The sequence below is a fragment of the Dreissena polymorpha genome, chromosome 12 (genome assembly GCF_020536995.1).
Source record: "Dreissena polymorpha isolate Duluth1 chromosome 12, UMN_Dpol_1.0, whole genome shotgun sequence".
Lineage (NCBI taxonomy): Eukaryota > Metazoa > Mollusca > Bivalvia > Myida > Dreissenidae > Dreissena > Dreissena polymorpha.
The window spans coordinates 42,042,383-42,186,561 of NC_068366.1; the positions used below are offsets into that span (position 1 = coordinate 42,042,383).

Below are 144,179 nucleotides of genomic sequence, written 5' to 3' on the forward strand. Positions count from 1 at the left end.
GAAGAGGGGGTATATTGCTTTGCTCATGTCGGTCGGTCGGTCGGTAGGTCGGTCGGTCGGTCGGTATGTCGGTCCGTCCACCAGGGTCCGGTTTAATAAAAAACTACAAAACACGACTGTAGTCGCGCGACTGTGCGGTCGACCGACGGTTGTCGGCCGCCAACTGACAAATTGTCCCGTTCACGGAGAAATTTGCCGCGACTGTGGTCGCATGACTGTGTGGTCAGTCGACTGCGGTCGTTGTAGTCGCTATTTTTAGAAAATTATCACTTCCGCCATCAACATTTTTTTTTAATTTATTGTGCGAAAACTCATATTACGGACAGTAAATCTTAAATTTGTTAAAATAATATGATATAATTTGTTTAAACAGAATTCGCTTGCGGATTCTTCGTCAAAGGTGTGTTTGTAATACTATTCATTAAGTGTTTAAAGTTCAAATACAAAAGCTGACGTAATGAAATAAAATCTACTACTATGGTTCACGCGTCTCTGGACAATGTCCTTTCGCGTGTCAAAATTGCAGAACCTCAAACATACTTGCCAACGCAGTTTCAAGATGTTGGTACTAAAGACCGTACATTTATATGAATATTCACCATATACCAATATGAATTGGTGCGCTCGACAAATCGGACGGAAGGAAGGATCGAATGAATAATGCTCGTAGATCGAGGAAAACGCGTGCAAAAACTGCATTGTGGAGTCTGAATGTCTACGAAAGTCTTTAAAACCAAATAACGGGTTTGCAATCAGCTCTTGAATTCACTAATGATTATGGACATACTGCTGAGACATTTTTGTTAAACTGTTCTTTTATATGTGGCTTCTAAATCTGACCAATAATTATTACATTTAAAGGTTTGATACATTGCATTATCGTCTGCAAAATTCATATTAATGAGAATCTATCTGAATAAGGTTGATATTTCACTTTTATAGGATTGAACTTATGACACTTTATCTGCAATTATCGTTTTGTTAATTATTCATATTCCATTGTAAATTTCACGTCAACTTGATACACATACTCGAATAATATGTATGGGACTCTTCTAAATAAATCAAGGAACATGGTGCTGAGAAAATTGTATTTCGGGGAGTTCGTTCCTGCATATTTTGTAATACTGTCAACATATCTGAGATTTGCTTTATTGATACCATGCTGTTTTGTCTAAAGTAAACGGTATTTTTATACAGGATATATTTCACATCTGATCTGAAAAAAACGTCATGAATTCGCAGTGTCGGTACTAGGAGATTAATCAAATAAATATTTGAAGCATCTGTCAGTATTACAAAAAAAGTTTACTTACACTTATCTTGTCTGTATTTAAGAAATTAGTCTGGTTATTGATGGCTCGAAACTGATCTAGTAATCCGAGTTTTTTTAGCATTATTTTTGTGATTTCATTTTATTATTGATGTCTTTATCAATATATCATTTTATTTCTTAACCTACAAAAATGACGTAATGGTTCATGAGGGAAAATACCTATCCTTTATTTGTTGATATTTGTTTCTGTTTTTTACCTTCATTCGTTGTAACCACAAATTCTTTCTTCTAAAAGCCATTATTCATTATTAATATTGATGTAGGTTATATGACTCATTCAATATTGTTATTACAAAATTTAATTGGTACTGTTTCTTATATATAAACACGAAGTGATGAAGCTATTGGTGGAGTTACATTAAAGTTGCGCACATGTAACTAAGTATCGACACCATTTTACTTTACACTTTACTGCATGTATAAATCATGTGTGCGTATGGTACAAGTATTGCCGTTTTTTATACCATTGTGTATTTTTACAATTGTAAAAGAATGCTATCAATATACATGTATGTTGTCATTCCATATAGTTCAGCATATATATGAGCCGCACTCTGTCAAAAGCGGGTTAAATGCATGTGCGTAAATTGTCGTCCCAGATTAGCCTATGCAGTCCGCACAGGCTAATTAGGGACGATATTTTCCGATTTTATGATATTGTTCGTTTAAAGAAAGTGCCTCCTTAACAAAAGTCTATTTTAGACACACAGTGTCGTCCCTGATTAGCCTGTGCGGACTACACAGGCTAATAGTGGACGCTACTTTACGGACATGGATTAAACCCCCTTTTTACAGAGCACGGACCATATGTAGAGTAATGCGTCAACGGGACACGTTGAATGTAAAATCAGTGCCTTCAACTGAATTCATCTCAACGTACGTGTACAATTTGCGAATTATAGGCCAAGATAAGTTCCAAAGAAAGTTGCCCTTAATGCGCAGTTTATTGAATGATATTGGTGCACATAAACCCGGGATTATTTACGCATTGCCTTCCTGTGGGACTAACCTTTAACTTTCAGTGAACAGTTTGCACTCCTCTCTTGTATTAATACTACTCTTTATAAGCCGGGAGAAAAATAAATAACGCGAGGTTTAGCATCTTAAAACATATTTATCCCATTGTTATTAAGGTAAATCAATTAAGTGCATTTCTTCTAAACTACTGTATATGTATTACTTTCCCTTGCTCGAGACATCCGTGTATTGGATGGGAAATACGCATATTGATGATACAATATTGTATACATTTCGGAAACGTATTCTAGATCTACAGCAAAGGTGTCTATGAGCTCCAATAGCTCTCTCCTTGGTAAGCGAAATCGACGGAAAAGTTCATCATCCTTGTACATGTCTACTGGATTCAACCTATCTCTAACAAGAAATATCTTTAAAAAAGATTTACGGCGTTGATTGTGGTTTGAGTTTGTGAAAGGTAAAGAGTTCAAAAAATGAGACCAAGGATAGCGAATGTCTTTTTCTGTGCAGTTCTTAGCTGGATCGCACGCAATACGGGATGTTACGCGGAGTTTTCGCGGCTTATTTGACATAATTACATATTGCTGGTCATAAACCTATAGACACAAAACAGAAAACCAAATGAAGAATGGCCGTGAAATTTAAACATATGAGTCAACCGGCCACACGCGAAGTATCCGTACATATTTTAAATATTAATACGCGCGTTCTGCGAACAAACCTGTTTTAGTGGTTTGTCGGGCATTGCTTTTTTATTCGATTATTAACAGTATCGAGAATCATCGCGCTCATGCTTAATACATTAGGCAATATGGTGGAAAAATTCTTGTTAAATTAATTAAAAATAATATTTATCATGGTATTGTTGAAAACACATACAGACTCTATTATTGACATACCATAATTATATCGCTGAATATGTTCATTTAACATCTTTTGTGGTCTAAAGAAAATCTCAGTTCACCTAGTTCACGGATAGGGTCTATATTATATAACAAACTGGCCACGAACTCAGGTCAGCACATAAGCGTCTTCGGACGCAGCGATGACCTGTAAATAAACCCTGATAACTCGCGGGTTTAAATGCAATGCATTAAAGTGAGGCCACGCTTCCACTGCTTTTTATACTTTTACATGTTAACATGTTGATAGGAATATGAAAGTCAGTACAAAAATGAGAACATAGCCTTTAAGTAAAAACGCTGTTGCCTCGGAAAATAAAAGGTGGACGCACAAACTGTATTGATGTCGAGATTGAGTGTAAAATCGTTCTATCTATTAAGCCTTTTCATTAGAGATAAAATTGTTTCATGCTGAACACGCAATAAAACAGTTTTACAAAGACGCGGACATGTTTCCAATGTTCTGATGGTATGCTCATATCAGCCTATGGGATAACTGAAGTGTATTCATTCTGAACTAGCCGCGGGAAATTTTATTTGAATTTTATTGGACAGTTACAAAGGTCAGGTAAGGTGAAAAGCTGGCGTATTCAGCTCACGCCGAAAAACTCGCTCTCTTCGAAAATGTCTTCGCATTCGATGAACAAGTCGCATGGAGGCCACCATGATTAAAGTCGAAACTATCCGCGTTTATTTTGCACGAGTTATGAATGCCGACAAAGCGTCAAGCGACGAGCAGTCGTGGTGTGAGGGGTAGACTGCGGTCGCTCGACAATATGTCGAACAACGCGCGGTCGATTGACGACCGTCGCTCTCCATTAAACACGGCTATCGTCGCACGACGATTATTCGCTGGTACAACCATAGCCGCCCGACCATGGTCGCTCTCATTAAACCGGACCCAGGTGGTTGTCGGATGATAACTCAAGAACGCATATGCGATCATGAAACTTCATAGGTAGATTGATCATGACTCGCAGATGACCCCTATTGATTTTGAGGTCATTAGGTCAAAGGTCAAGGTCACGGTGACCTGAAATAGTAAAATGGTTTTCGGATGATAACTCAAGAACGCATACGCTTAGGATCATGAAACTTCATGGGTAGATTGATCATGACTCGCAGAGGACCCCTATTGAATTTGAGGTCACTAGGTCAAAGGTCGAGGTCACGGTGATTCGAAATAGTAAAATGGTTTCCGGATGGTAACTCAAGAACGCATTCGCCTAGGATCATGAAACTTCATGTGTAGATTGATCATGACTCGCAGATGATCCCTATTGATTTTCAGGTCACTAGGTCAAAGGTCAAGGTCACGGTGACCCGATATAGTAAAATGGTTTCCGGATGATAACTCAAGAACGCATATGCTTAGGATCATGAAACTTTATGGGTAGATTGATCATGACTTGCAGATGACCCCTATTGATTTTCAGGTCACTAGGTCAAAGGTCAAGGTCACGGTGACCCAAATATAGTAAAATGGTTTCCGGATTATAACTCAAGAACGCATACGCTTAGGATCATGAAACTTCATTGGTAGATTGATCATGACTCGCAGATGACCCCTATTGATTTTCAGGTCACTAGGTTAAAGGTCAAGGTCACGATTGATCATGACTTGCAGATGACCCCTATTGATTTTCAGGTCACTTTGTCAAAGGTCAACGTCCGCCCCACCCCCCCCCCTCACCCCATCACATTTTTTTAAACATCTTATTAAATTAATTACTTCACCCCGAATTATACCCCCTCTCACCCTTATCCTCCCACGCCCCAACCCCCCCCCCCCCCAATTTTTTTTGTTTTTTGTTTTATCAAGAGGGCATATTTGGTATTGCTGTTTGGAATAAATTACAATAACATGTAGCAATATGCATCACACCACTTTGTTTTCTCAATCACATTGCAGTGTAAAAAGATGTAGCATTCCAAAAAAAAAAGAACATTTTTCCAAACCTAATTTTTTTTTCTTTTGTGTCTTTCTTATCCAAATTTTGTTTCTCCTAATTTTTTCGTATGTACAATTATTTTACTATCCAAAATGTCCAACAATCGTACCAAAGTCAAAATCTGTTTAAGACTACTTATAAAACAATGCAAATAAATATGTGGGACTTCGTTCATAAATTTTTTGTACATAAAGGAAGTGGAATGCATCTAATTAAATACAGCTATTGTGTTTATGCCAATATACATGTAATTTTCTAATGCACTGGAGAGCCTGTTGTTTGATCTTTAGATGAGCCAAGTGTACCAAAAGTGTTTTGTTGTATCAAATGAACAGTTCAATGAAACTGTTTCCATGGCAACTTTGATTTCAGTACAATGTACTGCTTTACCAGTCAATATTTTTAACTTTTGAGCTTAGTGTCTCATTTGTACATGCATTACTGTATTAACTCCAAATCAACTAGTACAAGTGGTAGGCCAGTATTACATGGACTGGTGTTCACTGTTTACACAGTTTCACAACCCCATCTGATACTGGTCAGTATCTTGGCAAGTGGCCAAAGTTGGGAGCGGAATTAATGGTCTATTACATAACTGACTTCTGTGTGTGGTAAACACATGATACTGGTCATGTGGTCAAGTTGCACTTGTATACATTTGCCCAATACACAACACTAGCCTTGGCTATTTTTAATCAGATTGCATTGCTATCTATGGTGGTCATTGACTAGGGGAGTTAACTGCTATAAATAACATGTTTCATTACCATTAATAAATAAAACATTACAAATTGTGTGCACGCTTCACATATTGTCAAATTAGTCAAAATGTGTGAAAGGAATCCAAAAAATCAAAGACTCAATCATATAATGGATATAATTGATTAATATAGGTCCTGATTGGTTTTTGCACTATTAATTGGATACATTTCACAGGTCATTGACATACAGTGACAAAAAACATATTCACACAATGGCTGCCACTACAACGAAGAGCCCATATGGGGGGCATGCATGTTTTACAAACAGCCCTTGTTGAAATTTTGTTTCGCAACTATCATGCCGGTTAACATTACATTGCATTCACATAAACTGGAGTGGTCATAAGCGCAACTTCCTTTCAAACTTGACTTTTAAGCAAGTAAATGAAAAAGTAAATGACACACACATTTAAATCTAGAGCATTGCCCCAAATTAAACATAAGACTGTATGGATATAAATATAATGTCCTGTGGTACCAAAAGCAATAGTACTGGTTTGTGTATATTGTTCCAACAAAAATGATGTGTTTGCATGGTTTCTTGAACGTACTCTTAACTCTATCAAGACGCGATTAACAACGCCGCAGACTTTTTTTATAACTACAATATGTTGTGCGTAGATCAAAACTTACTATTTCTTCAGAAGAATCTGACCATGAAACGTGCTTTTAACTAAACAAAAAGCTTACTTTCAGTTTGGTATAGGCGCGCCTGACAAACAATTATCTATTATAGCACAGAGATATTTAACTGTGCTTGATGCTGCAATCTTTAATTGCTAGTATTCTATGGCCCTTACTACAAAAAAATGAAGCTAGCAATATGATTGGTTCCGACGAAGGTCATCTTAAAGTTACTTCAAATGTGAAGTCATTGATTGTGTGTTGTATTACAGCGATTCCAATGAGATTGCTTACTCGTTATAAGTGCATCCTTTGTAATAATATAGAAGATTCACTTTTGTTTCCAAGTTTGGCACACGAACACCTTAGTGAAACCTTTTACATGCGAAACTCGAAACAGTAGACTTTGCAGAGTAGACTTATTTTAATTTCATCTCAATTTTCATAGCTTGTGTTTGGCCGAAAGTAACAAATAGTAAATCATTATACAAGCAATAAGCATGCTTAACCCGTTCAGTGCGGGAACCGAATTTTAAAGGCCTTTGCAAACAGTTTGGATCCAGATGAGACGCCACAAAACGTGGCGTCTCATCAGGATCTAAACTGTTTGCTATTCTAATAGTATTCTTTGAACATTTTTTGAAGAAAATGCTAAATTTAGAAATTCAGCAGACGACATTTTAGCAGACGACAAATTTCCCAGCATGCAAAGGGTTAAGGCCAAGGGCAAGATTTTTGGTCTTCGGTCGTACAGACAGCAAATTGTATTTTGAGTACAGAGACTGAAGTACCAAACAAATAAGGATATTAGTTTATGATTGTAGTTGATGGCATGGTCAACATGAGCATCGTTTGCTTTATCATTGAGCCTTGTTCAACCGCAAATGCATCGACATTGCATTTATCATTGTCCAAATAGATTAGACACGCATCTCTATCGCACCTGCCGATTAAGTGCTGCATAACCAATGGTGACATATGTCTCATGCGAGACTTTATATACGCGATAACATCACCGTGTCACAGCTGGTGGCTGTGATTCACCTTACGCAGATGAATGCTTCATGTCATCCCGACCCTCTTACTCTAATCAATTATTCTTTTCTAATAATAGTTGTGGAGTGTTCGTGTGTATTTGGAAAATTATAATATTTGGATGCAATCCTTTGCAATACAGCAGTTTTTAGTTTTGCGCCGATTCAATTCAAATCCTTGACGTACATGAATTTGACATTGTGTTGTTCTAACACGCACATTTGGTTTCGTCGACATAATGCGCGAAGTGGAGGTATTATTTGAAACAATTTATAGTTCAAATAACTTGCGATAACAGTCCTGTAGTAAAACTGCTTAAGTATTGCCAATAAATTGCTTGATGTATAGAAATAAGTTGGTCCTTGTGAGGTGCTTAAAGATGTAAAGTGTTTTAATCTGATGATTACGCAGTCCGCACAAGCTTATCAGGGACGACACTTTCCGCTTTTATGTTTTTTTAGTTTCAAGGAAGTCCCTCCTTACCGAAAATCAAGTTTAGGCGGAAAGTGTCGTCCCTGAGTAACCTGTGCGGACTGCACAGGCTAATCTGGGACGACACTTTACGCACATGCATTAAGCCCAGTTTTCTCAGAACACGACACATATGCATACACGTATCCTGGTAGACATATTGTTAAACGGCCTATATTATCTAACGAAATAAGATAATGTTTATGTGTGTCTCTCCATAAGAAGGACATTGTGATAAATAAACAAATGAATACAATCTTTACCTCGCCCAGATTAATAAAACTTAAGCGGACAAGACCTATTTGCTAAAACATAACCAAAGAAAAAACTTCAGCTGGGTCAGTAGGGGGGAATTCTCTTGCATATAGACCTTTATTTATGTCACGTGACCAATGCGTAAATAATCTGAAGCATTTTTTCATATATTAAAAAAATGTGACCAATACCAAACTGTCTTAAGCCGATGGTCCTTAATTTATGACAAGTGACTAATTCCAAGCAGACTGGAGAAGATGGTCCTATATCTATGGCAAGTGACTAATTCCAAGCAGGCTGGGACATATGGTCGTTTATTAATGGCAAGTGACTAATTCCAAGCAGGCTGGAGAAGATGGTCCTTTATTTATGGCAAGTGACTAATTCAAAGCAGGCTGGAGCAGATGGTCCTTTATTTATGGCAAGTGACTAATTCCAAGCAGGCTGGAACAGATGGTTGTTTATTAATGGCAAGTGATTAATTTCAAGCAGGCTGGAGAAGATGTTTTTTTTTTTTAGTTATGGCAAGTTGAAACACGCTCACTTGGGCCAGAATTTCACTTTGACCTACCACGGGGACCTCCAATTGCGTATTATTATAAATTATTTAGTCGTCAGTGAGCCAAAACTGTTGACATTTTAAATGTGGAAACTTGAACTTCCCAAATGTGATTGAATTAAAAGCGCATCGTGAATAGGTTTAAGATTTGTGCAAAATCGATCACGTGCTTGATATGATGTACACTCAATTCCGCAACATTTCACATCAAATTAACAAAAAAGTAGGATCATTTTAAGAAAAGATAACTGTTTTTGCAAGTAAAGATTGCATAATTGAATTGCATTGAGTTGAATTGCATTTCAACTAGAGATATACGACTGTGATAACTGCGTGTTTTAAAAATGAAAATAATACCAAATTACTTCAAAGTACGATCTCCGTACAAAAAGTAACTGTTCCTTTTAACAATAGAGTGCTCATAAAATAATTTAAAATCAGGCATTTATTCCATCAAGTTTCGTTTCTAAAATAGATGCCTGTATTGGAAACAGAAACTGAAACCAGTTTAATACTCTTTCGTTATTAAAAGCAACTTGTGTCCGTGTGCGTGTGCTATATTGATGCAACACTCCATCACTAGAATATACGAGCAGGTACGTTCGAGTTTATTATATATATGAATTCTTATAATCTTCATTCTCAGATGGAGAATAACTTAGAGCAATATATAGTATAGTAAAGGCCAGTCTTGAACTAGACAATTCAATTCTTTTATTTCGTGTTGTTTCTTTTTTTCCCTCAGTAATTGTCTCCATAGGAATACCTTACCTGTGCTTTCGAACCTATTGTTCCAGTCCAAATAATTTTTATGAAGCAATATAACTTTTTATTATTTGCAAAGGGTTTGGTTATAATTGCAGTAAAACATATGACCAATTAATGGTTTATTCGTTATTGTTTTTGCGGAAGCCAAACTGATTGCTTATAATAATTGTGCGTTTGTCGGACCAATTAACACAGTTATTAGGAGTTCAGGTGAGAGAATATATTATAAAAGAGATTTTATTTATTCCAGTCTCATCCATATACACATATTTACAGATACATGTATACAGCAATTCTATAAGAATTATAAGAGACTATAAAACATTAAAACATACTAAAACACACATCATAATAGTTGAAAGTAAGATTATGCTAAGAAACATAGCCAGTGTTCAACAGTCTAGCAGAGCATCTTGAAATCTTTTGATATATTGGTTTGATAAAACCGCAACAACTAATTTATAGTATAGGTAATAAAAAAAAAACAGTAACACTAAAAATTGTTATTTAAACAAGTATGTCACGTCAATTTATACCATCTATTTTAAATCTAGAAATCAAACAGTGGCCATGTTTTATATACATGTCAAATATATATTTACAGTAAAAATCTTATCATTATTAAAATATCTACCCACTAACATGTTTACTATATTACGTGTTATTTCTCAGTTTCAATACATCACATCAGATTTTTGCGAGGACCCTAACAATGTCTGGGTGAGTAAACATGAATACAAATTTAGCATTATCACTCATATCTTGAAAACCAGAGTCTAAAAACTGGGCTTTCTGGTAAATAACATTTCGTATTTGATTATATAAAGGACATACAAGTAAAACGTGCATTTCCGTCTCTACTAATTCCTTACAAAACGTACATGTTCTTTCAGACACTGGTAAGTTAATGTAACGACCTGTTTCAATTCTAAGTGGTGCTACACCACATCTTAATTTAGACAATGCAGACCTATGACAGAATGGCATTTGTAGTTAACAATAAAGCTCCGTATCATAACTATTCTTAAATAATCTATATGTTCTGAGTTTATTATGGTTTGAGCCATTTACACCCGAGTCTCTATTCAAATCAGTTTGCCGCTGAGCAATATGACTATTCATTAGTGCTGTACATACATCATTTAACATCTTATTTTTATCAAAAGGTAGCATTAAATACATATTCAAATCCATAGAACATAGCTTATCTTTTACAATGAAAGGCCAATTTTTACATCTAGCATTCCCTTTATCTACTGACCAGTTAAATATTTTCTTATTTGTCCTACTATCAATATACAATAAACATCTATGCCAATGGTTAAAAACAGACTTCCAATGATCTAGAATAATTGGTTTCCAACCCATATCACCTTGCACCGCAACATTGGGTGTATATTGACCAGTACCAAGGTAGAACCTCATAGCTCTTTGGTGAATAGCATTTATACATGAAAAGGTTCGAACACCCCACACGGACGAAGCATATGTAATTACTGTGATAAATTACTAAATCACTAAATTACTAAAATGTGATACCACGATAATTGTTTGCTGCATGCGCACCGCCCTTTAATATCCAGACTTTAATACATTCAATCCACTCTTCTGGATTTACAACCCCATTAAAATGTTATAAAATTGCTACAAAATGGCGATATGATCTCGTATGATTTTTTTTTTGCAATATTTCGGATATAAATACATCGTTGCCAGGATTTAAAAAAAAGTTTTTATAAAATACCACATTTAATTCAATATCATAAATTGGTGTCATATATATGCCTTCAGATTTAGTATTCAATGTTCGTGCGTTAGTCTCAGTTGTTTGACTCCCTACAGGACATGACACATGATTGTTTGTGTCATCAATGGCAATGTGTGTACTGGACTGTAGTATTTTGTTTGAAACGTGTTGATTTATTTTTATAAAAAAGTGTTCAAATACGTTTTAGGTGGCGTGCGTGCATTTTCTAATCGCCTTCCTCAGACAAGGCACGTTTGTTGTGTGTGCGTTTCAATCTATTATAACATCGCTTTTATTGATGAATTTCCTGCTTGCTTCGATCAGCGTTCGCATTACTTCATGTCCTGTTTTCATAAATTCTTTGCGCTCGGCCAATCATGCCTTGTTAAACATGCAAGTACTATAACTGCTGTTTTGTTTACCTGTGTGAATATTTCGATAATGTTATATAATAAAGACGCTATCCGTAAACTAGGTGACCTGGAATTTTCTTTAGACCAGAAATATGTTAAATGAAGATATTCAGCAATATAATTATGGTATGTCAATAACAGATTCTTAATGTGTTTTCAACAATACAATTATAATTATTATTTTTTATTAATTTAACAATACTTATTCCACCATATTGACTAATGTATTAAGCATGAGCGCGATGACTCTCGATACTGTTAATAATCGAATCAAATGGCAATGCCCGACAAACCACTAAAACAGGTTTGTTCGAAGAACGCGCCTATAAATACGGCTACTTCGCGTGTGGCCGGTTGACTCATATGTTTTTATTTCACTTCCATTGTTCTTTTGGTTTTCTGTTTAGTATCAATAGGTTTATGACCAGCAATATGTAATAATGTAAAACAAGCCGCGAAAACTCCGCGTAACATCCCGTACTGCGTGTGATGCAGCTAAGAACTGCACAGAAAAAGACATTCGCTATCCTTGATCTCATTCATTGAACTTTCAATGCCGTATATCTTTTTAAAAGATATTTCTTGTATCTTTTAAACAGAATCAGTTTGTGTAAAAAAACAATACTCTTGAAACAGCGTTAGGTTACATACAACTATGAAAAAAATATTCGGAACCGAAATTTCCAGGGGTGGATCCGTACCCGCGAATCTGAAGTTGGATCCGATATCATCGGATATTTCGGGTACCCGTTGCACCCCTACAGTCATTTCATGCCAACACGATTTATTCAATTGAAACAGCTCAAGCGAAACAGATTATCAGGCAAAGTTTTAAGTAGATCGTGGTAGTAAGGTCGACGTCACAATGATCAACAACCAATGGAAATTAACTTCCTCTTCCTTATCCGCTAATGGTTCTGCACGACCAAACATGTCATGATTTGAACCGTTCATTGTTGAATAGCTTTATTTTAAAAAACTGATTGACTAAACTGCTAATTTTAAATAAATACGTACGCTGAGATTTAGTTTTTGTTTACAGCCATGCATTTATTAACTCCTCGTTTTTCTTCTTTTTCGTTGTAAAGAAACAATGATTACTACGCATTATCTTTAAATTTTCGAAGAAATTAATGTTATATAGTGCTCCATATACAGTGTTATACTAAAGAGTACTGTTAACACTTGGAGCTTTTTCTCAAATAGTATTGTATTAGGGTTGGATAACATGCTCAGATCGAAAGCGTATTTACAAATAATATTCTCTGAACTTCATTTTAAAAGCGGGCATTATTTAAAGTGTATTTTTCACCCAATCATAATCATAGTGAAGTTTATGACTTAGAAAGCAATTATCACGAACAAAAGTATTGTTTAGTAATAGACTAAAAAAACATATATGTTTTCCAAAATACCTTTGAAAATATTCAATGCTGAACTGTACCGCCTCAATAATTTTCTGAAGGAAACTAGTAGTTGTTATTTCTATGCACTCATTGACATGACGCCTTATCTATGATCGCTCCGCCCACTTAATCTCGTGGCTCAGCGGGTAGCAAACCTAAACAAGCTTACACCAAAATGGGTTCATTGCCTATATACTGCATGTAGATTAACGCGATATTCCGGATTATATTTATTGGACTTTTTGACACCATATGACACTTGTATAAGGGGTTTGTGTCATTAAGTTATTCTGCGAATGCAAAAAATATACGTTTATAGAGATCATCAGCTAATTATAACGGGGTTTTCGGTACATGAATAACGCTCTCAAACGCTTGCGCGCTGACCGAAATCGAACCTGTTATTACGTGTGATGTTGGTATTAGCAATAGATTAACACTTCTTCAACGGCATTTACCAATGTTATTTACGAAACATTTCCACTCGTGTATTTGACACGAAATAGCGCTTTAAAATGGGATTTCGGTGAAGTGTTACACGCTTTCTGACACCGAGTATACCAAAATCCCACATGTTATTACGTATAAAAGTGATATTAATAATATTAAACATTGCTTATGGGAGAATTATCAATCACTATAATTGAAAGTGCAAGACAGCACAATAAGTTTGGTCATTGTCATATATAAAGTAGCGCTGTATGAAGGGGAATTCAGTAAAGCTACCTGTATCAGACGCTGGCGCAGGTACCGACTTCTCCCAAGTTCGGCATTTATTGGTTATAGCAGATATAATAAATCTTATTATGTGGCATTTATCGATTCTATTAAAATAGACACATATAATTGTTTTCACTTGTTTCTGACACACACAAAACTCGATTTATAACGGGGATTTCGTTAAGTTACGCAAAGTTGGTACCAATCTTCTTTATTATTCTACAAGCACACGTGATATAATTCATACTTAATAATGCGTAGTTATTTCTAACATAACATTTCCAGTTTTTTTTAATAAATAAATGCTCCATAAGGGTGATCTCGGTAATTCTACACATTGAAGCTTCCACTTGCTCTTGTCAAGACCGCATTTCCGCGTTTGAAATGGTATATATTTAATTAATCTAACTTATGGATACCGAATGTCAGAGTTACATAAAACCTATTCACACCGTTTTTGTCTTATTTCATTTCCGCTTGTTTTTCATACAAATCAAACGAAACTCGTTAAAAAAATGAGAACTAGGCATTCGATCTCAGAAGGATTAAAAGCGTTCATTGGTGACATCACATGTCTGCACATGTGTAGATACCGTTATTAATATAATATATTACGTGTTACCTTCTAATAACATGTATAATGGCAATAAAGTGCATTACGATCAGAGTAATAAAACACAGCATAAATTAGGCTTCATGCTGGGTTGTATTTCTCTTTAAGTAATGCAGATGAATCTCGCTTCTGTATATTAATGACCTAGTAACTGATAAAACTATTTTTTTTAAAAACGTGAAATATTATGTGATAATCAGATGATAACATAAAATATTTAAATCTGCTAGTATATGCGATAAAAATATATTATAATTGTCTTTGACAGTGTTGACGTTCAGTTGTTCGTGTTGACGACCGCATGCATGTTTACATCTCTTACATTTCTCAAGATCTCTTTTCGGCTTTGGAAACGATATAAATTAAATGTCACCAACTAATCTTTCAGGATATCGATTGTTCGAGTTACATAGTCCCCATCGACACCCTTTTACCATTTTTAATCTACTTTTTTACGAGGAAAGCAAAAGAAACTCGCTAAAGTTAAAGTGAACCTATACATAGCTTGTCTAGAAAATGGCGGACAGTTCGTTGCTAACTAACGCGCCCGAGTAATCGATCCTTGATTGACAGGCGGCGTCATGTCAATTGTACAATTTTAAAAGATACTCCAGGTGATTTGAGTACAGTACATCGATTTTAACTACTAAAGGAATATAATATCACTTTTTTAGGCTTTCATATCCACATTAAGTTCAACCTGTCGGAAGCTTTTGCAGATCTATTGGTGCATTTAAATTGAAAGATGTATTCGACAGACATATAGCGATGATCTAAAAGATTACGACACTTAAACCTGACTGAAGAATGAAAAGTAAAATAGTTTCGGTAACAAACTATTCATGTTGCAATATATCTAAATAAAGTACTCGAAGCGTTTGAGAACTTATTAAATTGACTGTCTTTAGTTAATTTACGCTTAAATAAACGTTTATTTCCCAGAAATTTAATGTCTTATGTTGAAAAGTTTTAAGATATTTCCATTCCAAAAGTGAGAATTTGGCAAACATTATTGATTTAAACCTATATTCTCGAAAGTCAATGTTACATTATTGTGATATAAGCCTTGCTTGAAACTCACCAAAGCACATGGCTTATGGTAAGCTTTTGGGATACATTAAGTTCTGCTATCACATGAAAAATAAAATTTGACAAATATTATCAGAAAATGTAAATGACTTAGCCATGCTCAAAAATGTTCAAGAATTTGGATTGGGCTGTTTTAACCCATTTATGCCTAGAGTCTAGAAAAAGGCATTAACAAGCAGCATAGACCCAGACATCAGGGTCTGCGCTGTTTGCTTAAAGGAATTTCTGTAAGAAATATTCTAAATATAGAAACAAATATACTAGACATCCCTAATTTTGGAAATAAATTGATCCAATTTAGAAGGATGGGAGAGTCCACTTGGCATAAATGGGTTTAGAGTGAAGCGTGAAACTTCTTCAATGCTTAGATTGATTTATCGCTATTTACCTGTGATAATAAATGCCAATTATATCATCACTGCTTTGGATTTTTACTGCGAATGTTTTTGATGGTGTCTTGACAGTTGTTGAATGTTCAAAGATCTCTTGATACAGTCCGTTGTGTTCATACTGAGAATATCGCTCGTAACGGAAACAATCGGTTTAAAAATGTGTCTTACTCTGAGAAAACATAATTCAGGTGCGTAATGTTTCGTTCTAGATTAGCCTGTGCTGTCCGCACAGGCTAATCAGGGACGACACTTTACGCCTAAACTTGATTTTCGGTAAGGAAGGACTTCCTTGAAACTAAAAATACCATTAAAGCGGAAAGTGTCGTCCCTGATTAGCATGTGCGGACTGAACAGGCTAATCTGGGACGACACTTTACGCACATGAATTAAGCCCAGTTTTCACAGATCAAGACACAAATAGTGGCCACACGCGCAACTTCTTTCAACATTGCCTTTTTTAAAGTAAATAATACAGAAAATTTATACCAACGGGTGCAAAAGTTAAACCCTTGTACGTAGAGACATCATTGTCAATGCAGTTTTGAAGTTTTGTGTCGCAACTATCATGCCGGTTAACATTACATTGCATTCACTTAAACTGGAGTGGTCATAAGCGCAACTTCCTTTCAACCTTGACTTTTTAACAAAAAAATTAAAAAGTAAATGGCACAAAAATTTAATTCTAGAGCATAGTCCAAAATTACACATAAGACTGCATGGTTATAAATATAATGTATTGTGGTACCTAAATGCAATAGTACTGGTTTGTGTATATTTTTCCAACAAAATGATTCTGTCTTTGCATGGTTTCTTGAACGTTCTATTAACTTTATCGAGACGCGATAAACAACACCGCATAATTGTTTTTTAAAACTACAATATTTTATGCGTTATTAAAATCTGACTATTTCTTCATAAGAACCTTACCCTGCAACATGGTTTTTACTCAGCTTATAACTTACTTTGGTATAGGCGCGCCTTACAAACAATTATCTAGTATAGCACCGAGATATTCAACTTTGCTTGATGCTTCAATCTTTAATTGCTAGTATTCTATGGCCCGTACTACAAAACATGAAGCCAGCAATATGATTGGTTCCGACTAAGGTTATCTTATTAAAGTGACCTCTAATGTAAAGTCATCGAAATCAGTCTGTGTGTCGTATTTAAGCGATTCAAATGAGATTACATACTCGTTATAAGTGCATCCTCTGTAATAATATAGAAGATTCACTTTCGTTTCCACGTTTGTCGCAGTAACACCTTAGTGAAACATTTTACATGCGAAACTCTAAACAGTAGACTTTGCAGAGCAGACTTATTTCATCTGAATTTTCATAACTTGTGTTGGGCCTTAACAAGTACTTTACGCATAGTAAATCATTAAGCAAGCAATTAGCATGATTAATGGGAAAATGTTATTGGTCTTCGGTCGTTCGAACAGCAAATTGTATTTTGAGTACAGAGACTGAAGTACCAAACATTGTATAAGGATATTGGTTTATGATTGTAGTTGATTGCATGGCAAACATGAGCGTCGTTTGCTCTACCATTGAGCCTTCTCAACCTCAAATGCATCAACATTGCATTTATCATTTTCCAAATAGATTAGGCATGCATCTTTATCGCACCTGCCGATATCGCACGCTGCATTACCAAGGTCATTAAATGTGACATATCCGTCTGATGCGCGACTTTTTATAATCGATAACATCACCGTATCAAAGCTGGTATCTGTTATTGACCTTACGCAGATGAACGGTTCATGCCTTCCCGACCCTTTTGTTTTTTATCAACCATTCCTGTGTAATAATATGTATGGAGTGTTCGTGAGTATTTGGAAAATTATAATATGTGGATGCAATCCTTTGCAATACAGCAATTTTTAGTTTTATGCCGATCCAATTAAAATCCTTGACGTGCATGTATTTGACATTGCGTTGTACTAACACGCACATTTGGTTTCGTACATCGACACAATGCGCGGAGTGGAGGTATTATTTGAAACAATTAATAGTTCAAATAACTTGCCATAACAGTCCTGTAGTAAAACTGCTTTAGTATTGACAATAAAATGCTTGATATATGCTTAAGATATGAGCCGCTTTCTTAGAAAGGTGGGTATAATGCATGTGCGTAAAGCGTCGTCCCAGATTAGCCTGTGCAGTCCGCACAGGCTAATCAGGGACGACACTTTCCGCCTAAATTGGATTTTTGCTAAGAAGAGTCTTCATTTAAACGAAAAATGTCATAAAAGCGGAAAGTGTCGTCCCTGATTAGCCTGCGGACTGCACAGGCTTATCTGGGACGACACTCTACGCAAATGCATTAAGCTCAGTTTTCTAAGAACACGACTCTCATATAAAGTATGTTTATGTTATGATTACGCCTTTATAGTACATGTGCATACACGTATTCTGGTAGACGTATATTTAAACGGCCTATATTATCTAACTAAATAAGATAATGTTTATGTGTGTCTCTATATAAGAAGGACATTGTGATAAATAAATACATGAATATAATGTTTACCTCGCCCAGATTAATAAAACTTAAGCGGACAAAATCTATTTGCTAAAACATGAACAAAGAAAAAACTTCAAATGGATCAGAAGGAGGTTAAATTCTTTTGCATATAGACAATTATATATGTTACGTGACCAATGCAAACAAATCTGAAGCAGATTTTCCTATATTCAAGAAAAGTGACCAATTCAAAACTGTCTTGAGCCGATGGTCCTTTCCTTATAACACGTGACTAATTCCAAGCAGGCTGCAGAAGATGGTCCTTTATGTATTACAAGTTACTAATTCCAAGCCGGCTGGAGAAGATGGTCCTTTATTTATTACAAGTGACTAATTCCACGCAGGCTGCAGAAGATGGTCCTTTATTTAATACAAGTGAATAATTCCAAGCAGGCTGGAGAAGATGGTCCTTTATTCATTACTAGTGACTAATTCCAAGAAAGCTGGAGAAGACGGTCCTTTATTTATTACAAGTGACCAATTCCAAGCAGGCTGGAGAAGATGGTCCTTTATTTTTGGCAAGTAACTAATTCCAAGCAGGCTGGAGAAGATGGTCCTTTATTTATTACAAGTGGCTAATTCCAAGCAGGCTGGAGAAGATGGTCCTTTATTTATTACAAGTGACTAATTCCAAGCAGGCTGGAGCTGATGGTCCTTTATTTATTACAAATGGCTAATGCCAAGCAGGCTGGAGCTGATGGTCCTTTATTCATTACAATTGGCTAATTCCAAGCAGGCTGGAGAAGACGGTACTTTATGTATTACAAGTCACTAATTCTAAGCAGGCTGGAGAAGATGGTCCTTTATTTATTACAAGTGACTAATTCCAAGCAGGCTGGAGATGATGGTCCTTTATTTATTACAAGTGACTAATTCCAAGCAGGCTGGAGAAGATGGTCGTTTATTTATTACAAGTGACTAATTCCAAGCAGGCTGGAGAAGATGGTCCTTTATTTATGGCAAGTGACTAATTCCAAGCAGGCTGGAGAAGATGGTCCTTTATTTATTACAAGTGACTAATTCCAAGCAGACTGGAGAATGGTCCTTTATTTATTACAAGTGACTAATGCCAAGTGCGCTGGAGAAGATGGTCCTTTAAGTATTACAATTACTAATTCCAAGCGGGCTGGAGAAGATGGTCCTTTATTTATTACAAGTGACTAATTCCAAGCGGTCTGGAGCTGATGGTCCTTTATTTATGACAAGTTGCTAATTCCAAGCAGGCTGGAGCTGATGGTCCTTTATTTATTACAATTGGCTAATTCCAAGCAGGCTGAAGAAGATGGTCCTTTATTTATGGCAAGTGCCTTATTCCAAGCAGGCTGGATCTGATGGGCCTTTATTAATTACAAGTGACTAATTCCAAGCAGGCTGGAGAAGATGGTCCTTTATTTATTACAAGTGACTAATTCCAAGCAGGCTGGAGCTGATGGTCCTTTATGTATTACAAGTGATAAATTCCAAGCAGGTTGGAGCTGATGGTCCTTTTTGTATTACAAGTGGCTAATTCCAAGCAGGCGGGAGCTGATGGTCCTTTATTTATATCAAGTGCCTTATTCCAAGCAGGCTGGACCTTATTGTCCTTTATTTATGGCAAGTGACTAATTCCAAGAAGGTTGGAGAAGATGGTCCTTTATTTATTACAAGTGACAAATTCCAAGCAGGCTGGAGAAGATGGTCCTTTATTTATTACAAGTATCTAATACCAAGCAGGCTGGAGAAGATGGTCCTTTATTTATTACAAGTGACAAATTCCATGCAGGCTGGAGAAGATGGTCCTTTATTTATTACAAGTGACTAATTCCAAGCAGGCTGGAGAAGATGGTCCTTTATTTATTACACGTTACTAATTCCAAGCAGGCTGGAGCTGATGGTCCTTTATTTATTACAAGTGACTTATTCCAAGCAGGCTGGAGCTGATGGTCCTTTATTTATTACAAGTGACTTATTCCAAGAAGGATGGAGCTGATGGTCCTTTATTTATTACAAGTGACTAATTCCAAGAAGGCTGGAGAAGATGGTCCTTTATTTATTACAAGTGACTAATTCCAAGCAGGCTGGAGAAGATGGTCCTTTATTTATTACAAGTGACTTATTCCAAGCAGGCTGGAGCTGATGGTCCTCTATTTATTACAAGTGACTAATTCCAAGAAGGCTGGAGAAGATGGTCCTTTATGTATTACAAGTGACTAATTCCAAGCAGGCTGGAGGAGATGGTCCTTTATTTATTACAAGTGGCTAATTCCAAGCAGGCTGGAGAAGATGGTCCTTTATTTATAACAAGTGGCTAATTCCAAGCAGGCTGGAGCTGATGGTCCTTTATTTATTACAAGTGACTAATGCCAAGCAGGCTGGAGCTGATGGCCCTTTATTTATTACAAGTGACTAATGCCAAGCAGGCTGGAGCTGATGTTCCTTTATTTATTACAAGTGACTTATTCCAAGCAGGCTGGAGAAGATGTTGCTTTATTTATGGCAAGTGACTTATTCCAAGCAGGCTGGAGAAGATGGTCCTTTATTTATGGCAAGTGACTCATTCTAAGCAGGCTGGAGAAGATTGTCCTTTATTTATTACATGTGGCTTATTCCAAGCAAACTGGAGCTAATGGCCCTTTATTTATTACAAGTGAATAATTCCAAGCAGGCTGGAGAAGATGGTCCTTTATTTATTACAAGTGGATAATTCCAAGCAGACTGGAGCTGAAAGTCACGTGTAAGGACTAATTCCAAGCAGGCTGGAGCTGATGGTCCTTTGTTTATTACAAGTGACTAATTCCAAGCAGACTGGAGCTGATGTTTCTTTATTTATTACAAGTGACTAATTCCAAGCAGGCTGAAGAAGATGGTCCTTTTTTATGGCAAGTGCCTTATTCCAAGCAGGCTGGAGCTGATGGTCCTTTATTTATTACAATTGGCTAATTCCAAGCAGGCTGGAGAAGACGGTACTTTATGTATTAATAGTCACTAATTCCAAGCAGGCTGGAGAAGATGGTCCTTTATTTTTTTACAAGTGGCTGATTCCAAGCAGGCTGGAGCTGATGGTCCTTTATTCATTACAAGTGGCTTATTCCAAGCAGGCTGGGGAAGATGGTCCTTTATGTATTACACGTGACTAATTCCAAGCAGGCTGGAGAAGATGGTCCTTTATTTATTACAAGTGACTAATTCCAAGCAGGCTGGAGAAAATGGTCCTTTATTTATTACAAGTGACTTATTCCAAGCAGGCTGGTGCTGATGATCCTTTATGTATTACAAGTGTCTAATTCCAAGCAGGTTGGAGCTGATGGTCCTTTCTGTATTACAAGTGACAAATTCCAAGCAGGCTGGAGAAGATGGTCCTTTATTTGTTTCATGTGGCTAATTCCAAGCAGGCTGGGGAAGATGGTCCTTTATGTATTACAAGTGGCTAATTCCAAGCAGGCTGGAGAAGAAATTCCTTTATTTATTACAAGTGACTTATTCCAAGCAGGCTGGGGAAGAAGATCCTTTATTTATAACAAGTGATTAATTCCAAGCAGGCTGGAGAAGATGGTCCTTTATTTATTACAAGTGGCTAATTCCAAGCAGGCTGGAGCTGATAGTAATTTGTAAGGACTAATTCCAAGCAGGCTGAAGCTGATGGTCATTTATTTATTACAAGTGACTAATTCCAAGCAGACTGGAGCTGATGTTCCTTTATTTATTACAAGTGACTAATTCCAAGCAGGCTGGACAAGATGGTCCTTTATTTATGGCAAGTGCCTAATTCCAAGCAGGCTGGAGCTGATGGTCCTTTATTTATTACAAGTGACTAATTCCAAGCAGGCTGGAGCTGATGGGCCTTTATTTATTACAAGTGACTAATTCCAACCAGGCTGGAGAATATGGTCCTTTATTAATGGCAAGAAACTAATTTCTAGCCGGCTGGAGAAGATGGTCCTTTATTTATTACACGTGACTAATTTCAAGCAGGCTGGAGGAGATGGTCCTTTAATTATTACAAGTGACTTATTTCAGGCAGGCTGGAGCTGATGGTACTTTATTTATTACAAGTGGCTAATTCAAAGCAGGCTGGAGAAGAAGGTCCTTTATTTATAACAAGTGACTTATTCCAAGCAGCCTGGAGAAGATGGTCCTTTATTTATTACAAGTGACTAATTCCAAGCAGGTTCGAGCTGAAAGTCCTTTGTTTATAACAAGTGACTAATTCCAAGCAGGCTGGAGAAGATGGTCCATTATTTATTACAAGTGACTAATTCCAAGCAGGCTGGAGAAGAAGGTCCTTTTTTAATTACAAGTGACTAATTCCACGCAGGCTGGAGAAGATGGTCCTTTATTTATTACAAGTGAATAATTCCAAGCAGATTGGAGAAGATGGTCCTTTATAAATTACAGGTGACTAATTCCAAGCAGGCTGGAGAAGATGGTCCTTTATTTATGGTAAGTGCCTAATACCAAGCAGGCTGGAGAAGATGGTCCTTTATTTATTACAAGTAACTCATTCCAGTCAGGATGGAAATGATGTTCCTTTATTTATTACAAGTGATTAATTCCAAGCAGGCTGGAGAAGATGGTCCTTTATGTATTACAAGTGACTTATCCCAAGCAGGCTGGAGAAGATGGTCCTTTATTTATTACAAGTGATTAATTCCAATCAGGCTTCAGCTGATGGTCCTTTATTTATTACAAGTGACTAATTCCAAGCAGGCTGGAGAAGAAGCTCCTTTATTTATTTCAAATTACTAATGTTAAGCAAGCTGGAGAAGATGGTTCTTTATTTATTACAAGTGACTAATTCCAATTAGGCTGGAGCTGATGGTCCTTTATGTATTACAAGTGACTAATTCCAAGCAGGCTGGAGCTGATGGTCCTTTATTTATTACAAGTGACTTATTCCAAGCAGGCTGAAGAAGATGGTCCTTTATTTATAACAAGTGGCTAATTCCAAGCAGGCTGGAGCTGATGGTCCTTTATTTATTACAAGTGACTAATGCCAAGCAGGCTGGAGCTGATGGCCCTTTATTTCTTACAAGTGACTAATGCCAAGCAGGCTGGAGCTGATGTTCCTTTATTTATTACAAGTGACTTATTCCAAGCAGGCTGGAGAAGATGTTGCTTTATATATGGCAAGTGACTTATTCCAAGCAGGCTGGAGAAGATGGTCCTTTATTTATGGCAAGTGACTCATTCCAAGCAGGCTGGAGAAGATTGTCCTTTATTTATTACATGTGACTTATTCCAAGCAAACTGGAGCTAATGGCCCTTTATTTATTACAAGTGAATAATTCCAAGCAGGCTGGAGAAGATGGTCCTTTATTTATTACAAGTGGATAATTCCAAGCAGACTGGAGCTGAAAGTCACGTGTAAGGACTAATTCCAAGCAGGCTGGAGCTGATGGTCCTTTATTTATTACAAGTGACTAATTCCAAGCAGACTGGAGCTGATGTTTCTTTATTTATTACAAGTGACTTATTCCAAGCAGGCTGAAGAAGATGGTCCTTTTTTATGGCAAGTGCCTAATTCCAAGCAGGCTGGAGCTGATGGTCCTTTATTTATTACAATTGGCTAATTCCAAACAGGCTGGAGAAGACGGTACTTTATGTATTACAAGTCACTAATTCCAAGCAGGCTGGAGAAGATGGTCCTTTATTTTTTTACAAGTGGCTAATTCCAAGCAGGCTGGAGCTGATGGTCCTTTATTTATTACAAGTGGCTAATTCCAAGCAGGCTGGGGAAGCTGGTCCTTTATGTATTTCACGTGACTAATTCCAAGCAGGCTGGAGAAGATGGTCCTTTATTTATTACAAGTGACTAATTCCAAGCAGGCTGGAGAAGATGGTCCTTTATTTATTACAAGTGACTAATTCCAAGCAGGCTGGTGCTGATGATCCTTTATGTATTACAAGTGACTAATTCCAAGCAGGTTGGAGCTGATGGTCCTTTCTGTATTACAAGTGACAAATTCCAAGCAGGCTGGAGAAGATGGTCCTTTATTTGTTACATGTGGCTAATTCCAAGCAGGCTGGGGAAGATGGTCCTTTATGTATTACAAGTGCCTAATTCCAAGCAGGCTGGAGAAGAAATTCCTTTATTTATTACAAGTGACTTATTCCAAGCAGGCTGGGGAAGAAGATCCCTTATTTATAACAAGTGATTAATTCCAAGCAGGCTGGAGAAGATGGTCTTTTATTTATTACAAGTGGCTAATTCCAAGCAGGCTGGAGAAGATGTTGCTTTATTTATGGCAAGTGAGTAATTCCAAGCAGGCTGGAAAAGATGGTCCTTTATATATGGCAAGTGAGTAATTCCAAGCAGGCTGGAGAAGATGGTCCTTTATTTACTACAAGTTACTTATTCCAAGTAGGCTGGAGCTGAAGGTCCTTTATTTATGGTAAGTGACTAATTACAAGCAGGCTGGAGAAGATGGTCCTTTATTTATTACAAGTAACTCATTCCAATCAGGATGGAACTGAAGGTCCTTTATTTATTACAAGTGATTAATTCCACGCATGCTGGAGAAGATGGTCCTTTATGTATTACAAGTGACTAATTCCAAGCAGGCTGGAGAAGATGGTCCTTTATTTATTACAAGTGATTAATTTCAAGCAGGCTTCAGCTGATGGTCCTTTATTTATTACAAGTGACTAATTACAAGCAGGCTGGAGAAGAAGCTCATTTATTTATTTCAAATTACTTATTTTAAGCAAGCTGGAGAAGATGGTTCTTTATTTATTACAAGTGACCAATTCTAATTAGGCTGGAGCTGATGGTATTTTATGTATTACAAGTGACTAATTCCAAGCAGGCTGGAGCTGATGGTCCTTTATTTATTACAAGTGACTAATTCCAAGAAGGCTGGAGGTGATGTTCCTTTATTTATTACAAGTGACTTATTCCAAACAGGCTGAAGAAGATGGTCCTTTATTAATGGCAAATGACTAATTCGAAGCAGGCTGGAGAAAATGGTCTTTTATATATGGTGAGTGCCTACTTCCAAGCAGGCTGGAGCTGATTGGCCTTTATTTATTACAAAAGACTGATTTCAAGCAGGCTGGAGATGATGGTCCTAAATTTATTACAAGTGACTAATTTCAAGCAGGCTGGCGAAGATGGTCCTTTATTTATGGTAAGTGACTAATTCCAAGCAGGCTGGAGAAGATGGTCCTATATTTATTACAAGTTACTAATTCAAAGCAGGCTGGAGAAGATGGTCCTTTATTTATTACAAGTGAATAATTGCAAGCAGACTGGAGCTGATGGTCCTTTATTTATTACAAGTGGCTAATTCCAAGCAGGCTGGAGAAGAAGGTCCTTTATTTATTACAAGTGGCTAATTCCAAGCAGGCTGGAGAAGATGGTCCTTTATTTATAACTAGTGACTAATTCCAAGCAGGCTGGAGAAGATGGTCCTTTATTTATTACAAGTGACTAATTCCAAGCAGACTGGAGAATGGTCCTTTATTTATTACAAGTGACTAATGCCAAGTGCGCTGGAGAAGATGGTCCTTTAAGTATTACAATGACTAATTCCAAGCGGGCTGGAGAAGATGGTCCTTTATTTATTACAAGTGACTAAATCCAAGCAGACTGGAGCTGATGGTCATTTATTTATTACAAGTGGCTAATTCCAAGCAGGCTGGAGAAGAAGGTCCTTTATTTATAACAAGTAACTAATTCCAAGCAGGCTGGAGAAGATGGTCCTTTATTCATTACAAGTGACTAATTCCAAGCAGGTTGGAGATGATGGTCCTTAATTTATTACAAGTGACTAATTCCAAGCAGGCTGGAGAAGATGGTCCTTAATTTATTACAAGTGACTTATTCCAAGCCAGCTGGAGAAGAAGGTCCTTTATTTATTACAAGTATTAATTCCAAGCAGGCTGGAGAAGATGGTCCTTTATTTTTTTCCAAGTGACTAATTCCAAGAAGATTGGAGAAGATGGTCCTTTATTAATTACAGGTGACTAATTCCAAGCTGGCTTGAGAAGATGGTCCTTTATTTATTGCAAGTGACTAAGTCCAAGCATGCTGGAGAAGATGGTCCTTCATGTATTACAAGTGACTAATTCCAAGCAGGCTGGAGCTGATGGTCCTTTATTTATTACAAGTGACTAATTCCAAGCAGGCTGCAGAAGATGGTCCTTTATGTATTACAAGTGACTAATTCCAAGCAGGCTGTAGAAGATGGTCGTTTATTTATTACAAGTGACTTATTCCAAGTAGATTGGAGAAGATTGTCCTTTATTTATTACAAGTGACTAATTTCAAGCAGGCTGGAGAAGAAGGTCCTTTATTTATTACAAGTGACTAATTCCAAGCAGGCTGGAGCTGATGGTCCTTTATTTATGGCAAGTGCCTAATTCCAAGCAGGCTGGAGAAGATGGTCGTTTATTAATACAAGTGACTGATTCCAAGTAGATTGGAAAAGATTGTCCTTTATTTATTACAAGTGCCTCATTCCAAGCAGGCATGAGAAGATGGTCCTTTATTTATTACAAGAAACTAATTCCAAGCAGACTGGAGAATGGTCCTTTATTTAACACAAGTGACTTATTCCAAGTGCGCTGGAGAAGATGGTCCTTTATGTATTACAAGTTACTAATTCCAAGCAGGCTGGAGAAGATGGTCCTTTATTTATTACAAGTGACTAATTCCAAGCAGACTGGAGCTGATGGTCCTTTATTTATTACAAGTGGCTAATTCCAAGCAGACTAGAGGAGAAGGTCCTTTATTTATTACAAGTGACTAATTCTAAGCAGGCTGGAGAAGATGGTCCTTTATTTATTACAAGTGACTAATTCCAAGCAGGTTTGAGAAGATGGTCCTTTATTTATTACAAGTGACTATTTCCAAGCAGACTGGAGAAGAAGGTCCTTTATTTATTACAAGTGACTAATTCCAAGCAGGTTTGAGATGATGGTCCTTAATTTATTACAACTAGTGACTAATTCCAAGCAGGCTGGAGAAGATGGTCCTTAATTTATTACAAGTGACTTATTCCAAGCCAGCTGGAGAAGAAGGACCTTTATTTATTACAAGTATTAATTCCAAGCAGGCTGGAGAAGATGGTTCTTTATTTTTTACACGTGACTAATTCTAAGAAGATTGGAGAAGATGGTCCTTTATTAATTACAGGTGACTAATTCCAAGCTGGCTTGAGAAGATGGTCCTTTATTTATTGCAAGTGACTAAGTCCAAGCATGCTGGAGAAGATTGTCCTTTATGTATTACAAGTGACTAATTCCAAGCAGGCTGGAGCTGATGGTCCTTTATTTATTACAAGTGACTAATTCAAAGCAGGCTGCAGAAGATGGTCCTTTATGTATTACAAGTGACTAATTCCAAGCAGGCTGGAGAAGAAGGTCCTTTATTTATTACAAGTGACTAATTCCAAGCAGGCTGGAGAAGATGGTCTTTTATTTATTACAAGTGACTTATTCCAAGCAGGCTGGAGAAGATGGTCCTTTATTTATTACAAGTGACTAATTCCAAGCAGGCTGGAGCTGATGGTCCTTTATTTATGGCAAGTGCCTTATTCCACACAGGCTGGAGAAGATGGTCGTTTATTAATACAAGTGACTAATTCCAAGTAGATTGGAAAAGATTGTCCTTTATTTATTACAAGTGCCTAATTCCAAGCAGGCTGTAGAAGATGGTCCTTTATTTATTACAAGTAACTTATTCCAAGCAGACTGGAAAATGGTCCTTTATTTAACACAAGTGACTTATTCCAAGTGCGCTGGAGAAGATGGTCCTTTATGTATTCCAAGTGACTAATTCCAAGCAGGCTGGAGAAGATGGTCCTTTATGTATTACAAGTGAGTAATTCCAAGCAGGCTGGAGAAGATGGTCCTTTATTTATTACAAGTGACTAATTCCAAGCAGACTGGAGCTGATGGTCCTTTATTTATTACAAGTGGCTGATTCCAAGCAGGCTAGAGGAGAAGGTCCTTTATTTATTACAAGTGACTAATTCCAAGCAGGCTGGAGAAGATGGTCCTTTATTTATTACAAGTGACTAATTTCAAGCAGGTTTGAGAAGATGGTCCTTTACTTATTACAAGTGACTATTTCCAAGCAGGCTGGAGAAGAAGGTCCTTTATTTATTACAAGTGACTAATTCCAAGCAGGCTGGAGAAGATGGTCCTTTATTTATTACAAGTGACTAATTCCAAGCAGATTGGAGAAGATGTCCTTTATTAATAACAGGTGATTTATTCCAAGCTGGCTTGAGAAGAAGGTCCTTTATTTGTTAAAAGTGACTAATTTAAAACAGGCTGGAGAAGATGGTCATTTATTTATTACAAGTGACCTATTCAAAGCAGGCTGGAGCTGATGGTCCATTACAAGTGACTAATTCCAAGAAGGCTGGAGCTGATGGTCCTTTATTTATGGCAAGTGCCTAATTCCAAGCAGGCTGGAGAAGATGGTCATTTATTTATTACAAGAGACTAATTCTAAGCAGGCTGGAGAAGATAGTCCTTTATTTATTACAAGTGACTAATTCCAAGCAGGCTGGAGAAAAAGGTCCTTTATTTATTACAAGTGGCTAATTCCACGCAGGCTGGAGCTGATGGTCATTTGTGAACTACAAGTGACTAATTCCAAGCAGGCTGGAGAAGATGGTCCTTTATTTATGGCAAGTGCCTAATTCCAAGCAGGCTGGAAAAGATGGTCCTTTATTTATGGCAAGTGCTTAATTCCAAGCAGGCTGGAGAAGATGGTCATTTATTTGTGGCAAGTGCCTAATTCTAAGCAGGCTGGAGAAGATGGTCCTTTATTTATTACAAGTGACTAATTCCAAGCAGGCTGGAGATGATGGTCCTTTATTTATTACAAGTGACTAATTCCAAGCAGGCTGGAGAAGATGGTCGTTTATTTATTACAAGTGACTAATTCCAAGCAGGCTGGAGAAGATGGTCCTTTATTTATGGCAAGTGACTAATTCCAAGCAGGCTGGAGAAGATGGTCCTTTATTTATTACAAGTGACTAATTCCAAGCAGACTGGAGAATGGTCCTTTATTTATTACAAGTGACTAATGCCAAGTGCGCTGGAGAAGATGGTCCTTTAAGTATTACAATTACTAATTCCAAGCGGGCTGGAGAAGATGGTCCTTTATTTATTACAAGTGACTAATTCCAAACAGGCTGGAGAAGATGGTCCTTTATTAATTACAAGAGACTAATTCCAAGCTGGCTGGTGAAGATGGTCCTTTATTTATTACAAGTGACTAATTCCAAGCAGACTGGAGAATGGTCCTTTATTTATTATAAGTGACTGATTCCAAGTGGGCCGGAGAAGATGGTTCTTTATGTATTACAAGTGACTAATTCCAATCGGGCTGGAGAAGATGGTCCTTTATTTATTACAAGTGACTAATTCCAAGCAGGCTGGAGAAGATGGTCCTTTATTTATTACAAGTGACTAATTCCAAGCAGGTTGGAGAAGATGGTCCTTTATTTATGGCAAGTGCCTAATTCCAAGCAGGCTGGAGAAGGTGGTCCTTTATTTATTACAAGTGACTAATTCCAAGCAGGCTGGAGAAGATGGCCCTTTATTTATTTCAAGTAACTAATTCCAAGCAGGCTGGAGAAGATGGTACGTTATTTATTACAAGTGACTGATTCCAAGCAGGCTGGAGAAGATGGCCCTTATTTATGGCAAGTGACTAATTCCAAGCGGGCTGGAGAAGATGGTCTTTTATATATTACAAGTGACTAATTTCCTGCAGGCTTGAGGAGATGGCCCTTTATTTATTACAAGTGACTAATTCCAAGCAGGCTGGAGAAGATGGTCCTTTATTTATGGCAAGTTATAAACCACACTATTTAAATTTAAATTTCCAAATTTGATTTAATTAAAAGCGCATCGTGAATTTTCTTAAGATTTGTACACAATGTGTTAAATCGGCTACGTGTTTGAAATGATCTGCACAAAATTCTGCAAATTTTCTCATCAACATAAGACACAAATATAATTATTTTAGGAAAAGATAACTATTTTTGCAATTAAAGATTTCAAAATTGAATTGCATTGAGTTGAATTGCATTTCAACTACAGATATAGGACTGTGAGAACTGCGTGTTTTAAAAATGAAAATAATACCAAATTACTTCAAAGTGCGATTTCCGTAAAAAAAATCACTGTTCCTTTTAACAATATAGTGCTTATAAAAAAATTCAAAATCAGGCATTATCAAGTTTCGTTTCTAAAATAGACGACTGTGTGTATGTATTGGAAACAGAAACTGAAACCATTTTAATACTCTTTCGTTATTAAAAGCAACGTGTTTCCGTTTGCGTGTGCTAGTTTGATGCAACACTCCATCATTTAATATACGAGCAGGTACGTCCGAGTTTATTATATATATGAATTCTTATAATTTTCATTCCTCGATGTTCACTCTTCTCAGGTTGAGATTAATATAGAGCAATATATAGTATAGTAAAAGCCAGTTTTGAACTAGACAATTCAATTCTTTTTATTTCGTATTGTCTCTAATTTTCCTTCAGTAATTGTCACCATAGGAATACCCTATCTGTTCTTTCGAACCTATTGTTCCAGTCCAAATATGCAGCGATATAACTTTTTATTATTTGTCAGGGCTTTGATTATAATTGCATGAATATATATGAACAAATAATGGTTGAAATTCGTTATTGTTTTTGCGGAAGCCAAACTGATTGCATATAAATGTTGCGTTTGTCGGACCATTGGACAAGATTATTTCCAAGTAATTAGGTGTTCATGTGAGAGAATATATTTAAAAAAAGGTAATAACACGATAATTGTTTGCTGCCTGCGCACCGCCCTTGAATATTAAGACTATAATACGTTCAACCCACTCTTCTGAATTTACACCCACATTAAAATGTTATAAAATTGCTACAAAAAGGCGATATGATCTCGTATAATTTTTTTTCAATATTTCGGATATAAATACGTCGTAACCAGGATTTTAAAACATATAACATATATATTTTATAAAATACCACATTTAATTCAATATTATTAATTGGTGTTATATATTTGCACAGAGGTTAAGTATGCAATGTTCGTGCGTTAGCATCAGTTGTTTGACTCCCTACAGGACATACAAATGATTGTTTATGTCATCAATCGCCATGTGTGACTGGGCTGAAGTATTTTGTTGAAATGTGTTGATTTATTTTTTTATAAAAAAGAGTTCGAATTCGTTTTAGCTGGCAGGCGTGCATTTCTGATCGCCTTCCTCAGACAAGGCACGTTTGTTATGTGTGCGTTTCAATTTATTATAACAGTGCTTTTATTGATGAATTCCCTGCTTGCTTCGATCAGCGTTCGCATTACTTCATGTACTGTTTGCATAAATTATTTGCGATCAGTCAAGCATGCCTTGTTAAACCTGCAAGTACTATAACTGCTGTTTTGTTTACCTGTGTGAATATTTCGATAAGATTGGATAACCGAATATTTTAACGTCAATTCTATTGTTATGCTTTTATGTCGGTTTCGCATAAAATATTTTATTTTTATAGTTATAATCATGTTTAAATGCGTGTATTGCTATTCTTAAATGCAAATGGGGGGAGTGTGGTGAATTTTGTAATATTAAGTCACTATATCTATAGGACTTTACACACTTTTAAACAAAAGGCATAAGGCCTAACCAGATCATTCATAAATCTATTTTATTATTTGAATCATAGTAAAGTTTTATTTTATATTACATGCGCCGCAAACGGAATGGGCATAACATAGGATAACACAAAGATACATTTACAGAAAACCATTAAAGGCATTGTGTGTGTGTATCAGAGTTTATTTACAGGTCCTACTGGCCTGTTCACGAGGTCTTTGTAGCCCGACCTGTAACATTAAAGGCATTGATCTCGATCGCTCGTTTAAGTAGATCTTGGAAGTAAGGTCGACGTCACAATGATCAACAACCAATGGAAATTAACTTCCTCTTCCTTGTCCGTTAATGTTTCTGCACGACCAAACATGCCATGGTTTGAACCGTTCATTGTTAAGTAGCTTTATATATAAAAACTGATTGACTAAGCTAATTTTAAATAAATACGTACGCTGAGATTTAGTTTTTGTTTACAGCCACGCATTTATTAACTCCTCGTGTTTCTTGTATTTCGTTGTAAAGAAACAAAGACTAGATGCAATATTTTTAAATTTTCGAAGAAATTAATCTTATATAGTGCTCCATATACAGTTTTATACCAAAGAGTACTGTTGTTAACACTTGGAGCTTTTTCTCAAATAGTATTGTATTAGGGTTGGATAACATGCTCAGATCGAAAGCGTATTTATAAATAATATTTTCTGATCTTCATTTTAAAAGCGGGCATAACTTAAAGTGTATTTTCAACCCAATCATAATCATAGTAAAGTTTATGACTTAGAAAGCAATTATCACGAAAAATAATATATTAAGTAATAGACTAAAAAACAAACCATATATGTTTTCCAAAATACCTTTGAAAATAGTCAATGCTGAGCTCTACCGCCTCAATAATTTTCTGAAGGAAACTAGTAATTCTTTGATGCAATTTCTATGCACTCATTGCACAATTTTTAAAGACACTTACCCCAGGACAAATCTCTCCGGGAGATTTGAATACCGTACATCGAGTTTAAAGACTAAATCACTGTTCCACATTAAGTTCATCCTGTCGAAAGCTTTTGCAGATCTATTGGTACATTTAAATTAAAAGAATTATTCGACAGACATCTAGCGATGATCTAAAAGATTAAGACACTTAAACCTGACTGAAGAATGAAAAGTAAAATAGTTTCGGTAACAAACTGTTCATGTTGCAATATATCTAAATACAGTACTCGAAGCGTTTGAAAACTTATTAAATTGGCTGTCTTTAGTTAATTTACGCTTAAATAAACGTCTATTTGCCGGAAATTTCATGTCTTATATTGAAAAGTTTTAAGATATTTCCATTCCAAAAGTGAGAATTTGGAAAAATTATTGATTTAAACCTATATTTTCGAAAGTCAAAGTTACCTTATTGTGATATAAGCTTTGCTTGAAACTCACCAAAGCACATGGCTCATGGTAAGCTTTTGGGATACATTAAGCCCATTCGCCTTACGGTTCGTCCGCGTGCCCTAGAAACCGGTCGTTAACTTTTTTTGCACACGATATCTCTTTTTAATGCTCGGCAATATTTTACGAAATTCAAGATGAATATTCATCGGGCGGTCCTCTATGAAAACTGTTTAAATCGATCGTTCCGTTTATAGTTAGGTCACGGGTGTGTGTGTGTGTGGGGGGGGGGGGGGGGGGGGGTTAGATTTTTTAAATGGAAACTTTAAAAAATATTCTCCTTCTAAACTGGAAGTACAATAGGGTTAATAAGTTAAGTATAGAACATCGCATGGTGGTCCTCTACAAATTTGTTAAAATTATGACACTTAAGGCAAAATTACCAATTCTACGGGGAGACCGATTTGACATACATCTAAATTTATATAGAGACTTTTTTTTTCAATCTCATTGTTTAAAACCGCATGACTTCTATATTTGCATAATTGGGTATCATCAAAACGTCTCCCATGTGTGAAGTTGGCACTGACATCGACAACCGACATTCGAATATTGAGCTGGGGCGAATGTTGTGCCACCTCTGACATCGGCATTCGGCAAAATTCCCGAATATCGAGCTGGGACGAGTGTCGAGCCAGCTCTAACATCGACATTCGGCAAAAGTCCTGAATATTCGTCCCAGCTCGATATTCGGGACTTTTGCCGAATTTTTATGTTAGAGCTGGTTCGACATTCGCCGCAGCTCGATATTCGGGACTAGTACCGAATGTCGATGTCAGAGCTGTCTCGACATTTGCTCCAGCTCGTTATTCGGTTATTACTAGTGCCGAATGTCGATGTCAGAGGTGGCACAACATTCGCCCCAGCTCGATATTCGGGACGTTTGCCAAATGTTAATATCAGAGCTGGCTTGACATTCGTCCCAGCTCGATATTCGGGACTTTTGCCGAATGTCGATGTCAGAGCTGAATTGACATTCGCCCCAGGTCGATATTCGGGACTTTTGCCGAATCCCGTTGTCAGAGCTGGCTCGACATTCGCCCAAGCTCGATATTCGGGACTTTTGCCGAATGTCGATATCAGAACTGGCTTGACATTTGTCCCAGCTCGATATTGGGGACTCTTGCCGATTGTCGATGTCAGAGCTGGATCGATATTCGCCTCAGGTCGATATTCGGGACTTTTGCCGAATCTCGATGTCAGAGCTGACTCGACATTCGCTCCAGCTCGATATTCGAATGTCGATGTCAGTGCCAACTTCACGCACTTGTAAAATACTACAAAATTAACCGCAACGAAAAGCATACAACCTTATGAGCACAATAAAATTAATTTCACAAAACTTGACTTTCGAGTTCAATGAAAACAATAATAATTTTCACATCTTAAGGTTGTCGGTGTAATCAAATACCATTTGAGTGATGAGAGACCTGTTTGTTAAGATCGGTTTACAGAATACCCAATGTCTTTCCATTTAATGTGTCATCGCATTTCCGGCAATCCATCCCTTCTATTGCCCTGTTCTATTCATAGAAGTCAGAACCGGATTACGTACCGTGGAGGACCATATGCAGTTAAACTTTAAAGGCCCACGGCCCAGGCCCCTATTTAACTTAGTATCTTATAGAACGCAAGTTCCCAGTCGATTTCACTCGTTCGTATTAGCCTTATAGTGAAAGGACATTGACTGTGACTATTTCCTATAATATGTATTAAATGTCATTATAATATAAATAATCAATTACGACATTATAATTATAGGCTAAGCAAGTAAGTAAAATAAATCTTCATCCACGGCCTTTTGTGGACCCTTACCGTCGCGGGACCCATATGCTATTGCTTATTCTGCCTTGTAGATTATCTGCCAGAAGTTAACAAACATGGGGCTCTTGTCAGCGCATTGCATAGGCGTTTGGTTGCTTTTCCAAAGCGAGTACATAAGATTACATTGTATGTTTGCACCCTTAAACTAACATAGATATGAACGAGGAATGTTATATAACATAAATGAGACGCGTTCTGAGAAAACTGGGCTTAATGCATGTGCGTAAAGTGTCATCCCTGATTAGCCTGTGCAGTCCGCACAGGCTAATCAGGGACGACACTTTTCGCCTAAATTGGATTTTTGCTAAGAAGATACTTCATTTAAACAAAAAATGTCATGAAAAGAAAAGTGTCGTCCCTGATTAGCCTGTGCGGACTGCACAGGCTAATCTGGGATGACACTTTAAGCACATGCATTAAGCCCAGTTTTAACAGAACAAGGCTCAACTCAATACTCGTTATAAATGCCATCAATCCTATTACTTATTTTATTGAAATATATAACGAACACATTTACGCAGATGGCGACAACTTAATTAGTTTATTTTTTGCAGCAACAACATGCAGGAAAAAAGTAAAACGATTGCCTTAATGCTATACTACTAACATCTTTGACCAAGTCTATTTTGCATGTGTTTGGACCTGTAATAAAACTGAACATTATATACGGTTGATTGCATATATCACTTTCACTTTCGATTTCAAATACCAAGTAATTGCATACTTGCAATGTAAAGTGACTTTAACAAAATTATGCTTGTACATAACGTATCATATTTTAAAACAATACTGGAAAGTTGATCTAATACAAGGTAAGACTTTGCGCTCAACGTACGTAACTTATTCATTTATTTTTGGATTCAAAATGTAATGTTTACATTATACAGTTGCGCAGCGGTTTAAAATATATTAAACATAACGATTCGTGACACCTTATTATTATTTAATCTTCTAATACACTTAGAGTTACACTGTAATCGTTTATTTGTTAAATTAGCAGGAAAGCAAACTTTGATATGATTAGAAATTCGTAATTCGAAATGAAAACTATGTTTAACCTATAGTAATCTCTGTCTTAACATTGTTTCTAAATATATTTAACCCGGCTTTACATGAAGTACACGAATGGTTGGGTATATACACGAACGGGAACCATTATTCTGGGTATTTGATAAAAGAAAAATATATAAAACTAAAATAAACAATCATTTATTATTTGGGAAATCAGCACTGAGGCATGCGGCCACAAGTTTAAATCATACCAGTTTAATGTGACCATATGGGACACTAAGATATTATGCAAATGTTTCATTTTACTGAAATATCTTTATTGATTTTAGTACATCATGCACACGCATGAAAACTTAATGAAAAAAACTCAAATTGAAAAGCAATATTATGATAATGTTCGTCCAGTGGAAAGATATATGACATCTATTCTGTCCCGTTACGTGGTTTTCAGTCGGACTGAGCAACAACGTACTGAGAAATTTTAAGTGCAAATGCTGTGCAGCCTGGAGATAATGGGATCATTCTCCGGACCAGGGCACGTCAAAAATGTTGCAGGATTATCTGTGGGACTATAATGGTGAGTTCATAAGTATCAATAGTCCAACTCCCAGCGAAATATCCGCAGGGGCGGATTCAGGATTTTTGGTGGGGTGGGGCGTAAACCTGGATATTTTATCGCAGTTTTAAAGTGATATTATGGGCATGTTTCACTGTTGAATTGAGCTGAAAAGAATTAACAGGTCAAAAGAGTTAGTTAAAATGTTGTTAATGACCAATTATCTGCATCTCACCTTGCTACCAGTTGTTTTTAAAAATATATTTTATATTCGATATCTTACGTGACCCACCCAGTCCCGTAAGGCGAAATGATCCTTAAAACAAAATTGTGCCATTGTGTCGTGTGAACGAATCTGCACTTAAACTAAATTTAGGTTCACATCGTATATGCATGACCAGTTGTCAAACGAAAGTACGGTTGTTATTCAAATGCATTATTTTTCTCTTTCCGGGATATTGTTTTAGTATGTTGATGCTGCATTAACAAATATACGTGTATATGAAGTGAAAACACCAAAAATAAACAACGGTTGCGATAGACACCTATAGACTGTAAGATGTCCATAATATCACTTCAACCTACTTAATTTACGACGCGAGTCATTAGTACATGGACAATAGATCAATACGCAACATTCGACACTGGTAATCCAAACCCAAGTGTATGTCACGTGAACAAACATTCGTAATGAACCTCACACATAAGTTGGTACGTTCAACTTGTGCGGACTTAATAGACGGTAACACAATAAGTATATGTGATCGCTGATTTGTGATGCATTTGTAAAATTCCTCATAATTGAATAAATTTAAACATGTCTCGTTTAAAGCGTTTTCGGTAACCCATAGGCAGCTATTGCTTGATCCGCTAGCAACATTTTGTAGATGCATTACAGTTAGCCCATTTATGCTTAGTGGACTGTCCCATCCTTCTAAATTGGATCAATTTATTTCCAAAATAAGGGATGTCTAGTAAATGTATTTCTATATTTAGAATAATTCTTACAGAAATTCATTTAAGCAAACAGCACAGACCATGATGAGACGCCACATTATGCGGCGTCTCATCTTTGTCTACGCTGTTTGCCAAGGCCTTTTTTCTAGACGCTAGGCATAAATGGGTTAATTCATGTTCCTTCTTTTCATAATGCTTAAGGCTGCGCTGTCATGGACACCGAGGGGGTTCACTAAGTAAATTACACACAATGCGGGCCCAAAATAAATAATCGTGCAACAAACATGTAAGCATAACATAATCGTATTCTACGTAAACTATGTTTGTTATTGGCCATTGATTTTGGATGGTCCGCTATTGGCCTTCCGAATTCGATTTCCCTTCCAAGTTCGATTTTATACGAAAGTGAAACTGCAATTATCCCGAGAACGAGCAGGCTTGCTAGGACGCATTTTTACAGCACAATGGTGTCGTCTGCTAGACTTGAAATGCAAATCTCACATTTCACAGTAATTTTCATTATAGCCAGCCAACTGTTAAAAGTAAAACATTAAATTGTAAACATCTTGTTCTACCCTGTGTTCCAAATGAATTGTAACTTAACCTATTTATGCCTAGCGTCTAGAAAAAAGGCCTTGGCAAACAGCGTAGACCCAGATGAGACGCCGCATGATGCGGCGTCTCATAAGGGTCTTTGCTGTTTGCTTAAATGAATTTATGTAAGAAATATTCTAAATATAGACATAAATATAGTAGACATCCCTAATTTTGGAAATAAATTGATCCAATTAACAAGAATGGGAGAGTCCACTAGGCAGAAATGGGTTAAAATGTTTCAATTCATTTTTGTTTTACCTGTTGGTAACGAAAGGCACGAATGTCAGAATAACAGCCTAACCAACCCCCTGTCACCGCTCTATTGAATTTAGATAATGTCAATATATAATTGAAAGGTAACATTTTTGACATCGTGTTTACAAAAGAAGCTCAAGGACTTTCTTTGTTTACTGCTCAAGAGCATGTTAAATTCAACATTACTCAATTTACACGATTGAGTTCTTTGTAGCGTTTATCTTTCCACAAACTAGGCCATACGCGATAAAGGCGTCTAGTGCTCGAAATTCGCGGGGTATGTGCTGGTGGTAGGATAAAAACTTGCAATATCTATTCATTTGTATTATTCGCGCTTCAAATTTCATGATATACTGTAATTAATAGTGTTCGAAGTTCATCAGTCATCACCGAAGTGCGATTCCCTAAGCACGCACATATAGCGTATAATGTTTGCGCACATAGAGCGTATAATGTTTGCCCACATAGAGCGTATAATGTTTGTGCACATATAGCGTGTAATGTTTGCGCACATATAGCGTATAATGTTTGCCCACATTGAGCGTATAATGTTTGCGATGGACAATACACTCATCGAAGTGCAATGCAGTTATAATTCTGCATACGCACCCCCTATCTATGATCATAATTATCATTAATAACGCGCATTATGCGGCGTCTCATCTGGGTTTACGCTGTTTGCGAAGGCCCTTTTTTCTAGACGCTATGCAAAAATGGGTTAAGATTGAAACTGAAGTAATATTCGAAGACAAATGACAATCATGAGTAAACAATCCCTAAAACTATCTCGCTATTTGAGCGTATAAACGGTTCAATTCGATAAGTTCGATAAGTTTATGTTTCGTGGTATGCTTATAAAGATAAGTTACTAGGTCAATGTGATTCACACAAACGTCTTTCATTGGATGTGATTGACCAATCGCGTAGCTAGAGTCAATAATAAAAAATATTATTTGTTTTCTGTAATCGGATTATCATATTAAAAATAAATGAAGCCTATATCTAATTTACTGTCTTACCCCATCTATAAATTGACCAAATATCCGGTTATGATAAAAGTGACAAATATATATATGTTCGGTGGTTGAATGAGATTGTGGCTGCTTTTGTAGAACCCTTTATTGTACAACATTTTGTCTGTTTTAATAAAAAGCGTGTATTGATAATGCATCCTACCACTAATGCTTTGTGTAAATAAACGTTTGTGCGGACAAATATGTATAAATGGGTGCGTTTAATTATGTCTTTTTAAGCATACATCTACTTATGTTTGCGTATAAATACAGTCCTGAGTGTACGTTCATAAATATAAATGTTTATTAAACTATGTGCGAGTACGAAAACTTGTGTTTTATGATGATATTATAAGGTTGAGGAATAAAGATAAGTCATCAATTTTCATCATTATAATTGTTTAAAGAAAAACAGAAGCATTTCATTTCCCGTTTAAGCGCGAGTCTCATAAAGACGGATGGACACGGCAGTCCCGGTTCGCCCCGAACTCCCCCCCCCCCCCCCCCGGATCAAGACCGGGACAAACCGCGACGATCCGTGTCATATTGGGGATTTTAGCATCGACGGTCTTCAAAAGACCATTAACCGGATGACAACACGGCATTCACACGAACCAAACCCGGTAGATGACAACACGGCATTCACACGAACCAAACCCGGTAGATGACAACACGGCATTCACACGAACCAAACCCGGTAGCATGACAACACGGCATTCACACGAACCAAACCCGGTAGCATGACAACACGGCATTCACACGAACCAAACCCGGTAGATGACAACACGGCATTCACACGAACCAAACCCGGTAGCATGACAACACGGCATTCACACGAACCAAACCCGGTAGCATGACAACACGGCATTCACACGAACCAACCCGGTAGATGACAACACGGCATTCACACGAACCAAACCCGGTAGATGACAACACGGCATTCACACGAACCAAACCCGGTAGCATGACAACACGGCATTCACACGAACCAAACCCGGTAGATGACAACACGGCATTCACACGAACCAAACCCGGTAGATGACAACACGGCATTCACACGAACCAAACCCGGTAGATGACAACACGGCATTCACACGAACCAAACCCGGTAGATGACAACACGGCATTCACACGAACCAAACCCGGTAGATGACAACACGGCATTCACACGAACCAAACCCGGTAGATGACAACACGGCATTCACACGAACCAAACCCGGTAGATGACAACACGGCATTCACACGAACCAAACCCGGTAGATGACAACACGGCATTCACACGAACCAAACCCGGTAGATGACAACACGGCATTCACACGAACCAAACCCGGTAGATGACAACACGGCATTCACACGAACCAAACCCGGTAGATGACAACACGGCATTCACACGAACCAAACCCGGTAGATGACAACACGGCATTCACACGAACCAAACCCGGTAGCAACACGGCATTCACACGAACCAAACCCGGTAGCAACACGGTGCTCACGCGCATTGTCACAGACTGACACTAACTTGTATAAAAGCAAGTTAATTGTCAGTAATTCCATAATTCCTCAATCAAATCTCGAAGGTGAAACCTTGTATAAAACGTCAACATGCCACCTAAAATGCTCAAAATGAAGCGTATTGTAAAAGTGGGCCTTCCAGTTCCCAAAATATCGTCACAAGCAGCATCCGCTACCGATGAAGAACAGCACCAACAAGGAGAAACAAGCTCTAGACACAGATCACGATTGCGATTACATTAACAATTAGATACACAACCATCAACACCACCCAGAGAAACTGACGCCTAAATAAAAAAAGACGTCCGTCATCCTTTCAGAGAAACAATGAGGTCATCATGGCCGATTGGCTCAATTGGAACCTTATGTTGAGGACAATGCACGGCGATGTGCTTCCCGTCTAATAAAACCACATAGTAATGCAACTGATTTAGGTCGCCGAACTTCTTGACGATTCTTTTACGGCATATGTTCCTTAACAAAGTCTACAAATACGCATCGCAGACCTCAAGGATGATCTTTGAGATGGTTCTGTGTGCGACCCAAAAGCCATACTGTTACTGTCCCCAATGTTCGGTACCGCAATGTTTTTTGCGAACTTTATGTCAGCTGTCAGATGCTTCCTGCAAATTAACTTCTTCGGTTTGCTTTTTGCTCAATACGTGTCAGGATCTTTTTGTATATCTGATAGCCCATGTGCAGGATATTAAAGCTTTTTGCGTTTTTTCTTGAGTTCACCCATCCGTCGTACATAATCAACCAGGACTGGTCGTCTGGCACGCCATAGTCTTAACCAGATGGTTCTCCGTTTCATTATATTCACTGGTTAAGATCAATATTTTGCTCGAATTTTCTATTTCTCGTCCGTAGCTTCATTTTAGCAATCAAGATACTGTTTTCAACCTGAGCTTTTTGCAGTAGAAGCTGACATCTAATTAGCATCAGCTTGTCCTCAGTCGTCATCTCATCGCCCATGTTGCATCTTCGGTAGCACAGGAGACAACCGTAAAACTGCCGTCACAGTCCTTTGAGGACATGGGTCTGAAATGTGTTCCCGGACTGTAAAGAACGCACACGGACAGGCAAGAACCAATTCATAAATACGATTGTCCCACACGGCAGCTACACGGACCATCCCGGATGGTGCTATCATCCCGGATCGTCAAGGATCAACACGGCAGTTTTGAACTTCCCAAAACTGCCGTGTTGGCCTCCCGGAGCGCCTCAGAACCTACCGGAACTACACGGGGCTACACGGCGGCTACGCGGCTCACGTTCCGGATCATCGCGAATATGAACCGTGGTGATCTGGCATCTGTATGAGACTGGGGCTTAAGCCCCGAATTTTTCATGTTCAACGCGTTGATTATAACGAATGTCAACTTGGCTGCCAGCTCCTTTTCCTCTTGGTATTCACCAGTCTGTCAGATTTCTGTTGCCACCTTTGTTGAGACAGGTTGCTCCAATTACATGAACACAGTTCGCATGATTCAGGGCTTTAAAAAGAAATGCTTACTATAAAACGTGGGGCTTGCATAATGTGTATATTTTTATGTCCGATTAAATTATACAGTATATATGCAATACATTAAAAAAATAATATGCCTATTATCCGTTTTTTTATGTTCAAGAGTTAAATAAGTTTCTGTTTCTAAAATGACCCCTATCACGCTGAAACTTTCAATATTACAAACATTTTTAAAACTTTGTCAAATACTTATGTTCACAATAATAACATTGTGATTCATTATATATTTATTGTGATACGAACATTAATAATACAGACAAACTTGTCGTAAACACGTAAATTCACTGATAAATCAAATATACACGCGCAAGAATGAAACACTTAAAATAATATTTAAAATGATACGCACGTTAACACGTTATTGAAATCGCCCAGCCATGTCCACAAACCTGAGCGACTTCAAACAAGCGAACTCACCTGTTTCCGGATATGAACGTAAAATAAAGACGCAATTTTGACAGTAATATGAAAAGAAAGCAAAATCTATCCTACAATTTAATCGATTGCATAGTCAGTCGTTCGATCTAAAGTTGTTTTTCGTCGGTATGGCTATGCTTTAAATGTTTATTTAATTGTGGTTGTAAGTTGCTTACCCTTAATGCGTATATATAGTGATTTGGAATTCCTCGTTCAATTCGATTAACGTGTTCGCGTCGAATCGTCCGTCATTAAATCTACAAATAAATATATGGTCACTTTACAACTACTGAATCTATGAGTCGTATATAAAGGGTGTTTATGTGTAAATAATAATTGTGATCTATCAAAACATAACATAAAAATGTCTGCATCTTTTTATTTAGTACCACTAGAGTTTGATTATTTACCACAATAACAAAGTAAAACATCTGAGACTTAAAAATGTTCTACTGTAAGTAATGTCCATAAATGTACCATAAGTTATGTCTTATTATGTATTATATTATTTGCTCGCTAGAATGCATACATTTATTCGTTTGTTAACAAATACTAAAACCAAAGTCCTAAATAAACTCGCGATTTATGGTAAAAATGCTTATACAATGAGAACTGATAAATTGAATGCAAACGTTGAGTAATATCATGGCCTACGTGCATTTTAACACCTTTTTATTTAGTATCATGGTCACTTTTGCATTACTATGCATGTGCTTATTGCTTATATATCGTCTGTTTTGTATACGTAACGATGAACTGGAAATGTTCAGGTTATATGAATAAACTTTCTGTTCGGTTCTGTTAATTCATGTACATGTTTCAGAGTGGTGTATAACGCATTTCTAAGTACGAGCATACACCACTTCCATCAACTTGTCAGTTAATTTTATGGATTAACTCCAGATTTGGCTAGAGTTTGAAAATACCAACTAATCTGTGGTTACAGACACAGTTGACACATTATATCTACAAATTATATTTTCATTTAAATAAGCCGTGTTCTGAGAAAACTGGGCATAATGCCTGTGCGTAAATTATCATCTCAGATGAACCTGTGCAGACCACACAGGCAAATCAGGGACGACACTTTCCGCTTTTATGGTATTTTTACTTTCAAGGACGTCCCTCCTTTCCGAAAATCAAGTTTAGACGGAGAGTGTAGACACTTTACGCACAAGCATTATGCCCAGTTTTCTCAGAACACGGTTCAAATAATAACGATTGATAGGAGTATATGTAAACTTGAGAACATTTCAAATGTGTCTGCTTTTTGTGTGTTTGTTCGTCAGGGAGACACGAAACACTTAAAACAGAGTATTACTCATAAATTAAAACATGAAAAAGACCAAAACAAAACAACCTCAACCCGTTTATTTACTGCAAAAGTGAAAAGAACTTTCAATGACAATAATACAAAAACTTGAAGCTTATTTCAAAATTCAAGTGCAAATTATCTACGACGCATTCTTTGAGTATTCGGTGTGTTGATAAAAAAATAAACGTATCATTATTGCATTTTTTTTCTCGACTGATTGAATGCTTGCTAAATGCAATTATTTTGTTTTGAAGGAAAAAGCACATAATGACCCCAGTTTGGGGCTCGGCGGGGGTAAACAAAAAAGGTTTAAACAAGCTAAACAGTCCTTAAACCGGGCCTTTTATTAATGCTCTGTTTGACACACACCCTTTTAGTTTGGTTTGGGAATAAAGTGATCTCCTATGATAAAGTTACTTAATGAGGCAACTCTCTGTAAGATAATATTGAACGCAACAATACGTTGCCCGCCTCCACACGAATTATTTCTTTTTAGAATCAGCATACTTTATTAAGCACATTTCCGTAAAAGCTTCAAGAACGGGTTTAATTCATGTTTTTAGATGGCGAAATAAATAAAACACATAAATACTGCAGCGCTTGATTTTAGGCAAGCGTTTTGTAACGAGATATGGTTTAGTTTACAATTACAGGGGGACAACCGTATTTAAAAGTAAACAGCAGAGAGTTGACGTTACTTCCCTTTGATTAAAAAATACGAAAAAACTCATTTAACATCATTTGAGAGCTTTAAAATCGCTTATGAGACCACACGTCCCGGAGTTTTAATATCAGTTCTTTAACATCACTGTGTGGTCCTTTTTAAAGAAATCAAATAATTCCTCTGAGGTTAAACTGGCTACTTCTCGAGGACCCCATTTCGAACATAGACTAATGCTAAATCACTTTTCGCAAATCTTATGTTAAACCACATGAGCGAGAGATTTTGTATTTTACATTTTACACCAGAAAGATGTTATATGCAACGTCTGTTCAAATCATGGGTTAAAACTTGTCATGTCCCGTGGATAAATGAGAATTTAGACTGGCATAGAAAAATCACATTATGCCGGAGCTTAAATGTTAAGTATGTGACATCGTATAGTAGAACTCTATAAAGAGTGTTGGAATCATGCCGCTGTGGTAAAAACGGCACAATACATGATCACATAAGTAATTATAAGCACATACACATTTACAGTCTCTGATTTTACAGACAACTGGGCTGTACTGTTTAGCGGGTAATATTATACACTGGTCCTCTTCAAATATGTTAAAATTAAGTCCGCATGTGTCGAAACCTTTCCAAACCCCGTGGGTCATATGGTAAATATGACCCCGGGATCATATATAATATGCCTGTATTATAATGATTTATTTGTATATGCAAATACTATTAATTAGTATCTTAGTTCAATCTACTTTTAAAACGTACTCAGGTGAGTAATATATGACCATCTTTTTTGTGCACGATTTTTGTTTAAATTTAATGCAATTCTTAACCTACTAAAATCTGTTAATACGTATCTTAATCACATGTGATGCATTCGGTAAAGCACGCGAGATAATTTAATTAATATTATTTATCTTTGCAACCACAATAAAACTGTGTACATATTGGACGTTATCTTGCAAAGTAAAGTTTGATCTTGTAAGCGTGAAATCGGCTTAAAGAGCAAAGTACAGTAAGGGAGAGAATTGCGACCTGTTTTGTCAGCGAAAAAAACAATTATTGTTTAGTTATGTCCCTTAGATTAATAAAAACACAACATTGTACTTCCTGGATGTCGCGATGTAATTATATTGTTCATCGTTTCACGAAATTAAGAAGTGTAAAACGATAAAAGTAATCAAAAAAAAAAGAAAAAATCTAAACTATAATGATATGTACTTCCTGTGTTTACAAAACGTTAAACCTCGTTCTTATTACGCTTGCGTTAGTATTTATAAATTCATCTTAGAATCAAATCATTTTAGATTTTCGCGATATTTATAAGCCAATAACAAACATTTAATGGTTCAACACCAAAATAACGATATGCATTGCAGCCAAAAACAGCACAACAAACAATTCGTTTTTATAGATGCAACACACTTTTAATTTTTCACTTTCAGGGTTTTTTACTACACCCACACAAAATTTTATGCATTTTATGCCCCTTGCATCCTTGTGGACTGCCAGTGCATCAATCTGTCCAGACTCCTCTATTAAAACGGGACCAATGGGCAAATGCACGGGTAATATTAAATTAAACCACTGACAAGAAGGTTGAGAGAACAGAGAGGCAATATCTTTAAATGACTGTAAATATAGTATATTTGAGCTTCACTTTTGGAAAACGAGGCCTACTGCATGTGCGCAAAGTGTCGTCCCTGATTTTCATGTGCAGTAATCAGTGACGGAACTTTCCGCCTCAAGCGTATTTTTGTTACTTCATTTGAACAAAAAATCCATATAAGGAAAGTGCCTAGCTTAATTACCCGGTAGTCTGTGCGAAATACAAAGTATAATCTGGTACGGCACTTTACGTGCAATACAAAGTCTAATCTGGTACGACACTTCACGCGCAATACAAAGTCTTATCTGATACGACACTTAACGTGCAATACAAAGTCTAATCTGATACGACACTTTACGTGCAATACAAAGTCTAATCTGGTACGACACTTTACGTGCAATACAAAGTCTAATCTGGTAGGACACTTAACGTGCAATACAAAGCCTAATCTGGTACGACACTTTACGCGCAATACAAAGTCTAATCTGGTACGACACTTAAAGTGCAATACAAAATCTAATCTGGTACGACACGCTACGTGCAATACAATGTCTAATCTGGTACGACACTTTACGTACAATACAAAGTCTAATCTGGGACGACACTTTACGCGCAATACAAAATCTTATCTGATACGGCACTTAACGTGCAATACAAAGTTTAATCTGATACGACACTTAACGTGCAATACAAAGTCTCACCTGGTACGACACTTAACATGCAAAACAAAGTATAATCTGGTACGACACTTTACGTGCAATACAAAGCCTAATCTGGTACGACACTTTACGCGCAATACAAAGTCTAATCTGGTTCGACACTTAACGTGCAATAAAAAATCTAATCTGGTACGAAACGTCCAATGTAATGTATAATCAGGTACGACACTTTACGTACAATACAAAGTCTAATCTGGGACGACACTTTATGCGCGAGCATTAAGCCCGTTTTTCCAAGAGCGACGTTCATTTTACAAATGAGTCGTGTTCTGAGAAAACTGGGCATTATGCATGTGCGTAAAGTGTCGTCCCAAATTGCAGAGTGCACAGGCTAATCAGAGACGACACTTTCCGCCTAAATGGGATTTTTTGCTAAGAAGAGACTTCATTTATACGAAAAATGTCATAAATGCGGAAAGTGTCGTCCCTGATTAGCCTGTGCGGATTGCACAAGTTGATCTGGGACGACACTTTACGCACATGCATTATGTCCAGTTTTCTCAGAACGCGACTCAAATGGTTGTTTTATGATGTTCTTTTCAAATATGAATAGATTGTGTTTTATTATTACATGCCTTACCTTTTTATAAATTTTGGGGGGAGCATATGGTCACCGCTTCGTCTGTCCGTGTGTCCGTCCGTCCGTGCACAATATTTGTCCGGGCTATTTCTCAGCAACTAATGACCGAAATTCAATGAAACTTTATGGGAAGCTTCACTACCAAGAGGAGATGTGCATATTATAAGCGGGTTCTGGTCTGATGATTTTTCACAGAGTTATGGCCCTTTGAAATTTTCTATAAAAAAAATATTGTCCCCCCCCCCCCCCAAACTACTGTGCCCTCAAGACGTTTCCTTTTATAGTGAAATATTGTGACAACAAACCTTTGGCGAGCATCACCCGTCTCCGACGGTTTCTTGTTACTCTTGTTTTGACATAGTACGTATTATTACAAGTATCCACATGCATTTACCAATAACAGGTTCATATGCATTCTTTTTCTAACAAATGTGTCTTCGTATTGTTAATGACATTGTTTAATTCATTGAAATACTTTACATTTACACTGCTATAAACATGTCGTTATGACCGCCAGTGTATGATTTTTAAGTACTATTATTTAACTAATACAAATGGTCAGTTTAACTATATTGTATTTTATTACTAGCTGTAAAATTATAACCGGTTGATTTAATCGGCTGATTCGTTTTTACATCTGAAGTAAATTATTTTACTAATTAATTTTACTAAATTTCCTTTGCTGATTTTTAATTATAAACGCAATTAATAAGTTGAAGATAGCGATCATTATCATGGACGTAAATATATAAAATAATTTTACATTTGTATTACGTTGAATATACACTGTACTTCATGCATTGTATTTCACGTGTACAGTTACTATTTCATGATGTAATTTGAACGTCTCTTTGGAAAGTTTAAACCACTGTTTCAATTAAAATAATACTTTGTTATAAATGTGTTTTCGTTATGTGCTACCTTCGGAAAAAGGATATTACTATTGGTATTTGATGCACTGAACATTTCTTAAACTGGTCGTCTAAGAGACATGTTTTCCTGTCAGAAGCGGTGTAACTGCCCCTCTAATGTCTTACGTTTTTAGCTCACCTGAGCACAACGTGCTCATGGTGAGCTTTTGTGGGCGCCTTTTGTCCGTCGTCCGTCGTGCGTCGTCAACATATATATATACATAAATATCTGGGTATTAAAAACATGGCCGCAAGGGTGGGTGGAGTAATTTTCTATATATATGCCTATTGTGAATACTTTGGAACACATTATTTTTAAAGTCAGTATTGTCATACCAATACTATGAAATATGTGCTGAAGAGTTTTTATCTTTGTTTCTTTCCATCTTAGTCTCTCACGTGAGCGACCCAGTGCCCTCTGGTTGTCATTTTTCAGATAATTTCGCAGACATACCGGATGAAATTCAATTAGCACATGTAGTGGAGGTGATTACTTCACCGGAAGACGCGGACGCGCAGATTGCCTTGAGAGGGGAACTGGAAACCCTCGTTCCCACGCCGATCATTGAAAGAGAAATGCCGAGCGAGGAGTCTATATCGCCAATCTCAAGTAAGTTTAACATGATCTGTGCGACATGAATGGAACTTAGTTTTCAACGCCCCAACCTCTTCCCCGCCGGTCGAAAATGGCGCTTTGTATATTTCCTCTTTTCAAACATTTGATGTCTCTCCTGCGGCCAGTCACTTTCGAGTCAACTGTCTTCATCAGTTTTTATCCGGCCAATAGATATTTTCCTTTGAAGGCCAAATTCGCGAAGCAATAGTAAAATATCATCATTAATTGATTGTAGCAAACAGTTATGACTTTTACGTTACATGGAATTAGCATTTTTACGTTTCCGTTCTCTTTGTTCAACAGTATTCATTCCATCTGAAGAACACATGTATGAACATATATTTTCAATATAAATAAAATTGGGACGTCCAATAAGGCGTTTCCGACTTTGTCTTTCGAGAATAAAAAAGTGAGTGAAGACCATTATATCTTACGGGTTTTATTACACCCCTTTTACTCTTAACCCATTTATGCCTAGAGGACTCTCCTATCATTCTAAAGTGGATCAGTTTATTTCCAAAATTAGGGATGTCTAGTATATTTATTTCTACATTTAGAATATTTCTTACAGAAATTCCTTTAAGGTGGGTTCCCACTGCCGATCCGATCAACTCGATCATCCCGATCACAGAAATTTCCCGACCAAACTCATCCAAGCTCGACTAAAAAGGGTATACACGACCTTTTCTCGACCTCTTGTCGATAACACACGACCCCCACACGACTCATTCACGACGTCAACTCAACCATCTTTCCGATTTCCGCTCGATCATCTCGACCTATACGCGAGCCCTATACGATCTCAGCTCGACCAAGTGGACCTCAACTCGATCGCCACCAGATCTTCACACGACCAGATCGTGATGGTTGTACTACAGTCGTACAAAACGATCTTAAATAACTCGGGTAGAGGTCGAGCGGATCGGATACACAGCTCGTGTATGGTCGAATAGCAATCGGGAAGTGATCGTGTACGGTCGAGAAGCCGTCGGGTAGCAGTCTAGTAAATATGTACATCAAATCGAATCGAGTTCGAGAGGATCGTGTTGCGATCTAAACAAACTCGGGTAGAGGTCGAGCAGATCGGGTACAGATCGTGTAAAAGATGTCAATCCGATCGCCACACGATTGCTTCACGATCATCTCGATCTTCTACTCGACTAATACACGAGCACTTCCCGAGCGCTTCTCGATCCATTTCCTACTCGACCGCTACTCGATATTTTTTGACATGTCAAAAAATATAGGGTAGGAAGCCCAACCAATGCCGACCTACCCGACCGCCCCCGATCACTCATGCCGAACGGACCAGACCAGTACCCGACCGCTTGGTCGGGCTTGATCGAGTTGATCTGATCGGCAGTGGGAACCCAGCTTTAAGCAAACAGCGCTTCAATCAAAGTTTCAAATAACCGACAATAATACTGCACTTGTATCTGCTGAGGGGCGTATTTTGAACACATGCCTTTTAAAGCATGTTTTGATTGTACACTCCTGTTTTGTATCGTGATACATGTTTTCCATAACAAGTTGGTAAATATTGGTTTACATAACAGACCGTGCAGAATGTTTGTACTTGAGTTTAAAGCAATGAAGTCCAAGGGAGCGGTGTGATTCAACTTCAACGTTATAAAACAAAACCTGATGGTAAATGTGAATTTACAAGATAATATACATGTGTAGTGGTAAATTGGTTGGTTGATTATTTCTAAACAGGTTAAACTTGTTTTATCGTATCAGTTTGTCTATTATATCGAATAAATGTTTTGTAAAGAGCGAAATTGGACATTAAAAGCTGCTATTTCACTGATCGATTTGTCATACGAATAATTATAATAGTATCGCATTTCGAGATTCGACGAAAACCGATTGGCTCACTTAGTTAGCCAAGTAGAAGTTATCTTCTGTCTGACTCATTTAGACGCACATAGGGTCTCAAAGCGCGTCGTTTACCTTCCATAATTGTTGACATTTCACTTCTTATAAGCGTTGTACGCTGTAACATACATTTCCGATGATTTGTTACACGCGACAATGTCTTTTAGTAATAATTTGTTAATATTTGCTGACTACAATTGTACTTATCGGTTAGCTACTATACTCGTTGACAATTAGACTGCTCCTCGTCGATTAACCATTATACTTGACCAATTTTAATCGCTTTGAAACAATCTCCATCTGAATTCGCTAAAAAGTAAAGTTACGTTCGCTTTACCATTATACACTTCACCTGGTCTTATCGCTTAGCAATTCTACCAATTGCAAACGCGGACAACGGCTTAAAGCCATCCTGCCCTCCGATATCTTAAACATAATACTGCCCCGATCATTTAGCCATTATTATATCACCTATAGTTTAACCCATTTATGCTTAGTGGACTCTCCCATCCTTCTAAATTGGATCAATTTATTTCCAAAATTTGGGATGTTTAGTTTGTTTATTTCTATATTTATAGTTTTTCTTACAGAAATTCATGTAAAGGGTCCTTTTCACAGATTTTGGCATGTTTTGAAGTTTGTCATTAACTGCTTTATATTGATAAATGTTAACAATGTATATAGAAAGCTCCAGTAAAAAATCAAGAATAAAATTTAAAACAAACGAAACAAAGGTAACCATCAGCAGGGCTCGAACCACTGACCCCTGGAGTCCTGGCGTAAAAAGTCTCCCACTTAGACCACTCAGCCATCCTTCCGAATACAATGATAGGTGTATTTTATACTTGATATAACCAATCCTCTTACTTTCACAAACTATAACGACAACAACAATACTCTCCAAATTATTAATTCGTTTCGCGTTGCAACGCTTTATAATTTTCGGGTTTTTAAATCGTCAAAAGATGCATATAATATATATTTCAGAGCATAGTAAATGTTAAGTATTACTGTTTTCTCACAAATATTATAACTAAAACGAAAATTTGCGAATCTAAGACAACCTTTTTAAATTTTGTCAATTTACTCAAACGTGTAAAGGCCCCTTTAAGCAAACAGCGCAGACCCAGATGAGAGGCCGCGGCGTCTCCTCGTCTCCAATGGGTCTACGCTGTTTGTCAAGGCCTTTTTTCTAGACGCTAGGCATACATGAGCAAAGCATTATATCCCTCAGCTCGTTTAAGGGCCCCAAACAACAAGCACGTTCTTAGACAGTTCGACCACGCTTTGAAGAAAATGCTGAACGGGATGTGAACTTGCTTGAACGTGTAGTTTTGGTCAGAAAAAAATCTGCAATATGACTAAATGACGTTCATACACAGTTCGCGCTACGTGCAGCTCGTTCCTATCCCGTCCTATTACGTTGCCAGTCCGTCTTTATCCAGTTCAAATCGGGTCAATTTCCCCATTGTCCCCGTTGGTATACCATTTCCAGTCAGACCGAACCCGTCCTCAGCCAGTTCGATTACGTTCGTACGCAGTTCTTCTCTATTCGTTGTGCAGTGATAACTCGTTCAAAGGCAGTTTTCACTCGTCCTACTACGTTCTTAGTACGTTTAGGACGTAGTTGCAGCCATTTTCTGCACGGCGATTATAAAACCGACTACGTGCCTGCCAGTTCTCATTTATGTTTCACGCTTTGAGCCGACCAGACGTAGATATGTTATGCCTCCAAGAAATAATTCCGCAAAATTTCTCACCTAACAAGTTCTGTGTCGTCTCCGCCTTCTTTCTCGGCCAAACAAAACAGTATATCGCTGCTCTGCTTCTAGCATAAATTGCACGAAGCCAACATTTACAAAATCAAAGTACTGACAGTACTGGTGTGACGATGCTTTTGAAGAGGATTGATAGAAAAGCATCTATTTAAGTTTATCTACATCACCACAATCGTGTATGTGGGTACGAAAACTTTGGGTAGGAAAAAAAATGGGTACGAAAATTTTGGGTACAAAAATTATGCCAAAAAAATTGGTTACGAAAAAAGATTTGGTTAGGAAAAATATGTGGGTAGGAAAAAAAATTGGTACGAAAAAAATCTGGGTACGAGCAAAAAATTGGGTACGAAAACAAATGGGTACGAAAAAAATGGGTACGAAAAATTTAGGGTACGAACACAAATCGTGGGTACGTGGAAGTAGTACCCGTGGGGAACTTGATCCATTCAGCGAAACTGAAAGGCGGGTTACATTCTCGATCAAATATATTAAGAAATATCTTTAAAAATATATCCGACGTGTATTTTCTGTACCACTTATCTTAAAAAACGTTCAGTTACAGTAAAACGTTTGTGGGTTATAACATTACGTTTCAGCATATAAATTCAAAACTTGCCATGCTCTTTAATTACACCATGCTCTTTAATTTCACATGTATATCATACCAAACTTTATATTTTTTTGTTTCCTTTCCTAAGTTAATGATGCTATGTGTACTGACGTGATTTCACATGCCAATGTGCATGAACATATAATTTTTCTCTTTTGAGTATTGTTGTTTTCTCTAATTCAATAAGCTTAGGCATGTTTGTTCGTTAAGTACGGCAACAATTGCATGATGATTCCCGAAAGTAGGTATGAGCACATTGTCGTAAGAGCACTTGAATACGTGAGTTCGCCCATGAACACATGGTAAGGTTAACTAAATCTCCGCGATATGACCTAATGTGTGTTTAAAACAGCAAACAATATCCAACAAACGAATGAATTATCAAACATAGTATGTGCACCCATGTGGCTCTGTAATTTCTGTTTGAAAAGTTTATTAAACATGCAAAATGAGAAAGCACGCATAAAAGCGAGTTTCACAGATGTCAAACGTGTTTGTGTGTTTCAGAGTTTATTTACAGGTCCTACTGGCCTCTTCACGAGGTTACGGTAGCCCGACCTGTACAGATGTCAAACGGCTTTTATGCTGTTTATATACCATAGTCGCTACAACGTTTACAAATGGCAGGTTCGAAATAATTCGTTTTCTTTACACTCATGATCGCGTTGAAAGTTAATTATACACGTTTTAATTCGCAATTTATTTACTGAATCACGACCAATGTCAAATACAATACAGAAAATGCATAGTTGTTTCATTGATCTATAAACATATAATGGATTGAATATAACTGATTTAAAATTAACGTTTTCAAACTAACATTAACTCTTTTCCCAGAATATGTTGTCCTATTTATAGCTGAGCTTCCGATACCTTTATGATCAATGATAATCAGCGAGGTATGCCGATTAGAAAAATCGAGCTATCTCAATCGGACTTGCTCGGTCTTTTACATAGGTCGCCATTGTGCCGATTTTTTTTATGGTATGATAACTTAGACGAGCTGCTTCGCAGCATCGTCAATTAAGAGCTCAAAGATTGTCCATGTTTTAACTTAAAGGGATCTTTTCACGGTTTGGTAAATTGACAAAATTGAAAAAAGTTGTTTCAGATTCGCAAATTTTCGTTTTAGTTATGCTATTTGTGAGGAAACAGTATTACTGAACATTTACCATAGTCCAATATAGCCATTATATGTATATTTTGACGATTTGAAAACCTAAAAATTATAAAGCGTTGCAACGCGAAACGATTGAATAATTTGGAGAGTTCTGTTGTCGTTTAAATTTACGAAACTACGAAGATTTCTTAGATAAGGTATCAAATATTTACACTGTAAATACCCAGCGGAATAGCCGTGAGGGCTAGTGCGTTTTTACTTCAGACTATCTCCAGGACTCCGGGGGTCACTGGTTCGAGCCCTGGTACCGGCTACTTTTTTCCCTTTTTTAAATTTTATTATTGATTTTTTACTGGAGCTTTTAAAATCCAATGTTTACATTTATCAATATAAAGCATTTAATGACAAACTTCAAAATATGCCAAAATCTGTGAAAAGGCCCCTTTAATATCACAAATGGTGAATTTTGAGACAACGACCTCGATTATATGCACATTATCTGAACGTATTGTATTTACGGTTTGAACGTTGTAACAACTGCATTAAACGAGTACAACGTACTTGGAACCTACTGCGAACTCCTTAAAACGAGTACAGCGTACTAAGAACGTACTGAGAACTCGTAGAACGTGTTGCGAACGTTGTAAGAACTTATCTTTTAGTTTCTATTTATTTTCACGAAACAAGATCGTACGAAACAAGTGCGAACGGGGTCGGTCTGTCTGAGAACGGATTGGACGGACGAGAAACGGACTCGATCTGTGTGGCATCGTACAGGTAATTTCGGTCCGATCGCACTACGTTCTGGCACGTTCCTAACTCAACCATAATTCGACCTATCCGTTCTTAGTACGTCCAGTCCGTTTCCGGTACGTTGTTACTACGTTTAATTGTAGAACGGGATGATCGGAAGAAAATTTTGAGTAGGCTAAAAGTTCTGAAACACCTCTCCCGTTCAACCCCGTTCCAGGCCGTCCACAAAGTTCGAAGACAGTTCGTAACACGTTGCTACTACGATCACTCCGTTCTCACAAAGTTCGAGCCCGTTTAGTCACATTTTTCAGAACGTACTTCGAACGGAGTCGGTGTATTGGGAGTATTAACGGCGAAATCACCTCCGTGGCCCGTTGGATTTGACTTGATGTTCCTTCCCTTTACACCATTAAGGACAATATCTGCAATAGATCTTCAATAGATCTTTATTTATTTCGACATATTATACAATTATAATTTTATATAAGTTTATCTGTGTCATCCATCGGTTGACCATCTCGGGAGCTCGACACTTGTGAAGCACTTCTAGATGTAAACGTTTAATCTTACTTACTCAGGGACGTATCGAAACGTTTTAGGATCACATTTTTACAAATCGTATTTGTTAAGCCTAAAAATTGAGGTCTTATTCTTTACTCAGCAGGATGGTTGTCTTATCATGTTCATGCTCTTGATCGAATCAAGTATATAAGCGCAATGAATTCATTTTATTCGATTTGTCAAGACTAACGCGTATTCCGTTGAATCAAACATTCTGAACACGTACAATAGGTTAAATGTCGCTTTAAGATTTAAAATCAGTTCAGGCAGGTATGGCAATTCGATGTGGACTCAGAAATTGACCCCTTTATCGGTCGCTAGGTTCGCCCAGCAAACAAAAAAACCAATATCACTCGACCTACAAATTACAGCGGATCCGACCTTTAACATTGGCGACCAGCTCGGTAGTTAAACCCTTACTAAACTTGGTTTAAAACGTACAGTATAGAGTTTGTACATGTCCGAACAGATAATTTTAAGCTACACACTCCGTCGATACACACGACACACACTAGCACAAGATTTAAGTTGAAAGGCTTACGTTATATCCGGAAGGTTAATATTAATACAATCGTGGATTCACAAAGCGTATCTATGTGGTGGAATTTGACAACTTGTGTTATTGACTTTATATGGTCGAGACATTACCTGAATGTTTTTTGTTGAATACACAATGATCTTGGGGATCCTAATCAAAGTTGTTAACAGTTGTACCTATTACCGGACTTATTAATGTGTTCATGAATTCGTCAACCATATTTGGAATACTTCTAATAGTGTTATTTTGATCTAGGATTCAAGCTTCAGTCGTAGTATGGATTAGAAAGTAGTCACAGAATAGCGTGTGTGTATGTTTGTTTACTATAAAAGGATGAGGAAGTTGTTTATTTTGTAGCGAGAAAGCCATTGTATCTCGGGGAATCCTAACACTATTGAATATCAATACAGGTTTCTGGAAACGATCTATATTTAGAACGACTAGAAGGCTCCCCATACATGTATCGAAGTTTTATTGACGTTTTCTTGAATAGTGTTAATCGAGAAAATGTACACTAGATATCTTAAGTTTATTTTACAAGTAACGCTCTATATTCGCACGTAACAACAATAAAGTCATCGGTTTGAAAGACATAAACGTTTAATATAGTTCCTTGTCCACTCACCCCACCCACCATTTTGTGACCGATGCTACACGGCGCCGAATTCAGTATTACAAAATAACAAAGCCTCTAAATGATTATTATTTACTCAAAACACATGAACAGTATATTCAGAATAGGAATAGCTCAAGTGGCTGTTTAAGATTAAAAGTAAAATGAAAAAGGCGCATTTGAAGAAATGGCGTAAGGAATCAGTTCTAAAGGACGGAAGTTCGATCCCTTGTTACCGGACGGCGAGGAGTGTTGACGAGGACTACACGCCCTCTAACGGATACCACTATGTGCTCAATCTCATCCCTATATCACCCGCCCACGGTGGAGGTAACACTTAATTATCAGACCTTTTTCTTAGCTGTTTGGAAATTTGTAGGGGTATCTGGTTTGACTTTGGGAAGTTCTCCGCGTTTATTCTGTCGTATTGAACCAATAAAGTCCAGATGACAGTTTCAAAAAGTATTTTAATCAATAGTTTAGTGTATACTTAAGTAATGTATAAGTGGATGTTTTCACGCCCATTTTAGTCTTACGAGCAAAATTGCGAAAAACATGATTTTCACATGATAACTTACGAAATGTTTTGTATGTTAACATGTGTTATATCATAATTATAGTAAATTACACAACACTTTATGTTGACGGAGTTATCCTCTCTTTTTAACTTAAATTAACTGGTAGCTTAATGAAGGAATACTATACAATTACAATAGGTAGGCATTCGCAACATTTAATATTGAATGAATGTCACGTTTGGCTTTAGCTAAAATCTTGTAAACCCTGACATGTTTTCCTGGTGTAACAACCCACCTAAAATGATAAAATTGAAATAAATGTACCATAATATCGCGTTTCGCCATTTCCACGTGCAAAAAGATGAAATCATACCCCGCCTGCTAAAGCGTTTGATCGTCACGGATGAATGACTTTATCATGAAATTGTCCAGGATATTGTCAAATGATTACTTGTATTTTTTTAATTCAAAATCTTCAATCATAACTGAGATATTAAATTTGAAAAATGTTGCGTTAGAAAAGTCTCCATGTGTACACGTACCATAAAACTAGGTCAATTCATAATTAAATGAAATAATGCAGCTGCGCCAAACCTGTGTTTATGAATGTCACCGGATAGTTTGATTCGCACTGGGTCGTTTTGGTCGTCAGTGTTGAAAACAAACGCACTTTGAGGAATATTCTTTGCATTCTCATTTGACAGAACGCACTTTGGAGATTAGAGTGAGTACATCTTCATTTGACAATTATAGACGATATGACTGCTACATATTTTTGAAAAAAAAACGCTATACATTTTTTGTTGATTAGTTGATCATCATTCGAGGTCACAGACCAAGGTCCATACCTCTGAATTGATCAGATTATGCCTATTTGGTACTTTTATTCATATGACGTTTGCATGCAACTATACCTATCTGTAGCTGGCATGTGGACTCTGCATGTAACTATTCCTATCTCTAGCTGAAATGTGGACTCTGCATGTAACTATTCATATCTCTAGCTGAAATGTGGACTCTGCATGTAACTATTCCTATCTCTAGCTGAAATGTGGACTCTGCATGCAACTATTCCTATCTCTAGCTGAAATGTGGACTCTGCATGTAACTATTCCTATCTCTAGCTGAAATGTGGACTCTGCATGTAACTATTCCTATCTCTAGCTGAAATGTGGACTCTGCATGTAACTATTCCTATCTCTAGCTGAAATGTGGACTCTGCATGCAACTATTCCTATCTCTAGCTGAAATGTGGACTCTGCATGTAACTATTCCTATCTCTAGCTGAAATGTGGACTCTGCATGTAACTATTCCTATCTCTAGCTGAAATGTGGACTCTGCATGTAACCATTCTTATTTCTAGCTGACATGTGGACTCGGCATGCAACTTTTTCTACCTCTAGCTGACATGTGGACTCGACATGCAACTATTTCTATCTCTAGCTGACATATGGACTCGGCATGCAACTATTCCTTTTTCTAGCTGACAAGTGGACTCGGCATGCAACTTTCCCTATCTCTAGCTGACATGTGGACTCGGCATGGGTTGCACAAGGGGCAAGTTAGTTCCAAGTCAATTTACTAGAAATATTATTATTTGCTTGTACATGTATTAATATTTCAATAACTTCAGTTACGGTGAAGATATTTTTGTGAAATATATTGTGAAATTGTGTGTTTATGTAGGTTAAATGCTTATCCAAGCAAGAGACCGCAACTTTGTCAGGGTTATTTAAAACAGTTTCCACTCAACAATTTTAGTTCGGATAGTGGTTTTGTACTGGAAATTTGATGCATCGATATGATAAGCAGATTTAGGGTATGATTGCATCAAGAGTCAGTAAGGTTAAAACAATGTTACTGATTAAAAAAAGAAAAAAAAAGTTTTTGTGTGGCTTTTCAGCGGACCATACAAAGTTTTGTCTTCAGTTGATGGAATATGTATCTGTTCCAACAATACTATTTTGGAACTAAAAGTTCGTTTAAAGTTGTGTTTTGTGTCAGTAATGTTCAGTTTAAACATTTTATATTTAGTTTAAACATTAGTATATGTCTTAAAGGGATCTTTTCACGGTTTGGTAAATTGAAAAAAGTTGTTTCAGATTCGCAAACTTTCGGTTTAGTTATGATATTTGTGAGGAAACAGTATTACTGAAAATTTGCCATGGTCTAATATAGCCATTATATGCATCTTTTGACAATTTAAAAACCTAAAAATTATAAAGCATTGCTACACGAAACGATTGAATAATTTGGAGAGTTCTGTTGTTGTCGTTAACATTTGTGAAACTACGAAGATTGCTTATATAACGTATTCAATACACATCCTATCTATGCTTGGCAGGATAGGTCAGTTGGCTAATGCGTTTTTACTTCAGGATTCCGAGGGTCACTGGGTCGAGCCCTGCTGCGGAGTACTTTTTTTCCTTTTTTAAATTTTATTTTTGATTTTTTACTGGAGCTTTTAAAATTTAATGTTTACATTTATCAATATAAAGTTTACATTTATCAATATAAAGCATTTAATGACAAACTTCAAAACATGCCAAAATCTGTGAAAAGGCCCCTTTAATAAATTCCGTATTGAGTTTAAATATGCATATATAACTTGGTATACGTATATGTACTGCAAACTTTATTGTATATATTGTTTTTTATGTTACACTTTATACTGTCAGCACGTAATAGTTATGCATTTCCATATATTCGTTTTGTGGCGAATCGCATAGGACGTTTGTTTTTCGTTTATTGTTCGAGCGATGGGTCAGCTGTCGAGCTAGTTATTTAGGTGGTTTAATGTTTTGCATAATTGTCCGTCGTCAACAGTGAAACAATGCACAGATAGTGAACCATTAGACGCAAAAGATCCGCTAGTGGCTGTTTTTTTTAAGAAACATCATGCATAGCCTGTATATAATTTCATGCAAATGATTTCAAGTCATTCAATTCAAATATCGGTCGCTTTGTAATATTTGATAAATTAGAAAGATAAAATGATTTTGCTAGTCGTTTCGATATCCCTGTTTTCGATGTTTGCTTTTCGCATATTGCTTTCATAGGTACATGTCAATGCAACTTTGGAGATAAGCCCCGTACACATGATACAGTTTTTTTCTATGGAATGATATTAAAGGGGCCTTTTTCACAGATTTTGGCACGTTTTAAAGTGTTTCATTAAATGCTTTATATTGATAAATGTTAACATTGGATATAAAAAGCTCCAGTAAAAAATAAGAATAAAATTTAAAAAGAAAAAAAGGTAACCCTCAACAGGGCTCGAACCATTGACTCCTGGAGTCCTGGAGCAAAAGGTCTCCCACTTAGACCACTCGGCCATCCTTCCGGATACAATTAAAAGTGTGTTTTGAACTTCATATAACCAATCCTCGTAGTTTCACAAAATATAACGACAACAGAACTCTCCAAATTATTAATTCGTTTCGCGTTGCAACGTTTTATAATTTTCGGGTTTTTAAATCGTTAATATAATGGCTATTTTAGAGCACTGTTAATGTTCGGTATTACTGTTTCCTCACAAATATCATAAATAAAACGAAAATTTGCGAATCTGAAACAACTTTTTTCAAGTTTGTCAACTTACCCAAACGTGAAAAGGCCCCTTTAATACGCAGATGATCGTCAGCTATTCCTAAATCGATCAGAAATTGTGATTCTGTTTTGAAGTCTAACAGAACAATTACAACTCATTTTGGAATCCTTCTGAAAAAAACAACAACACGAAAACCGGGTAAAGTAGCATTTTGGAACAGAAACATAATCGGATAACTCTTCTTGTCAAGGAAATGCTTTTTTGACTCATGTTTATAGTCAAGTGTCATTACCGAGGGAAGAATTGCATAAACTAAAAAAGAAGCGGTGCGGTATATATACATTAATGTCAATATTTGCTTGTACGCATTACCCAGACAGGAGAGCTTTTAATAGTTGGTCAACTTCTCATGAGGCGTTAACTTTTAAATGCCTGTGCCACTAGGACGGGTTCACTTTCATCTTTGCTCGGTCTTTGTTTACCTTGACATACAAAATAACGACGCCAAATATAGACCTGCTGATGTAGGATGGAATGCTCCTGGTACATTGGCGCATTGCGTTATCAGATATCACTTGAATGATCTCTTTAACTCTGCCGACCATTTCGGTAAAATGGTTACATACCAGTTCATATTCTGGTATGCCTATATGTTCGATTGTTATACGTGTACAAATTAATAAAGTCTTCGATTTTCTTTTGGTATAAAGAAATACCTCAGACATGAATTTTTTGTGGTTATTTTCCATTATGTATCTGTCACATATTAGAGCCACTTTTTGGCTCTTAAAAATCATTTAAGGCTGCGTTTACTGCTTAAATGGGCTTTCATCGATATTCTACTGACAAAACCAAGGAACGTATTTTTTCTACCCGGTAGGACATCAGTTTCGGAATGTGCTTTTTCACGCTGGAATTCAGAATGCGAGCGCTCTGAGTGCGTCAGTATTGTCTCCCGATCTCTAGATCTAACCTTACTCTTAACACCACGGTATATGCAAAACAATAACTTCCTGTTAGCTCACCCACGCGTGATAGGAGTAAAAATATTGTGTTTCGATCGCTAGCCTACATTCCTGCCATTTTTGTTTTCCAACAAAAAAGGAATTATGTTTTCTTTTGTCTATGACTGACTTAAAAAGACTGAAACTATCCGTTTTGTGTCAATTAAAACAGATTATTATAGCTTATTATTCCCACAGTTGTATTTAAACAGCGTCATTAAAAGTATTCGCTTAGTCTGGCCTGAAGCGCTCCTGTCTTCTATTGAGACCGGGAAACCTTGCATGACTTTAAAGCGGACATTGTAACCCCTGACCTGCCTGCTCGAATGCGCAGGCTGATCTGGGATGACACTTTACGTATATGCATTAAGCCCAGTTTTCTCAGAGCAAGGTTCATTATATAAAATCCCATGTGCTCACTATACTGAACGTTGTGAGTGCACTTTGTGAGCGCATCCATTTGTCATAAGCTCTGAAATCATACCTTGCCGGAAATACTCATCAATTGATCGTATAAAAAGGTAAAAATGAGGTCAACGGCAATTTTGGGATACTAGAGTTTGTCTTGGCTATAGCTTCGTCAATAATCATGCCAATTTAAAATGACTGGCCACAGATGATCATCCCGTTATTATGTTATGTTGAATTTGACATTCGTGTTTCTTTCTCAAAGATCACACTCGAAGGACAATTAAAATGTGGATATATAGTATTATATCCACAAAAAAATCATAATGCAGCGCGTTTCAATATTTCCTTTATGTCAATAACTTGTTACGGGACAGAAAACATTTTTAGCAGAGATTTTAAAATCGCCAATAGTCGAAGCATCAAGATAAGTAACGTTCTTTAAAATACTGTTTATATATGATTCATGCAAGTCCTCCTTTCCATTTTTAATGATGTTTTGGTTATACGTGAATCTCGGGTTTAACTTGTTTGTCACACTCTGTGATCGCATGACGAATGCAGATAAACCACCCGATAAAAAAACATCCGTCGCACCCTAAAATAATTTTCATATTCATGTACGCGACACCCACACACAAATGAATACATTTCAACATATAATTTGATTGCATTTCATAGCAGTTTAACGAAATATTGAAAGAAGTCATGCGGTACAATAATTAACAACCTTTAGTCGATGTCGTACAAAAAACATAGATAAGAATGGAAAAGTATTATTCATCTCGTATTTGTTTATAAATTATCATATTTTATTTATATATATATATATATATATATATAAATCCCATATATTTTATATATGTATTCTAAATGTCATGAAAAGAGTTCGTTGTGTTTAAACTTTAACGACTTTAAAAGATATAATATTCTGTAACATTTCATCATTCATAGTTCATTTAATGATCTTGTTAGTTTGAACATGTGTGATTAACTGCACTGCGAAGTATAGTGAAGTGTTCATAAATTGTGTCTTGTTCTGAGAAAACTGGGCATAATGCAAGTGCGTTAAGTGTCGTTCCAGATTAGCCTGTGCAGTCCGCTTAAACTGAATTTTCGGTAAAAAGGAACTTCCTTTAAACGAAAAATACCATTAAAGCGGAAAGTGTCGTCCCTGATTAGCCTGTGCGGACTGCACAGGCTAATCTGGGACGACACTTTCCGCACATGCATTATGCCCAGTTTTCACAGAACAAGACACAATTTATATAAAGGAAGCATGTGAACACAATATGAGTGAGATAGAAAAGCATATAAGTATAATTATTAAATGTTATCCGCTCATTTTGCATAATACTATTGTCTTAGTATTTCAACAAAATAACAGAACAGAACTTCGTTTTTCATGTTTTCTGTTTTAAGACCAGTGATTTTTATGTCCTTCACTATAGTAGTGGGGGACATATTGTTTTTGCCCTGTCTGTTGGTCTGTCTGTTTGTCTGTTGGTCTGTTTGCGCCAACTTTAACATTTTGCAATAACTTTTGCTATATTGAAGATAGCAACTTCATATTTGGCATGCATGTGTATCTCATGAAGCTGCACATTTTGAGTGGTGAAAGGTCAAGGTCATCCTTCAAGGTCAGAGGTCAAATATATGTGGCCAAAATCGCTCATTTTATGAATACTTTTGCAATATTGAAGATAGCAACTTGATATTTGGCATGCATGTGTATCTCATGGAGCTGCACATTTTGAGTGGTGAAAGGTCAAGGTCAAGATCATCCTTCAAGGTCAGAGGTCAAATATATGTGGCCAAAATCGCTCATTTTATGAATACTTTTGCAATATTGAAGATAGCAACTTGATATTTGGCATGCATGTGCATCTCATGGAGCTGCACATTTTGAGTGGTGAAAGGTCAAGGTCAAGGTCATCCTTCAAGGTCAGAGGTCAAATATATGTGGCCCAAATCGTCTATTTTATGAATACTTTTGCAATATTGAAGATAGCAACTTGATATTTTGCATGCATGTGTATCTCATGGAGCTGCACATTTTGAGAGGTGAAAGGTCAAGGTCAAGGTCATCCTTCACAAGGTCAAGGTCATCCTACAATGTCAAACATCATATAGGAGGACATTGTGTTTCACAAACACATCTTGTTTGGCTTTAAATTTAACAACCTATGCCTTTTGGATCTTGAAAAAAGCGTGATAAACCATTTATTGAGAAAAAAATACACATACTTAAAATGATTATAAATAACAGTATTCCAATGGTTTTTAAGTAAATGTTCAATAGCATTTTCAAATGTATAATACAAAGTGCTATGACATTTCATACTGTGTAATAAACAAAATTAACCATCCTTTAGTTATTGTTAAAGTTTGTCTTTTTATCCCCCGCCAGAGGCGGAGGGATATTGTTTTGGCGTTGTCCGTCCGTCCGGCTGTCCGTCCGTCCGTCCGGCACTTTTGTGTCCGGAGCCATATCTTGGAAGTGCTTTGGCGGATTTCATTGAAACTTCGTATGAGTATATATATGCATAAGAGGATGATGCACGCCAAATGGCATTGTACACCATCTGTTAAAAACAGAGTTATGGCCCTTTGTATCTTGAAAAAAATGCTTTTTACTATAGGCACTTTAGTGTCCGGAGCCGTATCTTGGAAGTGCTTTGGCGGATTTCTTTGAAACTTGGTATGAGTATATATATGCATAAGAGGATGATGCACGCCAAATGGCATTGTACACCATCTGTTAAAAACAGAGTTATGGCCCTTTGCATCTTTAAAAAATGTTTTTTACTATAGGCACTTTTGTGTCCGGAGCCATATCTTGGGAGTGCTTTGGCGGATTTCATTGAAACTTGGTATGAGTATATATATGCATAAGAGGATGATGCACGCCAAATGTCATTGTATATCACCTGTTAAAAACAGAGTTATGGCCCTTTGTATCTTGAAAAAATGCTTTTTACTATAGGCACTTTTGTTGCCGGAGCCATATCTTGGAAGTGCTTTGGCGGATTTCATTGAAACTTGGTATGAGTATATATATGGACAAGATGATGATGCACGCCAAATGACATTGTACACCATCTGTTAATTACAGAGTTATGGCCCTTTGTATCTTGAAAAAATGCTTTTTTCAGTGTCAAATATAACCCTTTTGTGTCAAGAAGCATATGGGCGGGGGATATCAATTCAACGAATTTGCTTGTTTTAAAGGAAATTGTTGGTTTAATTTTCGGGGAAATTATTTGTTTTCGCCATTTTAAACAGCCTGTATGTTTTGCAAATAAATAAGTAACTGAAGACCATATTTAAAGAGTACTCGCGTATTTGTGTTGTCTTCAAATGAGCAGATGTCCCTACATCGGGGTGTGTCAATTACCTCAAGATGTCCCTACATCGGGGTGTGTAAATGACCTCAACCCACGCAGATATTGCAATAGGAAGTTCTTTAAGTACACATCTCTGTGATGATGAACCGGTTTATGTAAACGTAAATCATTTCGGCATTTTACGTGATAACAGTGGAGGATTTCGGAATAACAGCTCCATTGGAGTCACATTTACCCTTTAGTATAGAGAGTTCGCTTGGAGTGCAACTATACGACTAAACTCGTATTGCAATATATTGCGATACACACAACACTTATTGCAATACGTATCAAAATGAAGAAATGTTAAATAATAGTTTTTCCATCGAAACGGAATGGAGAGCTTGAAAGTCATAATAATTCTTTCGATATAGTCGAGTCAATCAAACTATTTCTTGAACTGAACCTGTATCAGACTTTCGGGCTTACTGTGTATCCATGTGAACTGATTACTGACATGACTAATAGAAAAGTTTTGAAAAGCAATTTCAAATTTTAGATGGATGGCTTTCTCGTTAGAATTATTTCTCATTTGAGTAGAATATTGCATATAAAAACTTAAATCAATTTACATAGTTTCAATTGACTAATAAGGAATATTCGTCTGATAATGTCGCAATTATTTATTGACATTGTATGATCTTGTATACAATTTAATATACTTTTGGATTGAATTAAATTAGGTTTTATGCACTTTTTAAAAACAAAACCATTCTTAAAAAATAGTTGTAGTATTGAATACAATTACTAACTTGTAATATAATTTTATTGACGCAAGTATTGCACGTGGGTGTTTTATTTCAGTCTTATACATGCGACCCAAACTTAAAAATCCATAATATAAACTAATGAAACTAGAGATGCGTTCATTTTAATACGTTACTAGTGTAACATACGTTAAATGTTGTTCATATCAAGATTTTAATTACAGATATTGAATTATATCTTAAAAATATGAGTCGCGTTCTGAGAAAACTGGGCATAATGCATGTGCTTATAGTGTCGTCCCAGATTAGCCTGTGCAGTCCGCACAGTTAATCAGGGACGACACTTTCCGCCTAAATTGGATTTTTGCTAAGAAGATTTTAACGAAAAATGTCATAAAAGCGGAAAGTGTCGTCCCTGATTAGCCTGTGCGGACTGCACAGGCTAATCTGGGACAACACTTTACGCACAAGCATTATGCCCAGTTTTCTAAGAACACGACTCATATATGTATTCCCTTACTCGTTGACAAACATGAAACAGTAATGTCGTCCAAGGATACTGTTCGAACGTTTTGATCAATTTAAGCGACTTTTATTATTTGATGTGATCAATCTAGAAGCTTGATTTTTTTTGTATAAACATTTTGAGAATCAATGTTTAAAAATTTATAATAAATACGGATTTACATGTTACGTACATTTAGTGCGAAATTATAACATGTTACGTCCATGTATGACGATGCCGGCATTTTATCGGAATGTGTCCGCCCAGAAAACACCAAATATAATTATTATGTGTATTTTTTGATTGCCTACCGTGAAAATGTTCGAACTTGTAAAAATGCTTGACATCGGAAATGCTTTAAGTGGTAACCCCATGTATGTCTAGCGTCTAAAAAAAGGCATTGGCAAACAACGTAGACCCAGATGAGACGCCGCATGATGCAGCGTCTCATCAGGGTCTGCGCTGTTTGCTTAAAGGAATTTCTGTAAGAAATATTCTAAATAAATATATAGTAATAAATATACTAGACATCCATAATTTTGGAAATAAATTGATCCAATTTAGAAGGATGTGAGAGTCCACTAGGAATTCATGGGTTAAGAACATTATTTGGTTTTATTTACTGACATATTAGATGAAACACGTATGCCAGATAAAGCTTCTCTTTCTTAGTACAGCAGACTAATCTCACGTTGATATATAAACAGTTTTGAATGTTCAAGTTTGACGGGTACGTCTACATGACGTATTGTATTTTTAACGATAACGCTGGAATAAGTGAATAATTAGTTGATGTTGCTTCTGAAAACAAAGTTTTGTCATTTAATGCCTTGTTGATCTTAAAAATACATTAATTGATTGAATGATTGATTGATATTGATTGATTGATCGATTTATCGAGTTACTGAGTTACAGACTGATCGACCGAACCAACCGATTCGTGGCGTGACAAGCAATTTTTTGTTTATCAGTGTATCCACACGAATTGAGTAGGGATCGATATTATGACGTCATGGTCGGAGAAGTGTCCTACATTTGTTGAACATTTTCATTTATTTTTCAATCACGACCAACTAGCGATAAAGTCTGATATTGCGGTTATATAAAGTTTTTAATTGAGATTAACAGTCATCCTTTGTTAGGGATTTAAATTAAAACACACCTTCAACACATTGTAACAAGTTAGATAAGACTGCATTGTTTTTAAGATTTTCCGTGTATGATAACTATGAAACAAGCCACATTATGTTTCACGGTACGTTAACCAATTTATGCCTAGCGTCTAGAAAAAAGGACTTTGCAAACAGCGTAGACCCAGATGAGACGCCGCATAATGCGGCGTCTCATCTGGGTCTGCGCTGTTTGCTTAAATGACTTTCAGTAAGTAATATTCTAAATATAGAAATAAATATACAAGACATCCCTAATTTTGGAAATAAATTGATCCAATTTAGAAAGATGGGAGAGTCCACTAGGCATAAATGGGTTAATTGCTCTGACGAGGAAGTAGTCGTGGACATCGTGCTGATATCAAGTTAGGCGAACACGTGTCAGAGCCCATAAATCGCAAGACATTGTCAAGCACGTACGTGCGCGGTATTCGATCAACATGAACCCGGAAGCTGATATTGGGAGTTTTGTTAATAAATGTATGTGTATGAATAGACGAAAGTGCATAGCCATTATTATACGATAACAAATAGGACCCAGGAGTTGATTAAGCTTATTCAGCTTATATTCTGAGTCATAAGTACGTTATAACGCCTACTTTTAAATGTATTTATCATCCCCTGGGTGCAACAAGGTACCATGTGACATACAAATTAAAAGGTGAGAGGCACCTTTTTGCACCACTATGGCGATATAACGTAAAGAAAGGTTCAAAGTACAAATGCTTCTACATGGTCCTATGATGGTTTCTTCAAAAGTGAATTTAGGTTCGTCCTCAAAGAAATGCGTACATGTTTATAAAGTGGTCTGTATTTGTGTTCGAACAAGATTGGCCATTTACTAACACGCGGAAGTTATGTGAAAAAAAAATATCGTCATGACACTCGATGCTATTGTTTGGTTGAAACGATCTCGTAACTTCCTTGTTTAGACAGTTATTTCAACAATAATGCTTGCTGTACGGTAAAACAATCTCGTGGACCGGTTTCCGTTACATTAATGTGCATTTTGTGCGTTTGTTCCCTTTTAATGGTGAATAAATCATTCACTCACTAAATATAATATATCAATAATAAGTTTACCGTAGTTACAACGCCATTTGAGTGCAACTTTGCGGACTAAAATACAAATCAAACACGTGAGTGGAATTCCAGTGTATTATAATGTTCGACATGCTAGCATGCGATGTATACTTTTGTCAAACATCCTCAATCGCGTAGAACTGTTGCAGGCACACGGTTTAGTCTTCGTAGATTGTATTGGTACTGCTTATTGAAACGATACTTGAATAATATAATAATTATATTCATTTGAAAGACATTCGCTTTGTATGGGACGAAGGTTCTGTTCGTTAACATGTCTTATTTTTTGGAGTGAAAAAATTAATGAAGAGCTCTGAGTCTTGTTATTTGTTGAGGTCTTCTGAGCACAACGTTTATCTGCTGAGCTTTTTCGAACCAACGTTTTTGTCCGTCGCCCGTTGCGTCCGTAAATGATTTCTTCAAACGATATTTCTCGCTGAACCACTTTGCAGATTTTTTTTCAATTCTCGTAGACAATGTCCATGGGTCGTCCTCTATCAAATAGTTTAAATTGCTTATGTCCGACGGTAAATTAGAGGGGCCTTTTGCGGTTTGCTAAATTTACAAAATTAAAATAAATGTTTCAGATTCGTACATTTTCTTTGTAGTTATGATAATTATGAGGAAACAATAATACTGAACATTTGCAATGCTCTAAAATATTCATTATTTGCATCTTTTGACGATTTAAAAACCTGAAAATTATAAAGCGTTGCAACGCGAAACTATTGAATAATTTGTGGAGTTATATTGTTGGCGAGGATTGCTCATATAAAGTATAAAATACATCATTAATTGTATGAGCACGGATGTCCGAGAGGGCTAAGCGTTAGACTTTTACTTCAGGGGTCAGTGATTGAGTCCAGTTGAGGGTAACTTTTTTATTTCATTACATTTATTCTTGTTTTTTTACTCGAGCTTTTTAGATCCAACGTTTACATTTATCAATATAAATCATTTAATGACAAACTTCAATTTATGCCAAAATCTGTGAAAAGGTCCCTTTAAGTCACGTAACCTAAAACAGCCTTTTCTGTTTAAACTTCAAAAGTCTCCCATAAAATCGTATTTCCCATTGTTGTAATATTTTGTATGTAGAATCATAATATTGTCATCGACAAATTCTGTTCAAATTATGCCCGATTGGTCGAAACTCTCCACGTCCCGGGAGTAACCAGTTAACATAAACGTATTTTGGGACTTTCTTTAAACATCTTGTCTTAAATCCCATTTAATGTTTATATTTGGTTTCTAGCATATCGTAGAGTCCCCAGTAAAGTTCGAATCATGCCTTATATATATATTTTTCGATCGTATTGTCTTAAACCGCGAAGCCCATGGCTTTCATAATTGGCATGTGGTATCATTTAGAGGTCCTTTACGATGTCTGTTCAAATGGTGCTCCTGCGTTAAATCTTGCTCTCGCCCTGGGAGTCATCAGTTTTATATTGACTATTTGGATTTTTATGCCCCCGATGGAGGGCATATATTGATCGCACCGTCCGTCCGTCTGTCCGTCACACTTTGCGTTTAGGTTTCGAAAAATGCTCATAACTTCTTTGTCGCTTCAGATGTTACATTCATATTTGGTATGCATGTATGTATATGAACAAGGCCTTTCCATACGCACACAAAGTTTGACCCCTTTGAGCTTGATCCTGAACTTAGGGTTTTCGTTTAGGTTTCGAAAAATTCGTTTAGGTTTCGAAAAATGCTCATAATTTCTATCAAATCGTTTTTCGGGGGCATAGGTCATCCTATGGAGACAGCTCTTGTTAACAATCTTTTTGTGTCAAACTACAAAGCCCACGGCTTTCATATTTCGCATGTATCATTGCCATCGGCAAAGTTTTTTTTCAAATCCTGCAAAAGTTTAAAAAAAAATGACAACGCCCTTGAGTCACATATTATTATATGAATATATCGCGAAGTAAATTTTAAAATCATTGAAACTATGGGGCTCAGAGCTTCGATAATAACTAAAAAATGTATAAAAATACGATAAGTTGACTTCCGAATATTTATTACACTATCCATATACCAGTAAGCTGCCTCCAAAGCCAGGCCATGATCATGTGGATTGGTTATTGGGCACATTGTAGTTTTAATTAAGCTTAACAATGAACCAATGGAAATCAAAGTTTAAAAATTGCAGATTTTAATTAGTCATTATTTTTAGATCATGCATATTAGATTTACGGAGTCCACATACAATTTAGTTTTGACGTTCGGGGAACCCCTTGTAACCTGAAATCACCTTTGTTCACACCCTGCTGTTCTGTTCCAGATTCCGACGGAACTTACCCTATGGATAGTACGGACACGGTGGATCTGCGGAAGGAGAAAACGAACGCCATCGAACTGGCAAAACCCCCCAACGGCTTCATTTCGCCGTTGTCGTCGTCAGCGCGGAGCGGTTGTTATGGTATTGAAAAAACGTTGTATCCCGCGCCGCATATCACTATTGACACGTCCGAGCCAACGGACGGTAATGTCTGTCTCGATCTCAGTAAAACCGGCCCAAACGCACCGTCTGACAGGGACAGCAAGCGACTTCACTACAGCGGCGGATCGTCTTTCGACCTGACGAAGATCGGCGGATATGGCACGACTGGGTATATGGGGGCGTCAGGGCAAGCGCCGTATTTTCAGATGCCAAGGATTAAACTGCAACCAGGTCTTGGTATAGGTAAGTTGTATTATTATCATTTACATTAACGATCATATTGCCTTATTAAGCGACAATCAAACTGTTGATTAACAAAATAAGATGACATGTAGGCACTATCTCTCTGAAGATGGCTTACTAAATACATCATTTTATGAAGTCATTCACCCTGAATACCGCTGTATATCGGTATATCGTTGCAGACCCAACGGTTTCGTATAATCCGGATATGGAATGCCATTACAACCCGCCGATACCGAAACCCTTGGCCCCGGTTGTCATACCTACGCCAACATATAAAACAATTGAACTGTACGCGCCTTATGTCGCTCAAAATGGACTCGCATCACATGGCAGCAGTCCGGAACAAAGGTCGGACGCTTCCGGCGACTTTCGTAATGTGGAGGTAGAGGAGGTTCCCGACAGCCGTATACCGCTCACCGTGACGTCACAGGACGATGACGTAGACAGCGGCACTGAAAGCATCGACTCTAAGGACTCTGATTCGAGTCTTCGACTCAGTCCTGGGAATGACGACACTCCCGAAAGTAAGGACAAGTCTGACAGGAAAAGACCGGGAAGAAAAAAGGGACAAGGTATTGTTCATTGATACTTTTATTGGCTGTTTATGCTCTTTGTATAGGTGGGTCCAAAATGAATTGACATACCTTACTCAAGAAAATCGTATCTTGCTGACATAAAATTTTTGATTAAAGAAATGAAGATTTAATTGCTTAACTTGGTAGTATTCTACACCAAATAGTTTTATTTGTCTTAGAATTGCGCTTTTTAGCTCGACTATTATATATGAAATATATACAGTGGAGCTATCTTACTCACCCCGGCGTCGGCGTTTCCGTGCCGTTTCCGTTAGCGTGCAAATGTTAAAGTTTTCGTACTACCCCAATTATGTTCATTGTCCCTTGACATATTGCTTTCATATTTGTTATACTTGTTTACTAACATGACCCCAACCTATAAACAAGAGCAGACAACTCTATCAAGCATTTAGTCATAATTATGGCCCCTTTTCCACTAAAAATATGCAGCAAATAAAGTTTGCGTACTACCCCTAATACTTTCAATGTCCCTTGACATATTGCTTTCATATTTTGCATACTTGTTTACCATCATGACCCCGACCTATAAACAAGAGCATACAACTGTATCAAGCATTTTGACAGAATTATTGCCCCTTTTATACTTAGAATATGCATATTATTGATAAATCTATGTTAAACTTTGCGGACTACCCCAAATATTTCCTATATCCTTTGACATATTGCTTTTATATTTTGCATACTTGTTTACCAACATGACCCCAACCTATAAACAAGAGCACAACTCTATCAAGCATTTTGTCATAATTATGGCCACTTTTCAACTTCGAATATGCAGCAAATGTTAAAGTTTGCGTACTACCCCAAATACTTTCAATGTCCCTTGACATATTGCTTTCATATTTTGCATACTTGTTTACCATCATGACCCCAACCTATAAACAAGAGCATACAACTGTATCAAGCATTTTGACAGAATTATTGCCCCTTTTATACTTAGAATATTCATATTATTGATAAATATGTGTTAAACTTTGCGTACTACCCCAAATATTTCCTATATCCTTTGACATATTGCTTTTTTATTTTGCATACTTGTTTACCAACATGACCCCAACCTATAAACAAGAGCAGACCACTGTTTCAAGCATTTTGACATAATTATGGCCCCTTTTACACTTAGATAATTGAACATTTTGCTTAAATTGCCATAACTTCTTTATTTTAATATAATCACATTTTATTATTACTTTGACAAAACAACACTTACCTGAATACCACAATGGATTCCACCAAAACAATGCCCCACGCCCCTACCCAGAATCCCTTCCCCCCTCCAACCTCCCACCCCCCATTTTTTTTAAACATCATCTAATAAATTACCACACCCCACATTATACCCCCCTCTCATCCCCTACCACCCTACCACCCAACCTCCCCCCGATTTTTTTTAAACATCATCTTATAAATTACCACACCCCACATTATACCCGCTTCTCACCCCCCTACCCATCCCCCCAACCTCTCTCCTCCCCCCGAATTATTTTTTAACATCATCTAATAAATTACCCCACTCCACATTATACCCCCCTCTCACCCCTACTCCCCCCCTAACCCCCCCCCCCCAATTTTTTTCCCTTTTTTTGAAAGATCGTCTAATAAATGACCACATCCCACATTATAATCCCTCTCTAACCACCACCCCCCCACCCCCCCAAAAAAATGTGTTTTTTTTCCTTTTTTATTTTTTTATTTTTGAAAGATCGTCTAATAAATTATTGAATATGAACAATATTTACATTATACTGTCAAGCACTCGAATAGTCGAGTGCGCTGTCCTCTGACAGCTCTTGTTTACACACCATTTGATTTCTGGAATGTGCACAGATCGCACGCGTAACGCCACGCCACGTTAACGTCATCGTAAAATGCGCTTATAAGCACTCATTCACTTTTCTGCTCCAGTGTCCAAAGTTTACCACCTGTGGGAGTTTATTCGAGACGTACTGAACGACCCTCGCTATAGCGGCACCGTGATCAAGTGGGAGAATGAGGAGGACGGCATATTCCGCGTCTGCCAGTCGGAGGTGGCCGCTTCTATGTGGGGCGCAAAGAAGAACAACCGAACGAAGATGACGTACGAGAAAATGAGTCGCTCCATTAGGTGGGTATCCATGTGTATCTTTGAGTGAAGAATGGCGCCTCTGTGTTTCTCTTGGGTGGAATTGGGTGAAACCAGTTCGCTTCAGCCCGAGATTAATATAAGGCTTATTTAGACGCTCTCTCATTCCTTATTTGATAGATTAAAAAGTTGGTCTGTCGGTGCAAAATTGAGAACGCTCCCTGAGTAATGATCGAACCCAGAACTCCGAAATCCGCTTCTAAACCACGATATTTTCTGCGCGACCGTATACTCAATACAATAAGAGTTAAGTGCGTATGTTCTTTTTATTACATTTGCTACGTTAACATTGGTTGCATTTAAATTGTAGTCATAACTCATATAGGATGTTATGAAAGTGAGTCATTGCACAACTGTACTTGTAATCTTGTTATTTTCATACTGTTCAATTAGTCTGGGACATGCAGATGACACAGATTTCATCAATTTTGAAAAAAAAAGTGTGTTTCTTTTAGCTGTTCATCACTTAACCCATTTATGCCTAGCGTCTAGAAAAAAGCCTCGGCAAACAGCGTAGACCCAGATGAGACGCCGCATGTTGCGGCGTCTCATCAGGGTCTGCGCTGTTTGCTTAGAGGAATTTCGGTAAGAAATATTCTAAATATAGAAATAAAATATACAAAACAACCCTAATTTTGGAAATAAATTGGTCCAATTTAGAAGGATGGGAGAGTACACTTGGCATAAATGGGTTAACGTAAATAATGTAAAAGTTTGCAATCATGAACCCCTTTCTTTCTTTAGGTACTCGCGGAAAGAAGGCTATTTCGATGATCTCCCCAAAAACAAGGGTTATCCCAAGAAACTGTGTTTCAAATTCGGCAAAAAAGCACTTGGTTGGAAACTTAAGAAGCAAAGTGAACGGTTGTAGCGATATTTGAAACGATCTCTGGGCATCACACCAATGCGGTCAATATACATATCTTAGTTCATTCCAATAACCCAATGGACTTAGGTCTAATTATTTGGACAATAAGTGTGCTGGTTTATAAATGGTCGTCGTTGGTACGCGTCGATGTGGGTGGACGTCAGTGTAATACCCAGTGTGTCGCTGTGCTGCTTACAATATGTTTCATTTCTGACGGAAATTAAATACCGGTAGTTTGAGAATAATGCGTCATTGACGATGGAGACATCCGAGTGAAACTAGGTCATCGGGAAAACTTATGGAGTACTGAGAACTCTAGACACACTATATGTTTTTTGGTAGTGCACATGTTTGGTATGAAACGTTCGTATACTATTTTGCGGCATTGGTTAACAGTAAAAATGAATATTTTAATGGTTTAATAATGAACCTAGGTTGTATGTCTTAGTGTCGATGGGCTAGTAGTTCGTTCAGAAATGTGTTATGGATGTGCCTTTATTTGCCATTGACGTCATACCAGGAAGGACAGTCTACGAATGATGGTTTAATATCCACATGGGGCTAAAATGACGCAATTTTTTCAGGGTTGCTTACTTACGGGCATTATTGATTGAAATGTAAAATGATAATTACGAATATTGTTTCTATGCAATCGTTTGATATATGTTAGATCATTATTATGCTATTATTTTGTTGATGCGTGCATAGTTTTTTACCATATCACCCTTATAAAATGATTTCATGTATGTTGCACTTAAATATTCATGCTGGAGCTATTATTATTTTATAAGACTTACCGACCATTTGTACATACTTGGTTTTATATTGTTATCTAGAGTCTGTGATATTTATATTATTGTTATAAGCATGGACTGGTATGGTTATTTATGGTTGTACGACACCGCACAAAAGTCATAGGGGGTAGGCAAAATCCATTACTCAACATAAAATGTTGTAACAATGGGTGACATAACTCATTGCTCTAATCGTTTTTATTTTTATATTATTGTTTTCAACCGAGACCATATCTTGTCAGAAGATCAAACATTCGCCTTAGAAACGACTGAAAGAACTTTGTAGCTAACGAATATGATGATAGTGTTTCTGAAGTACGTGGCACATAAATGCAATATAGTAAATGAATATAACTTAAACTTAAGTAATCATGTAACTGTAATTGCTTAAAGTTTATATATCAATGAACAAGCTATACTTTAGTGACAGAAGCTGGATACTGAACAAGAAGCTGTTCTATTGTACCATTACACACAACATTGAAACCTTGTTTAAACTTCATGACACGTGGTTCAGTCCAATATCCGTTTTAGGCGCTTGCGCTGCTTTACACTGCGAACGTAGATTTTTTTAAAGGGCTAATTTGTTTGTTGAGCGCATTTTTTATGCGATCAAATCTGTGTAGCTACTTGACATGTGAAGATGAAATCTTTGAAATCTTTTGCTTTGTGGCATTTCTGTGCTTATTTAGTTCGGTTTCACATATTGTATTGACGCTTTAAGAAATGTTATGGTCTTGTAAATATGTAGTGTGGCTTTTTATGTTACATATAGAATAATAGGTTAGTGTTGATTAAAGATCAGGTTTATCATGCGAGGCTTAGAAAACAAAAAGCACGAGCCTTGTCCAGCGTTTTTTCGTTTTCGTGCCGAGCATGATAAACCTGATTTATAATCAACACTAATCTATTACTCTATTTATCCCACTTTTTATTCAGTAAACCTTATAATTTCACTGGATTTATGACGTCATTTTGTCGAAAAAATGAAGTCATTTCGTGCCGTGGTTTATAGCAGAAATTTAATCATGGGCTTTAATCGACCGAATTCGCTGTAAAAGTGGGATAAAAGTTCTTTGATCGTTGCGTTTGTTGCTTTAGCAAGTTTTGTTTTTGCCAAAGCGACAGGAATGAAAACTTTTATTTCCAGAAGTATGTACCGATTGAGTAATATAAAATTGGAGAACTTTGTAATTTGAATGCATTGACTGCTTTCAAATGCTGTTTAATGTATACATTAATTTATCTTTATCTATCACAAAGACCACACTCTATGGAAAACACGTTTAAGTGTTGTGTATTCACATGTATAATGAGAAAGATAGGTGAAATATTTTTCAGATTTGTATCACCGTGTTCATGTGCTATTTAACTGATTAGTTTTTTAATATAACTGAACATGTTTAGAAGTGTATTGCTTTATTTTTAATGTAACTACTTGTGCATTTGTTAATAATATGTTTGTCCTTTGTTTATATACATTTCAAATGAAATGTAAACGACACTTAACTCTGTACTTACTACTTTGAAAACTTGACTCTCCCATCCATCTAAATTGGATCAATTTATTTCCAAAATTAGGGATTTCTTGTATATTTATTTATATATTTAGAACATTCCTTAAATAAATTTTCTTTTAAGCAAACAGCGCCGCCTCATGCGGCGTCTCATCTGGGTCTACGCTGTTTGCCAAGGCCTTTTTCTAGACGCTAAGCATAAATGGGCAAATAGGGTCAACTTTTGCAAGTATATATATATATATATACAGTGTATTTCCAGCAATTATATTCAAGAAATTGCAATTTTCGACAGTTAAGTCCAAAGCTGTATGCTTACAAATCGTATGTATTATATGCGTAATACCACCTAGGGAGGCTTCCCCTGTGTCGTACAAACTTTGGAAAAGAAATATATGCTGATCACAGTTTTTTAGTTATTAATACGTACTTATGTTGTTTTGCCGTGAATATTTTCTTTACCCTCGGTACGTAAAGGGATGCGCGTTATATTACAATATATGGATATTATCTTAGCAGTGTCAACTCTCATCACTCTTGATTGTTTAACCCATTTATGCCTAGTGGACTCTCCCATCCTTCTAAATTGGATCATATTATTTCCAAAATTAGGGATGTCAAGTATATTTATTTACATATTTAGATTATTTCTTACAGAAATTCCTGTAAGCAAACAGCGCAGACCCTGATGAGACGCCGCATCATGCGGCGTCTCATCTGGGTCTACGCTGTTTGCCAAGGCCTTTTTCTAGACGCTAGGCATAAATGGGTAAACCAAGTAAGGGGTGTGTATTCCACGGCAATCGGCTTATATAAGTGTTATAAAATAAAACCAAGCTCATTTATATACTAGTACTATATTCTAGAACTATATAATGTAATTTACATCTTATAAATGCTCATTTATATTAAAGACATATAACGCGTGTCTTATGTCTGATCATACGATTAATAAAGATGAGAACGTACACTGTTTTGTCAGTTAATTTGAAACGATGTACACTATTGACCTTATACGAATTGTGGTTATTAGATAATAAGTGTTATGTACGTTTTCATGATTTCTAAATAATAAACCTTGTATTGTCATTGAAAGATGAATTAACAATAACAATGGACTACGATCTACAACGACATCTACCGAGCGTCCAAACGCTAAACAAGTCGAAAATAGTTTAAAATCTGGACCAGAGCGTTGACGGAATCTTTTCCGTTGCAAAAACCATAATTCCACAGTATTTATCTATAATCTGTTCGCCATGTCTAACCACTCTTTATGTTCCCGTGTTGACGCCGTACCGGACAACACTTACACCATAATACTAATAATAATTAACACCATACGACTTAAAATTATACTTATAATTAACATTAAACTCAATTATTACAATATTATTATTATTATTATTTGATGATTTTGATGATGATGACGACGATGGGGATGATGATGATGATATTAATTATAATACCAAATCGGATGCAACACAATTTTAGATGACGAAGACCAACGAATAGTTGGTTATTAGACAGCACATGTACAAACACAAAACTAGAACGTGTTGATTATAAATATGGTCATTTTATTCCACTCGAACATTAATGTGTGTACAAAAGGATTGCAATGACATTCGTTTGATAAACGCTTGAGGCGATTAAGTAATGTATTATTTATTTAGATTTGTTATCACTCAATTTTAATGGTATGAAAGCAAATGACATTCTTAAGAAACACTGTGTTAACATGTTGACCTAAATGTCCATTCGCTTGAAACTTTGAAAATTTGCTTACGTGTAAATATTAAAGGACGGATTCCAAAGTTTATAAAAAATGTGTCAAGCCTTAATCCCTACTTAATTTGTAGCAAATCATACCGGAAGAAGAAAGATGGGATTAGCATACAAGTTAAAATAATATTTGGGTCCCTATATCTTAATATTTGGGTCCCTACATATACCTATAGTGCTTGCATATCAACCGGATACCTTACTTAAGCAATATATTAACATTCAAATTGACTTACGAAAGAAAAATGCGAGTGCACTTTCTTATTTGCAATCATTGATTTAGTCCGTGTTTTCAAAATATCAAAGTTGATTTTCTTAAGTTGCATATGCTTTCCATTTATAACAGTACTTCTTACAGGAACATAAAATAGGAAGCCTATTTTGAGAGTCACTTGTAACATATATCAAACAAAATGTGAGTGGATATGGCTAGAACATTTTAATCAAATGCCAGTGGTTCAAGCCCAAGTAGTGTTAACTTTCTTTTTATTTCCTTCATACAATTCATTCCTTGTTTGTTTTTTTAATGGAGCTCATTAGCTCCCATGTTGATCAATTTAAGGCATTTAAATGGACCTTTTCACGTTTTGGGAATTTGACAAAATTGAAAAAAGTAGTTTCAGATTCGCAAATTTTCGTTTTAGTTATGATGTTTGTGAGGAAACAGTAATACTGCACATTTACCATGGTCTAATATAGCCATTATATGCATCTTTTGACGATTTAACAACCTGAAAATTATAAAGCGTTGCAACGCGAAACGATTGAATAATTTGGAGAGTTCTGTTGTTGTCATTTAATTTTGTGAAACTGCGAAGATTCCTTATATTAAGTATAAAATACATCTCTCATTCATACTTGGCAGGATGGCCGAGCGGTCTAGTTGGTTTTTACTCCAGGACTCCGGGGGTCACTGGTTCGAGTCCTGCTACGGGCTAGATCTACTTTTTTTAAATTTTATTCTTGATTTTTTACTGGAGCTTTTTAGATCCAATGTTTATATTTATCAATATAAATCATGCAATGACAAACTTTAAAACATACCAAAATCTGCGAAAAGGCCCCTTTAATAACAAACTTACAAAAATGAAACACTTTGTAGACAAGTTCAGCCAGAAGGCAACGCTAACAATAACAATATGTATAAACAATAATTCGTATGTCTTCACTGATTGTACAAGTGAATTTAAACATATGTTTAAATACGCTTCAACAACCTTTAATGGCGTTCGAACAACATTTTAATCTCGTGTTTACCCAAGCTGCTCAGTATATTGAATCTTATCTGGATTGAGCTTAAAAGGCTGAGGTTAAACGCGGAACACCGTCGCGTGATTTCCAACACAACTTCCGGTAGCTGATAAATTCAACGAATTTAAACCGCTTTTCATGGAAAGAGTACAAAGCGACAAAGTATGTCGGTAAAACGTGATCTATTTATATCCACCGAGTTTAGATTACGTATCCGGTGACACAAACTGTGTTAAACGAATGGGCGCTTATATTGAGATTAAGTCGTTTGTGCATACAATAAGGTAGTTGTGGTGTATGTTATAAAATAAGATGTTAGTAAATGTCGAAATTTAAGATAACGTTTCAGTTTAACGTCTAAAGAAACCTTTACAACTAAAGTAGTTAAACGATATTTAAGTAAGCTTGTAGGTGATAGGCGTGTTAGATCTGAGTTTTCATAAGTGTTATACATTTAAAGGTCTGATTTATATACTTGAATTATAAAGGGCAGTCGAAAACACCATTCCGCTAAGTTTTTTTGCACTAGACCTATTTCCAATAGACCCAGTTAAGGCTTCAACGTGGCAATTTAACACTTGAATATCTCAAATGGTCGTTATAAACGTGTGGCCTAAACTCTTCGTCACTCCTGGTCAGTGTTGTTATGGTTCTGACTCCTGGTCAGTGTTGTTATGGTTCTGACTCCTGGTCAGTGTTGTTATGGTCCTTACTCCTGGTCAGTGTAGTTAAAGTTCTGACTCCTGATCAGTGTAGTTATGGTTCTGACTCCAGTTCAGTTGTGTTATGGTTCTTACACCTGGTCAGTGTTGTTATGGTCCTGACTCCTGGTCAGTGTTGTTATAGTTCTGACTCCTGGTCAGTGTTGTTATGGTTCTGACTCCTGGTCAGTGTTGTTATGGTCCTTACTCCTGGTCAGTGTAGTTATGGCCCTGACTCCTGGTCAGTGTTGTTATGGTTCTTACTCCTGATCAGTGTTGTTATGGTTCTGACACCTGGTCAGTGTAGTTATGGTTCTGAGTCCTGGTCAGCGTTGTTATGGTTCTGACTCCTGGTCAGGTTTGCTATGGTTGTGACTCCTGGTCAGTGTTGTCATTGTTCTGACTCCTGATCAGTGTTGTCATTGTTCTGACTCCTAGTCAGTGTTGTTATGGTTCTGACACCTGGTCGGTGTTGTTATAGTTCTGACTCCTGGTCAGTGTTGTTATGGTTCTTACTCCTGGTCAGTGTTGTTATGGTTCTGACACCTGGTCGGTGTTATTATGGTTCTGACTCCTGGTCAGTGTTGTTATGGTTCTGACTACTGGTCAGTGTTGTTATGGTTCTGACTCCTGGTCAGTGTTGTTATGGTTCTGACTCCTGGTCAGTGTAGTTGTGGTTCTGACTCCTGGCCAGTGTTGTTATGGTTCTGACACCTGGTCAGTGTTGTTATGGTTCTGACTCCTGGTCAGTGTTGTTATGGTTCTGACTCCTGATCAGCGTTGTCATTGTTCTGACTCCTGGTCAGTGTTGTTATGGTTCTGACTCCTGGTCAGTGTTGTTATGGTCCTTACTCCTGGTCAGTGTTGTTATGTGTTTTACTCCTGGTCAGTGTAGTTATGGTCCTGACTCCTGGTCAGTGTTTTTATGGTTCTGACTCCTGATCAGTGTAGTTATGGTCCTGACTCCTGGTCAATAATGTTATGGTTCATACTCCTGGTCAGTGTTGTTATAGTTTTGACTCCTGGTCGATGTTGTTATGGTACTGACACCTGGTCAGTGTTGTTATAGTTCTTATTCCTGGTCAGTGTTGTTATGGTTCTGACACCTGGTCAGTGTTGTTATGGTTCTTACTCCTGATCAGTGTTGTTACGGTTCTGACTCCTGGTCAGTGTTGTTATGGTTCTGACTACTGGTCATTGTTGTTATGGTTCTGACTCCTGGTCAGTGTTGTTATGGTTCTGACTTCTGGTCAGTGTTGTTATGGTTCTGACTCCTGGTCAGTGTTGTTATGGTTCTGACTCCTGGTCAGTGTAGTTATGGTTCTGACTCCTGGCCAGTGTTGTTAATGTTCTGACTCCTGGTCAGCGTTGTTATGGTTCTGACTCCTGGTCAGGTTTGCTATGGTTGTGACTCATGGTCAGTGTTGTCATTGTTCTGACTCCTGATCAGTGTTGTCATTGTTCTGACTCCTAGTCAGTGTTGTTATGGTTCTTACACCTGGTCGGTGTTGTTATAGTTCTGACTCTTGGTCAGTGCTGTTATGGTTCTGACTCCTGGTCAGTGTTGTTATGGTTCTGACTCCTGGTCAGTGCTGTTATGGTTCTGACTCCTGGTCAGTGCTGTTATGGTTCTGACTCCTGGTCAGTGCTGTTATGGTTCTGACTCCTGGTCAGTGTTGTTATGGTTCTGACTCCTGGTCAGTGCTGTTATGGTTCTGACTCCTGGTCAGTGTTGTTATGGTTCTGACTCCTGGTCAGTTTTGTTATGGTTCTGACTCCTGGTCAGTGTTGTTATGGTTCTGACTCCAGTTCAGTGTTGTTATGGTTCTGACTCCTGGTCAGTGTTGTTATGGTTCTGACTCCTGATCAGCGTTGTCATTGTTCTGACTCCTGGTCAGTGTTGTTATGGTTCTAACTCCTGGTCAGTGTTGTTATGGTCCTTACTCCTGGTCAGTGTAGTTATGGTCCTGACTCCTGGTCAGTGTTTTTATGGTTCTGACTCCTGATCAGTGTAGTTATGGTCCTGACTCCTGGTCAATAATTTTATGGTTCATACTCCTGGTCAGTGTTGTTATAGTTTTGACTCCTGGTCTGTGTTGTTATGGTTCTGACACCTGGTAAGTGATGTTATGGTCCTTACTCCTGGTCGGTGTTGTTATGGTTCTGACTCCTGGTCAGTGTTGTTATGGTCCTTACTCCTGGTCAGTGTTGTTATGGTTCTGACTCCTGGTAAGTGTTTTTATGGTTCTGACTCCTGGTCAGTGTTGTTATGGTCCTTACTCCTGGTCAGTGTTGTTATGGTTCTGACACCTGGTCAGTGTTGTTATGGTTCTTACTCCTGATCAGTGTTGTTATGGTTTTTACTCCTGATTAATGTTGTTATGGTCCTGACTCCTGGTCAGTGTTGTTATGGTTCTGACTCCTGGTCAGTGTTGTTATGGTTCTTACTCCTGATCGGTGTTGTTATGGTTCTGACACCTGGTCAGTGATGTTATGGTTCTGACCCCTGGTCAGTGTTGTAATGGTCCTTACTCCTGGTCAGTGTTGTTATGGTTCTGACTCCTGGTCACTGTTGTTGTGGTCCTGACTCTTGGTCAGTGTTGTTATGGTTCTGACTCCTGGTCAGTGTTGTTATGGTTCTGACTCCTGGTCAGTGTTGTTATAGTTCTGACTCCTGGTCAGTGTTGTTATGGTTCTGACTCCTGATCAGTGTTGTTATGGTTCTGACTCCTGGTCAGTGTAGTTATGGTCCTTACTCCTGGTCAGTGTTGTTATAGTTCTGACTCCTGGTCAGTGTGGTTATGGTACTGACTCCTGGTCAGTGTTGTTATAGTCCTTACTCCTGGTCAGTGTAGTTATAGTTCATACTCCTGGTCAGTGTTGTTATGGTTCTGACTCCTGGTCAGTGTTGTTATGGTTCTGACTCCTGGTCGGTGTTGTTATGGTCCTTACTCCTGGTCAGTGTTGTTATGGTTCTGACTCCTGGTCAGTGTTGTTATGGTTCTGACACCTGGTCGGTGTTGTTATAGTTCTGACTCCTGGTCAGTGTTGTTATGGTCCTTACTCCTGGTCAGTGTTGTTATGGTTCTGACTCTTCGTCAGTGTTGTTATAGTTCTGACTCCTGGTCAGTGTTGTTATGGTTCTGACACCTGGTCAGTGTAGTTATGGTTCTGACACCTGGTCGGTGTTGTTATATTTCTGACTCCTAGTCAGTGTTGTTATGGTCCTTACTCCTGGTCAGTGTTGTTATGGTTCTGACTCCTGGTCAGTGTTGTTATGGTTCTGACTCCTGGTCAGTGTAGTTATAGTTCTGACACCTGGTCAGTGTTGTTATAGTTCTGACTCCTGGTCAGTGTTGTTATGGTTCTGACTCATGGTCAGTGTTTTCATTGTTCTGACTCCTTGTCAGTGTACTTATGGTCCTTACTCCTGGTCAGTGTAGTTATGGTCCTGACTCATGGTCAGTGTTGTTATGGTTCTGACACCTGGTCAGTGTTGTTATGGTCCTTACTCCTGATCAGTGTTGTTATGGTTCTTACTCCTGATCAGTGTTGTTATGTTTCTGACTCCTGGTCAGTGTTGTTATGGTCCTTACTCCTGGTCAGTGTTGGTATGGTTCTGACACCTGGTCAGTGTTGTTATGGTTCTTACTCCTGATCAGTGTTGTTATGGTTCTTACTCCTGGTCAGTATTGTTATGGTCCTGACTCCTGGTCAGTGTTGTTATGGTTCTTGCTCCTGATCAGTGTTGTTATGGTTCTGACACCTGGTCAGTGTTGTTATGGTTCTTACTCCTGATCAGTGTTGTTATGGTTTTTACTCCTGATTAATGTTGTTATGGTCCTGACTCCTGGTCAGTGTTGTTATGGTTCTGACTCCTGATCAGTGATGTTATGGTTCTGACTTATGGTCAGTGTTGTTATGGTCCTTACTCCTGGTCAGTGTTGTTATGGTTCTGACACATGGTCAGTGTTGTTATGGTTCTGAAACCTGGTCAGTGTTGTTATGGTTCTTACTCCTGGTCAGTGTTGTTATGGTTCTGACTCCTGGTCAGTGTTGTTATGGTTCTGACTCCTGATCAGTGATGTTATGGTTCTGACTCCTGATCAGTGATTTTATGGTTCTGTTGTGTTATGGTTCTTACACCTGGTCAGTGTTGTTATGGTCCTGACTCCTGGTCAGTGTTGTTATAGTTCTGACTCCTGGTCAGTGTTGTTATGGTTCTGACTCCTGGTCAGTGTTGTTATGGTTCTGACTCCTGGTCAGTGTTGTTATGGTCCTTACTCCTGGTCAGTGTAGTTATGGTTCTTACTCCTGGTCAGTGTTGTTATGGTTTTGACTCCTGGTCAGTGATGTTATGGTTCTGACTCCAGTTCAGTGTTGTTATGGTTCTGAATCCTGGTCAGTGATGTTATGGTTCTGACTCCTTGTCAATAATGTTATGGTTCTGACTTTTGGTCAGTGATGTTATGGTTCTGACTCCAGTTCAGTTGTGTTATGGTTTTGACTCCTGGTCAGTGTTGTTATGGTTCTGACTCCAGTTCAGTGTTGTTATGGTTCTGACTCCAGTTCAGTGTTGTTATGGTTCTGACTCCTGGTCAGTGTTGTTATGGTTCTGACTCCTGGTCAGTGTTGTTATGGTCCTTACTCCTGGTCAGTGTAGTTATGGTTCTTACTCCTGGTCAGTGTTGTTATGGTTCTGACTCCTGGTCAGTGATGTTATGGTTCTGACTCCAGTTCAGTGTTGTTATGGTTCTGACTCCTGGTCAGTGATGTTATGGTTCTGACTACTGGTCAGTGTTGTTATGGTTCTGACTCCAGTTCAGTGTTGTTATGGTTCTGACTCCTGGTCAGTGATGTTATGGTTCTGACTCCTTGTCAATAATGTTATGGTTCTGACTTCTGGTCAGTGTTGTTATGGTTCTGACTCCTGATCAGTGTTGTTATGGTTCTGACTCCAGTTCAGTTGTGTTATGGTTTCGACTCCTTGTCAGTGTTGTCAAAGTCTTCATTGCTGGTCAGTGTGAATCATCGTATGTATAAATTTACTTGCCGAAAGATTAATCTCATTTTTAACGTCTTGGCGGATTGAGTTGAACCTGAAAACTTCAACCTTGTTGCTATAGTAATGATATTTGCTAATACAATCTTTTTGGTTGGGGTAACGGCCTTTGCATTGTTTCATAATTTGATATCATATATATATATTTTCAAGTTTATGTGTACTCCTTTTCAACAGTTTAGCGGATTTCGTGGCTCGATATTTATTTATGTCCTGGGACGTCTTTGATTCTTAAAATACAGATTTATTTACGAATAAAACCAGTGTCTTTACACAACTGATGATATGGTTGAGACAGCCTTAAACTTTTTGATTAACGTATTGCTATTTCAGACGGCCATGATTATGATCATTTTTTTCTATTTGAAACCATAAAAACACCAGTTAACAATTCTCTTAGCTTTTATAGGTACAATATCTATTTTAAAGTACGGCTAAACGGTGAGAGCAAAGGTATGGTAATGAACCGTGAAACCCTTAAAATATATTTACATTTATAAGCCCACATAGTTGATCAATAGATAAAAATCTGTGACGCTGGTAAATACCAGACAATCATCCGAGCGTCTTTCCGGTGTAAAATATTAATTAATTCTTTTTAATGACGTCAAAGTTCTGAACGAATGAAATTGGCATCCGTTAACCGATACAATTTTGAACATTAAGTTTATTTATAAATCTTGAATCTACATATTACCATTTATGATAAACATACGGGGAGTGTTTTTTAAAGCGGCCTTTTCACGTTTTGTTAAATTGACAAAATTAAAATAAATGTTTCAAATTCGCAAATTTTTTATGTACTTATGTTATTTGTGAGGATACAGTAATACTGAACATTTACCATGCTCTTAAATATCCATTGTATTTATATTTTGACGATTTAAAAACCTGAAAATTATAATGCGTTGCAACGCAAAACAATTGAATAATTAGGACAGTTCTGTTGTTGTCGCTATATTTTATGATTCTTCGAGGATTGCTTATATGTAGTTTTAAATACGTCTCTCATTGCATGAAAACGGATAGCCGAGTGGTCTAAGCGACAGACATTTACTCCAGAGGTCACTCAGTGGTTCTAGCCCATTTGAGGGTTACTTTTTTCTTTCTTTTATTGTATTCTTGTTTTTTAACTAAAGATTGTTATATCTACCTTTATCATTATAAAGCATTTAATCACAAAGTTTAATACATGCACAAATCTGTGAAAAGGCCCCTTTAAAGGACCTGTTCACAGATTGGGATTTTAATCGTGTCAGCAAATGCTATATTTTAACAGCGGATTGATAAGGGTAGATTGCGTTTGATACTTAAAAGGATGAATGTACGTGCTGTAACAAATTTTAACAAATATGTCAGAAGCAATCACAATTACGCAAGCAATTTGCGTTCGCAAAGCTTTATTATTGTGTCTATTTAAGTGTTTTACCCACTTGTATTATTTTGATATGCAACAAAAAGTTTTCAAACTGTCATTTAGGCAATATGTAAATACGTCCCATTAATATGACTCATGATTCAGTCCCGATAAATTTTCTTTACTAATGACTTTCTTATGGCTATGTTGCCTATGCTCTTTTTGCTTTTAGATGCTTAGTTTATATAAAAATTAAGAGGCTTAAAAAATAGTGTACGTGATTGTTTTTGAAATCTCATCCCGTGCTTGTTTTTGAAATTTCAAAGTTAAAAATATAAAACTATTGTGTTTTAAAATAGGATAAAATTTGCTCACAATCAAACTATCATAAAATTAAAATGTTGCACCTACCAGGATTGAAACCCGGCACTGTAAAGAGCGAAGGAAACGAGCTTCAACTATTAACACATTTAAGCCTAGTGGACTCTCCCATCCTTCTAAATTGGATCAATTAATTTCCAAAATTAGGGATGTCTAGTATATTTATTTCTATATTTAGAATATTTCTTACAGAATTTCCTTTAAGCAAAAAGCTCAGACCACGATGAAACGCCCCATCATGGGGCGTCTCATCTGAGTCTACGCTGTTTGCCAAGGCGTTTTTTTCTAGACGCTAGGCATAAATGGTTTATAGCCATTCTTTTGAGATGTCTGTTAGATGTACACATGTAATGTTCACATAAAGATGAGCATTCAAACGTCTAACTTTACTGATTATTGATAAACGAACTTAATATTTTAATAACAAAAACATCCGTAAAACCAAACAATTTGCTATTTACTCTGGTAAATAATAGACTCTAGCTCTGGGAAAACCGGTGTTTCTGCATTTTTTTGTATAATATCGTCCCAGATTAGCGTGTTTAAAAGAAGTCGGTTCTTATCGAAACTCCAAGACTGGCGAAAAGTTTCGTCCTTGATTTACCTGTGCGGACAACACAGACTCATATGGAGCGACACTTCATGCATAATTTTATGCATTAAGTCCGGTGTTCCTTGAGCGAGAATCAATTTTAAAACACGAAGCAATTTATTGACAAAAAGAATTAGCCTTTTTCTAAGACGTAAGAATAGTGATTAAGACCTTATTGAGAAAAAGAATCAACCTTTTCCTAAGACGTAAGAATAGTGATTTAGACCGAACTGACTATACATGTTAAAACCAAAAGTCGCAAATGTCCCGACTTTTACATGCTCACTAAACTGTAGACATGAGACAATAAATATTTGAAGCTGTCCGACATTCTTTAACGTAGTTTAATTTAGTTCGTTTTCATTCCGCTTCATGCAACAAGCAAACATAAACTAAACTTCAAACTCCAGCTGCATCGAAAGGAACTCTAAGCAGCAACACATGGTACCTTTTTACGGAAGTGACCAAAACAACATCACAAAGACACATGCAAAGAAGAACAATCTGATAGCATTGACATACTTATGAGACTGCAACACTAATTATGTTCTAAAATGTTCTTCTTCTTGCAAAAGATAAGTCAAGTGTAACTACTGACTACACACACTATAATTAATCTGGTTCAAATTGTCTTTACACAAATGTGTAATTTTAATCAATTGTTAACACGGGTGGTTAGCGTATGGTTATGAAATTAATTAGTAAAAACATCAGTTTGAATGCTAAATAATCGAATTATAACGAAAAAAATTCTTCTCTGAAAAAAAAGTCACTATCAAATATATATGTATATAACAAGGTATTCAACTCAAAATCACCCGAAAACAGGTGCATCGCTTTGAACAGCAATAACTTCATCAATTGTGCAGCGATGTCGATGAACATGATCTTATTCAACGCAAAAACGAATTGCCTTTCTGGAAATGTACATATATCTTGCAATATTTGTACAAATGCTGGGTCAAATTTTAAGAAATAACACGATACTCCTGTGACCTACTCGTCATCAATCAGACCCGATCAAAGACTGAAATCTTCACGGAGTAAAGGGAATTTCCCCTGCAAATTTCACGGACGTAGGTATGATGATTCAATAGAACGTATGAAAAAACACCCTTACCGTTCTTGCCGTTACATTGTGCATGAAAACTAACTGTCCAGCGCCGTTTGAACCTTTTTTTTACATACATTTAAACTGGCCGACATTTTAAACACACGAGTAATTTCATTGGTCCAATACGAAGGCGTGTCTTTACTCCTGAAAATTTTATTCATTAATCCGATCTGATCGTTGACGAGTAGGTTACACAAGTTGTGTATCTTGTTATTTCTTAAAATTTGACCAAGCATTTGCAAAAATATTACAAGATATGTAAATTTCAAGAATAGAAATACATGTATGCGTCGAACAATGCCAAGTTCATGGAAATGAACACAATTGATGAAGATATTGCTGTTCATAGCGATGCACCCTGTTTTCGGGTGATTTCGAGTTAAATACAATGTTATATATATATATATTATTATATGATATTATATGATTATTTTTCATTCAAAATGACGTTTTTACTAATTAATATCATAGCCAAACGCTAACCACCTGTGATTGTAAACATACGCGACCAATTAAAGGGAAACTACTCGAAAAAAAATCTGCTTACTACATTTATGCAGTAATTATTAACTTCCCTTGACGCTAATAGGCATTTGATTAAAAATGAAATAACCATAAAATATATTCCAGATTTAACGTTTTTTTGTCAACGCTTAAATTATGGAGTCTGAAATAATGATCAAGTAACGTTCAGAAATGGTTTCTGGCTCACATTGATTAATGGAGTCGCGTTCTGAGAAAACTGGGCATAATGCATGTGCGTAAAGTGTCGTCCCAGATTAGCCTGTGCAGCATTTTTATGAAATTAGGCAGAACTGGGAATCAATCCAAGATTTCTTATTATTTATCTTTAAAGTTAACCACGGGAGACCACAGGCATGTTTAAGGGAGTTCAAGGGATCCGAAAGCATACAACGCACTGTTTGTGTGTTGTTACTGCAATCAAGCCGAACTTTCTTTATGTTATTCGTACTGTCTGCTGACCTTTTGTTACGTTGTTACGTTGACAATGTGTGCTATATTTTCGAAGTTGATATAATTTTATGTGCAAAAATATTAATCAAGTAACAATTTTGTCATTGTTTCAGGATATGTGTGTTTTATTCTGACATATGATTCTTTGTGTACTGCAAATTTCAGATGAGGAAACTGCCTCGTTGTCTACGGCGATAGCGGATATTAAATTAAATGGTTGATATCTTCGGCGCCTTACATGTACTATTTTTCACTATTTACATTATCGAATGTTTTTTCATACATGTGATATATTTTTATCATCGAATTGTCCTGCAAAGATGCACTCTGGTCGAATGCCGTGCGCTGGAAATGCGTACATATGCATCCCGAATACGGTACGGATAACAATAAAGTAAGTACGGATAACAATAAAGTAAGTACGGATAACAATAAAGTAAGTACGGATAACAAAGGAGTAAGTACGGCTTGAAGTAAAACACACCAACAGTGCCTTGACCGTGCGGCTATCGTGTCGCCTTTTAACGTCGAGTAATCGACTCATTCTAGAAAGAGCCAAAGAGCTAGAATGCAAAGGCTCTGTCCTTGGTACTCTATTTTTTTTATGTACACGATGATGTACAAAGACTTCAAAATATCTCGTCTGTGTGCAGATGACACGTTCCATTCATGTTTTTGTTCTAATCCGACCAAACTTAAAATGGTACTTAACCATGACTTAAGTGTAAATAACTCATAAGCAAAACTATTGCGTGTGGACTTAAACTACGAAGAACCGGGGCAAGGCTCAACACATCACTCATTCCCTCCCACAAAATGTTTTTTAATATATTCAATTGGGTAAAAAATTACAAATATCTAGGTCTAACATACAGCTTATAGCTTAACGATCATGTCTCCAGTATAGTTTAATCATCATAAAAATTGCCTGGCATCATACATGGTCTCTAAAAAGACATGCCTTCAAATTTATAAATAACACTGAGGACAATTAGTATAATAGTAATGTGTCTTTTTGAATGGTTGTGCCGTGCGCGAGAAAATAAATTTAGAAAGTATATTCAAAACGAAGGTTTTGTGCAGAGAGATGACGACAACGAACTTTAGTTTAGATAATTATAGAGGGTCAGAATTCAGAGGGATAAAGTACACGGAGATACAGTACAGAGAGCTAGAGTACAGAAAGCTAGAATACAGATAGCAAGCGTAGAGAAATAGAGTACAGATAGCTAGAGTACAGAAAAATAAAGTACAGATAGCAGGAGTACAGAGATACATAAAGAACAGAGAGCTAGAATACCGATAGCTATAATACAGAGAGAATGAGAACAAAGAGCTAGAGTAAAGAGAGATAGAGTACAAAGAGATAGAATACAGACAGATATAGTACATAGAGATAGAGTACAGAGAGATAGTGTACATAGAGATCGCGTTCACAGAGCTAGAGAACACAGAGCTAGAGTACGAAGGCCCAGAGTACAGAGAGTACAGAGAGCTAGAGTACAAAATGCTAGTGTATATAGAGATAGAGTACAGTTAGCAAGAGTACAGTGAGCCATAGAGCGAAGAGCAGCATAGAGTACAGAATTAGCTAGAGTACAAAAATTTAGAGAACAGAAATAAATAATACAGAAAGAACTAGAGAGAAGAGAGCTGGAGTACAGAGAGCTACAGTGCAGAGAGCTACAGTACAAAGATACATATTGTTCATAGAGAGAGCGAACAGAGAGAAAGTGTACACAGAGACATATTGCACAGAGCAACATTTAGTTCAGAGAGAGCTAGAGTACAGAAAGATTGAGAACAGACGGATATATTACACAGAGAGTTAAATACAGAAATAAATAGAGTACAGATAGATAGAGTACAGAGAGATAGAGTACAGAGAGATAGAGTACAGAGAGATAGAGTACAAAGAGATAGAGCACAGTGAGATAGAGTACAGAGACATAGAGTACAGTGATATAGAGTACACTGAGATAGAGTACAGAGAGATAGAGTACAGACAGATATAGTACAGAGACATAGAGTTCAGTGAGATAGCGTACAGAGAGATAGAGTACAAAGAGATAGAGTTCAGTGGGATAGCGTACATTGAGATAGATTACAGAGACATAGAGTACAGAGAGCTAGAGTACAGAGAGATAGAGTACAGACAGATAGAGTACAGAGACATATAGTTCAGTGAGATAGAGTACAGAGAGATAGAGTATAGAGAAATAGAGTTCAGTGGGATAGCGTACAGAGAGATAGAGTACAGAGAGATAAAGTACAGAGACATAGAGTACAGAGAGATAGAGTACAAAGAGATATAGTACATTGAAATAGAGTACAGAGAGATAGAGTACAGAGACATAGAGTACAGTGAGATAGAGTACAGAGAGGTAGAGTACAGAGACATAGAGTTCAGTTAGATAGCATACAGAGAGAAAGAGTACAGAGACATAGAGTACAGAGAGCTAGAGTACAAAGAGCCTGAGGGCATAACGCTAGCGTAGGCAACATAAATATTCGTGTTTCCTTTCAAAGGCGTCGAAGGCGAATACTTTCTTAGATTAATTAGCTGCATTATAAAGTGGTCTGATCTGTGAGCTTAACGTCATTGACATGACCGCTGTCATATGTTAAATTCCTCCGTTGACAGACACTTGAAGGGCAGCGAGCAAGAACCACATGATAGCTGATCGAGATGTGTGTGCCGAAACTCACGTTGGTTGAATTAACGAACAGCGCACGGACGGCATGTCATGTTTTTTTTGTTTTAATCGTACGATACCACCTAGCAGGCTTGTCTACAAGCTATGGTCTTAAGTTCGTTTTCGGCGCAGCTGTTTAACTCAACTTTTAGCATCTATCAACATTCTAGAAATATGAAAAACTTCTACACGTGCCGTGAGGTGGTATACACGCGTATCGAAAAGAGGTTCTCATAGCAAAGGTACGGGAAAGCTTGGGATCCGTAAACTTATTCCATATATGGAGACGGAAAGACGTGTGCCAACTTGTGCCCATTTATGCCTAGCGTCTAGAAAAAAGACCTTGGCAAACAGCGTAGACCCAGATGAGACGCCGCATGATGCGGCGTCTCATCAGGGTCTTCGCTGTTTGCTTTTAAAGGAATTTCTGTGAGAAATATTGTACATATAGAAATAAATATAATATACATCCCTTATTTTGGAAAGAAATTGATCCAATTTAGAAGGATGTGAGAGTCCACTAGGCATAAATGGGTTAACCATTGTATAAAACAGTGTCGCCTGAAGATGTACCCGGCATAAAGAGTGATAGGTTACAAGTTTGCATTGGTTGAACTTGTAATATGGTACACTTTCAGAAGTAATGATTTCCGTGTGTAAAATGAAAGGTAACATTGACAGGGTCATGCTGCTAAATGTTAATGCTTACTTTATAAATTGATCGACGCCATTAAGATCCGGAAGTGAAATAAATTGTCAAACACAAAAGGTCTTTATATAATAATCCTCAATGTATTATATCGTGTTATCGCACCGTGCTCATTTGATAACCTTGGGTGTCGTAATGCCTTAATTTGAAGACATTAAACACGTTGTTTTGATTAGTTGTTTTATTTAAATTCCTTCTTCCTATTAAATTCAGAACAAACCATTCAGTATGTAAATGCAGGTTACAGATAACAAATGAAGGCTTTACAGTCTTCGCACGCGACAAAACCTTGCCATGTGATTGGACCAGGAAGTTAGAACTGTCTACTTAACTTCATAGAAACTATTGCATACTACTGTTGAAAAATGGTTGTTTGCAAATTTGATTTTCTTTGTAAATTTGCACGCGGATATATAATGCTCAAGTGACCTATTTATAAGATTGTTTACTCTACCGTGCAAACACATGCGTTTGTTCGTAACCTCTCATGTGTCATGCGTTTTGATTTATAAGCGTCGCGTTATAAAAGATTTAATAAAATACATTGCTCTCAATTAAAGTTGTGTTAACAAGGTTAGTAAGTGGCGTTATCGCATGAGGTCATGTCACTCAGCAGACTGCTCTGTTGATTTAAAGCCTTAAGCCTCAAATAATTTGGAAAATATTAAACTTGCATAATTCATCCCCATCTGACCGACCAAAATACTACAATTCAATCGGTTAAATAATAACGATTGGGTATTATTAATCGTATACATTTATACACACGCTAACGCGTTTAATGCCTCTACAGTCAGTCTTATACTCCGCTACGTGCGTACTATGCCATGCGCTGCCAGCGAATCTACAGCCTTAAATCCGGGCACTCTGGTCTCGGGCTACCCTATCCGTTTACGAGACCAAGAGTTCTTGCCTGACCAAGGTGTTCGCGCAGGCTGGACTGAAGCTATGTTGGCCTCGTATGGCGAAAAAAACTATGTTCGCATGACGCGGGTTAAAAATTCCATGAACACCATATACATATGAACATGTCAAGTTGCTTTTTTTTAAAGAAAAAATTGTTTTCAGTGAAATAAAACAATTTCATTTCGTTACAACACATACCGTTTTAGCATTATTGAACTATTTTTGTTTAGACAGCAAAACTATACAGATATGTCTCCAAACCTTAACTCAGTATATCTCAAACTCAATTGCAATGACTTTTTCACATGTCTGTGATACTGATCATCACTGTCGTCCGAATTTGTGATTGTTTAACGATCGTATTTGATGGAGTAAATAAGGAGCAATGCAGAGAGCCTCTATATATATGGAGCACCTCTTAAATGTTTGGGTGCATTTTACGATTCTTCTTCTAAGTATCAAGCTGCGAAGACAACGTGATTATGAAATTGACTGAACAAATTGTGTTTTGCGCATTATTCAATGGGTGGAGCCTGCCTAATGAAAAGACTTCTTCGTAGCCAATAAGAGTTTGCTAAATACATTCCACCCAACTTATAATTTAACCTTCATTTTGATTAGTCGGACATTTACGTCCCTGACGCAAAACAGCAATAGTAGATATGCATAACATACGATTCGTAAAAGATAAAATAAACAAGAGAAATGGCTCGGTTGCCTCCCTTTATCTACGTTCCTTCTCAATCTTTAAGCAATCGCGGTTCCCTCAATTCCACCTGTATATATCAAAACAGAGTAACTTCCTGGTCCCACATTGAACTTTTTTAGCATCGCTCTGGGAAAACGGGGCTTAATGCGTGTGCGTAAAGTGTCGCCACAGATTAGCCTGTGCCGTCCGCACATGCTTAAAAGGGAAGACACCGCGTTTATGGATTTTTTCATTTAAAGCCAAATCTGGGGCGACTCTGTACGCACATGCTGTGAACCTCGTTTTCATTTCTGTTATGTTGTACTAATTATTGTAGATACCATCTAAGATCTTTCAATAAATATCAAAGAGGCATTTTCACGTTTTGCTAAATTGACAAAATAAAAAAAAGTTTCAGATTCGCAAATTTTCGTTGTAATTATGATATTAGTGAGGAAACAGTTATACTGACCCATGCTTTAAAATATACACTGTGTGCATCTTTTAACGATTTAAAAACCAGAAAATAATAAAGCGTTTCAACGCGAAACGATTGAATTATTTGGAGAGTTCTGTTGTCGTTATATTTTGTGATACTACGAGTGTTGCTTGTTTAAAGTATAAAATACAGCATTCATGGTATGAGCATGGATGGATATAGAATATAATGTGAAGAAAATGCTAATAAACCCGAATAAAAGGTTAACTTGACTCATTTTTATTTTAGATTGTTTGAAGCATTTTAGTTTGCAGGTAACAATTCAACATTCTTTGATAAACAGAGTTTTGTGCATTTTTACGCACTCGTATTCTACATACATCCGATGCACAAAACTAATATAGACTGTAGTTTATACGGTATACTCATGACTGAAATAGGTTATATCTGATCCCCTTTTTCTAAAATACATGTTATGCGAATTTAATCCGCATACACACACACATATATATATATATATATATATATATATATATATATATATATATATATATATATATATATATATAAACGAGGACAATTCTTGGTGTTTTATTAATAATTAATTATCTAAAGATTGTGTATGCGGATTGATATATATATATATATATATATATATATATATATATATATATATATATATATATATATATATATATATATGAGTTAAAATAACGTTAGCGAAACATTAAAGATGTAACCACTACACTCATATTGTTATTTTTTTAGTTCTTAACATAAAAATATTTGTATATTATTAATTGTAAAATCGGCATTACGCGTTAGACGGACATTATATAGTAATATGTACATGTATATGACATATATATGAGCCGTGCTCTGTGAAAAGTGGGTTTAATGCAAGTGCGTGAAGAGTCGTCCCATATTTCCCTGTGCAGTCCGCTCAGGCTTATCAGGTACGAAACTCTCCGTTTTTATGATATTATTCGTTTGAAGAAAATCTCTTTTTGGCAATAATCAAGTTTTGGCAGAAAGTGACGTCCCTGATAAGCCTGTGCTGACTAACATGCCTGGGACGACACTTTACGCACTTGCATCAACCTCCTTTTCACAGAGCGCGACTCATATATATAATGCTAATGCAAAAACAAACATATTATATAAACACATGAACACAGTCGGTTATAAAATGCAATGTAAGCACAAAATATCATTATCTGGGTCATGTACAGTGATAACTACCGAAATCTAACTGACACTGAGGCATATTTTTTATGTAATTTTCCAACACAGATCTAATGCATTCTGGAAAGTATATGAAACGTAACGTACATAATGTATAGATTACTACCTATATAATAATAAAAACACATCGAAAGACAAAATATAAAGCACTTGTATCGCTTTGCTTCAACATTTAAAGGCATAAACATTACCAGTTTAACGGTAAATAATGCAGTCCCCCTAATAAGGTACGATACTTTGCGCTTAGACTGCATTTACGTGTAGAATAGACTTCCGTTAAACGAAAAGTTAGTCAAAGCGGAAAGTGTAAAACATACATAAAAAGCCAATGCATATTAGTTCCTCATGTTTGACATTATGTTCATTATCCCGTACCATGCATAGACAAAAGTGAATTTCTTTCCCCCAAATGAAATTTGAATTACAATTTCAATGACTGTACGGATCATAAACTTGCATGATGAAAACAACCAGAAAATCTTGAAAAGAAAATATAATTTAAGATAATTGTATGTCATCTAAATGTTTAAGAACTTGTGCGAATTCAAAAAATCGATTGCTTGTTATTTGATTGTGTGCTGTAAATAATTACACATCCTCATTAAACGATTATAATCTCACATATCCTGCATTTGATTGAAAATTTCAAATTTTTTATATTTAAATATTAACAGTTTATATGAAGACTATACAACAAAATATTACAACATCTTATTATATCTTATCTTTTTAAAATAATTTATTTATATTCAGGACCAATCTCACTAAACTATTTTGTAACATCGTAACACATGTAGTCCTCCATGGCAATATTCCTAGCAACATTAAGAATGAGACAGAGTTTATGATATGTATATATAAGGCAGTTACATCTTCTTCACCCTGCAATCGAGAAGTCGCTGAAAAAGCTGTGGTGCCTGCGGCCAGTACTCTTTCGGCACGACCTCCCAGTTTATCTGGTAGACCAGCCGGAGTCCCTTCACTTTGCACATCAGCCCATCTCGGTAGTAGTATCTGGAATTAATAGCAATATTTATCAAACCAAGATTTCTTTCGACGTATAACAGTATTTTTTAAATTAAATTACTCATCTTTCGTGTGTTAGGTAATGAATAACTTTTGAATGAGTTTTTACACAATTCTGAATAAACTAAAATTGAACGACTATGGTAAGGTACAAACAAAATGTACACAAAGGATCTTAGGACATCTTTTTACTTCGACGAATCAAAAGGCATTTTTTATAATATTGAGTTGAACGTGTAAAACACACACATGTGTGTGAGGAGGCCCATGATTGAATTGAATGCCTTTATTTCGATATAAATGACCAAATAAAAAACAGAAAGAGAAGTCTTCGTGACAAATATCGCCAAAAACGTCGCAGTGATGTGCAGTGGCATGTTATATAAAGCACCGCTAAAATAACTATACACTATCTAAAAGACATATGTTTTTATGAGACTATAGGAGTAACATAAATCAAGAGCGTTAGATAAATTGTTAAAAGCTATACCTCATTGCGCGACTGAGCTTTTCGAAGTTCATGTTGGCTATTTTTTTCATCTGTCCCCATCGCCGGGAGCATTCCGTCGTGTCGACGAACTTGAACTTGCCTTCCTGTTCGTTCTCCCACTTGATATGCGTCTGCTGCGTCCGTAGCTCTTTCAATAGGAACTGATACAGGATGTTACTTGCGCCTGAAAAATGAAGGGGATGTTCTTGACGCCTGAAAGTAAATTTCTTATAAAACATTTATGCTGTTTAGATGAAACAGGATTACAGGATGTTTACAGGATGTTCCTAGCTGATAACCCATTTATGCCTAGTGGACTTTCCCATCCTTCTAAATTGGATCAATTTATTTCCAAAATTAGGGATGTCTAGTTTATTTATTTCTATATTTAGAATATTTCTTACAGAAAATACTTAAAGCAACAGCGCAGACCCAGATGAGACGCCCTCATCTGAGTCTACGCTGTTTGCCAATGCCTTTTTTCTAGACGCTAGGCATAAATGGGCTAAAGTTTACGTGGATGGTTAGCGGCTAAATTGTCATCTGTATTGCTCTATCACATATCTTGTTCATCATGGAGTTTGAAGATGGTTTAGACAGTACCGATATTCTATAATTTGTGTGTTCACCATTCGGCGACAATAATAGTATACTCTCGTCAGTTGGCGCGGATTCTAAATATTTCGCCTCCATTTAGAAACTTTCTCATTACGTTCCGATCATATTGAAAAATCATTTAAGAATTTATTAAGAAACACGGATTGAAAAAATCACTGAAATTGATGAATGTTACAAAAGTGTTAATACCATCTTTCGTTCGGCTTGCACTGCTGAATTTCTGCCGTATCCGAAATTGTGTGATACACGTTTTTAGTTCTATATAATGTGGTTAACTGTGCAACATCCCCAACATGCCCACCACACAAAAAACAGACCATGACATTGTCAATGAAATTGTTTTCAGGTATAAGTTGAGTCGTGCGCGGAAAAAAAACGATTGTGTTCAATTCAAAACATACCACTTAACAAAAAGGATTTTAAACATAAATATACTCCTTTTATTTTCGGCAGACAAAACCATCCAAATTGTGTGTGTTAAAGTCGACCAATATCTCGTTCGCCTTATCAGCAAACAACTGCGGTCTTACCTCTCTTACCGTGTGCATCGCACCTTCTCAGCAAACTACTGCGGTCTTACCTCTCTTACCGTGTGCATCGCACCTTCTCAGCAAACTACTGCGGTCTTACCTCTCTTACCGTGTGCATCGCACCTTCTCAGCAAACTACTGCGGTCTTACCTCTCTTACCGTGTGCATCGCACCTTCTCAGCAAACTACTGCGGTCTTACCTCTCTTATCGTGTGCATCGCACCTTCTCAGCAAACTACTGCGGTCTTACCTCTCTTACCGTGTGCATCGCACCTTCTCAGCAAACTACTGCGGTCTTACCTCTCTTATCGTGTGCATCGCACTCGAATTGGTCGCACTTCAGATACTTCAGATAAGTACATGGCCGTCCTCTCTTTTTCGAGGATTTGACAACCTCTGTAGAAAAATATGAGTCGTGTTCTGAGAAAACTGGGCGTAATGCATTAGGGTAAAGTGTCGTCCCAGATTAGATGTCCGCACAGGCTAATAAGGGACGACACTTCCCGCCTGTACTGGATTGTCGTGTAGAAGAGACTTCCTTCAAATGAAAAATACCATAAAAGCGAAAAGTGTCGTTACTGTTTAGCCTGTGCACATGGTAATCCGGGACGACACTTTACGCACATGAATTATGCCCAGTTTTCTCAGAACGCGACTCATTCATACTTAAGATCACACTGATAACACACTCTTTTATGTGAATAAATACGTGTACTTTATTTAAATGATTGATGACCTATGACATTGGGCTTACTTCATATTTTTTTCGAAACCTCAGTACGAAAGCATGTTTTGTAATGCGTTTGCGATTGTATAATTTACTCCAAGCATGTCATAACAATTATGTTTATTTATTTATGTACTGTAATATAGTTTGTTGCTTCGATATTATTTTCAATTAGGTGGAGACATTATGCTCGATTGTTATGTTTTAATACCAAACAAAGTGTTTTTCTACCTATGCGTTTGCCGTTGACTTCCGCTGGGTTCTCCTTTTGGAACCTGCTATATATAATAATAGGTGGTGTATTGTTAACGTCGGTAGCGTTGGTATTTAGAGGGTACAGTCTGCTGCGATCGGCTTGGTCAACGTTTGCTGAGCTTGGAAAGTTACTGTTTTTAAATGACGGAGCATACGAGTTTTCCAAAGAGGCGGCAGTACAGCAAGGGGCGTGGCTGAATGATGACGTACATAGAACGGCGTTGTGCGATGCTGTGGACGGACATCTGCAGTCTCCAGTCAGACTCGGAATGGCTTTACCACAGTTTTGTGATTGGACATCTATGGCCTGATACATAAAGGTGCACTCGTGGACGTCATCTGAAATAATTATTTTAGGGCTCGATAAAAAAAACTTCTCTGGTCTAAGGCATTTGCGATATACCAGTATGTATAGAATGATGGCAGATCGTTTTTTATCGATTAAAAGAACGTTTTTCGGTGAAAAACAGATGTCTGCTTAAATGAAATATTTTAATTTTTATGTTATATTATAAATATTTGACAAAAATATAAAACTCTTATTTACCGCGGCACTGTCGTTGACATTTCGGCCAATCACTGCAGGGGACTTCAACTTAAAAAAACAACAACAAATACAAAGAAACAAGTTGGTGTTTGTGAAGCGATGAAGTGCAACCAAAATAAAAAGTGTTACACATGTTGATGATATTTATGTTTTATTTATGTTCTCATCTAACACAAACACATCAGATTCGTTATGTAAATGGGAAATGTATGGAAGCTTTATAATTAGAACTGTGAAATTATAATAGAAAGCTTACAACTGTCATCGCTGCCATTAAAGTTGTCATGACAACTCATGAGGGTGTCCGACCAAGAAAACGCGTGGTCATATCTCGAGTCGAAATTCACGGATTCGGATGTGGCACTGTTGCTTTGTGAACCTGACTGATGACATGGCAGGTTCTCGACTTGAGCGAGGTGGTCTTGTCCAGTACGGCAGTTTCTTTGAGAGAAGACCGAAACATAATTGTTACTGTCATTGACATTTTGTCCCGGATATTGTTGCGGGGTTTCCGTCAAAACATGATTTATCGTTGAAATCGCGCCGTTAATTCCTGATGCGTCACAGCTCTTTATTACATCGTGCAATATGCTAGGTTCGATATCATCGAGACGAACAATTTCTTCTTCGTCGCAGGGAAAGCTGGGTGCAAGGAAGTCAATTTGGGCAGTCTGGAGTGGAACGCGGCGATGCATGCTTGGAAAGATACACACAAAATAGGTCTTGTTATGAGAAAATAACTCCAATATTATAGAAGGGCAAAGCCGTTAAGATTGTAAAACGAAGCACACGTTATTAGGCATTAATAAATATTGACGTAAATGTTGGTAAAAACCATGTTGAATGTTGTTTCATTTTCTACAATCAAAATATGTTAATGTAACGGGGCCGTAAAAGCACATTCTTATCTGGGACAAAACTTTACGCTCAAGCAATGCGCCCGTTTTCCCAGTTACATGACTACAATTATAGTACACAATTTGTAATTTTCCGCTTGAATCTTTCAGCCTTAGGGTTTAGTTATTCACGAATTCAAAGACTTTTAAACAATAGTACAAGTAGCAAAAGACAAAACGAGGTAAGGTTGTGAGTTAGCTTTAATTACTAATGCATTTATTAGTTTCGTACGTGCATCCATTGTACATTTGTATCGTGTTCTAAGAAAACTGGACATAATGCATGTGCGTAAAGTGTCATCCCAGATTAGCCTGTGCACTCCGCACAGGCTAATCAGGGACGACACTTTCCGCTTTTTGTGTTTTTTTCGTTTAAGGGAAGTCCCTTTTAACCGAAAATCTAGTTTAAGCGGAAAGTGTCGCCCTGATTAGCCTGTGCGGACTGCACAGGCTTATCTGGGACGACACTTTACGCACATGCATTATGCCCAGTTTTCTCAGAACAAGACACATTTGGTGGATTCGAATCCATGCAGGTTGCATTCTTTGCTGTTGTTGTTTTCCGACTATATGACTTTGTACATATATTTAAGTTGTAGTGTATTGGATATATTTTATCACAGAACTCGATGCGCATGAATGCATGTTTTTTATGGACTTTTAACTTAACCTTGTAAAGCTTATCGTAATCAAAATACATTCACAACAACAGCATGCGTTTGAAGAAAATCAAAACATAAATTATTTTAAAGAAATATCAATTTACATTAACAAGAAATAAGCATGCGTTCGTGAGAATGTTACATGGAAATTGTTAATACATAGTGACCACATAATGTCAAACATAGTTTAATAATTGCAACAAAAATTATATTGTTCTGTACCTTGTTTATTTAGTATTTTTTTTTTAATTTCAAGCTACAAGTGTAAGATATTTTCTTTTCTATACAATTTTATCTTGAAGTTTTTTTTTAAAATAAGAAAATATGAAAATATGAATCAGGACACATAAAAATGCATATTTCACCCATAAATGATAAATAAAAATAAACACATGAAAATTAAGGAGTAATATTTAAATAGTTTTCAGAAGTCCAGATATCTTGTCTGCAATAATTGATTTAAATTAACAATAATTGATTTAAATTAATGAAAATATGTTCAAGAATATTTTTAAATATAAACTTACCCATGCACATGCATTAATCATTGAATTTCACTGAAAATTTTACAATTCTCTACACGTTGAATACAAACACTAAATGCAATTAACAATCAACATACTTACTTCTATGACGAACAAACACCGTCTGCACCAGACCTTTTTGTTTAGCCATCGTTTATACGCGTGACGAAACCCGGGTTTTCTTTATAACCGAAGGTTTCCATGTAATGTTAAAATAGAAGCAGGGGTATACGCAATAAATAATAATGTTAACAATGTTCTCACCCACGCGCATCGATGCTAAATATATACAGTATGGATTTCTAGTTTCGATAACGCATAAGAAAAGCTTCAATATTTGGAATTGTTTACGAGCTTCCGTATTTTATTTTGTAATGTTGTTTCCAGCGAAATTTTGTATAAGAATAAATTTGAGTATATTTAACCATCATGTGACATATTTAACCATAAAAGGCAAACGTTCTTATTTGTCTGGAAACATGTATTATGTGGTTTGTGTGTAAATTGTATAAATTAATTTAAATTTATGTTAAGTCTTTCTTGAGATTTAAAATATCTTATGTGACCATTTGTCATGATAAATAATTTGTTAATGCTATAAATCGTGTTTTGGAAGCATAAGACTGAATATTTCAACATAAAATGTGTTTTTTTCTTGTGTCTATGCGTCTGTCATACATTATAGTACTCCGCGTTACATCGTATAGCGGAGTACTTTTGTCCTGACGGACATGAGAAAACAAACCGGTTTTGCGAGTTTGTTTTGTGCATTGCTATTTATAGAAATAAATAGCGATAGAAATCAGTTCTAGCGAAGGCGTCAACGTGGAAAGATCGTGCACCAAAAATGGAGGAACATATACACCTGATCAGCGAAATAGTCGATGAAAAGTTGAAATCTTCTTTAACTGAACATAAGAATGCAATGCTTCATGACCTGGAACGCATTGTAGAAAAGATAAGTTCAAAAACTAATGTTACTCAGTTAACTCAAATTTCGAACATTGTATCAGGTATACCATCTTTTAAACGAAAATCAAGTAAAGAGCAATTTAAGCATAATGCGAAAGTAAATTTGGCATTAGAGGAAGTAGAAAGTTCGTTGTCGAATAGAAATATTGAAGAAACGCGAAACAAAATCGCGGAAGTCAAAGCTATGGTGGCTCACCGACAGAAGCTAATACGTTTAGCTGACGAATCAGAGTTGGGGTGGAGGTTCGTAAGCGAATACGAGTCTAACCCGCTGGCATCTGACTCCGAAGACGAAAAGAGGATGTACAGGGCAGAGGCGCGGGCAAACAAGAAGTTAAAAGCGGAAAAATCGATAAAATCACGAGGCGCGCGCAACGGGCCGTACCGGAAGCCGATGGTTGCACAAACGTCTCTCGCAAATCGCACAACAGTGTTGTTGTTTGTTTGTTTGAAACATAGTTAGGACTTATTGCATTTAAGAAATGGTATGCGAACACTGACTTAATTGACCTTGGAGTCTTTCGTTTGCCATACCGGTAATTTGGCAATAATGCTATTTATTTCCCACAAGAGATCCAACATATTATTGTTAAAGCACCTGACCAACGTTAACATTTAACCCATTTATGCCTAGCGTCTAGAGAAAAGGCCTTGGCAAACAGCGTAAACATAGATGATCAGGGTCTGCGCTGTTTGCTAAAGGAATTTGTGTAAGAAATATTCTACATATAGAAATCAATATACTAGACATCCCTTATTTTGGAAATAAATTGATCCAATTAAGAAGGATGGGAGAGTCCACTAGGCATAAATGGGATAATGCGTGCTCAAGTGGCATCAGCTCTTAAGAAGGCAAATGAGTTTGATTTTACTGAATAGTATTTGTAAAAAAACTACTTTTAAATAATATTTTTATATTTATTTTTTTGCGAATATCGGTATACTACATATGGTAGGGTGACTTTCAGCTAAGAAGGCCTGTATTTCAAGGGCTAACCCGGACACCATATTGCAACAAGCTGAGTCCTATACCAAAATGACCGTGATAGCCTGAAGTTTACTAAGCCACCGGCATAAATTGGCATAAATGGTGGCGAGCTAAGATATCCAAGATGGCCGCCAAGATGGCCGCCATTTTTGTTTGTACTGAATAGTAATCAAAACATAGGGATACGTCTTGATATAAAAATGATACAAATTAATCTAAAGGTGGAAATTGTTTATATTAGAACTACTCAAAATGTGATGACTTCAGGTTATCTTAGAAGGTCAAGTTCAAGGTCATATCAAAGGTCAAAGGTCAAAAATACAGAAACATTATCGATTTTACCACATATTTTCACTTTTTGGCACAATATATAGAAGGTATTCAAGGTAATTTTGTATCAAACTGAAGGGAATTGACTTTACTTTATGTTTATGCAAACAGTACAACAATTTTGTTCCCATGGAAACGAAAATTATGTTTTTCAAAATGACGGCGATGTGATTATTTTATTGAAAAGTGGCCGCCAAAACCTTTTAATGATCATAACTATGTAAATATCCACTCAAATTTGATTATTTTTTGTGGCTACACATAGGCTTCCAGGGACAAATAACACATTAAGATCATCAGACATTGTTTACGTTTATTATATTACACACAAATCCAACATGGCGTCAACAATGGCCGCCGAGATGGCAACCATAACCTATTAATGATCATGACTATGTAACTATCCACTCAAAAATGTGAATTTGGTGTCTATACCTAGGTATTAAGGGGCAAATAACACATAAAGGTCATCACACATGTTTAAGTTTACAATAGTTCACACAAATCCAACATCGCTTCTAAAATGGCCGCCAAGATGGCCGACAAGATTACCGCCAAGCTGGCCGCCAAAACCTATTTATTAGCATAACTATACAAATATCCACTCAAATTTGATTATTTTGGTTGCTATACATAGGTTTTTAGGGGCAAAAACACGTCAAGATCATCAGACATTGTTTAAGTTTATTATATTACACACAAATCCAACATGACGTCCAGAATGGCCGCCATCTTGGCCACCGAAACCTATTAATGATCATAACTGTGCAACTGCCCACTCAAATATTATGAATTTGGTGTATATACCTAGGATTTTAGGGGCAAATAACACATAAACATCATCACACATGTTTCAGTTTACAATAGTTCACACAAATCCAACATCGCGTCTAAAATGGCCGCCAAGATGGCCGACAAGATGGCCGCCAATATGACCGCCAAAACCTATTAATGATCATAACTATGTAAATATCCACTCAAATTTGATTTATTTTTTTTTTTGGGGGGGGGGGGCTATACATAGGTTTCAAGAGGCAAAGAACACGTTAAGATCATCAGACATTGTTAAAGTTTATTATAAAACACACAAATCCAACATGGCGTCAAAAATTGCCACCAAGATGGCCACCAAAACCCATTAATGATCATAACTATGTAACTATCCACTCACATTTGATGATTTTGGTGTCTATACCGAGGTTTCGAGCGGCAAACAACACATTTAGATCATCAGACATAGTTTAAGTGTATTATGTTACACAGAAATCTCACATGGGGTCCAACGACACAATACGAAGGACCACAAGTCTATTACTTTTGACGTGATGCTTGTAATGTGAAACGCCATAGTTTGGACCTGCCGCGATTTCTGGATTTTGACAAGAGGATCGATATTTTTCAGCTTCAGGCAACACTGAATTGGCAGGAAATGATGCGTATCTTGCATCAGAAAAGCCAGTACCCTGGGCTGTTGTAATCAAGTTTTTGCCTATGATTAATAGGTACAATGGGGACAAAGCGTGCATTCTGTCAACATAAGCCTTAGTTTGCAACCTTGCCACAACCATCACACCATTGGAACGTTAGACCAACCCTTGTATTGGAAGGCTGCCGAAATCATCATTGATGCGCCACATAGTAGTTGAAAAGGTTGTTCAGAATTGGGGTGGGGGGCAGAGGATCCCCAATGGAAGAAAACGGTCTCAAACACATACTTGAGGCTGTCTATGGAGAAAATGCAATTGTGCACATTGTGACACGAAATGCTGTCCAGAGTCACGGGACCATCTTCTTGTTGAAAAGTGCATACACAGCCAGCTTACAACCGAAATGTCCCAGGAAGATCCAGACATTCAGATACTACTGGATCATGCCAAGGATTTGTACTGTTCCCTTCTTAGGGACAAAACGACGCAAGCAGATGATACATACGAGAGGCGCCCACATTATATTTGAACAAAATCTGTATACATGATTAGACAGTACCGCATGAAAAAACCCGTGTAATTTGCTTTTACTCTGTCATGAACAATTATAATCTTGATGTTTCAACATTGATATTCGTTATTTATAGAATGGTGCGTCGAAAAATTAGTGATAAAGTGGAAGTGGAAGGGATAGTTGTTGGACTTTTGAAGGCTAAACACACATATAGTAGTATCCAAAATGAATTAAAAGCAATGAGTTATTCGATTTCCTTGGACTCCATCAAGAAAATTCATGATAATATTGGATATCAACGCCAAAATATAAAACATGCTGGCCTTCCTATGCCAAAGTTTAGATATCGTCAAAATATGGCCACACCGAACGTCATCAGAAAAATCAATCGTATGATCGCAAAAGTTAACCCACCGACCTAACGTAAGCTGTCGTCTATGTTAGGCATCTCTATCAACAAAGTAACTAAAGTGAATAGCAATTTCTATATAACTAAGGTATTGATGCCGTTTCTTCGAAATGACGTTCCGAAACTGTTTCCAGAAGGTCGGAAGTCAATGGTGTTCCATCAGGACAGTGCCTCAAGTCACACATCTTAACAGACCCTCCAGTTTCTTAAGAAGGAGAAAGTGAACTTTATTGACCCTGAAGAATGGATGCCAAAGTCTCCGGATGCTGTCTCAATGGACTTTGGTATATGGGGAATCCTTAAACGCCTTCTACAGAAGCGCAACGTTAACTCTGATATAGGTCTTTAAAAAGCTCTTAAGGATGAGTGGATAAAACTGGACCAAAATATTATTAACAAGCCTCTTGAATCGTGGCCAAAAAGGTGTAGGCTTATTTACGTATATCATGGATCTCATATTGAACACTTACTTCAATAAAGGTACTGTGGTAATTCTTATATTGCGTCATTAATTTTGTTCAAATATTATCTGGGCGCATCTCGTATTATGCGATTTTTATCAAACCCGTAAGGGCTACAGAGAAGAAGAAACATGAACTTGCCCAGACCTCAAAGACAAGCATAGTATGGCTGAATTATCAGCTTATGATTAACAATTCAATGTTGTTGATGAAATCATACCCTACTGGATGTTGGCTGATGCATTAGCAGGCAGTGCCCGATTTGCTATCCATCTTCGCTGCAGCTGGGTACATAACATGCAATCTGCTTATAACTTCATGTGTCAGTGGCAAATAAGCAACCTAGAGGAAACGCACCGGGACGTTTATCGAAAGTTCGGTATTGGTTTTCATGTTGTTCGTAGGAGCCATCAATGCTGGGCTGGGCTAGGACGTGATTTTGTTATTGAGCAAAAATTGATGATGTTTTTATAGAGCACACGTGGTCTAACTAGCGGCAACATCCGAGCACAACGGTGCGATGCAGGATTTCACAGACCTGACCTATACTACAAGTCCACAACACAAAGACTCAACTGAGGCGTGCATCAATGGGGATTCTTCTGATCTAGAGAAAATGCAGACACAGATGACAACCTGCTCACCATACACAGCTAACCCTACTCTGAGAAACATGGTCAATGGGAGAGTGGCTGTGTCAGTTGTAAATGTTCATGCAATTGACGCAGTTCGGAAAACGATCATAAGAGATATCATAGGAAATTCGGTCTTGTCTTATAAATTAACGAAAAAATAAAGAGCCAAAGCTCTTGGGAATAGCTTGGCTATTAAGATCGCTTCTGATAGTGCTTTTTGTCCTGCTCTTCTGTTCCAGCGTCTCCTGGTGGTGGCAAAATTTGGAGATCCTTCCCTTGCAGTCGTATTGTCTTATGAACTGAGCTCCCATCTTGCTGCCTTCTTTGAAGCTAAGAACATACTTTGTACAGCAGATAAGCCTCAGATCACTCAGGCAATTTGAGAGTATGCTGTAGACACATCATGTGAGGCTGTGATGAACTGTATTCATGAAACAGATGCATGATGGTGGCACTTTGCTGCATCGTTGACCATGGAGAAGGGCGACTCATATACCACTATAGCCGAGTCTTATGTAGATTCAGAGAAAGGCATTACGGACAAGCGACATTGGGGTTTGATGGCTACGACGACGGTCATTATAACAAAGATAACACGCACCTGAGACGATGAAACAAATGTGAATCATATTGTGAAAGCAAAGAAACAGAATGCATATGTAAAAAAGAAAGATTGTTAATTTCGTGACAGAAACAAGGCCGGCATGATTGCTCTGATCAGCACAACTCTGACTAAAATAAAATGCTATGTTGTTCTGTCTACAGGGGATGCAGACGTTGAAATTGTTAAAGCAATAGTATAACGATCTCGTCGTAGCACCACAACGTTTGTGGGCGAGGATACAGATTTGCTCATCTTGATCCTGCATTACTCCGAAAAGGACAATAAGACCATCTACTTCCGCTCTGATGTAAATAAATAGTCAAAGGAATACAAAGTGTATAATGTTAACCTTTTGAAAGAACTCATGCTTAATCAGGCTGTAATTAATCTTCAATGATTTTCAGCAACGATACAAAATGAAGTCTACATAAGTAAGTAAAACCTGATCCTATCATGAGGTCATATGCTAGTTCATTCTCTCTTCCAAATGTCGTAAATGGGATTTTATGATTATTCAACTGCTTAGTGATAACCTCAATTGGATTAAAGTGTTCATTGTCTCCTAAACTATGGCGTTTTACATAACAACCATAACGTTTAAGTAACAAGTTATGGACGTGTGGTCCTTCGTATTGTGTTGATGGCCATTTTGGACGCCGTGTTGGATTTCTGTGTCACATAATTAGCTAACATTTTGTCTTATGATTTAAAAAGTGTTCCTTGCTCCCAAAACCTGGGTATAGGCACCAAATTCAACAAATTTAAGTGGATAGTTACATATTTATATTTTATGATCATAAATAGGTTTGGGCGGCCATTTTGGACGCTGTGTTGGATTAATGTGTAACAAAATAAACTTAAACAATGTCTGATGATCTTAATGTGTTCTTTGCCCCTTGAAACCTATGTATAGACACCAAAATCGTCAGATTTGAGTGGATAGTAACATAGTAATGATCATTAATAGGATTTGGCGGCCATCTTGGCGTCCATTTTGGTCGCCGTGATGGATTTCTGTGTAACATAATTAACTTACACTTTGTATGATGATATAAATGTGTTTTTGCACCTTGAAACCTGGGTATAGATGCCCAATTCATCAAATTTGAGTGGATAGTTACATAGTTATGATCATAAATAGGTTTTTGCGGCCATCTTGGCGGCCATTTTAACGTCATGTTGGATTTGTGTGTACTATATTAAAACTTAAACTATGTCTGATGATCAGTTTGTGTTCTTTGCCCCTTAAAACTTATGTATAGACACCAAATTCATCAAATTTGATTGGATAGTTACTTAGTTTTGATCAACAATAGGTCTTGGCGTTTTTGAAAAAAAAAATTCCGGTGGTCCGATTGTGGTAAACCTTTGATATGTTTTAAAGGACCTTCTACCCTGTCAGGATCAGTTAAAATACCTTTTGTAGCAATTTTTTTTTTCGGGGGGGGGGGTAAAGTGTATAATGACCCTACTATCAATCAGAATAAAATATTTGTCAACTCTTATCAGTTAATGTTTTTGTTTATTTTTTTTACATTTTCCTGTAGGCCTTGCGGCCATATTGGAAGTTATTTGACCGGTTACCATAGCAACATGACTGCAAAATCTATTCATGGTATTAGAGGGAAGTTATTTATGTTCACTTTGAAATATAATCTGGTTAAGTATTATCAACTTAATTCAAAAGAAACAGCAAGATACATGGAATGAACGGTATTTTTCATTATTTTTGGCCTTTGACCTTACATACGAACTTGGTCCTGACCTTCAGTGAAAACCTTCATGCATTATTTTCTCGAGTATTCAAGACATACACAATATTCACAAGCAATTTAATTGTATCAAATGTACGTGAAAAAATATGACTATCTTCTTATCATTACCCAATATTAAAAGAAATGGATTTCTCAGCTCGCCACGATTTATGCCAATTTATGCCGGTGGTCTGATAAACCTCAAGGTATCCCGATCATTTTGGTATATGACATGGCTTCGTCTTGAATATACGTGTAATACTGTTAAATATTCTAGCATCTGAAATAGCAAAAATGGTGCTGTAGAAAAAATAACCAAAAAGCGTTGTTTCAAGTGTCAAGATCACATGTCATTATTACATGCAAGTTGAGCAAATAGCAAGTATGTTCGAGGCTAAAGGGTCAGTAATTCGGGCGAGTTCGAATGTTACATATCTATATTGCAGCAAAATGCCATGGGTCTTTATTGCACGTATCATGTTCACGGGTCTTTTTTACAAGCAAGTACAATTGTCATGAGTCTGTATTGCAGGCAAGTACAATGCTCAGGGGTTTGTATTACAAGCAAGTACTATAATTAAGAGTATGTATTGCAGGCAAGTACAATGGCCAGTGGTATTTATGTCTGTTTTTCTCGTAAGAAAGATGGTAACTGGTTTGAATTGCAGACAAGTACAATGGTTATTGGTCTGTTTTGAACGTAAGTACAACGGTCACGGGTGTAAGTGACATGTAATTTACATGGGCAAATGCATTTATTGAAGGCAGGTACAATGATCGGTGTTATGTTCTGCAGGCAAGTACAGTGATCGGGAGTATGACTGCAGGCAAGAACAGTTGCCGGTTCTATTGTACAGTGTACAGTGTACAGTTCCCTTGGTTATGGTTTGCAGGTAAGTAAAGTCGCCAATGGTATGGTTTGAAGGCCAGTACAGTGTCCAATGATATGTTATGCAGGCACGTGCAGTGTTCAAGGGTATGGTTTGCAGGCAAGTACAGTGGCAAATGTATGGTTTGATGGCAAGTACAATGGTCAAGGGTATGGTTTACAGGAAAGTACAGTGGCCAATGAATGTTATAGTTTGCAGGCAAGTACAGTGATCAAGGGCATGGTTGCAGAAAAGTACAAAGGTTAACTGCATGTTTTGCAGGCAAGTACAGTGGTCAATGGTATGGTTTTATCGCAAGTGCAGTTGCCAATGGTATGATTTGCATGTATATACAGTGGCTAATGGTATGGTTTGAAGGCAAGTACGGTTGTTAATGGTAAGGTTTGCAGGCAAGTACAGTGCCAAAGGGTATATGTTTGCAGGCAAATACAATTCAATGATTTAAATTGTAGGCATGTACAGTTCTCAAGGGCATAGTTGGTAAGCAAGAACAGTGGTCAATGGTATTATTTGCAGGCAAGTACAGTGCCCAACGGTAAGGTTTACAGGCAAGTACAGTACCCAAGGGTATGTTTTGCAGGCAAGTACAGTGGGCAAGGGTATGGTTTGCAGGCAAGTAAAGAGGTCAATGGCATAATTTGCAGGCAAGTACAGTGACCAATCGTATGGTTTGCGACAAGTACAGTGACTAATTGTATAGTTTGCAAGCGAGTACAGTGGTCAAGAGTATGGTTTGCAGTCAAATACAGTGGTCAAGGATATGGTTTGCAGGCAAGTACAGTGTCCAACGGTATGGTTTGCAAGCAAGTACAGTGCCCGCGGTTATGGTTTGCAGGCAAGTACAGTGCCAACGGTATGATTGCAGGCAAGTACAGTGGTCAATGGTATGGTTGGCAGGCAAGTACAGTGGCAAATGGTATGGTTTACAGGCAAGTACAGTGCCCATGGTTATGGTTTGCAGGCAAGTACAGAGCCCAACGGTATGGTTGTAGGCAAGTACAGAGCACAATGGTATGGTTGGCAGGAAAGTACAGTGGCCAAGGGTATGGTTTGCAGGCAAGTGCAGAGGTCAATTGTTTATATTGCAAGCAATGTCTATCACAAGCTGTTTTCTAGCCAAAGACAACTTTTCCCCCTAAGTAGGACTTTAACGATGAGGTTGGCAGACGGGTGATACGCACGAGATACCGTTGTTTTATGGTGTTCATTTAAGGTTGTTCGTTTAAAGATGTATTATGCATGACACATTAATGGTCTGTATTATCTGTTAATGATCAAGTTTGACATTTAACCTCTCAGCTGGATCTTGACTTTAGTGGGGAGTCGGACGGTTAAGGCGACACTCTGTCTTATGACATATAAGATGTGCTATTGTTCAAGTTACTTTAAAAATCATCAATATGTGGCACAGTTTTTACCGGGACAGAAGTTTTAAGCTGTTTTATTGTGGAATTGACTTTTGACTTTTGCGTGCGACCTTATTCTTTGAGGAAAAGTTTCTGGTTTTTAACGCGAAATGTCGTCTTTATATTATGATTTGATGTATGCAAAGTTATTTAAAACCCTCTAATAAATTGCAAGTTATGGCTGATAAAGTAGTAATTTTTTAATACGATTAGGGCGAATTATCGGCCATAACACTCATGTACCTAGTAAGATATGACTGGCTATTGCACTTTCGCTCCATTTCATGAAAATAACAATTTTCCAAAAGTTTAGATACCAACATATGGAAACTTGTTTAGTTTCACAAAAGTACGCAATAATAAAAAAGTCTTTCCCGCAGCCATAATTGCCTTTACTGAACTGCATTATGGTTTATTTACTAGGTTTGTACTTTGCGGGCACAGGGCAGGGCCTTTCTGTTATATTGTTTGCACAATTGTAAAAATGCATTAAACAATGTTTAGGCTGTAAAAATATCACCATTAAGATTAACATCAAAGTTACCCCTTTTTTAAGATTGCGAAGAAGCGCATTGAAGTAACCGGGTCGATCTCCTTTACTATTCACAAAACAAATATGAATTGACGTACCATTGGTCGGAGTATATTTATTAGTAGAATATTTCCAATACTTTAAGACAAATGTTGCGTAATGGTCGAAAAACTCTGAAATAACCACGGTAATAATCGAGAAGAAACGACAGTGTGTTTTTCTTCCGTGCAGTTGTTATAATGATGTTTGAAAATAAATATTATTGTTGATGCATTGATCCGTTCACGTGATGTTAAGGCTAAATTTAGTCTTACTCAATATGTGAAGTAAATAACGCAATGAAATACCGAGGCGTCAGCATTCCACGAAATAATGCAGTTTGCAAGCCTTGTGTAAAGATTTCGTCACTTTTTATAAGTATTCTTTTCTTAAAAAATCACGTGGTTTCGTACTAATCTGCGCTAATACAGATATGGGAGGGTAGAGATGTTTATCTTGTCATGTTTGTAAACAATCCTGTTTTACTTTCACACTTGCAAGTCCGTCTAAAGTGCAGATAAGAGAAACGTGATAACAATACAAAAAGCCCTACGTGTCGCATCAATTGTTAGATTACAAGGAATGATTATCAGTTTTGCAAATCCACAATCAATACAAAACCTCAAAGACTAAAAAAGAATATGTGCACCAAATTCAATAAAAAGCAAATATGTCTTAATTAAGTTTCGTTTTTGACAATAATCAATAGAAACCGAAAAAATAATAAACCGTTTGAAACGTTTTTTTTCGATACTTTGGTATATTTTGTATTATATACGCACCAATTAAACTACCAATCAAGTTCAAAAACGTCATCGTGTAGTTGTAGCTCATCTGATTTAGAGGAATTGTGGTCAATTGTATGTTTTTCAGGCAAGTACAGTGCCCAAGGGTATGGTTTGCAGGCAAGTACAGAGCCCAAGGGTATGGTTGCAGGCAAGTACAGTGCCCAGGGGTATGGTTGGAAGGCAAGTCCAGTGCCAAGGGGTATGGTTGGCAGGCAAGTACAGTGCCCAGGGGTATGGTTGGCAGGCAAGTACAGTGCCCAGGGGTATGGTTTGAAGGCAAGTACAGTGCCCGAGGGTATGGTTGCCAGGCAGTACAGTGCCCAGGGGTATGGTTGGCAGGCAAGTACAGTGGCCAAGGGTATGGTTGGCAGGCAAGTACAGTGGCCATGGGTATGGTTAGCAGGCAAGTACAGTACCCAAGGGTATGGTTGACAAGCAAGTACATTGCCAAAGGGTATGTTTAGCAGGCAAGTACAGTGGCCAAGGGTATGGTCTGCAGTACATTAGTCAATTGTTTATATTGCAATCAATGTCTCTCACAAGCTGTGTTCTAGCCAAAAACAACTTTTCTCCCTAAATATTATTTAAACGATGATTTTGGCAGATGGGCGATAAGCACGAGAAACCGTTGTTTTATAGTGCTCATTTAAGGTTGTTCTTTAAAAAATGTATTATGCATGACAAATTAATGGTCTGTATTATATGTTAATGTTCAATTTGACATTTAATTTCTAAGTTTGACCTTGACTTAATTGGGGAGTCGGATGGTTTAGGCGACTCTTTGTCTTATGACATATCATATTTGTTATTTTTCGAGTTATTTTAAAAACCTTCATTATGTGGCAGAGTTTTTACCGGAACAGAAGTTTTAAGCTGTTTTATTGTGGAACTGACTTTAGACTTCACCCTTTTTAACACTCTCGTAAAAACCAGATCGAGATTCGATTTTACTAAAGAACAACACTGAAGAACTTTGATGCTCTGACCAGAAGCAGAGTAATTTGAAGCAAAGGACCGTTCAAGTAACGTCACGTTTGTAGATGCTATATAGTAAATAACAATAACAGGTATTAAACAACAATTATATTTTTCCTCAAACATAATCAATATCAATAACTAGTGTTTATTAAATGTGTAATGGAATAAGATCAATCGACCTCTAGAAACGTGTTTATGAAAAAAATGAAGACCACTTCTAGAAACATTTTTTTATTTTCAAAATAAAGTTCTTTACATGACGAGCCGTGTACGAAGAAACGATTCATGTCAAACAATTGCTTTCTCTTAAATGATTAAAAACTGACGTTCAAGTTTTAATCTAAGTAACATTGATCATAATTACTTATATGTTGTAGTCAAAATATAATCAAATTATCGACAACTTTAAATCTTACCGACAATATACATTGGTATAAAAAGATATATAAAAATTCCCATGTCTCAATCAAATTATATTTTATTATATTTCTATAGTTGCAACGAGAAGTTGTGTCTTCAGCTGACTCGAACTTTACGGAAATTTTATGGAACACATAAGCATGACATTATTGAGAACAATCATGCCTTGTGTGAGTTTTGTATAAAGAAGTTTATCATGCGAGGCTTAGAACCGATGTAGCGCGAGGCTTGCCGAGCGCTAACATGGTTCGTGCCGAGCATGATAAACTTGATCTTTAACCAAAACTCACATAATATTCTATTTATCCTATTATTTTGTGGTCGTTTATCGTTCAAAAAGAGTACAAATACTTTAAAATTCAAAGAAAAAGCGCTGGTTTACCATGTTGACTCCGAAGTGTTTGTTTACTTCAACGTCATCATTTGCTATGACGCCACATTGAAACATATAGTGTTCTTAAGATAGAGATCGGAAAACCATGGTCTAAAAATAGCGATAGTTTAAAGCTCATGTTTATACGATCGTTGTTATACTATCGATTTTCATCTGGTAATAGGATAAAGATACAATCAGGTTCTTTTCTACGTTGAACCTAAATGTATGTTAGAGATACACGATTTTGAGATTCGTAAGATACATGTATATCGTTTAAGTACCAATAAATCATTACTAAGTTTCAGTGTGATACATTGCAAAATACTAATTTACGAAATCAATATTTTTTTAACATAACACAATACTGATACCCATTTAAACTTACATTCTGCAAATTATAAACTCGTGATCTCAGTAACACTTGCATAGTACAAAGGAAAAAGATGCTTCAACGAAGAGATTGCTGCCACCCCATATATGTGTATTATATGCGAATAATAAAGAATATGTTTTGAAAAATTTTGTTCTTTTTATTTTGTACAATCGAAGAGAACATCAGTAAGTATTGTTCCCTGTAACTATGTTGATTAGCTTATTCACATTTGTACTGCATAGTATTTTAAGCATACTCCAGGAGGTGTAGCTGCGACCACAGAAAGATCCTTCTTCAAACTATCAAGAACTTGAATAAACATTACCATAGTAAATCGCCAAACCTATATATAACGTTCCTTTGGAGATTTGATACTAAAAATATTCTATATTATTCTGGCTAGAAAAACGTAACGAATCACTTGGCAGAGCATAAATAATGAAATAGCACATGAGTACAGTGTTCTACGGTTTTCACAGCACGCTGAACAAGTAAGCTCTGGAGTAACGATATATGCCCTTGAGCTTTAAGGACGCCCCGATGTTTTCATTAACAACACATTTGTAGATTGGATAGATAATACGGAGCGCTGATTTAACATTCATAATATGTCTGATATGGCGTCCATACACAATTCGGGCCTCGCATAAACAGTTATTAAGAAGTGAGGTGAGTGCGATAGAATTGTGAATTTTAGTGCCGAGAGGACATTTTATTGGTTTCTTATACTAATAAATTGGCCATTTGACGCCAGCGAAGATTTGTCACCTCTGATACTTCGCAGATCCAAGGTGGGACCATCAAGTCAGTTTATTATTGGAGTTAATAATAGCCCCAAGGGTAATATTCAAGACGTTCTTCTTACAGTACCAATGGTCCAATGCTAAGCTTCCGTGAGTTGGTTGGCTGCAAAATGGCATTTGTTATTTTAAGGTGAAGCAATATTATAACTGCAAGAAACTGACATAAAGCACTGTTCGGCTGGTCTGAGATAAAAATTTAAAATACAATTAAGTATTTATAAATAACGAAATATTTACCCTAAGCCGACAATGAGTTGCATCCTATTCAAATCATGCTCTGTGGAAGAACAGTCAAATGGGACAAAGCATGAAGCTTTGAGGTGAAAAAACGAATGCCCTTTTATCAAGAAGCCTAAAATGTAATTTACCCTTTTCCCAAGATAAAGGGCTACTTACTTGTGTTAAGCATGCATGGTCAGGTATAGCTTATTATCACATGCACCCAACAATCTATTACAATACTATTATACACAGTGTGTGAAATTTGGACAACAAATAAAGAAACATAAAGGTTTCTGTTACATCCTCAAATACACGTGTTGACCTTTAATTGCCAGTGAATTTTGAGAATTTCGTTACTGAAGTCATATTTCTTATAGCATTACGTGTTCAATATTTGTCCAATGGTCAGAAAAACCTAAGACATTATTTTGCAATTAAAAGGCCAATGCAAAGCACATATGGATCATTATCAATTCAACCCAATATTATCTGGTTATATACACTATTTAATATTATGCCAAATATTCGGATACATGTTAAGGTACCCCGGCATACAAGTTTCACAACAGACACGATGCGAAACACGCTCGTGAAGCCAATCTGCAAAAACATAACCCATACTGTCTCATCAATTCATATGGGCTTGTGGAGGTAGAGCCTATCGCAAATCTGGTAAGAGTTTGGCGCCGTGTAAGACATTGTAGCATATAGTGTCCTATGATATGTAAATATGTGTGCTATAAACTTACAAACATTTCATATCTCTTTCACAATATCAAATTCATTGGCGTTTGTTGAAATGCAATACTGAGCTCATGCAATTTCTTTACGATTAAATAAGCAAAATTAGGTAAATTATGGCCATCAAATTAAAATTGGCAGATGTTTTATGCAAGTTTTAAATGCTGAATTGCGAAAATTCTGAACATGGATTTCGACATTTTAACACAAAATTTACTTTTTATAATTGATACCAATGTCTAGTGTTACATATTAATACATATCATTCTAAAATGCTCCATAATCTCTTCTCTCTATGTACTTTAGTAACATTGTATTTATTTGAGTATGTATTTTCTTACATCAAAACGTAAGTTTTCAATCTGGCAACACGGCCAGTGGTCGGTTTAAGTGCAGGGCTTCTTCTGATATGGTGTATTGAGTGTGCTGGATAAAGTGCGTGTAATTAAACATTATGTAAGTTACTATGGCTCTTATATTACTTTTCCGCTCGCTCTTACTTTTGATCACTATTGTATTAAGCATGATATAAGACATTTGGGGCAAACCAATCACGCATAGATTATTGAGCTTATTTGATCATTTAAGTATGTCGTATTATATTTGTGTAAGTGAAATGCAGTGTTTTTCGTAAACAGTGTGTACATTCAATTCACATATTTGATATTGCTCTTCACGAAGTAAATAAGCGCCGCTGTAAAATAATGATTACACTCAATACGTTTCGCTATCATCCAACTAATGTCCCTCTCCTTAGACACACCACGTGCAGATAAAACACTGTCCTATCACAAGTCGGTGTATCCGTACTTTACAGACAACCCTTTCTGAACTAACATTGCAATAACTAAACGCTCTCGTGTGGGGCATTAACTATGAACTATGGACATTGAATTGCGTAACTTGTAGTTGTTGTTGTTGTTTTTCAAAAAAGCTCTATGCAGACGTTACGTTGGAATTGTGTTCATAACCAGAACATTAATTGCACATTCGATATAATTAATGTTTAAAGATGTAATTGGTGTCAAAGATCAAGTCGGGTGTACCGGAGCTCCAGTTGCATTTTCCCGTGGGGTTTAAATATTACATCCGTAAGCCATCAGAAACATAAAATAATTCAATTCATCATGTGTTCTAAATGCGCAATAAATAAACGGACCGAAACTACAATTATTAACAGGAAACGGTACAGAATAAATCACTGGCAATAATTATCTAATAGATGATGAGTAGCATTTAGAACGCATCATTGCGTTTCAAAAGCAACGTTTTTGCCTGATTTATTTTTGATGGGACTATATATGACTGACAATCAAAAGGTACAAGCCTCACCGGATTTCTATGGCAGATCAAACATTCTGTTTTCAACGCCCACATCGTATCGATGCGCGCTTTTATTTCGTAGAGAATGAAATATTCTCGGGGTAAAGGTGACTCGCACTTCAAATTTAAGCCTAAATAACATATTTAGAGTGCATTTTTAGTATATCGTCGTTTACTTGTCCCGTTTATCCTGTTTCACTTTTACGTACGAGGTAATAGTACCAGAATCGAAAGCTCCTGATTCCAAAAGCACAACAGTGCACAGTGTACTTTGCGCAAAGAAGCATTTATCTTATGGCCTACAATTTATAACTTTGAATGTATAACGGTGAATGTAATGATACGCGTTAATATTTTCAATTTTAAATATGTTACTGGTATAATAAGACTATACGTGCGACCTTATTCTTTGGGGAAGAGTTTCGGGTTTTAAACGCGAAATGTCGTCTTATTATGATGTTGATGTATGCAAAGTTATTTAAAACCCTCCAATAAATTGCAAATTATGGCTGATAAAGTAATTGTCACGACTTTCAGGGCGAACTTTCGGCCAAAACACATATATACCTAGTAAGATATGAGTGGTTAATGCACTTTTGCTCCATTTTATTAAAATGACACTCTTTCAAAAGTTAAGAAACTAACATATGGAAACTTGTTCAGTTTGAGAACGGAAGCCATCAAGTGCAAGATTATTGAAGCCCTAGCTGCTGGAGAGTGCTGAAACTATATGCCTCCTTTCGGGAGCAAAAAACAACAACAACAGCACATTAACAAAATACGCAATACTGAAAAAGTCTTTCCAGCAGCCAGAATTGCCTTTACTGAACTTCATTAGGGTTTATAAACTGAGATTGTATTTTACGGGTACAGGGCAGGACCCTTTTAATACTTTTTGCGCACTTGTGGAAATGCGTTAAACAATGTTTTGGCTGTAAAAATATCACACTATTGATCAACATTAAATTTTCCCATTTTGTTTGAAGATTGCGAAGAAGCGCCTGGTAATACCCGGGTTAATCCCCTTTACTTTTCACAAAACAAATATGCGTTGATGCACCATTGGTCGGAGTTTATTTATTAGTAGAAAATTTCCAATACTTTAAGGCAAATGTTGCGCAATGGTCGAAAAACACTGAAATAACCATGATAATGATCGAGAAGAAACAAGAGTGTCTTTTTCTTCCGTGAAGTTGTTATATTGAAGTTTTCGATTAAAAAAATACATATTGTTGTTAAAGGGATCTTTTCACGGTTTGGTAAATTGACAAAATTGAAAAAAGTTGTTTCAAATTCGCAAATTTTCGTTTTAGTTATGATATTTGTGAGGAAACAGTATTACTGAACATTTACCATAGTCCAATATAGCCATTATATGTATCTTTTGACGATTTGAAAACCTAAAAATTATAACGCGTTGCAACGCGAAACGATTGAATAATTTGGAGAGTTCTGTTGTTTACGTTTAAATTTACGAAACTACGAAGATTGCTTATATAAGGTATAAAATACTTAAACTGTGTATATCCGGCGGAATAGCCGAGATGGTTAATGCCTTTTTACTTCAGACTAATTCCAGGACTCCGGGGTCACTGGAACCGGCTACTTTTTTTTCCTTTTTTAAATTTTATTCTTGATTTTTTACTGGAGCTTTTAAGATCCAATGTTTACATTTATCAATATAAAGCATTTAATGACAAACTTCAAAATATGCCAAAATCTGTGAAAAGGCCCCTTTAATGCATTGATCGGTTCACGTGATGGTTAGGCTAAATTTAGTCTTACTCAATATGTGAAGTTAATTAGCCCTGCCCTTTGAGTTGAACGCGGTGAAATACCGAAGCGTCAGCATTCCACGAAATAATGCAGTGTGTAAGCCATTTGTAAAGATTTCGTCACTTTTTATAAATATTATTTTCTTCAAAAACAAACACAATCTTTCAGCATACCTTGAAAAACTGGGTTACGTGTAAATCACGTGGGTTCGAACTAATCTGCGCTAATCCAGATATGGGAATGTAAAGATGTTTATCTTGTCACGTTTGTAAACAATCTTTTTTTATGTTTTCACTTGCAAGCTTGTTTAAAGAGCAGATAAGAGATACGTGATAATAATGAAAAAAGCCTAACATGTCGCATCAATTGTTAGATTACAAGATTACAGAGAATCGACATTCAATAAAAAAAAGCCAAAGACTAAACAAAAGAATATGTGCACCAAATTAAATAAAAAGCAAAATACGTCTAATATACGTTTCGTTATGACAATCGTCAATGGAAACCAAATAATAAACCGTTTTAAACGCTTCTTTCTAGATACTTAAGCATATTTTGTGTTATATACACACCATTTAAACTACCATTCAAATACAAAAACGTGCATGGTGAAATGGTAGCTCTTCTGATTTAGAAGCCTCGGGATCAAGCAACAGAGCTGGTACAATATGTTTTAATTGTAATTATAATTATTTTAAACGATTAAAATATAAAAACTTTGTAAGCACATGCATTTATTTACATTTTTCATTTTTAATGCAAAAACTCGTGAGTATCACCTATTCTATCATAGCATTTTTGTCATTTTAAATAATATATTTCAGAGTCCTCTTCATCATTTATTTCTCTCTCAATCATCGCAGGTATGTGTATATATCTTATACACATACCTGATCATCGTGAACTTTTGTCGGTTTCACCAACAACATTTAACAGAACATATATATCCCTATCATTACCGTCGGAATAATATCCGCTGTACATGAAGCTGAAAAAGGACATTTGTATGGTTTTATTAACTTTAGAAAACACTGTACCATAAAGACATTCCACTGTCAAAATAATTTTAATAATATATTTAAATCTTCGTAAAGGGGAATTTATTGACGTAACACAAGAACAAAGAAACAATACTGCGACCTGATATGCTGCAAAAATGTATTAAATTTTCACGACGCGAGCAAAATATGTGTTGATGGACTACAGGGATTACGACGAAAAGAAATGGAAACAAATCGAATGGAATAACATAAGTTTCAGTTTAAAATGTATAAAACAGAAGAAATCATGGAAGGAATGCGTTGTAGGTGAATGCCATGAAATGTATGAAGCAAAGCTGGTAAATTGATTAAAACATATTTATTAATCACATTCATCTTAATATATGCTTAAAAATATTTATCCCACTTTTACAGCGAATTCGGTCGATTAAAACTCCGTTGATTAAATGTGTGCTATAATCAACGGCACGAAATGACGTCATTTTTTCGACAAAATGACGTCATAAATTCAGCGAAATTATCCAGTTTTGTTTAAAATAAAACGGTTTACTGAATAAAAAGTGGGATACATATAATAAAAGATTAGTTTTGATTATAGATCGGGTTTATCATGCTCGGAACGAAAACAAAAAAGCACTCGCCAATGCTCGTGCTTTTTATTTTCTAAGCCTCGCATGATAAACCTGATCTATAATCAACACTAACCTATTATTCTCTCTCTATATATAAAATATCCCAATATTACAGCGAATTGGGTTGATTAAAGCTCCGTTGATTAAATTTCTGCTACAAACCACGGCATGAAATAACGTCATTGTTTCGACAAAATGACGTCATAAATCCAGCGAAATTATCAAGTTAAACTAATTTTGTTTAAATAAATAGGTTTACTGAATAAAAGGTGGGATAAATAGAATAATAGATAACTTTTAATCACGAAAACGAAAAAGCACTCGCCAAGGTTCGTGCTTTTTGTTTTCTAGGCCTCGCATGATAAACCTGATATATAATCAATACTAACCTATTATTCTTTATAGTTTAGCTGGGTGTTGCAGTTGACCTTCAAATCATTTTAACGTTATCAATAACAGAATAACATTCAGTGGATCTTCTCTCTTCACAAAGAATCGTAATTGCTGAATTATCATGATATAGAATTAAAGTACATGGCGAGTCTACAAGTTACATGGTAAAAACTTCAACATGAAACCGTGAAGACGGCAATAAGAGCAAGCTACATTTATGAAGAATTTAGTAGCCATACAAAGTTCCGTGCATAGGTTATTTATTGTTTGGTAATATTGTTTGCATTTGCTCCAATTGGTTTTTAGAAACGTGCTCGCAATCCATGTGTTTCGAATAGACTAAAACATCATAAGCTAACCCTGCAGTATAATGTTCAGGATATAACTCTGTATCTAGTGTGTACCTCTAGCAATACTGACTAGCTGACACTGCAATATAATGTTTAAGATACAAATCTGTATCTTGTGTGTACTTCTAGCATCATCGACTAGCTGACCCTGAAGTAGAATGTTCAGGCTACAACTCTGTATCTAGTGTGTACCTCTAGCACCACTGACTAGTGGACCCTGCAGTATAATGTTCAGGATACAACTCTGTATCTAGTGTGCACCTCTAGCACCACTGACTAGCTGACCCTGCAGAATAATGTTCAGGATATAACTCTGTATCTAGTATGTACCTCTAGCACCACTGACTAGCTGACCCTGCATAATAATTTTCAGGATACAACTCTGTATCTAGTGTGTACATCTAGCACCACTGACTAGCTGACCCTGCAGAATAATGTTCAGGATACAACTCTGTATCTAGTTAGTACTTCTAGCACCACTGACAAGCTGACACTGCAGTTTAATATTCAGGATACAACCCTGTATTTAGTGTGTACTTCAAGCACCACTGACTAGCTGGTCGTGCAGTATAATGTTCAGGATACAACTCTTTATCTAGTGTGTACTTCTAGAACCACTGACTAGCTGACCTTGCAGTATAATGTTCAGGATACAACTCTGTATCTAGTGTGAACTTCTAGCACCACTGACTAGCTGACCTTGCAGTATAATGTTCAGAATACAACTCTGTATCTAGTGTGTACTTCTAGCACCACTGACTAGCTGACCCTGCAGAATAATGTTCAGAATACAACTGTGTATCCAGTGTGTACATCTAGCATCATCGACTAGCTGACCCTGCAGAATAATATTCAGGATACAACTCTGTATCTAGTATGTACTTCTAGCATCAATGACTAGCTGATCATGCAATATAATGTTCAGGAAACAACTCTGTATCTTGTGTGAACTTCTAGCACCACTGACTAGCTGAACCTGCAGAACAATGTTCAGGATACAACTCTGTATCTAGTGTGTACATCTAGCACCACTGACTAGCCGACCCTGCATAATAATTTTCAGCAACTCTGTATCTAGTGTGTACATCTAGCACCACTGACTAGCTGACCCTGCAGAATAATGTTCAGGATACAACCCTGTATCTAGTGTGTACTTCTAGCATCACTGACTAGCTGACCGTGCAGTATAATGTTCAGGATACAACCCTGTATCTACATGTAGTGTGTACTTCTAGCATCACTGACTAGCTGAACGTGCAGTATAATGTTCAGGATACAACTCTGTATCTGATGGGTACTTCTAGCACCACTGACTAGCTGACCCTGCAGAATAATAGTCAGGATACAACTCTGTATCTGATGGGTACTTATAGCACCACTGACTAGCCGACCCTGCAGTATAATGTTCAGGATACAACTCTGTATCTACATGTTGTATGAACGTCTAGAATCACTGACTAGCTGACCCTGCAGAATAATATTCAGGATACAACTCTGTATCTAGTATGTACTTCAAGCATCAATGACTAGCTATCCTGCAATATAATGTTCAGGATACAACTCTGTATCTTATGTGTACTTCTAGCACCACTGACTAGCTGACCCTGCAATATAATGTTTAAGATACAAATCTGTATCTTGTGTATACTTCTAGCATCACCGACTAGCTGACACTGCAGAATAATGTTCAGGATACAACTCTGTATCTAGTGTTCTTTTAGCATCCCTGACTAGCTGACCGTGCAGTATAATGTTTAAGATACAACTCTGTATCTAGTGTGTACTTCAAGCATCAATGACTAGCTATCCTGCAATATAACGTTCAGGATACAACTCTGTATCTAGTGTGTACTTCTAACACCACTGAATAGCCGACCCTGCAGTATAATGTTCAGGATACAACTCTGTATCTAGTGTGTACTTCTAGCACCACTGCCTAGCTGACCTTGCAGTATAATGTTCAGAATACAACTCTGTATCTAATGTGTACTTCTAGCATCACTGACTAGCTGAACCTGCAGTATAACAGGATACAACTCTGTATCTAGTGTGTACGTCTAGCACCACTGACTAGCTATCCCTGCAGTATAATGTTCAGGATACAACTCTGTTTCTAGTGTGTACTTTTAGCACCACTGACTAGCTGACCTTGCAGTATAATGTTCATGATAGAACCCTGTATCTAGTGTGCACTTGTAGCACCACTGACTAGCTAACCATGCAGTATAACGGTAAGGATACCACTGACTCTAGCAAACTGCAGTGTAACGTTCAGGATGCAACTCTGTTTCTAGTGTGTACTTCTATCACCACTGACTAGCTGACCCTGCAGTATAATGTTCAGGATACAACTCTGTATCTAGTGTGTACGTCTAGCACCACTCACTAGCTAACCCTGCAGTATAATGTTCAGGATACAACTCTGAATCTAGTGTGTACTTCTAGCTCCACTGACTAGCTGACCTTGCAGTATAATGTTCAGCATACCACTCTGTATCTAGTGTGTACATCTAGCATCACTGACTAGCCGACCCTGAAATATAATGTTCAGGATACAACTCTGTATCTTGTGTGTACATCTAGCACCACTGACTAGCTGACACTGCAGTATAATGTTCAGGATACAACTCTGTATCTAGTGTGTACATCTAGCACCACTGACTAGCTGACCCTGCAGAATAATATTCAGGATACAACTCTGTATCTAGTGTGTACGTCGAGCACCACTGACTAGCTGACCTTACAGTATAATGTTCATGATAGAACCCTGTATCTTGTGTGTACTTCTATCACCACTGACTAGCTGACCCTGCAGTATAATGTTCAGGATACCGCTCTGTATCTAGTGTGTACTTCTATCACCACTGACAAGCTGACCATGCAGTATAATGGTCAGCATACCAATATGTATCCAGTGTGTACTTCTATCACCACTGACTAGCTGACCATGCAGTATAACGGTCAAGATACAACTCTGTATCCAGTGTGTACTTCTAGCACCACTGACTAGCTAACCTTACAGTATAATGTTCAGGATACCACTATGTATCTAGTGTGTACCTTAAGCACCAATGACTAGCTGACCTTACAGTATAATGTTCAGGATACAACCCTCTATCTAGTGTGTACTTCTAGCACCACTGACTATCTGACCCTGCAGTATAATGTTTAGGATACCGCTCTGTATCTAGTGTGTACTTCTATCACCACTGACTAGCTGACCCTGCAGTATAATGTTAAGGATACCACTATGTATCTAGTGTGTACTTCTATCACCATTGACTAGCTGACCCTGCAGTATAACGGTCAGGATACCGCTCTGTATCTTGTGTGTACTTCTATCACCACTGACTAGCTGTCATTGCAGTATAATGTTCAGGATACAACTATGTATCTAGTGTGTACTTCGATCACCACTGACTAGCTGACCTTGCAGTATAGCGTTCAGGATACCGCTCTGTATCTAGTGTGTACTTGTATCACCACTGAATAGCTGACCCTGCAGTATAACGTTTAGGATACAACTTTGTATCTAGTGTGTACTTCTATCACCACTGACTAGCTGACCTTGCAGTATAATGTTCAGGATACAACTCTGCATCTAGTGTGAACTTCTAGCACCACTTACTAGCTGACCTTGCAGTATAATGTTCAGGATACAACTCTGTATCTAGTGTGAACTTCTAGCACCACTGACTAGCTAACCTTGCAGTATAATGTTCAGGATACAACTCTGTATCTAGTGTGTACTTCTAGCACCACTTACTAGCTGACCTTGCAGTATAATGTTCAGGATACAACTCTGTATCTAGTGTGTACATCTAGCACCACTGACTAGCTGACCATGCAGTATAATGTTCAGGATAAAACCCTGTATCTCATGTGTACCTCTACCTCACCTGACTACCTGACCCTACCCTGCAGTATAATGTTCAGGATACAACTCTGTATCTAGTGTGTTCGTCTAACTCTGTATCGAGTGTGTACATCTAGCACCACTGACTAGCTGACCCTGCAGTATAATTTTCAGGATACAACTCTGTATCTAGTGTGTTCGTCTAGCACCACTGACTGGCTGACCCTGCAGAATTATGTTCAGGATACAATTCTGTATCTTGTGTCTACGTCTAGCACCACTGACTAGCTAACCTTGCAGTATAGCGTTTAGAATACCTCTCTCCATCTAGTGTTTACGTCTAGCATCACTGACATGCTGATTCTGCAGTATAATGTTCAGGATACAACCCTGTATCTAGTGTGTACGTCTAGCACCACTGACTAGCTGACATTGCAGTATAACGTTCAGGATACAACTCTGAATCTAGTGTGTAGTCTAGCACCACTGACTAGCTGACCCTGCAGTATAATGTTCAGGAGACAACTCTGTATCTAGTGTGTACATCTAGCACCACTGACTAGCTGACCCTGCAGTATAATGTTCAGGATACAACTCTGTATCTAGTGTGTACGTCTAGCTGCACTGACTAGCTGACGCTGCAGTATAATGTTCAGGATACAACTCTGTATCTAGTGTGTACGTCTAGCACCACTGACTAGCTGGCTGACCATGCAGTATAAAGTTCAGGATACAACTCTGTATTTAGTGCGTACTTCTAGCACCACTGACTAGCCGACCATGCTGTATAATGTTCAGGATACAACTCTGTATCTAGTGTGTACTTCTAGCACCACTGACTAGCCGACCCTGCAGTATAATGTTCAGGATACAACTCTGTATCTGGTGTGTACATCTAGCATCACTGACTAGATGGCCCTGCAGCATAATGTTCAGAATACAACTCTGTATCTAGTGTGTACATCTAGCATCACTGACTAGATGGCCCTGCAGCATTACGTGCAGAATACAAGTATGTATCTAGTGTGTACTTCTAGCACCACTGACTAGCCGACCCTGCAGTATAAAGTTCAGGATACAACTCTGTATCTAGTGTGTACCTCTACCTCCGGTGACTAGCCGACCAAGCTGTGTAATGTTCAGGATACAACTCTGTCTCTAGTGTGTTAATCTAGCATCACTGACTAACTGACCCTGCAGTATAACGTTCAGGATACAACTCTGTATCTAGTGTGTACTTCTAGCACCACTGATTAGCCGACCCTGCCGTATAACGTTCAGGATAAAACTCTGTATCTAGTGTGTTTTTCTAGCACAACTGACTAGCCGACCCTGCAGTATAATGTTCAGGATACAACTCTGTATCTAGTGTGTACTTCTAGCACCACTGATTAGCCGACCCTGCAGTCTAACGTTCATGATACAACTCTGTATCTAGTGTGTACTTCTATCACCACTGACAAGCTGACCCTGCAGTATAATGTTCAAGATACAACTCTGTATCTAGTGTGTACTTCTATCACCACTGACAAGCTGACCCTGCAGTATAATGTTCAGGATACAACTCTGTATCTAGTGTTCTAGCATCACTGACTAGTGTGTACATCTAGCATCACTGACTAACTGACCCAGCAGTATAATGTTCAGGATACAACTCTGTATCTAGTGTGTACCTCTACCTCCACTGACTAGCTGACCATGCACTATAATGTTCAGGATACAACTCTGTATCTAGTGTGTACTTCTAGCACCACTGACTAGCCGACCCTGCAGTATAACGTTCAGGATACAACTCTGTATCTAGTGTGTACTTCTATCACCACTGACAAGCTGACCCTGCAGTATACTGTTCAGGATACAACTCTGTATCTAGTGTGTAACTCTACCTCCACTGACTAGCCGACCCTGTTGTGTACCGTTCAGGATACAACTCTGTCTCGAGTGTGTACATCTAGCATCACTGACTAGCTGACCCTGCAGTATAACGTTCAGGATACAACTCTGTATCTAGTGTGTACTTCTATCACCACTGACAAGCTGACACTGCAGTATAATGTTCATGATACAACTCTGTATCTAGTGTGTACTTCTAGCACCACTGACTAGCTGACCCTGCAGTATAATGTTCAGGATACAACCCTCTATCTAGTGTGTACATATAGCACCACTGACTAGCTGACCCTGCAGTATAACGTTCAGGATACAACTCTGTATCTAGTGTGTACTTCTATCACCACTGACAAGCTGACACTGCAGTATAATGTTCATGATACAACTCTGTATCTAGTGTGTACTTCTAGCACCACTGACTAGCTGACCCTGCAGTATAATGTTCATGATACAACTCTGTATCTAGTGTGTACGTCTAGCACCACTGACTAGCTGACCTTGCAGTATAATGTTCAGGATACAACTCTCTATCTAGTGTTTATGTCTAGCACCACTGACTAGCTGACCTTGCAGTATAATGTTCAAGATACAACTCTGTCTCTAGTGTGTACGTCTAACACCACTGACTAGCTGATCATGCAGTATAATGTTCAGGATACAACTCTGTCTCTAGTGTGTACATCTAGCATCACTGACTGTCAAACCATGCAGTATAATGTTCAGGATACAACTCTGTATCTAGTGTGTTCTTCTAGCACCATTGACTAGCTGACCTTGCAGTATAATGTTCATGATACAACTCTGTATCTAATGTGTACATCTAGCATCACTGACTAGCTGAACCTGCAGTATAACAGGATACAACTCTGTATCTAGTGTGTTCCTCTAGCACCATTGACTAGCTGACCTTGCAGTATAATGTTCATGATACAACTCTGTATCTAGTGTGTACATCTAGCATCTCTGACTAGCTGACGCTGCAGTATAATGTTCAGGATACAACTCTGTCTCTAGTGTGTACATCTAGCATCACTGACTAGCTGACCATGCAGTATAATGTTCAGGATACAACTCTGTATCTAGTGTGTTCTTCTAGCACCATTGACTAGCTGACCTTGCAGTATAATGTTCATGATACAACTCTGTATCTAATGTGTACATCTAGCATCACTGACTAGCCGGCCCTGCTCTATAATGTTCAGGATACAACTCTGTTTCTAGTGTGTACATCTAGCACCACTGACTAGGCGACCCTGCAATATAATGTTCAGGATACAACTCTGTATCTTGTGTGTACGTCTAACACCACTGACTAGCTGACCATGCAGTATAATGTTCAGGATACAACTCTGTATCTAGTGTGTACGTCTAACACCACTGACTAGCTGACCATGCAGTATAATGTTCAGGATACAACTCTGTATCTAGTGTGTACTTCTAGCACCACTGAATAGCCGACCATGCAGTATAACGTTCAGGATACAACTCTGTATCTAGTGTGTACCACTATCACCACTGACAAGCTGACCCTGCAGTATAATGTTCAGGATACAACTCTGTATCTAGTGTGTACCTCTACCTCCACTGACTAGCCGACCCTGTTGTGTACCGTTCAGGATACAACTCTGTCTCTAGTGTGTACATCTAGCATCACTGACTAGCTGACCCTGCAGTATAACGTTCAGGATACAACTCTGTATCTAGTGTGTACTTCTATCACCACTGACAAGCTGACACTGCAGTATAATGTTCATGATACAACTCTGTATCTAGTGTGTACGTCTAGCACCACTGACTAGCTGACCTTGCAGTATAATGTTCAGGATACAACTCTCTATCTAGTGTTTACGTCTAGCACCACTGACTAGCTGACCTTGCAGTATAATGTTGAAGATACAACTCTGTCTCTAGTGTGTACGCCTAACACCACTGACTAGCTGATCATGCAGTATAATGTTCAGGATACAACTCTGTCTCTAGTGTGTACATCTAGCATCACTGACTAGCTGACCATGCAGTATAATGTTTAGGATACAACTCTGTATCTAGTGTGTTCTTCTAGCACCATTGACTAGCTTACCTTGCAGTAAAATGTTCATGACACAACTCTGTATCTAATGTGTACATCTAGCATCACTGACTAGCTGAACCTGCAGTATAACAGGATACAACTCTGTATCTAGTGTGTTCTTCTAGCACCATTGACTAGCTGACCTTGCAGTATAATGTTCATGATACAACTCTGTATCTAGTGTGTACATCTAGCATCACTGACTAGCTGATCATGCAGTATAACGTTCATGATACAACTCTGTATCTAGTGTGTACTTCTAGCACCACTGACTAGCTGACCCTGCAGTATAATGTTCAGGATACAACTCTGTATCTAGTGTGTACCTCTACCTCCACTGACTAGCTGACCCTGTTGTGTACCGTTCAGGATACAACTCTGTATCTAGTGTGTACTTCTAGCACCACTGACTAGCTGACCCTGCAGTATAATGTTCATGATACAACTCTGTATCTAGTGTGTACTTCTAGCACCACTGACTAGCTGACCCTGCAGTATAATGTTCATGATACAACTCTGTATCTAGTGTGTACTTCTAGCACCACTGACTAGCTGACCCTGCAGTATAATGTTCATGATACAACTCTGTATCTAGTGTGTACTTCTAGCACCACTGACTAGCTGACCCTGCAGTATAATGTTCAGGATACAATTTTGTATCTAGTGTGTACCTCTACCCCCACTGACCAAGTGACTCTGATGTACAATGTTCAGTATGTAACCCTGAATCTAGTGTGTACTTCTAGCCCCACTGACTAGTTTATCCTGAAGTATAATATTCTGGATACAACTCTGTATCTAGTGTGTACTTCTAGCCACACTGACTAGCTTATCCTGAAGTATAATATTCTGGATACAACTCTGTATCTAGTGTGTACTTCTAGCCCCACTGACTAGCTTATCCTGAAGTATTATATTCTGGATACAACTCTGTTTCTAGTGTGTACTTTTACCATCACCGACTAGCTGACCCGGAATTAGAACGTTAAGAATACAACTCGGAACCTAGTATATACTTCTAGTATCACTGATTTGATAGCCCTGAAATTAAATGTTCAGGATAAAACTGTGTATCGCTCTGCTTGTGTGTTGCATATGACGAGATGAACAATCAAGCCTCTCCGTCAAATACTTTATTCAGTGTATAATTAAATGTTGATATATTAAGTTAATAAAGCTCGCATTACCGGTTATACAATAAATTTTTCGTCTTCGTGCGTTTCGTATTTATCGGCTGGTGTGAGCAAACTGTGTATCTGAAACACATAGGGATTTGTCAGACAAAAAGCTTATCGATCCTTATGTCAACATTTCAGTAAACTTCCGGCGTGGTTTATTACTATTGGCGATTAACAAAGTATTAATTAAACAGTTATAGTAGAATTACATAATGTTTATTCATAGGACATTTAATACCTTGAAAGTATTACAGTGTAACGGTTAATTTAACATTCTATTTTCACGTTGCTCTCTACGATTCTACTACTCTCTACGATTCATTACAATAAAGCTAAATGAAGTTTATTTACATCAACGACAGGTGTGACATATATAGCTCGATCATGTCATTGAGGATGATAACCTCGGGATTTCCATGTAAATATACGATATTCAATGATCGACACATTCCAATGTCATTATCTTTATAAATATAAGCCGTTAAAAAACACAGAATCATAAAGCAAATTGAATAAGCAATAATACACATGAAGATAGCATTTAAACCAGAAGAAAATAGGTGTAATAATAATAATAATAATTATAATTATTATTATTATTATTATTAATATTATTATTATTAATACTATTATTATTATTATTATTATGATCATCATTATTATTATTATTATTTATTATTTTATTATTATTATTATTATTAAACAATCCTGCGAGATATGTCTAACAGCCATAATAGCAATATTTTTTTTTAGGGTTAGGCTAAGGGGTAGGGTACTGCAACTTGTCTTCCTGATAATTATCACGAAGTTCATCGTATTTTCGATGTTCTCTAAAGTAGCTCATGAGATAACATCTTTCATCCCGGGTGGCCTAAAACAAAATGTGAAAAAATGACAGCTCATTGTTCCACTCATTTGCAGATTGCAACATTGTGACATTGTTTCTGTTTGCGCTGTTTGTTCCTCGTATATAATCTCAGTTAAAATCCAGGTAAGAAACCTAATATATAAGCACGAGCTGATTGTTCTGATGTGATAAGAGTCCAGTTGCCGAACCGACACGGTGTAAGTGAAAAACAGAAAAAATACCACGTATTATTGGCACGTATTTGAAATACTTGTGTCGATTATTTGCACATTTATCATCATATCTTAACCTATTAATTCTACTACTACTACTACTACTACTACTACTACTACTACTACTACTACTACTACTACAACTACTACTACTACTACTACTACTACTACTACTACTTCTACTACAACTACTACTACTACTACTTCAACAACTGCTACTACTAATACAACTGCTGCTGCTGTTGCTGCTGCTGCTACTACTTTTACTTCTTCTTCTACTCATACTACTGCTGCCGCTGCTGCTGCAGCTGCTGCTGCTGGTACTTCTACTACTACTACTACTACTACTACTATTACTACTACTACTACTACTACTACTACTACTACTACTACTACTACTTCTACTACTACTACTGCTACTACTACTACTACAATGACTGTTAAAACAACATCAAATAACATCAAGAAATACAACTTCTTTTACTTCTGCTACTGCTGCTGCTGCTTTTAATACTACAATAACAACAGCAACAACAAATGTTCCCACTTCTACTACTACTACTACTACTACTACTACTACTACTACTACTACTACTACTACTACTACTACTACTACTACTACTACTATTTCCCTTGCTTCTGCTTCTCAAACAAACGCAATTCTTCACTACAACATGACCCGCTTGTACAACTTTTACTATGACTGCATTACTATGCCTACAGCAACCACGGGTCCAATTTTGCACAAGTACCGAAAATAAGGTTCGCCTTTGCAGAGGATTATCTGTGCAAAAATACCGAAATAAGAAGGTTCATCATATCAAGAGGTCTATCAGTGCAAAAATACCGAAATAAGAAGGTTCATCATATCAAGAGGTCTATCAGTGCAAAAATACCGAAATAAGAAGGTTCATCATATCAAGAGGTCTATCAGTGCAAAAATACCGAAATAAGAAGGTTCATCATATCAAGAGGTCTATCAGTGCAAAAATACCGAAATAAGAAGGTGCGTACATATCTCGAGGTTCATTTGCGAAAAAGAACCGAAATAAGAAAGAACACCGTTTCTAAAGGTCAAACTGTGCAAAATTACCGAAATAAGAAGGTGCAACCTAACAAGAAATCAAACTGTACAATAAAAAACAAATACGAAGATTAACTTTATGTAAAGGTCATTGTGCACAAATACCAAACAAATGTACCCTATCTCGAGGTGCTACTGTGCAAAAATAACGAAAAAAGAAGGTACACACGAACTAGAAGTTCAATTGTGCAAAAAAACTAAATAAGGTACTTAAAATCTAGACGTCCAATTGTGCAAACAAATACCGAGATAATAAGGTGCATCCTATCTTGAGTCACCCCTTAACAAGAAATATCTTTAAAAAAAAATGATATACGGCGTTGATTGTGGTCGATGTTTATGAACGATCAAAAGTTATCTCTATGAGATAAAAAATAGCGGATGCCTTTTTTCTGCGCAGTTCTTAGCTACATCATAAGCAAATCAATTACGGGGTGTTGCGCCATGTTTCGTGGCTTATTTTGCTTTATGTGATATTATTACTCAGATATCTATATTTACAGAATAGAAAAACACAAGAAACATGAAAATAAACGAGTGCATATAGGTCAGCCGGCAATACTCGAATCTTATTTAATTGCATAATTATAGTATAGTGAATTATTGTGCTCATGCTTAATAAACTGGTCTAAATGGATAAATATTTCTAATTAATTTTATCAAAATTGGTCCTTATCATGCAAATGTTGAAACCATATTAAAAATCGATGATTGACATACCACAATAATATCGCCGAATATCTTTATTTAGTATCTTTCTGATCAAAACAGACTTCAAGTGCACAAAGTTTACGAGACGGCGTTTATATAAAGATTTCTGCAACTGACCGCAAACTGACCTTGATACCTTGCGGATTGGAATGCAATGCATTACAGTCACTACGTTATTGTCAGTAAGACCGGTATAACACAATGATCGCAACCCCTTCTGCGAACTCCGGTGATGAACTGTATATAAACTCTGACTTTCACAAATGGCCGCGAATTGACCCGAAACCTCGCGAGTTGAAATGCAATGCAAGTAAGTACTAAATATGACAACATAGCCTTTAGTATAAACGCTTTTGCGCTGGTAATTCTCTGAAAATAAAAGGTGAACGCGCAAACTGTATTTATGTCGAAAATTGATTGTAAAACTGTTCTATCTATTGAGCCTTTTCAATAGAGATAAAATTGTTTCATGCAGTAAAACAGTGTTACAAAAACGCGGATATGTTTCCAATGTTCTGGTGTGATACTCAAATCAGCCAATGGAATAAATGAAGTGTATTCATTCGTACCTAGCCGCGGGAAATGTTATTTGAGTATTATTGGACACTTACAAAGGTCAAGTCAGGGTGAAAAGCTGGCTTAATACAGCTTACGCCGAAAAAAAACAGGCATATGAATAAAAAGAACATTAAAATATTGGAGTAGCATGATACTCTACAGGTGAGACAGCTTGTTGTTCCATATCTGGAGGTAACACCAATGGTCTGGGGATATGAAGGTTCATCCAATTTAGAGGTTCAAGAGCAGAATAAGTCTTTATTGTTTTTGCTCTGTTTGTTCTGTGAGAGGCTTCGTTGCACCGTTCTACGAATATAGATGTAAGCAAATGCGCAATATAATGGTTCGAACAATCTAGAGGTATTACTGTACAATACTACCGAACTAAGAGGGTGCTAAAAATCTAGAGGTATCACTGTACATTCCTACCGAAATTAGAGAGTGCTTAAAATCTAGAGGTATCACTATACCCTACTAACGAAATAAGAAGGTGCTCACATTCTTGAAGTATCACGGTAAAATACTACCGAAATAAGAGGGTGCTTACAATCAAGAGATATCACTGTACACTACTACAGAAATAAGAGGGTGCTTACAATCTAGACATATCACTGTACAATACTACCGAAATAAGAATGTGCTCGCAATCTAGAGGTATAACTGAACAATACCACCAAAATAAGAGGGTGCTTGCAATCTAGAGGTATCACTGTACAATACTGTAGCGCGAGCCGCCGACTTCCTGAGGCCGCCACCGAGCGCTGTGTGCGCGGCCTCAAACACACTATGTGCCTTCCGAAGTTCTCGGAAGGCTAACTATTTTATTGAGTACATTAAACAGTGTAATTTATAATTTTCCTTAGGCTACCTGCCTTCTGATTATAAACTTAAAATAATCGAGTCGCTTCAGATATACAATGCGACCAAAGAGGAGACCGATGCCTTCAACGAACCCTCTGGCTTCCGCGAAGCTACTGGCTTCGGCTTCCGTGAAACTACTTGCTTCGGCTTCCTTGAACTTATTGTCTTCGTGAAGCTACTGACTTCCAACGTTCTGAAGCCCACTCTACAAGAAACAGTAACTCTGCAGCCCGGGCAGCACCGTTTAATATTAACGTAAATAGCCAACTGCTCCAGAATACTGTTCATGCGAGTACTGTACCTTTCTCTTTCGATGTGATCCCGTTAGCATCCGCAAGAGAACTGACCGTCTCCGTGAAGCTACTGGCTACCGCCTCCGTGAAGCTACTGGCTTCCGCGAAGCCAATGGCTCTTCGTCACCCCAAGGCCTTAGGTGAAGCTTCCGTCACTGCCTTGTACGACGTCCGTAGACTCTGAAGACCATGTAACCATACAACAGGAACTCAGAGGCCCGGGCCGCACCGTTCGAATTCAACGTAAACACCCAAAGGCTTCAGAACACTGTTCTTTTATAGTTACGTCCCTTTTCTTCAGATGATGACCCGCTCGCATACACAGGAGAATTCACCAACTTGCCGATCTGCGCGTCTTTATATACTGGCGAACAGAGCGCCACCTAGCCAACGGAAAGGCACGATCCGGAAACTACCGACGTTTCCGAATTCCCTCCGCACTCCACGGAGATAACCGATCAGCATCTCTCCTTCACTAACGGGTGTGTGCGTGTGTGTTGTTCAGAGTTTATTTTCAGGTCCATGCGCGCTCCTTCACGGAGTCATTTTAGCTGGACCTGCTCCTGTGACCTTTCAGGGGAGAAAGATTAATTTAGAGCCAAAGTAGGTCAAATTTACCCCGGCTGCCCGGGTATTCGCCAAAGATATAATTTAGATCCAAATAGACCAGTGCACGGTGGCCAATGAGACCTTAATGTGCACTGGTAGACAAATCTCAAGACAAATTCATGTCTGAACGCAGCACCGCCAAGGGACTGCAGCACACAGCCTTTATGGCCACTCTCGCTGTCACCGGCCGTCGTCTTCATCCCCGAGACGGTTTCCCCAGTGCGTTGAGCGTACTGAGTACCGCCGCCCCGGGGTTTCTCTATAAGGCCTCCTTCACTAACACAGAAGCAAGCCGAATATATACGCAGGATTTTACTAGAAACATTTCTTAAATATCAAATACTTTTTAATGCTTAATATATTATTTTTAGCCATACAATTACCCTACTTTATGAAGAACAAGTTACAATTTCATATTGTTTACCTGGCAAAATTAAAACTACGGGAGGTAATTATACTGTAGCAGTGAAAATACGCAAATCATCTATTTCGACTACGAATCCTTTCGTCATAATACTAACGAAATAAGAATGTGCTCACAATCTAGAGGTACCACTGTACCCTTCTAACGATATAAAAGGATGCTTACAATCTAGAGGTATCACTGTACAATACTAACGAAATAAGAAGGTGCTTACAAGCTAGTGGTATCACTGTACATTGCTAACGAAATAAGAAGGTGCTTACAATCTAGAGGCAATACTGTACAATACTACCAAAATAAGAGGTTTCTTACAATCTAGAGGTATCACTGTACACTACTACCGTTATTAGACGGTGCTCACAATCTAGAAGTTTCACTGTACAATATCACCAAAATAAGAGGTTTCTTACAATCTAGAGGTATCACTGTACACTACTACCGTTATTAGACGGTGCTCACAATCTAGAAGTTTCACTGTACAATACTACCAAAATAAGAGGGTGCTTACAATCTAGAGGTACCACTGTCCACTACTACCGAAATAAGATGGTGCTTACAATTTAGAGGTATCACAGTACAATACTAACGAAATTAGAAGTTGCTTACAATCTAGAAGTTTCACAGTACAATACTACCAAATTAAGAGGGTGTTTAAAATCTAGAATTTTCACAGTACAATACTACCAAAATAAGAGAGTGCTTACAATCTAGAAGTTTCACTGTACACTACTACCGAAATAAGATGGTGCTTACAATTTAGAGGTATCACAGTACAATACTAACGAAATAAGAAGTTGCTTACAATCTAGAAGTTTCACAGTACAATCTACCAAATTAAGAGGGTGTTTACAATCTAGAATTTTCACAGTACAATACTACCAAAATAAGAGAGTGCTTACAATCTAGAAGTTTCACTGTACACTACTACCGAAATAAGATGGTGCTTACAATTTAGAGGTATCACAGTACAATACTACCAAAATAAGAGGGTGCTTACAATCTAGAGGTATCACTGTACACTACTACCGTTATTAGACGGTGCTCACAATCTAGAAGTTCCACTGTTCGGCGCCAAAAAACTAAAACATTTAATTTGATATTACAGGATTTCATCACTCATGTTTATATTTGAAGATAATAAAAAACTCATTTACCTTTCAAAAGTTATATTCCTTCTTCCTATTTCTACTAGTTACAATTCTAAACTAACTGTCAAAACATGAAATACAAAATCTCAAGGAAGTATGAGAAGTAGTTTTCACATTGCCGTTTTGTATTTTAGCAGACTTTGATCTGCTAATATCCCGTTAAAACAACATAAAATAAATAGAAAAATTAGTGAACTGATACATATGTATTTTTATTATTATTCGCATAATTCTATAAATGCATTATAAATAACAAAATGAAAACGTCGTAAACAAATAAATGCATAAATGATTGAATAAACAAACGAACAATCAATCTAATTAGCGATCAAAACAAATATATACATTAGATCAAATAATGCATAGAACATCTTTTATCATGCATTTTGCAAAGATGGTTCATTTGTACTAAACAAGTAAATTCCATTCTTACCGGAAAAAAATATTAGCCTGTATAAGCAATAAACGCTTGCATTAAAAGAAAACGCGGAAAGTAAAAAGGATCATTCTTTTATAATTAAAGAAATTATAATTTGTACTAAGTAAGGTGTTTTTGAGGGGGTTCAAATAATTAAAGTATTGATTGCACTTGATTATACATTAATGACTGCTACGAATCACTACATCTAACGACCTGCTGCCTTGCGCTTTGTTCAATAATTGTAATTATTCTAATCGGCAGCCTTTTATTGACAGTGCAGTTTTGTAATTCAGTACGCCTCGTGACAGCGATATTTAAAGCCTTAACCACAAATTTGGTTTAAGTTTTTTTATTATTATTATTACCGATAAAAACAACATTCATAATAAGTACATGTCCGCAGCGTTTTTAATTTCTAGTTTATATGCATTTTGACTTCGATTCTTTAGATGTCATATTTTGGTCTCGACATGTCTCGTTTAATAAATATCTAAACACTGAATTTTACTAACTACTTACGTTATTACTGACTTAAAAACAAGTGCGTTATCGTATTACATGTATTCATATTTCAAGTTGCAGGGCTGCACACCTATATGAAAGTGACTATGAACACGATTTTATTTAAATTAAGAATATGTTTTCATGTTTTTTCGACTAGTTTTTCAATCACGTGTATCTAAAATGTGCTTTGTATAAATAATAACATATTATTGTTCAAGATCCGCGAAATTATAGTAAACGTAAACAATAACATAACACAAGCCATCATATTTAACTATATTTTTATTCAAATATGTCATAAACTATATACATATTAAAAATAACAAATACTTTTTTAACAAAATTTTAATACAAATAATTTTGCAAAATAACATCTGTTGAAGTATTAGTAGGTAAATCAATGAACACAATTGTCGATATATATGAACACATACATTTCAAAGTATTTTAACAAATATTGCATATATCCGACCTACGGAAATTGTTAAATACAACAAAAACAAGCACCAGAAAGTAGTAGATTGTAAGCACATGATAACATCAGTATAACAAAGGTACATGTATTACATAACACTGCAATTACATGAATGAGACTTGAAATACGAAAGAAAATAGACACAGAAAACATGTTCTGCATAGTATTATTATTTTGATTATTATGATTATTATTATTATTATGATTATTATTATTATTATTATTATTATTATTATTATATTAATATTATTATTAATATTATTATTATTATTATTACTATTATTATTATTCTGGCATTGTATCAGTATATCATTATCATATCTGGAAACATGAATACAAATTTGACAATACATAACAGTGTTGTATTACTGACACCAGTCTGGACGGCATGTTAGGTGAGAGCAACGATATCGAGCCCCGACAGCGACTGGCAATCACACATTGCACATGTATTAAAAGCTAGTCATGTCGAAAGCCCCCTATCAAATCCCAGGGTATTTCCAAGAGTTTTCGGTTTTAAAAAGCTCGATTGGTTTTACTCCACACAGGGATTACATTAAAAAACCAGTCCCATTAAACATCAAATTACAAATAAAAAAAACTATTGCAAAACAGGTTTTAATGCATATGCGCAAAGTGTCGTCCCATATTAGCCGGTGCAGTCCGCACAGGCTTATCCGGGACGACACTTTCCGCGTAGACAGTATTTTCATTTAGATTAGACTATTTTAAAACGAAAATTTCCAAAACTGGGCATAATGCATGTGCGAAAAGTGTCGTTCCAGATTAGCCTGTGTAGTCCGCACAAGCTAATCAGGGACGACACTTTCCGCCTGAACTTGATTTTCGGTAAGGAGGGACTTCCTCGAAACTCAAAATAGCATCGAGCGGAAAGTGTCGTTCCTGATTAGCCTGTGCGGACTGCACAGGCTAATCTGGAACGACACTTTTCGCACATGCATTATGCCCAGTTTTCTCATAACGCGACTCATATATATTTTCCTATATGGGTTTTATTTTTAATAAATATGGCTTAACCGAAAACATGTCGTAAGATCTTAGATAAGACGGCACACTGAACCACTGAATAGTCAGGCGAAACCACATTACAGAGATCATATGGGACATCTATTAGTCATATAATTACAACATGAATACATGCGAAAGTGAGCATAAGTATTTAAGGTCCTCTAAGATGCATTGCATTATTTTACATAATGATTCCAAAATGTATGCCAAATACAGCATTATATTTACATTA

The 144,179-nt window shown here is 37.1% G+C and overlaps 3 protein-coding genes across 11 annotated transcripts in view; 1 reads left to right on the forward strand and 2 right to left on the reverse strand.

Moving 5' to 3' along the window:
- The first annotated feature begins 9,187 nt into the window (after positions 1-9,187).
- Positions 9,188-79,410, forward strand: LOC127853022 (uncharacterized). 9 transcript variants are annotated; one of them, XM_052387141.1, is made up of 7 exons: positions 9,189-9,469; positions 36,868-36,993; positions 49,492-49,665; positions 72,141-72,542; positions 72,725-73,117; positions 75,047-75,245; positions 76,008-79,410. In XM_052387141.1, the coding sequence occupies exons 2-7, from the start codon at positions 36,963-36,965 to the stop codon at positions 76,132-76,134; spliced, it is 1,326 nt and encodes a 441-aa protein (XP_052243101.1). In that variant the 5' UTR covers positions 9,189-9,469; positions 36,868-36,962; the 3' UTR covers positions 76,135-79,410. The 9 variants fall into 9 exon arrangements, with proteins under 9 accessions (XP_052243106.1, XP_052243101.1, XP_052243103.1 ...); XM_052387143.1 differs by lacking the exon at positions 9,189-9,469 and adding an exon at positions 10,343-10,361; XM_052387142.1 differs by lacking the exon at positions 9,189-9,469 and adding an exon at positions 30,773-30,874.
- An 18,519-nt stretch (positions 79,411-97,929) lies between these two features.
- LOC127853942 (uncharacterized) lies at positions 97,930-103,226 on the reverse strand. The gene is made up of 6 exons (XM_052388814.1): positions 102,793-103,226; positions 102,537-102,584; positions 101,966-102,328; positions 101,308-101,403; positions 99,860-100,043; positions 97,930-99,357 (listed from the first exon to the last, which is right to left on the reverse strand). Exons 1-6 carry the CDS (start codon positions 102,830-102,832, stop codon positions 99,210-99,212), a joined length of 879 nt encoding a protein of 292 aa, XP_052244774.1. The 5' UTR covers positions 102,833-103,226; the 3' UTR covers positions 97,930-99,209.
- Positions 103,227-142,707: 39,481 nt separating this feature from the next.
- Positions 142,708-144,179, reverse strand: part of LOC127853076 (ETS-related transcription factor Elf-3-like) — a 22,486-nt gene continuing 21,014 nt past the window's right edge. Inside the window, exons 7-8 of the transcript XR_008036428.1 lie at positions 144,077-144,179; positions 142,708-143,821 (exon numbers count right to left, since the gene is read on the reverse strand). The exon at positions 144,077-144,179 is cut by the window's right edge and continues 2,534 nt beyond it. The gene's annotated coding sequence lies outside the window, so the exon portion shown is untranslated. The remainder of the gene's footprint in view (positions 143,822-144,076) is intronic.

Excerpts from the sequence above, each read along its gene's own strand:
- LOC127853022 (XM_052387139.1), top strand. The coding sequence starts at position 46,711 with ATGCATTTTATGCCCCTTGCATCCTTGTGGACTGCCAGTGCATCAATC. Across the intron at positions 73,118-75,046 it reads GGGAAGAAAAAAGGGACAAG|TGTCCAAAGTTTACCACCTG; the intron begins GTATTGTTCATT and ends TTTCTGCTCCAG. Across the intron at positions 75,246-76,007 it reads AAAATGAGTCGCTCCATTAG|GTACTCGCGGAAAGAAGGCT; the intron begins GTGGGTATCCAT and ends TTCTTTCTTTAG.
- LOC127853942 (XM_052388814.1), bottom strand. The coding sequence starts at position 102,832 with ATGAGTTGTCATGACAACTTTAATGGCAGCGATGACAGTT. Across the intron at positions 102,329-102,536 it reads ATGTCAACGACAGTGCCGCG|ATGACGTCCACGAGTGCACC; the intron begins GTAAATAAGAGT and ends TAATTATTTCAG. Across the intron at positions 101,404-101,965 it reads AGTCAACGGCAAACGCATAG|AGGTTGTCAAATCCTCGAAA; the intron begins GTAGAAAAACAC and ends ATTTTTCTACAG.